At 35.6% G+C, this 109702-nt stretch overlaps 15 protein-coding genes and 1 non-coding gene across 20 annotated transcripts; 8 read left to right on the top strand and 8 right to left on the bottom strand.

Annotated features, from left to right (window-relative positions):
- Positions 1 to 3421: 3421 nt before the first annotated feature.
- On the bottom strand, positions 3422 to 5387 carry LOC116136173 (mitochondrial import inner membrane translocase subunit TIM17-2-like). Its single transcript, XM_031421871.1, has 2 exons — positions 5237 to 5387; positions 3422 to 4496 (listed from the first exon to the last, which is right to left on the bottom strand). The coding sequence occupies exon 2, from the start codon at positions 4448 to 4450 to the stop codon at positions 3782 to 3784; it is 669 nt and encodes a 222-aa protein (XP_031277731.1). The 5' UTR covers positions 4451 to 4496; positions 5237 to 5387; the 3' UTR covers positions 3422 to 3781.
- A 923-nt stretch (positions 5388 to 6310) lies between these two features.
- Positions 6311 to 9043, bottom strand: LOC116136218 (auxin-responsive protein IAA28-like). 3 transcript variants are annotated; one of them, XM_031421934.1, is made up of 5 exons: positions 7830 to 9043; positions 7064 to 7335; positions 6759 to 6906; positions 6574 to 6638; positions 6311 to 6496 (listed from the first exon to the last, which is right to left on the bottom strand). In XM_031421934.1, exons 1-5 carry the CDS (start codon positions 8147 to 8149, stop codon positions 6450 to 6452), a joined length of 852 nt encoding a protein of 283 aa, XP_031277794.1. In that variant the 5' UTR covers positions 8150 to 9043; the 3' UTR covers positions 6311 to 6449. The 3 variants fall into 3 exon arrangements, with proteins under 3 accessions (XP_031277794.1, XP_031277796.1, XP_031277795.1); XM_031421936.1 differs by having other exon boundaries at positions 6311 to 6469; positions 7830 to 9042; XM_031421935.1 differs by having other exon boundaries at positions 6311 to 6479; positions 7830 to 9041.
- Positions 9044 to 10803: 1760 nt separating this feature from the next.
- LOC116136085 (histidine-containing phosphotransfer protein 4-like) lies at positions 10804 to 12629 on the bottom strand. The gene is made up of 6 exons (XM_031421796.1): positions 12447 to 12629; positions 11684 to 11817; positions 11536 to 11604; positions 11300 to 11371; positions 11148 to 11220; positions 10804 to 11058 (listed from the first exon to the last, which is right to left on the bottom strand). Exons 1-6 carry the CDS (start codon positions 12504 to 12506, stop codon positions 11038 to 11040), a joined length of 429 nt encoding a protein of 142 aa, XP_031277656.1. The 5' UTR covers positions 12507 to 12629; the 3' UTR covers positions 10804 to 11037.
- Positions 12630 to 13437: 808 nt separating this feature from the next.
- Positions 13438 to 21347, bottom strand: LOC116136220 (tryptophan--tRNA ligase, chloroplastic/mitochondrial). 3 transcript variants are annotated; one of them, XR_004128998.1, is made up of 16 exons: positions 21240 to 21347; positions 20995 to 21150; positions 20676 to 20763; positions 20129 to 20170; positions 19865 to 19954; positions 19622 to 19750; positions 18925 to 18996; positions 18565 to 18677; positions 18413 to 18434; positions 18260 to 18325; positions 17938 to 17994; positions 16852 to 16898; positions 16676 to 16757; positions 16417 to 16506; positions 15569 to 15938; positions 13438 to 13781 (listed from the first exon to the last, which is right to left on the bottom strand). XR_004128998.1 is itself a non-coding variant. In XM_031421939.1 (15 exons), the coding sequence occupies exons 1-15, from the start codon at positions 21305 to 21307 to the stop codon at positions 15804 to 15806; spliced, it is 1251 nt and encodes a 416-aa protein (XP_031277799.1). In that variant the 5' UTR covers positions 21308 to 21347; the 3' UTR covers positions 15444 to 15803. The 3 variants fall into 3 exon arrangements, 2 of the variants coding, with proteins under 2 accessions (XP_031277799.1, XP_031277798.1); XM_031421939.1 differs by lacking the exon at positions 13438 to 13781 and having other exon boundaries at positions 15444 to 15938; positions 19622 to 19744; XM_031421938.1 differs by lacking the exon at positions 13438 to 13781 and having other exon boundaries at positions 15444 to 15938.
- Positions 21348 to 26355: 5008 nt separating this feature from the next.
- Positions 26356 to 31808, top strand: LOC116136196. The gene is made up of 10 exons (XM_031421902.1): positions 26356 to 26575; positions 26975 to 27042; positions 27158 to 27235; positions 27715 to 27827; positions 27916 to 27981; positions 28847 to 28948; positions 29049 to 29604; positions 30060 to 30265; positions 30413 to 30576; positions 31369 to 31808. Exons 1-10 carry the CDS (start codon positions 26445 to 26447, stop codon positions 31508 to 31510), a joined length of 1626 nt encoding a protein of 541 aa, XP_031277762.1. The 5' UTR covers positions 26356 to 26444; the 3' UTR covers positions 31511 to 31808.
- A 310-nt stretch (positions 31809 to 32118) lies between these two features.
- Positions 32119 to 32749, top strand: LOC116136154 (glycine-rich cell wall structural protein-like). The gene is made up of 3 exons (XM_031421850.1): positions 32119 to 32138; positions 32224 to 32480; positions 32523 to 32749. The coding sequence occupies exons 1-3, from the start codon at positions 32119 to 32121 to the stop codon at positions 32747 to 32749; spliced, it is 504 nt and encodes a 167-aa protein (XP_031277710.1).
- Positions 32750 to 33126: 377 nt separating this feature from the next.
- On the bottom strand, positions 33127 to 40240 carry LOC116136161 (NADP-dependent malic enzyme-like). The gene is made up of 19 exons (XM_031421856.1): positions 39826 to 40240; positions 38627 to 38747; positions 38470 to 38544; positions 37875 to 38026; positions 37681 to 37786; positions 37508 to 37573; positions 37189 to 37284; positions 37005 to 37076; positions 36832 to 36915; positions 36628 to 36726; positions 36437 to 36484; positions 36304 to 36357; positions 36083 to 36181; positions 35895 to 35984; positions 34302 to 34379; positions 34089 to 34163; positions 33907 to 33997; positions 33530 to 33658; positions 33127 to 33445 (listed from the first exon to the last, which is right to left on the bottom strand). The coding sequence occupies exons 1-19, from the start codon at positions 39957 to 39959 to the stop codon at positions 33357 to 33359; spliced, it is 1758 nt and encodes a 585-aa protein (XP_031277716.1). The 5' UTR covers positions 39960 to 40240; the 3' UTR covers positions 33127 to 33356.
- A 2299-nt stretch (positions 40241 to 42539) lies between these two features.
- LOC116136094 (protein SAWADEE HOMEODOMAIN HOMOLOG 1-like) lies at positions 42540 to 46364 on the top strand. Its single transcript, XM_031421807.1, has 9 exons — positions 42540 to 42865; positions 43527 to 43612; positions 43754 to 43799; positions 43952 to 44093; positions 44752 to 44821; positions 45370 to 45421; positions 45605 to 45748; positions 45855 to 45974; positions 46061 to 46364. Exons 1-9 carry the CDS (start codon positions 42809 to 42811, stop codon positions 46103 to 46105), a joined length of 762 nt encoding a protein of 253 aa, XP_031277667.1. The 5' UTR covers positions 42540 to 42808; the 3' UTR covers positions 46106 to 46364.
- A 1131-nt stretch (positions 46365 to 47495) lies between these two features.
- LOC116136095 (casein kinase 1-like protein HD16) lies at positions 47496 to 54456 on the bottom strand. The gene is given in 17 exon segments (XM_031421810.1): positions 47496 to 47722; positions 48481 to 50256; positions 50383 to 50571; positions 50667 to 50824; positions 50908 to 50998; positions 51179 to 51353; positions 51441 to 51583; positions 51698 to 51916; positions 51974 to 52121; positions 52224 to 52290; positions 52423 to 52517; positions 52663 to 52734; positions 52842 to 52897; positions 53007 to 53076; positions 53184 to 53257; positions 53351 to 53476; positions 53802 to 54456. Coding segments are annotated over 16 exon segments (2154 nt in total). The 5' UTR covers positions 54213 to 54456; the 3' UTR covers positions 47496 to 47722; positions 48481 to 50196.
- A 1743-nt stretch (positions 54457 to 56199) lies between these two features.
- On the bottom strand, positions 56200 to 56760 carry LOC116136155. Its single transcript, XM_031421852.1, has one exon. The coding sequence runs from the start codon at positions 56758 to 56760 to the stop codon at positions 56200 to 56202; it is 561 nt and encodes a 186-aa protein (XP_031277712.1).
- Positions 56761 to 79918: 23158 nt separating this feature from the next.
- Positions 79919 to 80684, top strand: LOC116136227 (lachrymatory-factor synthase-like). The gene has a single exon (XM_031421949.1). The coding sequence runs from the start codon at positions 79965 to 79967 to the stop codon at positions 80463 to 80465; it is 501 nt and encodes a 166-aa protein (XP_031277809.1). The 5' UTR covers positions 79919 to 79964; the 3' UTR covers positions 80466 to 80684.
- A 489-nt stretch (positions 80685 to 81173) lies between these two features.
- Positions 81174 to 81877, top strand: LOC116136236 (lachrymatory-factor synthase). The gene has a single exon (XM_031421958.1). The coding sequence runs from the start codon at positions 81371 to 81373 to the stop codon at positions 81875 to 81877; it is 507 nt and encodes a 168-aa protein (XP_031277818.1). The 5' UTR covers positions 81174 to 81370.
- A 336-nt stretch (positions 81878 to 82213) lies between these two features.
- Positions 82214 to 82576, top strand: LOC116136156 (lachrymatory-factor synthase-like). The gene has a single exon (XM_031421853.1). The coding sequence runs from the start codon at positions 82214 to 82216 to the stop codon at positions 82574 to 82576; it is 363 nt and encodes a 120-aa protein (XP_031277713.1).
- A 275-nt stretch (positions 82577 to 82851) lies between these two features.
- On the bottom strand, positions 82852 to 85916 carry LOC116136175 (monoacylglycerol lipase-like). Its single transcript, XM_031421874.1, has 7 exons — positions 85515 to 85916; positions 84761 to 84799; positions 84546 to 84616; positions 84396 to 84460; positions 83994 to 84083; positions 83811 to 83903; positions 82852 to 83657 (listed from the first exon to the last, which is right to left on the bottom strand). The coding sequence occupies exons 1-7, from the start codon at positions 85883 to 85885 to the stop codon at positions 83223 to 83225; spliced, it is 1164 nt and encodes a 387-aa protein (XP_031277734.1). The 5' UTR covers positions 85886 to 85916; the 3' UTR covers positions 82852 to 83222.
- Positions 85917 to 91590: 5674 nt separating this feature from the next.
- LOC116136188 (autophagy-related protein 8C-like) lies at positions 91591 to 93417 on the top strand. The gene is made up of 5 exons (XM_031421893.1): positions 91591 to 91716; positions 92302 to 92357; positions 92433 to 92485; positions 92881 to 92999; positions 93097 to 93417. Exons 1-5 carry the CDS (start codon positions 91680 to 91682, stop codon positions 93189 to 93191), a joined length of 360 nt encoding a protein of 119 aa, XP_031277753.1. The 5' UTR covers positions 91591 to 91679; the 3' UTR covers positions 93192 to 93417.
- Positions 93418 to 93758: 341 nt separating this feature from the next.
- TRNAN-GUU lies at positions 93759 to 93832 on the top strand. The gene has a single exon. It is a non-coding gene; the product is annotated as a tRNA-Asn (tRNA).
- Positions 93833 to 109702: the final 15870 nt, after the last annotated feature.

Consider the following 109702-nt stretch of genomic DNA (forward strand, 5'->3'; position numbering starts at 1 on the left):
GAATTAACTTAGTTATAAGGATACCTTGATTCTAGCATCTAGACGCTTGAACATTGGAGCATTCTTTAACATGTCCGATATGATCATAAACCTATATAAATTTCGTATTGTTTTCAAAATAATTCGGTCAATATGGTAACAGGTGACCAAATATCTCAAGTTACAACACAGTTAGCTTGATCACTATGACCAAAATAGTATATATGATATAACACCTGACTTTGCTACCCCGAATGAAAACATGCTCAAGCTGTGAAACCTTTCCATCCTGTTGAAGAAGAAACTGAATTCAGTAACCGATGGGTACGAAATGAAAGATAAAAGCAAATATGTGAAGAGAAAGTAATCACAATAGCAGGGATAATAATTATGAGTGCACTATAAAAGCAAATAAGAGATCCAATCCAACTCATGTAAGAACTAAAGCCATTACCCATGAAAAAGAAAAGGCACAAGATGGTTTATGTTATTTTGATTGGGGTCTTTTGTATGTTTTCGTTTGATTTAATACTCTTTGTATGGTAAATACTTGTGGAGAAGAAAGCAATTTACCAGCCAATTTATCAGCCATGAACACACGACCATCCACTGTAGTATTGGTGAGTGATCCACAGCCTAGGAGGTAATTATCTTTGGGAGCAAATTAACAACAACCAAAACATGCTAAACACAAGACTGACAAAACCCAGATTAACAAATGAAACCCTCTACAATCCATCATAAGAAAGTCTTGAAATTGATTAAGCAATAAAAAGCTTGGTCCTCTTAGAGCTTACAATGAAACAAAATCTAGGGTTGCAATACAAAAATAAAAATACAAAAACTTATTGCTGCTAATTTAAAACACAACTGGAATCAATAACCCATGTAGAGATACGAATAAAGAAGAGAAAATATGTCACCTTGAAGATCATTCAAGCTCCAAAAAAGAGAGAGAGGACTTAGATTTGTGAATTCACAAGTAAACAGCAAACTCTGAGGACCCTTTTGGAGTATTTGAGAACGTTAACTACATAATAGGAAAATATTGAAAACAAAAATAGTGGAAACAAATCTAGCCAAGTGCGTCGATTTCCGACAAGGGAGGAACGCGTCATCGATTTCCAACGAGGGAGGAACGAGTTGTCGCGATTTCAGAGACTAGAGTTGCGATTTCAGCAAGGGATGGTTGCGATTGGCACGTGTCATCAAGATTGAGTTTTGATTTGTGATTTTTTTCAGATTTTCGCGATTTCATTCAAATTTTTTCAGAGTTTTTTGCGCGTAGAGGAACTGAGGAAGAAGAAATTGCGCAGCGCAAAGGGAGAAATTAAGGTCTTTTTCGTTTTTCAGTTGGACCAGTTTTTCTTGCAGTCCAGTTGGACCGACAGTCCGAACTGTTCACGCGGTCCATTATAGGTGAAAACGGTTTATTGCATAATAGCGGGTTTAATGTTGACTCGAACTGGACAAGTAACCGGTTCACGGTCTAACCGGTTGGACCGGCCGGTCCGGTCTGACTTTTAAAACAGTGCTCTAACCCTGACACTTGGTAACTTCCAAGCCGCCGCAACCCCCCCCCCCCCCCCCCCCCCCCCCCCCCCCGGTTGGCCCGTCGTGACTTGCAAATCCAATCGCGATTGGGTTGATTTTTCGACCAAATTTCGATTGATTATAACGTAAAAAATACAATCAGACACCACCCCTTAAACCACCAGCCTTTATTATACAAAACCCTTCTAACCCCGGCACTTGATAGCCCCTTGTTTGTCCACAGTCAAATTAGGGATTTTGGGAATAGTAAAAAGCCGTAACCCAACCCAAAGAAGGCCTTGGGTCCCAATTAAACCAGCCAGTCCGGGCCGAGTTCCTAATCATTGTTAAAAACGATGAACTTGATATTTTTTATAGGTATCAGTTGGTCCCAAACTTGTTCTATCAACGTTTTGATTCAATTATAAGATAATACTGTCAAACCCAGAATTCAGATTATGTAAAAGAAAATTCAGAATTCCTTAAACAACAATGGCTCCGTTTGGTTCACAATTTTGTGCTTTTGGGAAAAGTTTTTTGAAAAAAGTTAAAAAAAAAAAGTTGAATTGGGCGGGTATTACAATGTAGGATTTACAAATTGTAAAATACCCCCTATGTTTGTTTTTTTACAAAACACCCCTTATAATAAAACATTAAAAGTTAACAAAAACACCCCCAATCCACTCTCAAATACGGATAGCCGGCCACCACCGCCGGAGGGTGACCGGAGTCGCCGTAACAAAAACATTAAAAATATTTAGGGGTATTTAATTGAATTAACAAATTTAGGGGGTTTAAAAAATGTTGAATAAAGTTGAATAATATTGTGAGTTTTTAGGGCTCCGTTTGGTTGCCAATTGGGAATACTACTTTTTGTATTCCCAAAAAAGTTAAACAGTAAAATACCCAAAAACTTTGATTTTTGGGAATACTACTCCCAATATTATTTAACTTTTTTTAAACCCCTTAAATTTGATAATTTAATTAAATACTCCTAAATATTTTTTTAAAAATTACAAAAACACCCCAGTAATTCATATTTACCAGATTCCGGCCACCACTGCTGGAAAAGTGCCGGAATCTGTTAGGATGGCGCACTACCGGCTGAATCTGGCCGGTAGTGCGCCGATCTAGCCTTTTCCGGTCAGATCCACGGTGGATCTGGCCGGAAAAGGCCAGATCTAAGGCCAAAGATCTGGCCGTTGACGGCCAGATCTTTGGCCGTAACGGTTTATAACGACGGCCAACAAACGGTCGTCGTTGACCATCAACGACGATCGTTTGTTGGTCGTCGTTGACGAGAAAATACGGCCAGATCTGGCCGTAGATCTGGCCTTTATCGGCCAGATCCACCGTAGATATGGCCGACAAAGGCCATATCGGCGCACGACCGGCAAGATCCAGCCGGTCATGGCCAATACGGTGAACCCGGCCACCCTCCGGCGGTGGTGGCCGGCTGTCCGTATTTGACATTGGGTTGGGGGTGTTTTTGTTAACTTTTAAGATTTTATTATAGGGGGTGTTTGTAAATAAACAAATATAGGAGGTATTTTATAATTTATAAATCCTACATCGTAATACCCGCCCAATTCAACTTTTTTTTAACTTTTTTCAGAAAACTTTTCCCAAAAATACACAATTGTGAACCAAACGAAGCCTAGGTATTTTACTGTTTAACTTTTTTGAGAATACTAAAAGTTCCCAAAATCCAACCAAACGAAGCCAATGTTTCTTAGTTAACTTTTACCCGTTTATTACTTCTAAAACTTATTGCAAATTGAAATACACCGGTTTTTTTATATTTTACTTTTCCTAACATGGGTGTTTGATAATCAGATTAAGTTGAGTATAGTACTATAGTTTGTTAAGCACTGATCATTACATCTGCTACTTTCAGTATGCAAATAACATGAAAAGAATCGAGTTACACGGAGAGCAGGCCTTGGCTCAGCTTAAAATCCGTTTGTGAACTGCATCTCATAAGACTGCTCCAAACATACATCAATACAAATGAAGAAAATTACATTAGCATAAAACTGAAATTACAGAACTTCATATTAGATTGGTTTTCAGTTTTCTTGACCAAAAAGGAGTATGAAATAAACTATATTGAGCAGGGAAATGAGTACACAACAAATTTAACTCAAGATAATAATAATCGCATGGTGTACATGGATGATGACAATACGCCCATGAAAAACACATTGGAACTGCTGAAATGCTGATTAAAAAGCATTGTTATAGAAACAAGAAAACTTAGCTGTTCATTTCACTTGTACTCAAACGATGGCACCGGAGGAGCATCAAAACTCTCCAAGACCTCTGTCTTACTTCCACTACTTTTCTCTGATTCCTCCTTTTTACCACCAAAATAACCTCCAAACCAAGAAGAAGATGAAGACGAAGATGACGATGGACTCTCAACCATTGACGGGGCTTGACCTGGCAATTGCCCCACTGGATATCCAGGTACACCAGCCATGTTTGGTACTGATTCTTCCATGACGGGGATATTCTGAGGTGCACTCAGAACCTTATTTAACATGATCCCAGCTCCTTCAATCAAAGCAAGTAAAACCCCACCAAAAACTGCTGATCTGGAAGCAGCACCAAATCCCTGACGCATTGAAAGGAATCCTCCAGTGGCAGCACCAGCTATGATTGAGTTCCACGGATCCTCTTTCTGTCGAACATAGACCATTGTGCAGTCAAAAGTGGAGAAGAGGCCACCCCACACAGCAAAACTACCACCAACACGAGGTGCATTCATGCGTACAGCTTGAGAGCCTCCAACTAAACGTGAACCGGAAGGAGAGTTATATATGCCTTTTATGAAATGGAATGCTGCACCTCCAACTGCACCCATTCCAAATGCACCGCCAACATCGTCAAGAATACGATCAGGACATGGCTCTCGAGAGGTTTCTGGGGTCCCCATAGACGAAGGAAAAGAAGATAAATCTAGCACTCCTACAAAGCTGCACCTAAATGGCAAGGAGAGGGAAAGAAAAAAAGGGAGATTAAAAACCTCGCACCTGATTAATTTTAAATATGCAAAAATTGGCAGCATCCATAAATATATAAGATTTTGGTGTTTCATGCAACAAACTCAAAGAGGCTTATTACTTTTTACACAAATCCTAAGTTTTCTTTGATTAAACCAATCAAGATACTATCAGATAATACATATCATATTTAAGCAGGTACCCATCAAAATCCACAAAATAATCAATTTAATAATAACAATCTCTGAAACAATACTCCTAACAAATAAACACAAATTGCAAAATTAAACCCCCGATCAGAACAAAATCCAAGCTATAAATCAATGTTCGATATCAATCCAACAGCACTTTTTCAAAATGGAGAGCTCTCAATGAGCTAAATTCAATAATTAAGTTTTCATTGAAACATTTACACAATAAACATCCATCAGCGATTATGGTTTCCAGGGAAGTAAAAAAAAAAAAAAAAAAATCCATTGTTGAGCTGAACCTATGTAATTTGTAATCAAGATTTAATTAAAAGATAAAAAAATTAAACGAAATTAAAACCCAAGCATTCCAGAAGTTACTTAAGATTAAAAAATAAAGGGGAAAGTAAAAACTAACAAGAAAGCTTTCTTCTTTTTCCCGTAATTTACTTTTCAAAAATAAATAAATTGTTTCATAATATTTCTAGTATTTTCTCAGGAAGAACAAAAAGTAATCGAATCGGAAAGTACCTGTAGAAAATCTAGTTTGATCAGACGAAAAAGAAGGCAGGAGAACCAGTCACAGCAATCGAAGGCGAACCGATTAGGGTTTCTCTTTCTTCTTAGTATGAATTTTACCCACGTGCAGAGCACGCTAGTAATTTCAATTATTACATTCAGAGCACCCTTAACTTATAAAATATTCAACTTTACCCAATGTTTGTGGTTTATATTTTCGAACAATGACCCCACCTAGTGAATTCTTTAGTCCATTAAAAGACGGAAAAACTTGAAAATGAAAATGGAAAATGTTTACACCCAAAACCTCTTTTCATAATTTTGATATACCAGTTTATAATTGGTCAACTCATAATAGGTCAACTCATAATAGATCACACCGAATAAATTATAATTGACCAATTGGGAATTACCACGTTAAGATTGTGAGAAAAAGTTATAGGTATAGCATTACTCATGAAAATATTTCTTTCATCCATTTTTTTATGACTAGGGTGTCTAGGATAATTTGTGCGTACCTTAACTAATTTTTCGGAATCTTAAAACTATTAATCAGACAAAACCTTCGATACACACTCTTATTAGCAGCCGTGGATACTCAAATTCGGACACCATATTAAAATATTCCTTTCATCGTTTCTTATTTTAATCATATCAAGAGTGATGATGGGCGTAATTACAAACAAAACATGTCAAATATTAATTTATTGAATCACTTTGCTCAAATTGACTTTCGTCTTATGAGTCTTATCCTCCTTTTTAATGATGCATGTATGTATGGTCAATGTGATGCGTTGGATAATTAGGTAATACCCAACTTTGCATCGAGGTTACTGGTGTTTCTTCTCTCAAAAGCCATATCCCTGTAGTGATAATCTAGTGCGGCTTGCGACGTTTTCACATTAAATTTACAGCAACTATGTGTTTTTTGTTCGTTTATATGGGCGGTGTGAAGTTCTTGCATCAAGTCTTTAACTTAAAAGGAAATGAAACCAAAATGGCATTTTAATTTTAAGAACTATTAGATGGACGATGATAGAGAATATGATCGTGACAAAGGAGAAGAAAATACTTTTGAGTTATATATACAAGCAAAGTAACTTTCGTTCACATAACTAGGCAAATTCTACATATACAAATAAGAGGAAAAATTAAGCAAGTGCTACAGTTGGATAATGGAATTTGAGCCATATAAAATGTTGAAGTCCATGTGGGATTCATCCAGTTAAAGCCTTTCTGTGTTCACTGCAACAAACTGAAAACAGTCAAAGCCTTTAGTACTATGCTGTAATGTGAGCCCAGCAATTAAAATTTGAGCACCTCTTGATTTACGAGAAAAGTGAACTCACATGGAAGAGTTGAAAGTTCAGAGCTTTTCAGTACCAGCAGCTTCTTCGCTGTGGATATGAACATGCTGCACGAATTTTGTAACTGAATTAATGGTTATGGTTTAGGTTATGAAAACGTTTGAAGTTTGATGATTTAATTAATTTAATGTAAAAAGCAAAAGACTCAATAGTGGGAATTTGCTTACTGCCATGGGACATCACCAACAAGTATCCTGTCTCCTTCGTTGTCCTCGTAGACTAGAGTATATTCATCACTCTTAGCTACTGAACTTGCGATTAATTCCAATTTTTTGGTCTTGTTTTCGTTTCCAGCAGTAGGAGGAACTCTCTGAGCTAAAATTCAAAAGCAGAAACTAATTTATAACCACATATCTATAACAAGAAAGCACTGGGACTAAACATCAAATGGAAGAAAGTCCATTGAGAATCATATTTGAAGTAATGAAATTGAACAGAAAACCTAATTCACTGTCTAGAAGTGAGTCTGCACCTGCAAGTAAACCTTTGAACAGTTCATCAATAGCAAAGGAGAGCTCCTCATAGCTGTTATAGGCACTGAGATTTATTTTCCTTCCAATGGGGACTCCTTCCATATTGATCTTGACAAACAAATTGTTTTTGGAACTTTCAGATTTCGCACCAGTCCCCTCCTTCAGGATTTCATTTGGTAATTTGGAAGCTGGCTTTGACAAGCTGCTGTTTGCAAGATTTTTCCTGCAAGAACGAACTGGAGGCCATCCAACTACTGGAGCAACTTCACTCCTGTTTGTATTCAAGGAACAACCAGAGAAGCAGAAACGAGAAAAAAAAAATTAGTGACTTTAGCAAGAGGTCTTTTACTAAAATCCCAACTTAACCAACATATTGGAAGAATAATCCTGTCCAGTATTTCAGCTCTAGTTATTAGCATAAGATTGTGAAGAATTTGCTGTAAGATTCTATATTGCCTGTCTTTTCAAACACTACTTCTCACCTTTCACTGAGTTTGGTATTGGTTGTCTTAGAAATATGAATTAAAGCAGGAGAGTGCCAGCAAGAAGAATATTTGCAGTAAATTAAAGTAGAGGAAACATGATAGTAGTTTTTTCCTTTCTTTGTTTGACCATATTAATTAATTCAAATTGTAGATTAAGCATCCCCAGTGGGATCCTTAAATTCAAAGACTGGTTTGCTTTCTATGAAACAACAATTAACAGAATGATTATGATTAATTTCTATCATATGAATGGAGGGGAAAGTAAGAGAAGTACGATAACCTTTTATTGGAGCCATTGGTCATAGGTGTTTTTGCAGTAACTGAAGAAGTATCAGAATTAGAACAAGACTTCTTATCTAGGCACTGTAGCTCTGCCACTCTAGAGCCACATGGCTTCGAATTTGATGAATCCTCTGCTTTACCAGCCAACCCTTTGGACATTAATGTGTCCTCAAATGCTCTTTTGGCTCCATGGACGCCGCTATTGATGTGACCAAAGAAGAGTGGAGACTGGTCTTCTCCAGGAGGACCAAGCCTCAGTTCCAACTTTTTGTCCTCTAATACTGAGTTTCTGTTGAACAATTGAGGATATTTTTCCATATCTCTTTGTTTATGAAAGAAAGGTAAATGAAAGAGACTTGGATGGAAATAAACTGTATATTTGTTCAGTCCTTGTACAGAAAATGTGATTTGAGTAGAGAAAAATACTGAAAATTTATAACATACGAAGTCGCAAAAATTTCAATCAAGAAACAAATTGGAATCATTTTGATGAAAGTGAGAAGAAATGATGGAAAAGCGAGGAGTAATTGAAATGAGAAAAGTAGTACCAGAACAAAAGCACTATCAAATACATTTAATGGCACACTCACTCTCGGTCCTATCACAGTCCTCAACTTTCCTTGGAAAAGAGAATTATAACAGCCGACGATAGGCCACACATGGCATAACTTAGAGAGAGATAAAATCCTGTACTGTACTAAAATGGCAAGCTAGCAAGTGTTGATCTATAACGAGTGTTTCTTTTGACTTCTGTCAACTTTCGTTCTCAAATTCTGCTGGAGGTCAGGATTGGGCCAACAAGAGGAAAATGCTGCGTGATTCCTTGGCTAAACCCCACTCCAGAAGGGGAAATAGAGATTTACACACGCAAACTATTAACAAGACATAAATGGAACTTGTGACACATAATATCAGTAATATCCAAGAAGCTAAAGGTAGTCTGCACTTCAATAATGCTCTCTGCGAGTTAATGCCACCTGACCAGGAAAACATTATTTGTCGAGGTCGATCGGTAAATGACATACTAATTAGCCCGTCAAGCTCAAGTTTTTACACTTAAATTTCTAATTAAGCTGCTATAGGACATGATTTGACATGATTGTGCAGAAGTTAATAGGTTTGATAATCAAATGTGGCTTAATTTTGTTTTCTCCCGACGACTCGAAATTTCCCACTACGGAGAAACCAAGTCAACTGCTTTATGATTGCACCAACGATCCATCTGTTTACTGTAGCTCCGGCCATGCTCACTATCTTAATGGTAGCTGCTGACACTCAAAAATGGACACCCACGAACCAACGTGCAAGTTGACATGCAACACTTACCTATAATTGTACAAATTTACGAGAGAGCAGCCACACTATATTAAAACATGTTGAATATCTTATTTAATTTGCAGGCATGCTTGTTACAGATGTGTATCCGCGTTTCAATTTTGGCCGTGGGTGGAGAAGACAAACTTTGTTAAGTTTCGGAAATATTGAAAGTAATGGAAAAGTAGTTCAATGAATATCAACTCAGTTGTCATCATCACTAGCATATAACAACCACTTTTGGATTCACCATATGTAGTAGTGGAGTGGTGGTTCCCCACACTCCACTTTTTTAGATACTGATCGATTCCCGCCATGATTTTTTGCAACTTCCTCACGTGAGATGAGCAAGCTACTCCTTTTAGACCTTTTTTGCTTTATTCCCTCCCTTTCACTTTTTCTTTCATTTTCTTGATTCTTTTTATCATTATTACACCTTTGCCTGCTAACCCGCCAACCAAAAATCTCTCTCTTTTTCCATTTCTCATCTCCTCGCAGCCACTCCTAATGTTTTAGCAAAGTTAAGATTTCTCTTGTTTCAACACCTGTATTATGCTACCAAATAGTCAACGCTTAAAGCTATTATATTGAATGATAATTACAAGTAAATATCTGTTATTGTATACCTTAAAAAAGACATTAAAAATGTTTTAGGGTAATGTTAACATAATCCATGTACACCTCATCATTGTAGAATCCAATTAGAACTAACAAAAAGTATAACTGAAGATATTTTGTTATTAAGATAACTCATATCCATGCTGACCAACGTACGTTAAGCTAACAGCCTGTAAAAATAACTGAAGATATTTTGTTATGAAGATAACTCATATCCATGCTGACCACCTGTAAAAACAACTGAAGATTTTTGTTATGAAATATCCATTATCTGACCGACGTTATTTAAGCTTATATAAAGCCTGTAAAACTCTCTTGCTGTATAATAAAATGCTTCAAAGTCGTGTGCTTCTTCCTTGAGTAGGCTACAATTTGGTAAGGGTTTTTTTTTTTTAGCAGAAGATGGCTCCCATTACTGGCGTTGTATTTATTACTCTGATTGATTGTCTATAAGAAAAAAAAAATTTTGCTATTTGGGATTGTTTGGTTATATTATTTTAAATTTACTTTCATATTCCTAAAAGATCTCTATTTGATTAAAATATTATTGTAAACTTACATAAAGTTTAATAAACCCTACTTCCTGCCGGAACAACTTGCTAGATTCCTGGCTTCTCTGAATGAAAAAAATAAAAAGAATTCTAGTACAGCTGTTGCAAGGATGTTCGGCACAAAAGCAATTTTGGATTCAGAAATAGCATTATTTACTCTTCATCTTATATCACTCGATCATTATCAAATCGATTGCAATTTTTTTCTATTCGTGAGGATCCCACTCAACGAGTCCAGAAGAAGTGATCCCGTTTCTTTCATCGGGTCTAGGTAGAGACCAAAGGTCATGATCCGGTAGAACAACTGATAAGATAAAAAATTATCATTATTTACTCCGAGGTGTAACCCTAAAATTCCGTCTGTTTCCTGGGTTTGGAAAAGTGCGAACACAACCTCATGCCAAATCACAAGCACAGCTACAACAACACACAGATGTCGAATTCACACGAGATAAAATCAAACTTTGGAAAAGCTGAAGTTGCATTAATATTATTATTATTATTATAAGTAATAACCAAGACGTATACAACTAATTAACTAGATCATAAACTTAAACTTATACAGCACATATATTTAAAACACAATTCCGTGAAGTTTTACTCTTTTCTGCTCAACTACAGCGAGCTTAGGAGTAACTAGCTAGTACAGATATATGACTTATCTGCAGATAGGTTCTTCAAAATATCAGTATATTGCGTGCAAACTGATTATGCACTCTCAGCTTACCCAGCTTCTCTCACCATCTAACAAAAAGATCAAGCACAGCACAATATATTACTAATTTGTGAAAGTTAACATACAAATAAGGAAAGAGTGGAGACTGTAGAGGGACCTGGAAATAAGTTTCGAGCCGCGTCCTCAAAACTGCATGTTCTTGCTTGACTAGTTGAAGAGTCCTACTGCAACTGCACAATTGAATGAGATTGAAAATTAAGCATAAATTCCGTTTACTTAATTGAAAAAAGGATGAAAGAGATTAATTACCCTTCGGTATTTTCGGCACTGCAGTATTCTTTTAATTGTGTGCACGCATCATTCACCTTTTTAGCTCCAATGCTACAAATAAATTATTATATACCCCATAAAGCAAATTATTTCACAATATGTTCAAAAAGTTGTTCTATAATTACATGGATCTTCATTTAGTTTTCGACAAATAGAGTTTAATAAAGAAGAAAATATAATTAATAAATTCTAGGGTTTTTGTGTTACGTATATACCTGGAGCTGCTACCCTTGAACTGATGCAATATTTCTTCCAATCTCACAAAATCTATAGGCCTATTGACCCTGCTTACATCAATACAAACGAAATTAAATTTGTCATCTCAAGGGTATTTATACACGAATATGAATAAATTCCACTCACAAAGTCTGTTCCATATTCTGGATCAATCTTGCAGAATCATTGTAGTACAACGTAACAATTTCCTCTACAAAATTAGGGTTTGCATCATCTTGCAATTCCTCCAGCTGAGTGAATTGCTCTCTATCAAGGTACCCCTGCAACACCATTTAAGTCAAATTAAGTTATCCAGATTCAACCATTAGGGTTTCTAATAAATATGCAACTGCCCTTAATCAAGAATTCAGGATGTACGAAAAGCAGACTATTCAACTGAAATTTCCCTGTTTGTAAATTGAATCTTCGTTACTAGCTATATCACATTTCAGTCGCACAAGTAATGCTTTTACAAATTATCATGCGTTCTAAAAATATACGAAGGGTGATTGATATAATTTAAAATTTATTTTTAGAGTAAAAAAATTTAAAAAAAAAATTAAGAAAAAAAAAGAAACCATAAAAAAAATTTTAGCTTAACGATTGAACGTCTCACGTTGAAACTTTTCAAACTTCCATAATAAACTATTAGCAGATTTTTTCGAACGAACCAGTACTTAAAACAAGTGCATTTTATGAAGTCGTGAAGAACAATGAACAACGTGTGCGGATTTTCTTTTGAAATTCGATGGTCGGCATCCGTCATCAACCTCAGGTTTTGTGTTCGATTTGTAATCCAAATATAATTTTTTAGCTTTATTTTCGTGAACGAAAACTATGAAAAATATTTTTGTAAATATGAAATTAGGTTTAAATTGCGAATTAACAACTTAACAAATGTAGGTGTAACCTGATCAAAGAGGGAGTTCTTCATGTAGGCAACTTGGCGTAGTAGGTGATTTCTGTCCATTCTTGGAGAAGCGGTAAAACACTCGAGAATTGAATAAGACAATAAAGGTTGTGGGATGAGAAATTTATATTAATTCTATTCTAAGAAGTAAGAAATGATGGGTTTTTTAAATACTATACTATACTATGCTATACTGCTCTATAGTAAAAGCATAGCAAGCCAAAGGTATTTATAGAATATTAAAGGGAAGGGAGAGAGAACCACTGAAAAAAGAAATAAAAAAAGACAGCAGGTGTACGTGGCAAAATATACCAATCTTAGTTAGCTGTTTAGAGATGGCCAGATAGCTGCATGAAGATTCTGAATCCTGCTTACTTGGCAACCAGTAATTGGATCCAGTTTCTTTTTTCTTTTAATCATCAAAGTTCCTAAACTAGTTTCCGTACACCTCAATTAATTTTTTAAGACCTTAAAAATTTGACTAGATAATCTTCTCATAACCAACCCTATTAAGGCTTAAGAGACTCGAGCTCAGGAGCTTGAAAAACCTTATTTTATTCTTTTATCATCAAGTCACCCAATAATTGTTAATTTAATCTAGCATTGCATTTTAATTGATAATTGATAATTGATAAAGATTCTTATAATTTCCTTAGGAGAAACATAAAAGAAAAAGTAAGCTCAACTTCTCTGTCCACCTTATAGTCTTATGGAGAAGTTTCATGGGTTTCGCATAAAAATATAAAAACTATGTATAATGGAGAAGATGCAAGAATAGCAAGTGGATGAACACTAATATTGTAATTTATAAGAGTAATATTACACTTATAAAATAATTTTATAAAAATTTTTATATAAAATGATGTCTTAAAAAATAAATAAAAGAATAAATATAATAAGTTAAATTTTTTGTTATACTCTTTTATTATTTTTTATCACTCACTATGTAAACAGATATTTATAGGATTTTTTTTAAATATCATGTTATTAAATTTACAATGACCCGCGTACAAACTGAGATAACAGGATATTATTACATATTTACATTCTTAAGTTGAAATATCTTGAGGCGAAGCCGCAAAGAAGTGAAAAGGCGGGCCCGTATTTGTTATCCTTACCAATAAGATAAGATCTTGTGTCGTTAGTTTGATTGTTTAAAACTTTAAATCGTTCATAGCAGAACCAGGAAAGAGGAAAAGCAACCTAATCCTCTGTGGGAACGTGGCATACGGACATAAGCTCGAGAGCCTGTGAACATCTAGAGTTCTTTCGGCCTTTGGCACGTCCAATCTTAACATGGAACAAACGCCTACAATTTTTCCCCAGATGATATCTCTGTCAATATCACAGAATTAGATACATGGTAAATCTATTGGCATCTCCTTTTCTTTCCCCTTTCCATTTGCTTTCAGAAAACAATAACTGCACAGAATTCTATAAGGATTTTCCTCTCCAATTTCTAAAATGAAATCCTTACAAACTGAAGGGGAAAACAACATTTCAAAAATTCAGAGAATTTTCCGGACAAAAGATCATCCTACACAGCAGACAATTACTAATTTCAAAAATAAAAGACACTATTAAGATAATATCTGGGTTTCAAACGAAAAAAAAAAAAAATGTCAGATTAATCATCTTCCAGCAATAAATCAATGGATACACAGCATTTGTAGCATTTGTATGGCTCACATGCAACTTCTTTTGCTCTAGTTTTATTTACATCCTTTTAATATAAGCTTTATATTTTACATGAGCTACAACTTAAAATAAAAAGTGGAGTACATTTTAATATAACCAAGCTGCCAAGATGTAATCAAAGGAATAAAGAACAAGACTAAAACATTCCATATAGAGAGAGTACAGGAATCCTAGGATGATTTTGCATTTTCACTAGCAACAACATATAAACTATAGTTAGTTTTGGCAAGTCAAGTTCTTCAATATGGTATATAATATAACAATTGAACCTAAGAGAAGCCACAAATGAGAATGATGAAGTTGCCAAATGTGGAAAATTGAAGAGAAAAAAATATTTTAGATATGATTGATACCAGAATATTATTACCTTTTTTAGCAGATGTGTCTGTCTCTGTCCATTTGTTTCTGTAAATCTAAATTCGTTAAAAGGAGAAAGAAGGTTGAGCAGAGTCGTAGAGATGCTCTCTTTATTCCTTTGCCCCCACTAATGAAAGAGGAGAGAAGAAAAAAATTTATAAAGCTCCTTGACTTTTCAGTCTCTATCCAACAGTTTTTGCAGATGCGGGGTCACATCTCCTTCTTTGTAAAAAGAAACGAAGGATGCCAGTGGGTGGAATGGGAAGAGAATATAAATAGTCCACCTCCCATTGAAAGGATTGGCATTTTTTTCTTGCAATCACAGAATCACTATCTCCGTCTTGATAGGAATCCAACCATGGATGTGATATATCCTACATTTAAAGGTTTTCTAGAACTTATAAAAGATAAAAGAGGCACAAAGATTTCTCAACCACATGGAGCACTTAATACAGTTCTCCATGCCCTTATATTAGCATACATTTATTAACAATATTAAAATGTGAAATAGGAATACTTCACTGCATTATTAATGAAAAGCAGCTTGCATGTTCTAACCAGTAACAGGTTCATATTACAGTATAGAGTAAGATTTCTTATCATACTGCAGTAGGCCTTCATGAATAGTTTAGCATGGAATTGAAGACCTTTAATCCATATTATGTCCTACAAGTATTTGGAGGGTATAAAATCAAAAGAGTCAGCTTTTATCAGTCGATATTTTATCAGTGAAGTCCTACATCATTGGCAAAAATGTTTCAAGACACTAGAGGCGTGACATCCAGTAATTTATCAGAGAACACAAATATAAAAAAGTGAAGCATATCACCTATCAAGCATGCTAAGCAATTACATGGACAAGAAGAACAAGTCATGAAGCTATTTCCTTATACCAAACAAGATAACAAATAAGGATCCTTCGCAGACTCTAGAGAATAGATATCCACCATAGAACAAAAGCAAAACCAGCTGTATTAAATACTCAATTCAAATACATAACAAATGGTGTGAGGAAAAGAAAAGTAAAACTACCAAGTACAGTAAATGGTAAGGAATATAAAATGCACCTGCCCGGAAAGGAGAGGTTGAGGCAACTGCAACAAAGAATTTGTGGGCCTCAAAATAAATTCTTTTTTTCACTCATCAAGAATATGATAAGGGTCTTGTCCAAAAAATTTGTGGGCAATGATTGATCATCCAAAGGTTAACCTTGTGGGCGATAATGGATCATCCAAAAGTTGACTTTGAGGTTGTTGTAGTTTAGATATTTCACCAGAAATACCTCCTAAAACATCAATTCAATCATGTCCGCAAGAATCCCATTGCCTGGTAGACATTATTGAGAGTAGCATCCGCTATATCTCCAGCTTTTGAAGCACCTTCTGCTAGGACTTTATCCAAATAAGTTGAATCAGAAATGATCTCTGCATGGCGAACCTGCAAAAGTGGAAAACCTAATTGTTGATAGGACATCATAGTCAGTAATAAGTGAAAATCAGCAGAGAAGAAAAATAGGTAAAGTTTCCAACAAAAGAAACAACCATCTCAGAAAGTAAGATGAGTAGGGGCTATCAATGAAATGGCGACATACTACAGAGTCATACATCTGGAAGAAAAGGACAACTGCATACACATAAACTGAAGAGAAAAAATCTACATTGCATGCACCAATTGTTCACATCTGAGCACACAATCATTTAATATGAAGACAAAAAAACAAAAGCCTAGCTTCGAAAGCAATTAGCATTCACATAATATGATGTCGTGCACACTTACACGAACAAGCTTGACACACATCAATAACTGATAGGAAGAAAAGTGCAGGTAATCATCATGACAGGTACAAATGTGCCCAGCAACATTAAATCTTTATCTTAATTTTAGAATAAAAGAGAACCACAGAAGACACTGAAACCTGTATGGGATGCAGATGTTCGATCAATGCATCTGTTAGGACAGATTTAAATGTGCCCCAGTTCATATTATGGCATTCCTCTGCAACTTCCTGCGAATTGTACATATGGAGAACTTTTAAGAGTGGAATATCTCCTAGCTGTTATTCTAAGAAAATGATCGATCAAATTATCATATAAGAACTGCAACTCCTCACACGCATATATTTAGGAATCAGTATCCAGGATGCAAAACTATTTACCAGGCTGATATGAGCATACCTCTTTTGTCTTCCCTGACATGAGCTGATATATTGAAAGAAGATTGTTGCATTCAGGTCTTTCAGGATTGTCAAACTCCAGGCTGTTACGGAATAAACACAAATATAAGTGCTTATAGCAACAAGAAAACAGAAGTAACACAAAAACTTCCAGAATAGGATAGATTAAGAATTCACCCTGGATACGAGTCAGTTTTGCAACGTTTAATCTTATTCGCTATTACCTACACAGCAAAAGTAGAAAGAGAGGAATGAGACTGCATGAAAAACTAGCAAATTAGATTTATTTATTTTTTTTACCATTAAAATTAAATTTGAAAAATTAAATGCATGGTAAAAAAATCCCTATATCAAATACTTATACCTAACACAATGGCTATACTATTGCAACAAAATTGTATGTAACTAAAAAGTCAGTTGAATACAGTTTCTCTTCATACAGCTACAGATTTGCTTAATACTGATTACAATCATTGAAGCATGATGAATTTTATCATATACAATTAGGAGCAAATCCTGAGATAAGGCCCCACAATTGGTTGTTTCTGCAGAATGATCCTACTTAAGAGTAGCTTTTGATTGTGGAATCGCATAAAATTATTAAACCATTGTAAGGTCAAGTGCCAAATTATTACATGTATATCAGAAGTGACTTTAATTACAAGTCAATGTGGGAAAATATACGGGGGTTCAACATCACCCTTTTTTTTTTTCTTTTTTGAAAAGCAAGTCCGAATTAAGGGTTTCTTGTACTAATTCAAGATGCTCAGGTAATTTAGTTCACAAGAAGAAACCACTGACTTTAAAGCTCAGAAACTTGGTTTTGCACTGAATATTTTTTAACTTAAAAGCACAAGTACAATTTGCTTAACTGATTCTGTTTTATAGCTTAAAATCATTGAAAAAACAAATCAGCAACAGGTAAATATCAGAATTGTGAAATAATTTTTTTTAATGACAAGCTGGTGACAAAAGGAAATTTATTTTCTTTCTACAGTCAAAGCAGACTTGTCATCTGAGGGCAATATGCAGTAAAATTTAGGATTCAAATCAATTAGCAAATACAAAATAAAATCTCAGCCAGTTGAGTAACCTACACAATGAGAACAGCAAGACCAAAAGGCTGAAGATAATACTAAATAATTCAGCAGAAAGGAGCATATCATTGAGGCTTTAAATTGGAAAGCATCAACAATCAAAACATACACATGTTACAATATTCAGAAAGAAAGTCAAGAAAATGACAAAAGATTGTCTACTCACATCTTTGGGGTCAAGAATATTGATACGAGACTGATCTGAAGGTGCAGACTTGGACATCTATAGGATTTAACCCCAGAAAAATTTCAGTAAGGAAAAGAAGTATTCCAATTATGAAAACAAAAACAATTGTTAGAAGATTTTATTAATTATTCTTTCAGAGTGCTCTGCATTTTGTAACTCCAAATCTATAATACTAGTAATACAAGGGTAGATGTAGAAAAGAACTTATTTGTTGTGTTTAGTCCTTTGATTGATACCAAAATATATTCAATGCAACTCATGAAATCATAAATTATAACATACAACTTAAAGTGCTTAGAACCTTGGAAAGACCATCAGTGAGGGACATAACTCGGGCTCCAGCTGGTGGTATTAAGGGTTCAGGAACCTACATCAGGAAACAGAATTAGGAGAGAATATTCTAGAACTTAAGATATTTCATGAGCTCAATCAGGTATCAAGAAAGATAATCTACCTTAAAAATAGCACCACCTCGCCTGTGATCAATATGCAAAATATGAATAACCAAGTTATCAGTTTATGTTTAAACCCGCATGTACATAATATAAAGATTTTAAAATGAATATTATCAGTGTCCAAGTAAAATTAAATAATAATTCTTCCTACCCTCCCAACTTTTTCCACTTCCTTCCTCCATATAAATAATTAACACGTTCAGCCAGTTCACGAGTCAACTCCAAATGCTGCTTCTGATCCTCACCAACAGGGACAAAGTCAGACTGCAGTAGCACACTGCAATTTATAAGAATCATGCTTCCTCAGGATATATATCAACTCATTATAATGTGCAAGGTCATAGTATTACATATCAAATGAGTCCAGGTTGTCATCTAATAAGTATCCATATAAACCATGAATTAACTGGAAACCCTTTTTCCATAAACCTATAAACTGACACAAATTAGAATGTTATTCATAAAGAATACAGATTAGATAATCATACAGAAAGCATATCTTAGTGATCACCTGGTATAGAAGAATATCAGAAGCCATCAAAACAGGATAAGTCAAAAGAGCAACCCCAACATTTTCATCTCCCTGAAAATAGAAGTCAAAGAAACACAATCAATTTTAATCAGTAAAAAAGTATAATTATAGTACAATACATTGCATAGTTACATGCACAATCTAAAAGGCAAATAAATAAACACATTCTCCACTCATGCTATCAATGGCATGACAATAAAAATTACGGAAATCTAGCAGGAATTGACATCCAAAATAATTTATTACAAATATTTCAATGTAAATTTTTTCTGTGACGCTTGAAGTTGTGTGCTTAGGTGTGGTCTATGCCTAAGCATGTCGGTGTTTGCTTATTGACGCTGTTTATTACATGGTACTATTAGAAGAAATAAGTCTATACAATAGATTATTTGTTCAGATGAAGATTATTGGATGGGGCCCATCCTTCCTTGAATACTGATCTAGCTCACACACACATCATTGATAAATATAAAGATGTCAAATGAGTCATTTTGTCACCTATTTTAAGGTCAATAGAAAACATTAAATTATATTTGCACATTTTGTGCTACAGTATGTTGTTTTATAAAAATCATATTCAGTCATATAATTTCAAATAATGTTAACCTAACTGACCCGCTTGACATCTCTAGATAAAAAGTAACACTATGGAGTTGTCATCCAACTGTATACATACCGCTTTACGAGATTTTTCCTTAAACTGAATCATTCTATTCAGCCAACCAATTGGTGTGGCAGAACTTAGTAGCCACATCAATTCTACATGGGCACGAACGTGAGACTGCACGAAAACAGAAGCCTGCATCTCCAAAACCAAATTAATTCTGAGTAGTTTAAACTCAAATGTCAAGACTTAAAAAACATGATAATGAAACATTAGCCACAAGAGCATGATAAAGAAACATTAGCTGCAAGAGACCTTGGAGGTGTCAACTCCGCATGCCAAATAGATAGCTGCTGTATCCCTTGTTGCCTTAGATAATTGTTGTGTATCATATGGTAGTGTAATCTGAATTTGGAAAATTAAAAATCTTTAAACAAAATGTGGTAGTAAAAGCAATCAATAACTCCTGCATAGCAATACCCAAATCTAAAAGATAACTACTATGTATTATATTCATTAATTTTCATGCTTAATCTAATAGATGGTTATATAGAGACGAGAAAACATTTTAAAACATACCGCATGAAGATCCACGATAAAAAAGAGAGTCTCATAAGTATTCTGCAAAATCAATACCACCAAAATAAGCATCAAATCATGTAAACTATGAAAATAAAAACAACAATTAGTTCAAACCAATATATCTTATTTTGTCCGGTGTACTACCAAATCATTATAGGAGACAAAAAAATATCAATCGCAAAATTAGACAACACTTCTTCAACCAGTATGAGCATTTGGTAATTATGATTTATGACTCACTTGTAATGTAAAAGAGTCCAACAAGATATAGGAGCAAACAAATTGCAAAAGCATTTAGGAATTATAAAATAACTTTTTTGAAAAATAATAATAATAGATGAAAAAATTGAAAGGTAAAAGTATGAGAAGCAGAAATAGACAATCTCTACAGCAACTAAAAAAGGTCACCAAAAAAATATTTTTCGCAAAATTATCAGGATCCATGATATGCTTAACCATTTTAGATATTAAAAAGTGAATTTTCTTTTTCCAATTTAATTGTAATACCTTATCCAACAATATACCACAGAAACTGAAGTAATACCTGAAGTGCTATCCAATTTTTTATGGCACCAAGATAATTCCCAAGGTGTATGGATCCTGTTGGCTGAACTCCAGACACTATCCTCTTCCTGTCAATGAATCAGTCAACTTAAATCTAAATTCTCCGATAGAGAAAAATGGAAACAAGTTTAGATACATCATATTCTGACTTGATTCCCACTGTTAACAATAAATAAGATAAAAGTGATTACCAAAGTGAACACAAGCATCCATTGTTTTTCTTTACATCAAAGAACAGTTCAATTACTAAAATAACAATCGTTTTAACAGATACTAAGATGTGACTTCGTGGATGGTACCTAACAGAGCTTGAGGACGCCTCGGGAGCAGCAGGTTGCGAGAGCGAGACACTGCAGTTACAACGAAAACCACTGCCGTTGTATCTGACAAGTGAACGATGCTGACGAATTGGCGGCGGTATTTTCCAGTTTTTACCACCAAGGCCACCGAACGACCTGCTTGAAAGCATAGCAGAATGTGAATTTTAGACTAATACAGATGAAGAGAACTGCTCAAATAAATATAAAAAACGAGGAGAGAGTACAGTGAAGAGGTGAGGCGTGGAGATGAGTTTGAGACGATGAGAAAATTAGAAAAAAGAGCACGCCCCATTTTGGCTCTCTTACCGGATTGTTTTTTATCCACGGGATGTTATGCGACTGGGAGAAGGAAAATGAGAAAGATTCTTTAAAGGTCATGTTCCCACCTAGGTATGGCCAATACCAGGCATTTCACCCATCATTAGCTTCGGTTAATGACGAAATTGTCCTTGAATTTCATTATCATAATTCTATAATAATTATCAAGATAATCTCCAATTAATCTTTAATTCAAAATTAGTCATTATTCATAATTAATCATTAATAAAAAAGTTGATAATTAATTAATCTTGTTGAATTGGTACTTAAGTAATTCTGCGGCTTTGGACCAATGCTACCGCTACGCACGTCTGGACTCGAATCTTGCCTCTTTCCCTTGATTTTAAGTAAGAATTGGTTTTCTAGAGCAAAAATTAAACTATTCTCTCTCCCAAAACGCCAAACTCTAGCCGCCGCCTCAAGCTCTTGGATTGAAGCAGTCATCCCTAGAGTGCTCTCCGAACCTATTTTCGTGTGGATTGATAGTGAAGGGTCTATAAACAGTATCTATGAACAGTAATTAGGATTAGTGTTTGTGAACAGTATCAAAAATTCTAATCCAGAGAAGGAGCCGCCAAAAGGAGATATAAACCTTCCTTATTGGTTAATATAATGTGGATTTCTATATCGAGATCTTGGGTCATAGGATTGTGCCATGGCAAGAAAAATTTTGTTATTTCACACTTGCCACAACACAATTCCCTATCAATTCTTATAAGAAACCACGATGATTCAAACTCGGACCTCTTAAGTACACTCAAGAGTCCTTATTCAATCACTTGACCATCCAAGAGTGATTAAGACTAAACATAATCCATTAAAAACTTAATTTTATATTTATCATTATAACTTGCTAAAAATGGATATTAGCCAATAATGACTGGAAACATGATTGATACTAAAAAAAAAAAAAAGAAGGTAGAAAAATGGAAATTGAAATAAAAAAAAAAATTAATTGCCAAAACTGGTTATTGGAAGAAAAAAAAAAAAAAAAAAAAAAAAGAAAGTAGCAAATAATGAAATGAAATTTGGGTGGCCTAACTCAACTAGGATTCTTGGGTGTATTACTCAAGAAGTCATGAGTTCGATCCACCTGAGTTGCTAATAGGTTGGCCATTGATGAGATTTAGGGTTAGTTGAGCTTACATACAAGCTGCTGAACACCCCTGATAAAAAAAAAAAAAAAAAAAAAAAAGGGAAATTGTACAAAAAATTAGAATATCAACTAGTAAAAATGATTATAAAAGAGTTGCATATACTGATATATAAAATAGAGTAAATAATATCATGTCTCATTTTATATTATAAATTTGAGATGTTTAATATTATTCTTTTAATAACCCATGTGAGACAATATACTATAAAGATATTATTAGGTGCTCCGTAAATATTACATTTCCACAATCACAACTATATGCCAAGTTTTTATTTAGTCTTAATACAAAATAACATGATGATTTATTTGTTACAAACATATCATATACTTATCTTTTTGTTGCTCGATCGACTGTGATTTGGAAAGAAATAGTTGGAGTATGACTTTGTATTAACATTATCATTAATTAGTTATAACTCATGATAAAATAAAATAAAAATAAAAATAAACCATATATGGATAGAAATATAAAAGAGTAGAGTTATTGATTGAGAACCCACTAACAGACTAAAGAAACCCTGTTTCTTAAGACACCTCATTCAAAGTTTGATTTCATTCTATTTTTTTTTTTTTATAAATTTTAAAAGAGTTGGCATTTCATTCCATTTACTTATGCTATATGCCCCCACCGTCGTTATTCTTAAAATAAAATTTTAGATAATTAAATTGAAGGTTAAAAAAAAAAAAATTAGAGCTAAAAAAAGTTCTCATAGATAATCTCAAATACATAATATTTTTAAACAACAACAAAATATATATATATATATATAGGTTAAAATAGCTACCAAGACTTTGAAAATAAAAGGCTATAAATTTATATTTGAAGCAATTAAAAACTTAAATTGCATAATTATTTTCGTTTTAAGAATAATTTGAATAGCATAAAAAAGAAAATAGACTTTATGAAATAATAGTAAGCCAGTAGAAAGTATTGATAAAGAATAAAAAATAATTTAATTAATTTACTATAGAGATAAATTTGTTGTTATAAAATTTATTAAAAAGTGGGCTCTTTAATCTAGTAAATGGTGTTTCAGTAGATCCATTCAATGAAAAAAAAAAAAAAAAGGTTTGCCAGGCCAGCCGGGAGTTGAAACCATACAATGTAAATCCAAAATTTAGCGTAGGGCCATTCACAGCGGCTTTGTCATTCGGGTCATCGGCCCATAACAACTTAATGGCGCATAATAGAGTTTCTACCAAAGAGAGAATTACCGAATTGCCTGCAGATTTGCCGCGGAGAAGAGTAGAATGTTGATTACAATAATACTACGGACACCGGGATTTTTGCACCGAAATATTGTATCGGCTTACGTGTAATGCACATCTGAATATTTTTACAATTTTTTTCTAGTAAACGGCCGTCCATCAAATTTGGATAGCCATTCACTCACATGGACGCCCGTCCATATACAAGGGACGCCTGTCCGTCCATAAATAAAATATAATAAAAAAATTTATAAATATTGGGGACGGGCGTCCATCTGTTATGGACGGCCGTCCATTACTTTTGGACAGGCGTCCATTTGTAATGGACGCCGGTCCATATTTAAAAAAAAAAAAAAAAAATTAAATTCTGCTTCTTCTTCTTCCTTTCGTAAATGTTCCATTTTCTTTCTATTGGAATGAGGGCGCCATGCAGCTTGGATGAAGCATGCGGCCCATGTCCTCCACTATTATGAGTAGAATCTGAAGGTGTGCTCCCTCTTCATCTTTCCTAAGTTTCCCAGCCAGCTAATGAAACTCTTTCAGAACTGTGTCTTGTGATTTCTTCTCCACTTCTTGGGTTGCCATTGTGACTGAGTTAAAGGAGTAGTGTTGTTGAGATAGTAAAGATGGAAGAGATTGGATGAATTTTAAATTTTCAAAGATGGAATAGAAAAGGGAAAATAACCAGTTGGGGTTGTCTTGAAGAATACGTTAGAAAGTGAAAATGAATTAATTTACAGATTCTTGAAGAATTTTGGATACCTTCGCAATTTTGTGAGAAGCTATTTTTGGGGCAAGATAAGCCAATCCAATAATATTGATCATCTTCCTAAAATATATAAAGAAAACAGGAACTGAAACCCATGAATAATTGCACCAATGATCCCAAAGCCATTAACACACAGTCCTAAAAATCTGCAAATGTAAATAGTTTTAGCAATGAAACTCAAGCAAAACAAGAAAAAGAAGAATGAACTAGGATAGAAAAAGAGAGAAAGAATAATGGACGGCGTCCCTTTAGTGGGACTGCCGTTCATACATAATGGACGACGGTCCATTAGTTATGGACGTCCGTCCAAACTTAAGGGACGCCCGTCCATAATTATGGACGGGTCACAAATTTTTTATTTTACTTTTTAAAACAAATTAAGTTTGGACAGGCGTCCCGTATTTGCGGACGTCGTCCAAATTAAAGGGACGGCCCTCCACAACCTATGAACGGCCGTCCATAATGTTTTACAAATTTTTTATTGTATTTTATTTATGACGGGCGTCCTTTAATGGGGACGCCCGTCCCTTGTTATGGACGGCCATTCATAGAAAAAAATGTAAAAATATTCAGATGTGCGTTACACGTAGGCCGATACATAATTGGTGTAACTTTTTCGGTGTCCGTAGTGTTATTGGAAATTTTTACAATTTTTTTTAGTGTATGGAGCGGTTCACTCACATGGACAGGCGTCCATGTACAAGGACGAGATCCCCATTTAAAGGACGCCCGTCCATAAATAAAATATAATAAAAAAAATTTATAAATATTGGGGACGGCCGTCCATCTGTTATGGACGGCCGTCCTTACTTGGACGGGCGTCCATTGTAATGGACGCCGGTCCATATTTAAAAAAAAAAAAAAATAAATTCTGCTTCTTCTTCTTCCTTTCGTAAATGTTCCATTTTCTTTCTATTGGAATAAGGGCGCCATGCAGCTTGGATGAAGACTGCGGCCCATGTCCTCCACTATTATGAGTAGAACCTGACGGTGTGCTCCCTCCATCTTTCCTAAGTTTCCCAGCCAGCTGATGAAACTCTTCCAGAACTGTGTCTTGTGATTCTTCTCCATTTGGGTTGCCATTGTGACTGAGTTAAGGAGTAGTGTTGTTGAGATAGTAAAGATGGAGAGATTGGATGAATTTTAAATTTTCAAAGATGGAATAGAAAAGGGAAAATACCAGCTGGGTTGTCTTGAAGAATAAGTTAGAAAGTTAAAATGAATAATTACAGATTCTTGAAGAATTTTGGATACCTTCGCAATTTTGTGAGAAGCTATTTTGGGGGCAAGATAAGCCAATCCAATAATATTGATCATCTTCCTGAAATATATAAAGAAAACAGGAACTGAAACCCATGAATAATTGCACAATGACCCAAGCCATTAACACACAGTCCTAAAATCTGCAAATGTAAATAGTTTCAGCAATGAAACTCAAGCAAAACAAGAAGAAGAAGAATGAACTAGAATAGAAAAGAGAGAAAGAATAATGGACGGCCGTCCCTTTAGTGGACTGATGTTCATACATAATGGACAAGCGTCATTAGTTATGGACACCCGTCCAAACTTAAGGGACGTCTGTCCACAATTTATGGAGGGCATCTAAATTTTTTATTTTATTTTTTAAAGAAATTAAGTTGGACGGGCGTCCCGTATTTACGCGCTCGTCCAAAATTAAGGGACGGCCGTTCATAGGTTGTGGACGGCCGTCCATAATGTTTTACAAATTTTTTAGTATTTTATTTATGGACGGACGTCTTTTAAATGGGGACGTCTGTCTCTTGTATATGAACAACCGTTCACTAGAAAAAAAATATAAAATATTCAGATGTGCGTTACACGTAGTTCGGTACGAATTTCGGTGTAGTCCGTAGTGTTATTGATGTTGATTAGCCAATAAAAAAACACAGTGCTCACCTTTCACAAATCAATTAGATTCGAATCAGAACTCTAGCAAGACCGAAAACACTGACAGAAATGGATGACAGACGAAGACTAGAAACGGAGAGGCACCAAATCGAGCAGATTCGAGAACTCGAATTCGAAGAATTGCAGATCGAAGAGATCGACGAACTTAATGACTCATCCGACGACGAACGTGATGCCATGTAACTTTCATCACCATAAAAATCAATTTCTATTTCTTTGTTTCCAGAATTTGAGTGAACAAGTGTCATTTGCACGTTATTTTTTTATTTTATCATCGTTACTACATTACTTCCCTTGTTCATAATTTACGTATTTAAATGATTTGGAATCTTAGGGTTTTGATTTTGGATTGTATGCGCCTTGTGTTCAAATACTTTTTGATTATTTATCATACTGGTAAACTTCAATTTGGATTTAAAATACTGAAATAGTTAGATTAGAGACTGTAGAGTAGCCTAATGCAGTAAATGGCCCAACATATTTGTTTAATTTACATGGTTTATGAATGATTTATTATGACTAATTATTGTTCTTTCACTTAACGCAATTCGTTTTAAACATTCTGTTTTTGACTGCAGTGGCATCGATGGAACGGCTGAATTTACTTTTAACACTTGTTTGGCTTCCTTACACAGTTATCTTGGTGGTGAGCGTCTAATTTTTGGTGGTTTCTTTTATTTTTTATTTATTAAATTTTCTTTTGTTATTTGTCTGAGAGTCTGATTTATTTGAGTTTTACTTACATCACTACCATGTGACAGAGGTTGAAGACACTCACCATAGGATGGCTTTCTTGGAGGGGGGTGCCGTCTTAACCCTCCCATTGTTCTATCTTGAAGGTACCTGTATACTTGTTTATCCATTTGATTGTTCTGCAGTTTCAGTTTGAGACTCTTTCTCGTTGGCCTTTTTTACTTTTCAGCATTAATTTCAAGCTATAGTTGTTATGTTATGGTCTTATGGAGTAAAAGAAGTATGCATTGATTGAATGATATTTATGACATTTTGTGGAATAATGGGAAGTGAAGACTATATCAATTCATTTCTTTATTTATTTTTGAGCAAGCATATTCAGTTGATTATAGTAGTCTATGAACTCAGAGTCACATTTTAGAGGGCTAAAATGCTAGTAATGTAAATCAAGTACAGTAAGGTCTGCTGCAGTCCTATCTGGTTTTATTTATTTATTTTATTTATATATATATATATATATATTTTTTTTTTTTTTCTGGGATCTCTTAGACTATCACATTATGTTATCCTCACATGTCATTTTCCTAATCAGAGAATTCTAACTTTGCTCTTTGATGGTTGTTAGGAGTTGTTCTGTTCCCTGAGGCTACCCTCCCTCTTAGAGTTATTCAACCCAATTTTATAGCTGCTGTTGAGAGAGCCTTGACCCAAGTTGATGCTCCTTATACTATAGGGGTGGTATGTAAACTCTACATCACTTTCTTTCTCTTTAATGTGATTACTTTCTATAGTTATATCTGAAAGAGAGTTTTCAAACTCTGTTCAGGTTCGTGTTTACAGGGATCCTCATAACGGACAGAGAAGATTTGCAACCATTGGGACAACCGCTGAGGTTTAATATCTGAACCTTGCTGATCTCTTGTTTTATCATTCGTTGATGTGCGACTTTTGTTATATTCATGTGTATTTTATTCATAACAGAAAAAACCTTGTAACTTAAGTGATTTGCTCGTGAATCAGCTTCCACTATTTTATAAGTTTTACTAAACAGATTCTTACTAAAGTCTTTTGCTTATTAACTGGTTAATGTGTGAATACAGAGTTCTGAGTTTCTTACTTTTCTTAATGATGGTTTATGCCCAATAGGTCTTTTCTTCCCTTCCTCCCACATTTCACAGCCTAGATAATTTAATTATTATCATCATTATGTCTTGCAGTGAATTGGAGACTAGAAATAACTGGTTGTATGCTATTCTTATCTGATGACAATGCGATATCCTATAGCTTTGAGTTGTTTTAGAACCTAGAGGCACTGTATTTGCAAGACCTGTTTGTCCTTGTGCTTGTAATGGAATTAGGAAGCTCAGAGTACTGTGTGGATGCATGCGATTTATATGCTATTGAAGGGCATCACCTAGCATGGTAATGCAGTTTATAAGGGTAGATCAGCTGGAAAGTGCATTTTGGTTCATAGTTTGCAAGATAACAACAAATTTCGATTTGTTTAGTTTTCTAAGCATTTATTATCTTCAACTTAGTCACAAAATTAATTGTGTGGATTGTTGAGTTTTTATATTATAACCTGAACATCAATAATTTAAGGCTTTTTTTTCCTTTTTTTTTTTTTTTTGTTCCCTTTAAAGAAAAAATTTCAATTTGTTTTGAACTTAATTACAATGTTGCTCCTATTGGCCTCATTTATTTGGTTTTTGCTCAATTCTTTGTAAGTTGCTTATTAACAAGAGTTTGTTTTACAGATTCGACAATACAGACGGTTGGAAGATGGTTCACTTAATGTGGTTACTCGTGGGCAACAACGTTTTTGTCTAAGACGCCGATGGTTTGAGTTGGAAGGAATGGTTGGCATTGTCTTACTTTCTAAAAATACTCACAAGATTTATCTTTACTTTTGTTTTGAGTATTTGTTCACCTGATGTGGTATATTATTTCATTTTGTAGCCATGTGGAGAGATTCAAATTATCGAGGAAGATTTGCCATTAAGGACCCCACGGGATGCATTCAGGAAATTGGGACCCGTGAGTAATCTGCGAAGTCATGGTCTCTCACAAACACTGGCTTCAAATACTTCATCACGTGGATATGGCAATGGGGACAATGATTCAGAGGCGAGTTCAGAGGAAAGCTTTCAGAGTGAGCTTTCTCCAACAGAAAGGAGAATCCATGAATCTGCTATTGATTCCGGCGATAGATATGATGTAATGGATGAATCAACAAGCAGTGACGATGATAATTCTGGGTTTAAGTCAGACATTCTATCTGGAAGATCTCATCTAAATGATTCAGACTCTATAGGAAGTTGGAAAAAAAGTGAAAATGTTGACTTTAGAATTGGAAAGAGTTCTGTATTAGGAAGGCAATCTCACCGAGGCGAAGGGTCAAAAATGCTTTGCAGAAGGATTGAGTTAGGCCAGTTTCGTAGAACATCAAGAGCATTCTGGCCCTATTGGGTATACAATATGTATGACTCCTATTGCCTTGCTCGAAGGGCAGCAGGTAGTTTATTTTTCCCTTTTATTCTCCCTTGACATTAATGTACAATTCATAGCTTAATTTGTTTGCACAACCATGATTGATTTTTTCTCCCTCTATGAAACATTTGAAACCACTTGTAATGTTGGAATGACCTGTTTATAGAACTAGACAATTGATTTATGGAAAGTTTTCGAGAGAAAGCTACAGTCTTTTTTTACATATTTAGAATTGCCTCTTATATTACTAGATAAGTGTCAGATCAGTTTTGCCTTTCTTTTCCTCATTTTTCATTTTTAAGTTTGGTTAATAATTCATGTTGTCTAATTGAGCTTGGAGGTTTATGGTCAGATGTAGTGAAAATTAGGTATCTAGAGAAGAAGGGGAGGGGGGACTTTCTCTCTCTTTGGGTTTGATTAGTTGGAGTTTATGACTTTGGTCCCTAATGACATTGATGATTCTATGTTACTGTTTTGCAGATAAGTGGAAACAGGTAGTTGGAACACCAAGCATGGATAGTTTTGTGAGGAAGCCTGATCTCTTGTCATTTTACATTGCTAGCAAAATTCCTGTCTCTGAATCTACAAGACAAGAGCTTTTGGAGATTGATGGTGTTTCATATAGATTGCGTCGGGAAATCGAATTACTTGAGAGTTTTGATATTGTTCAATGTAAAACTTGTAAGGTATAACTTTTTTCTTTCTTCAAATATGCCTTTGTGTGTGTGTGTGTGTGTGTGTGTGCAGACCTGTCATTGCATTCCCCTGTTAAAAAGATACACTTATGTGCTGACAAAGACTTGCCTGATTTGTTCTTTTAATTTCTTATGCAGACTGCAATTGCAAGGCGGAGTGACATGTTGGTGATGTCTAGTGAAGGTCCTTTGGGTGCTTATGTGAACCCCGGTGGTAGTGTGCATGAGATAATGACTCTCTACAAAGCAAATAGCTTAGCACTCCGGGATCGAGCATGTACAGAATACAGCTGGTTTCCTGGGTATAAGCTTAACCTGTCTTGCTCTGTTGTGTGCTGTGTATGCATTTAAGTGTTTCTGGAAGTTTTGAGATGATGTTCTTTGAAATGCCATTGATAATCTCCCATCATTATTTTTCTTCCTTGTCCCAATCATTGTTGTATGAACTTAAATTTTGGTAAATCAGATTCAGGTTTCAGTTACAGGCATGAAGTAGTTGATATTTGAGGCCTTTGGCTCTAGTTGGGTATATTAGCTGAGTGAAATTTCTCCATGAGCTATCGATCAACAAAAAAATAAAATAAAATAAAAAAACCAATAAATAAAAATGAAAAAAGAAGTGGTTTCATGTGTTTTTTCAAACTACATGGATTTTGAATGTCTCAATTGTTTATAGTGTTGATTTTTGGTTTAGTGTTTATGGAACAATAGCACTTAGTTGGCAAGAGATTGTACATAGATTATAGTTCAACAGGTTGATGTGTACAAAATTTATGTGATTGTATGGAAATAACATTTTAAATATTTGAATATTAGAGTCTTCCTGAAAAATATGTGTATTGGGATTGAACAGTTGGGAGATTATTTTTAATTAGGAACTAGGGGCCTAACAGATAAATGCCCAAAACCAGAAAGTTCCAAGTTTGAATAAGTGGAGAAACTGAGGTTTATATTACCTGAATTCTCGTCAGAAATCAGAATTTGGTTATACTGGTTGTTTTCATTCTTCTTTCCCCATGTTTCAATAGTCTATGCTGCCATTTTGCTGTTAATTTGCTGAAGAAGGATGATTGTGATGTTGTCATGTTCTGCAGATATGCATGGACAATAGCTAGCTGCGGAGCTTGTGAAACTCACATGGGCTGGCTTTTTACTGCCACGAAGAAGTCACTGAAGCCTAAATCATTTTGGGGGATACGCAGTTCCCAAGTTGCTGACGGCACACTTAAAGATTAGAAGTTGTAACGGTTTAAAATCCGCTGCAGTCACTATGTAATGTGCCTGAATTGTAAATATACTACATATCTAATCCATAAATAGTTTGGAATTATCATTAGGATACTAAAATCTACTTTCTATGGAAGTAAGCTTTGATAAAGGAAAGAGAGGAAAAAATTCTTCCTGCAATCCTTACATGAGAACGTTTCTGACATTTACTAGATTCTAAAGTTGCAAAATTGTAATTTTCTATGTAAGTATGATGCTAGATCATGTCATTTTAATAATTTTCATTCGTGGTTGTGGATTGAATGTATATTGGTGACTGTTCTATATGTTCTAGTGGAGCCATTTTTGCAGAGCCTGTCAATAGGTTATGATTTAATTTGGATCTGACACAACACATTGTTATTCGTCTATCTAAGGGAGGAGGACAATGTCCTGCACAAGGTTTGGCCAAATGACATTTTTCCACCTGGAAAGTTTCAAAACAACACTTTCCCATCCATTGTTAAAATCTGAAAGTAAAATCAGTTAATTGATATTTTATAAATATTTTTTTCACTTTTGGGGTGATAGATTTCATGAATTTTAAGCTGTGTTTTGACATTTTAGAAAGTTTGAACATGGTTAAATCTTTGATTTGGTAAGTTGTTAGAGATTTGGTTGTGAAAAAATAAAATTGAGATGAATTATTGAATATTTGGTGATGAAGATTTTTGTTTGTGAAGGGGGATTGGAATGGGATCTAGTTGCTGCAAAAAAATTGGTATTTTGGAGTCAGAGGTGGAGGTGAAGGCTTTGGTGGTGGTAGAGGAGAACGCACTAGAGGTGGTTCAGGTAAAGGTGGAGGCTTTGGAGCCAGGGGTGGTGTTGGTGGTGGGGCTGGAGGTGGAGGTGGTATTGGTGGTGGTAGTGGTGGAGCAGGAGGAGGAGGAGGAGGAGGTGGTGGAGTTGGCGGTTCTTTTTAGCCACAATGGAGGCTGTGGTGCTGGAGGAGGTGTGGGCGGTGGTGGTATTGGATGAGGAGGTGATGCTGGTGGGGGTGGAGGAGTTGAGGGTGGATTAGGTGGAGGATCTGGACATGGGGGTGGCTTTGGTGGCGGTAGGGTTGAGGGTGTAAGAGGTGGAGCTGGTGGAGGGATAGGTGGCACAAGAGTAGCTGGAGGTGGGGGTTCAGGTCATTGTGACCGGTTTGGAGCTGGTGGAGGTGCAGGTAGTGGTGCTGGAGAAGCAGCAGCAGGTGGTATCGGTTGAGTGCATGGAGCTGGTGGTGGAGGTGGAATTGGGATAGGCATTGGAGTGATTTACCATTATGTCATTTTTCAGTTAAAGTTAATGGACGAATCTTGAAGATGGATGGTAAAGTGTCATTTTGAAACTTTCGGGGTGAAAAATATCGTTCGGCCAAACCTTGGGTGGGAAATGTTGCTCTCCCTCTATTTGACAGGTCACTATCATCGGGTTACAGCTTGTATGAAAAAAGTGTGTCCAATTTCTAAGTAACGGCCGTAAGACTAAGAACTATTTGTAAGAAGATTATGAAAACTGCATTGGAAATGAGTAATAGTTTATTTAACCTATTGATTGAGCGTGGGAATGGTTACTGAACAGGTGAATCTTGACAACAGAGATGTGGTGAAATCATTGAGATTTTATTTGCTTCAATAATAATAATAATTTGACAGAATTATCATGCAAAAATAAAACAAAGGTTCCTAGCAATGCCAAGAACTTTTACCTACTACACTCGTATAGAGGACCAGATATAATCTGATCATCAAGGAATTAAAGAGGAAAATAACAAAAAAAATGACTGGGTTGGGTCATGTAGCAACTGGAAATGCAAAGTTCTATCCTGAGTTTAACGATAGCTTCGGTAGACTGGGCTGTACATGCAGCTCTCGGCATAACTAACCAAATCCTTTGGTCGAGGAAGACGAGAAGCCAGGCCTGTATAGCAATTCAAAACGATATGATTAATGAAAAGTAGGTGGGCAGTTGCTGAGCATTTAACATATTAAAAAGCTAACTTACCAAGATCATATGCCTTAGCAGCGACTTTAGCAGCAATATGAGCTGATATCTTTCTGATATTGGAGAATGGTGGATATATCAGTCCCTTCTCGAAGTTTTCCTGGGTTACTTGTGCAGCCAAAGCTTCCGCTGTTGCAAGAGAAAAGTGGAAACAGTTAATGTTATGGCATGGGCGTTAGTCTTGTTCCTTGCTATCAACAAAAATGAAAATCTAACAGAACCATAATTATGGTAGCATAAATGGTGAAAATTAGATATTACTAATCACGGATGCTGCCATCTTGTATTATTTTCCTTTTGTTGGCTGAGTCTAGGGGTTTAGCTGGGGTTGCAAAATACATATTTTTAATATGAAATACAATCCTCCGAGTACTTACAGGCTGCTAAAAGCATCTCATCATGCACACGAATTGCACCAGAGATGATCAAACCCAAACCAAGTCCGGGGAATATGTAAGCATTGTTTCCCTGAATAATATGAATAAAAAGTAAATCACCAATTACAATAAAGTTCAGGTAAAGAGTAAATTTCAATAACAAAATGTGAACTAGGTTAAACCTGGCCAGGCAGAAAAACTTTCCCATTATATTCAACAGGGTCAAATGGGCTTCCACTAGCAAAAATTGCTCGGCCCTGCAAATTAGAAGAAGGTTATCAATAAGATGATGTAAAAGAGTTCTACTTCACTTCCAACCTCCAATTCTCCTAGGATAAACTCATAAGAGTATATCAGTTTCGGTGATGCCAACGGAAATTTGCTTATCATTTTACCTCACTCCATGTATAGGCTTCTTCAGCTGTACACTCAGACTGTGAGGTAGGATTGGATAGAGCAAATATAACAGGTTTCTGCATATCAACCATAAAGATAATATGTGAAATTCTTTTCATCAAATAACATTCATATGTTTAAGAAAAAGATGACAGACTGGTGTCATACCTCATTGAAGGATGCCATGGCCTCAATCACCTCTTTTGTGAATGTTTTTCCCACTCCAGATGTTCCCATCAACATTGTTGGCTTAATTGCCTGATTTATTGGGGGTATCAGATAAGGTGATAATCAAAACCTTAAAATAAAATTATCCCAGAACATTTAAATGTATCATTCAAAAAATTTTTCCAGACCTTGACAGCATCTAATAATCCCTTAACAGGTTCATGCTCATGAGCCCATGGCTTCTTGAAGTGTTGTAGTGATTCCTTACGAGAACTAACAATCAGTCCCTGCAACAAGTTTAAAACATCCATTATAACTTGACAAAGATTTATTTAATAAAAAAAAAAAAACCTTTGTAATATTCACACAAAATCTAATGCTTTCTACAATCAAATAAGGTCAATGATACCTTTGAATCCACTAGCCAAATCTTCTTACGGGTCTCTTCAATTGGAAGTTTTGTCTGCAAGTAACACAGTCCATATGATTAATAACAAAGCTTGACTTTGGATATTAAAATAAATAAGGCAACAAGTTAATACCTGCTTTGACATTTCAAGAGCTATAAGGTCTGCTATACCAGTTCCAGCCTTCAAGAATCAAAACACAGAAGCGAGTAAAAACAACTGAATGAATAAATGCAAAACGGATACTTGCATGTCTTCTCCTGATGGAAGATAGGAACGAGAAGAAAAATATATCACTTAAATATTGCTAGGTGCTTCGGCCTCACCTCTCCAGCACCCAAGAACAGGAAAGTTTGGTCAGCAAGGCTTCCACCAATTAATTTCAAAGCGGCAATAACCCCAGCTAATACCACAGATGCAGTACCCTGCAATAAATGAAAGAGTAGTTAGAAAATACCATAATTATCTTAATGTAACAACATTGTTGCCTTAAGACAAAGGGAAGGAGAGAGCTTTAACAACATTGTTACCTGTATATCGTCATTGAAAACGAGGTGGGTTGAGCTGTATTTTGACAAGAGCTCAAATGCATTGTGATTTGCAAAATCTTCAAACTGAAAAACATGTTTAAATTGTTCAGAGCGTAATCTTGTAAAGTTCAGAAATTGGCTCTTCTATTATTATGTTAAAAATGATGACTGACCTGTATAAGGACTTTCTCACCATAGTTTTGCTTAACTGCAGTCATAAACTCTTGTAGAAGTTCTGCGTATTCCTAAATCATAGAAGCAGAATAAATCCTCAGTGTTTCAGAAATTAAATACATTTCTCAGCATAGCTAATTATGATGGGTTGATAAAGGAAAAGAAAAAAAAAAAAATTTNAGACTGTGAGGTAGGATTGGATAGAGCAAATATAACAGGTTTCTGCATATCAACCATAAAGATAATATGTGAAATTCTTTTCATCAAATAACATTCATATGTTTAAGAAAAAGATGACAGACTGGTGTCATACCTCATTGAAGGATGCCATGGCCTCAATCACCTCTTTTGTGAATGTTTTTCCCACTCCAGATGTTCCCATCAACATTGTTGGCTTAATTGCCTGATTTATTGGGGGTATCAGATAAGGTGATAATCAAAACCTTAAAATAAAATTATCCCAGAACATTTAAATGTATCATTCAAAAAATTTTTCCAGACCTTGACAGCATCTAATAATCCCTTAACAGGTTCATGCTCATGAGCCCATGGCTTCTTGAAGTGTTGTAGTGATTCCTTACGAGAACTAACAATCAGTCCCTGCAACAAGTTTAAAACATCCATTATAACTTGACAAAGATTTATTTAATAAAAAAAAAAAAACCTTTGTAATATTCACACAAAATCTAATGCTTTCTACAATCAAATAAGGTCAATGATACCTTTGAATCCACTAGCCAAATCTTCTTACGGGTCTCTTCAATTGGAAGTTTTGTCTGCAAGTAACACAGTCCATATGATTAATAACAAAGCTTGACTTTGGATATTAAAATAAATAAGGCAACAAGTTAATACCTGCTTTGACATTTCAAGAGCTATAAGGTCTGCTATACCAGTTCCAGCCTTCAAGAATCAAAACACAGAAGCGAGTAAAAACAACTGAATGAATAAATGCAAAACGGATACTTGCATGTCTTCTCCTGATGGAAGATAGGAACGAGAAGAAAAATATATCACTTAAATATTGCTAGGTGCTTCGGCCTCACCTCTCCAGCACCCAAGAACAGGAAAGTTTGGTCAGCAAGGCTTCCACCAATTAATTTCAAAGCGGCAATAACCCCAGCTAATACCACAGATGCAGTACCCTGCAATAAATGAAAGAGTAGTTAGAAAATACCATAATTATCTTAATGTAACAACATTGTTGCCTTAAGACAAAGGGAAGGAGAGAGCTTTAACAACATTGTTACCTGTATATCGTCATTGAAAACGAGGTGGGTTGAGCTGTATTTTGACAAGAGCTCAAATGCATTGTGATTTGCAAAATCTTCAAACTGAAAAACATGTTTAAATTGTTCAGAGCGTAATCTTGTAAAGTTCCGAAGTTGGCTCTTCTATTATTATGTTAAAAATGATGACTGACCTGTATAAGGACTTTCTCACCATAGTTTTGCTTAACTGCAGTCATAAACTCTTGTAGAAGTTCTGCGTATTCCTAAATCATAGAAGCAGAATAAATCCTCAGTGTTTCAGAAATTAAATACATTTCTCAGCATAGCTAATTATGATGGGTTGATAAAGGAAAAGAAAAAAAAAAAAAATTAAACCTGCCCAGTTGCCCTCTTTTGCTTAAGTCCAATGTAGAACTCATCATTCAATAACTGCTCGTTGTTTGTTCCAACATCAATGGTAACGGGCAAGCACTGCAAATAGCGAATGCAAGGGTCACATACAAATAAGAAATCTATCAAATTTAATGCAAACCTTTTCTCTGAAACCAATTTTGCAGACAAAAAAACTAGGACCTGACATTTACTCCCAACACTAATTATTCTAAAATTTTTATCCATTGGATAAAAAGAACAGAAGTAGAAGCAATAAATCAACCAATCAATGAAAATAAGCAGTAATTATCGAAATGCTTACGGCTGAGGGACGTAGTCCTCCAAGTGCTGTATACAAAGAAAGTTTTCCTACAGGTATTCCCATTCCCTGGCAACATTTAATGCATTCACATCAATTAAGATTATAACAATGTGAAAATCAGAGAGAGAGAAGCATGTTGTTCCAACTTGTGACTTAAATGCATATATCATTACCTGGCAACCAAGATCCCCAAGCCCCAAAATACGCTCACCATCTGTCACGACAATAACTTGAATGCTTCTCTCTGGCCAGTTTTTCAGTACTTCAAGAATTTTCCCCCTAATAATACACCATTACTTAGTATCGACTAAATGCAATGCAACTGAGATATAAAATATATCAAAAGAATGCAACCATATTGCCATACTTCTCTTTCAAACTGATGTAAAGACCCTGAGGACGCCTGAAAATGCTTCCATATTTCTGGCAAGCCTCTCCAACTGTTGGAGTGTACACAACTGGGAGCAGTTCCTCAACATTATCAATGAGAAGCTTGTAAAAAAGTCTTTCATTCCTCTCCTGCAATACATTCCATAGCAGAATGAAAAAGTTAAAAATAATTTTAAAGTAATTTGCTTGTTGTGATCAAAGGAATTGCAGCGCAGTTTCATTGTTCACATGTTCCAATAATATCTTTGACTAATAAAAAATCAAACTTGGTGAATCTTTCATGTTTAATATATCCATCTTGTGTCTTTTTAATAGCTCCAAATTGTATCCATGATGTGTCTAAATTTTCTAATCTTTTTATAACTTAGCAGGCAAGCCTACCACAAATCTTCCAGTAACAGTGCCTCGAAACACTGTCAACACAAGAAGGGACCGTCTCACTTCTAGCGACAAAGAACAAATGCACACCAGGGGGCCATGCCGTCTCTAGCTATTGATGACTATTCTTTCTAATATATGAAATAAAAAACATAACTCCAGTGCAAAAACAGTTGTGATTAGTAGTGGAATACCTGAAGATCCATCATGGCCATATATCGCTGTAAAGGAACTTTATATTGCCGAAGGTTATGCATCAACTTTTTCTCCTGAATAAACAAAGTTGTAATAGATGTAAGCAAAAGAAATATCAAACGTTGCAGAGGATAATACAATGGGCACAAAACTAACCTGAAGCTCTTGAGACAGGACTGCTGGCGGCAGAAGACCACGCAAGTAATGTGCATCTCTCTCTTGTGCAGAGAAAGCAAGCCCCTTGTTGTGATGTGGGTCACGCAACAAAGTATAACCACTGTAACACATATGGCAAAGAAATAATTTCACTAGCTAATAACTAAAAAAACCAAATTCTGGAAATAACAATATGAAGAACAAGAAAATTCCACAAAGAATGAATATTAGATTCTAAACGGGTACAGGTAAACAAAAAAATTGGCAGAGCATTTCAGTTTTCCATAAAAATATAAAATTCTATGTTGAGTGAAAAGTAAAACCATGGAAGAGCAGTAGGACCAAAATGCAAAACTGTTCAACAGGGCATTTACAAGACAAACCACATCAAAGGTTTTTCTTTTCTCTGTTATCTTCTATTTTTTAATCATTAAATACTATAGTCAATAAAAGTATTTACTCCAACGAATTGTGCAAGAAACTGGGATAGTTAACCATAAGTGGCAACTGCACAACATAAGAGAATTCATCACAAGCTCATTCCGAAATTTACCATTTTTCTTGAGCTTAAAACAAAGTAACACTATAAATCTCCAGGACGATTTCAATTCTATCCCCACTCCCAGATCTAAGCTCTCTTGAAAAAAAATCACATTGAAGTATTCTATTAACTCTTGCAAAAGATCCCTAGTTCTGATTTAATAATCAACAAGACATTATTTGAAAACTTCCATCATCCATACTTTCTTAACGAAAGATTTTGACATACAAAGAAACATGTCATAGAATTTTCTGTTGATATAGTATTGTATCCGAAATATCAATTGAAAAAAAATATGAATGCATCGGAAATATATATATATATATATATTTTTTTTTAAATTAAAGCTTCCTTTGCACGTTATGCTGTTTGGATCTAGAAACCCCAGCTTCTTGACTCTATAATCCTTCATATAGACAGAACCAAATTAAAAAGGTTGTGGAAATAAATAATTGAAACAACTAATAAAAGATCAAAACTTTATAGAAAAGAAAAATGAAATGTCCATCTAGCTGCAAAAATTAAATTACACAATACACTATGAAATTTACAGTCCAAAAAAAAAAAAAAAAAAAAAAAAAAACCAACTTGGAATATCAAGAACTAAATTGTAAAGACAATAAGTCCATTGATTGTATATTGTGTAATGTGTAATCACCTAGCAACAGAGACAGTCCAGGGAGTGATAAGCTGATCCTCAGTGGCAAAATCCTCACCATACACGTCCTCAACACCACCACCAATAGCAGCCTTGTTATCTAAATCAACACCGTTCGTCATTGTACTCTCCATCAAAGCACAAACCCTTCTCTCTGCTCTACACAACACTAAGTTCTGCAAAAAGCTAACACAAAGCTAAAGCAACCAAAAAAACCCAGAAAGCAAAAGCACCTAAAACAAAGTGCGTTGTTATGTTTTACTGAAACGAGGGAAACCCGTCTTTTATAAGCAAGCTAGGCAAGAAACTTAAGCTATTTTAGTTATGGAAAGTTGAAAATGAAGCTTCGTATCAATGTCAAGAGCAATAAGATGGACTGCCCACGTGTAAAATTTGGTTCACTGAATCAACGAGACCATTGTTTACATTTCTTTAAATATAATACAATATTTTATTTTTTTTCTAAAACGAACAGTTGAAAAGTGGGAATGGTTAATGGTTTATAGTTTGTACCAGAAAATTGCGTCTTTTTAGTAAAATCATCGTAATGGAGTTGGAGGAACGTGGAAGGACTGAACCAATATTTCCATTCTCCGCGTTTTGGGAGAGAGAAATTGGTTGGTCCACCTATGTGGGAAGAAAGAGATGAAGTGAGAAATGAAAATTCTGAGTTGAATTTTTGAGAAACTTATCTATTACGTAAGAAACAGACCATAAAAAATTCTCTAGTCTTTTTCACAACAAAATTAGACCCTTAAAAAACGTCAATAAAGTGATTTGATTTGAAACTAAAATGGTTAATAAATTTGAGTAAAGATCTTCGTTTCAAGAATTGAAATGGCAACAAGGCTCTCCCCAAACTTCCATTCTTTTTGTATCTCATAATTAGTACTATTATTATTATGCAAGCAAAGGCAGAGCATAAGATCACAGAACACATGACTTGCCATCAACATTATAATTGATTTTCTTCTCTTCTGTTTTCTCAGCCACTGATTTTCAGATTCATCCAATGGGCTCATCTTGTATTTTCAACTTTAATGATTACCACCACCGAGCTAGTTTATATGTACTCATACTAGAATTAATATTACTTCACAGTAAAAGTAAACCATTTTCATTGTTGTTGGTGAGTTCTCTTTTCTATTTATTATTAAAGAACGAATTTTTACCTCATCTTTGAGAAAAGAATTTGATAGTTGGTGTGTTGGTCAACGAAAAGGGTCCGGAGAAGGTGAAATTCTTTGAACACCGACTTGAATTGACAATTATATATCATGATTCATGTATGGTTGGACCTGGTCTTTTAGATCAAAATACAAGTTTTGACTAGGAACCCTGAACCACTTTCAGATTATGAATTATTTATTGCTGGCCTTCTCTTCAACAAAACAAGCTAGAAAAATCTATAATGCGTTTAGGTATTCCATTTTCACCAAACGAAAGTGAAGTCTTCTTCAATTCCATTTATTTTATTTGAACTTAATCAATTAAAGCTGGAGGACACAAACTGGTCAAGTAAATAGATTGATAATGTCAATTGTATTCAAAGTTATTTGTGTTTTATTCGGCCAATATTATTATTATTATTCCGTGCATATGAGTGCTCTTAAATCTTCATTAAATATAGATCATTATCAGAAAGTCGACCTTGGTGGCTCCAGGCTTCAAATCTTCATGAAGACAATCCCCAAGAGAAATTCTTGGTTTTTGATTAAACCAAACAGGAACCGGTCAATATTTTGATCATCTGATCTGGGTGCCATATTTTCTAGAGACTTTTCAATGACTTTTATGCAGAAATATGTATCAAACATGAATCATCAAGAAGGAATAAGCGAGTGCGTTGCTGTTGTTATTTACATATGAAAAGAAAAAAAGAAAAAAAAAAACTTTTGACTGTTTGCCTATTTCTTCTAGATGTATTATTGAAATTTAATGAAACCCAATATTCAAAGTCTTTGATGACACCTCATTGGGTACGTAAACAAAACAATACAATTGGAGTATCAAATTTAGGGTTGATAGATGGGAGTGAAAAAGAAGAAACAAACCGGTTGGTCTGACACTTAAAGAGGTTTATTTCATTTTTTAAGTTTCTTGGTTTAAATTTTAGGGTTACCTATCATAATAATATTATGATTTACCTGGTCCTTTAGGCTTGTAAGGTGTTTAATGAATTCCGAAAATTAGTTGTAATACACACAAACTGGTCTGTACATCCTGATTATAAAAAAAAAAAAAAAGGAAAAACATTAAATTCAATGAAGCTATTATTATGTCCTATGAAGTAGAAGAACAAACAAAGAAACAGAGGATGGAGCCATGTGAAGAACAAAGTAAGTAGATCATGCAAATTATTATTATTGATACTTCAGAGAATGACAAACTTATAGTACAACAATTATACATATAGATGAACCCACCCAGTTGGTTATATTATTAAACATATTCTGACAACATTATACTAAAAATAAAAAAGAATGAATCAATAATTTATTGTGCAATTACTAGTTGTAAAGCACGATAGAACCTTAGGCTCTAGCCGTAGAAAGGTTTGACGGCAGCCCAAAGTCTGAAACCCGTGGCCTGCCCCAGTTCCTGGCACCTGAATTCTATCAAGTCTAGCCAAGCAAGCTATATAACCCAAAAGAGATAAAACGACACCACTTTGTTTTTTGTTCTTTATTTTATTTATTAAACCATAAATATAGAGTACCATAAAACCCAAAACAAGAAAAAACGAGAACGCACACACAAAGGGCGCCTAAAAACCATTCTCTTCAAGCTTAATACTTAATCTGTTTGTCTGAACCTAAAAGGCTCTAATTTCTAGGGTTTCCCAATTCAATCACGTTACTACAAACTCAGTCCTCAGACATTCTTCAATCATTTGTATGCCCAAAAAAAATGTAATTTAATTTCAGAATTTTATAAAATAAATAAATAGTTAGGGTTTTTCTATTTCGTGGTTGTAGTGTTTATGGATCGTCTCCGACCTAGACAGAGGCCGGTGTTTACTGGCTTCACTGAACCTGAGGTAACAATTCGTGTTGCTCTCTCAGTGTCATTTCCTTATCTGGATTTTGATCAATTCTTTCAATTATGCACAATGCGAGTTATTATAAGTTAATGTAGGCTTAATTCTTCGTGACAATGTGATGGCTATTGTTTAATCATTTTAGAATATGACATTTTTTTTTGTTTGATTGAAATTTATTCATTTTATCATTAAGCATTGTGATATGTGATATTGGCTGTTAATGTTTGCTCAGTTTCTTAGTGGGTCTGGGAATTTTTTGGACGGCATTGTCAATTTATTTTAGAATGAAAAGCTTTGTGGGTTTGTGATTGTGACGCTTTCTACTTGGGAGTTGCATTAACTGTAACATAATAATGTTGACAATTCCTTTGATGTTTAAGATTTATATCAATGTTCTAATTCTCTTGGGTTTGGTTCAATTGTGTGTAGTATGATGCATTTGTATATTTACTTCAAATTCGTGTTTCTTTTAACGTTTTAATACTTTTAAGAGTTTATATTTTGAAATGTGTCCATGCTGTTCTATGAGAAGACTTACTTCACAATCTTTAGTTGGAATTCTCATCTTAATTGTCGAAATTTCTGTCATTTCATTCGTGATAATGCTTTATGATAAATGCCACAGTTAATCTGATTTTGCCTTCTTTCTATCATACAGGTTGAGAAAATGGAGAAATTGTTGGTAGAATCAAAAGAAGAGTTGCTTAGCAAGGAATTTTGTCAAAAAGTTGCAAAAAGTTTTAAGTGAGTGATTCTTCATATATATCCCTTTTTTTCTTTTTTGAGTCTAATTAATTGGTTACGAATTAAAATGCATATATAACCTTGTAGGAATAGCATATATCAGAATTAACTCCTTTATTTTGGTCTATCATGTCTTTGCAGTATCTCAGCTGGTCGTGCAGGGAAACCTATTATTAAGTGGACACTGGTACTGACATTTTTGCTAAAATATCTTCTTTGCTTATTCACACTAATGTCTTGATATCTTCATTGTTGGTCTTACTGGCCCTGCTATTCTAATTGTAATATAATCTTATATTTAACTGTTTTGTAATTGGCCTAATATAATGATTGCCTTAGGTGCATAGTTGGTTCAAAAGTAGGCAACAAGACAACCCATCTAAAATTGCTTCTTCAGCTAATGTGCCCAAAAAAAAAGTATTGTTTGTACCAGAAGCTTGCCCTCCAACTAAGGAGCGTGAAAGTTCACAAGAACCTAGAGGTGCTTTTCTAGATATGATTATGAAACTTTTGGACATTGGAGTCAAGGTTCATAACTACACATTTCTTAATAGTTTCTAATATTAGTTGTATGCGTACTTACATTCAGTTTTTCAATAGAATTCTATTCCATTCATTTTGCAAATGTATAACCAAATTTGTTAAAAAAAATTTGTAGACTTATTGTTCATAAAATTATCTTGAAATGTTATATGGTAGAGCATCATCTTAAATCTGCAGCATTTTGATTTGCCATGTTCATAATATTTGGATTTTCATTGTTGTACATGTGTGCTGTTGGAAAGAAATCATTACATCTGTCTAGGTTGTTGAGATAAATGCAGATTGTCTTTAACAATAATAATTGTAAGTGAGAAAGAAGAGGATTATAACTTGCTTTTGTTAGTATAGGTTCCTAATTAACTAAGGAAAGAGAACTCTTGCTCTCCAGAGACCTCTACTCGTTTTGTCTAGTTCACCCTTTCTTTAATTTTTACATTTGCACCAGCTTAATTTATGAGTTTGATAAATATTTAGCTTCCTTACTTGCTGTTTATTGCCAACTTGCGAATGGTTCTTGACTGGATTACTCTAACTATTCACTGGAGATTTCATTTACTGATTGCTACTATGTACATTATACTTCTAATTTTTTTCAGAAGCAGGAGAAAAGCTCTCAGATTTATCAGAATTGGAATTTGAGGCTAGGTCATCAAAAGACGGGGCATGGTAAGCATAAAAATATTAAGCAAGAGGGTTTAAGTCATTACTTAAATGTTTGGATGCATCTGGGCTTGAAACCTATTGTTGCCTATTGGTATTAGTATATCTTAAGGTGAAAGCATGAAATTGTAGTTCACAATAGCATGTTGATGCATAAGCATTATGTTTATGTTTGAAAATATGAAAATGAATAGGAAATATAGAAGAGGAAGTAGAGAAATAAATGATAGTATACCTGGAAGTACATTATCTGGGCGCTTTAACCTTGACGATGCTACCCAAGATGCCAAAAAGATGGCTAATGCATTGTCTCTGGAGTTCCGCTCTTTTTACTTTAGATATTTTATTTCTCCTCGGGATTCTTAAATTGTGCACCTATCATCAGCAGCAACTGCATTTAATTGCCAGCCTGCCAATATTTTTTTTGGGTAGCTTGCTTGCTTGCTTCATTCAAGTTCATAACTTTTCATAAAATTCCAAAAGAAGTACATAATCTATGGATTGCTTTGTCATCTTTGGAGCTTGATCTTTGTATAATTATTTTGACTTTGCAGGTATGACGTTGAGATGTTTCTTGCTCACAGATTTATTAGTTCTGGCGAAGCTGTAAGTATTAGATCATAATATGTTGCTGTCCCTTTTGGATTACTGTTGCTTTTATTTTTGCATAATGTTAAAATTTATCATAAGTGACTGTAGTTTGATCTTTTATCAAGGGGTTATATTGACAATAACTTAAGTTTTTTTTTTTTCAATATATTCAATTGATCAATTTTGCCTTTTTTAAAGGAAGTTTGTGTCAGATTTGTTGGATTTGGGGCTGAAGAAGATGAATGGGTTAATGTAAAAAAGGCAGTGCGAGAGCGATCTGTTCCCCTGGAGCATTCAGATTGTCATAAGTTGAAGGGTGGAGATCTTGTTCTCTGCTTTCAGGTGATTTTGAATGCATTGATACCCATGAATACTACGTGAAAGCTTTTTCTTTTTTCCCCAATATTTCGCAATACATCTGATGTCTGGCAATGTGGTTGAGTTTTAGGAGAGGAGAGATCAAGCAATATATTATGATGCACACATTGTAGAAATTCAAAGAAGAATGCATGATATAAGAGGTTGCAGATGCCTATTTTTAATCCGATATAATCATGACAACACTGAGGTAAGAATTCCTTTAACATTTCTAGCCCTTAATTTCAATGGTTGCACCCACTTTGCTAGTCTTTTTCAATGTTTTCCATTTACCAGGAAAGAGTTCGTTTGAGGAGGTTATGTACAAGGCCTACATTTTAGACCACTTCTGCAATGTTTCGTGTGAATCTACAGCTTGATGGTTTTTATACAACATATGACGATGATTTGAAAATATAATCATTAGATAGTTTTCTTATAGTTGTAGTGCAATTATTTTCTTGGATGAATAATTATTATCATTAGATTTAATAAATTTTAAGACATAATTGATAACTATCAAAGAATCAGATGGTTTCACCACCATTCTGAAACTCAAGCTACGGTAGAGTATTTATTCACTCTTGTATTAGTATATCCCATGTTTAGCAATACCATTTGCCTCTAGGCCGAGCAAATCAAAGAAAAAAAATACATTAAAATGCTCGTATAAAAGCCTGATTGTTCCTTGACAAAATTAAAATGGTAATTGAAATTTTGATTTGCAATATTTAAATAAAAAGAAGCTCCAACGACATGCTTTACTTATACCCAAGTATTAACCCATTTGACATATTTTCAAGGGTTTATTTTATTTTGCCTAACTATAAGAACACTTAGAATTAAATTCATCCGCTTAGTTAAGAAAGCATCAAAAACCCCCTTAAAAATATTAAACCCATTACAAAACTCTCAAAAAACCCCTAATAGAAGATAAACTTTCTGAAGGGAGTGGCGATCTCAAGAGGAGAAATGAAATGAACTCCATTTTTCAATGCATAAACGACAATCATTCCAATAAAAGCTTTATTTGCTAAAATAACATGTTAAATATTCATAACCCAGATCTCCATGAAGCAAAGAAGCATCTGCCGTATCAACTAAAGCTCTGAAACAATCAATGGATCACTTAATGGTCAAAGAGGAATGAAGCTCAACATGAGTTCTTGTGTTCGAGACTCTTAGACACTAATAAAGATGATTACTAAAAGGATTTATTTGACCAATCACTTCAAAGTCTCAGAGAATTAGTTCAGATGTCACAAACTGACCATATATCCCAATCACCCAAAAAAAAGAATCCCTAAAACTGCAAATTCTGCTCAATGCAAGTGATGAAAATATTAAATAAAAAATAACTTCAAGACCTCAGAAAATTAGTTAAGGTGTCAAAAGTGCCACAAACTGGCCGTACACCCCGATCACCCAAAAAAAAAAAAAAAAAGAAAACTGCAAACTCTGCACAGTGTGAGTGGTAAATATATTACCAAAAAAAAAACCAAGGCAGGTGGAACTATAGCATTTCATTTTGGAAAAAGGTAGCCAGTCACGCGTATTCAACTTTCAAGTTAGCCTACACAGCAACTAAAACAAATAATTTGCTCATGCAGGTTACAAACTCACTGAACACTGTTAACCTAAATGCCACATCATAGTGGATTAGATTTCATCCATAGCTCCATGTTAACCTATTCTATACAATGTGAACGGTAACCCTAGAGATCCTTAACTGTGCCATTTCTAATTGTAAGTTCAACTTCAATAAAAAAAAAATTTAGCAAACCATAGAAGTTTTCATGTTCAACAATTCTAAAATTATAACGAATATCTTCCCTTCGCTAACTCATACTGAAACCGCGAAAAATATCATGAGCAAGGTCCAGTTAGTCGGGTACTTCAGCATCTGTATGGGGTGCTCCAAGCAAAAAGAATGTTGCCATTATTTGCCACTCTATAGACCTGCAACTCAGCGAGGAAAATAGGGCACTAATTTAAGCTATACTTTGAATAAAATGAAAAACACTAGTTATGGAGTAACCAGAATAGGTATCAGACTAAGTATGCGAACATGTAATTACTACTCTTACAAAATAAACATTAGTTCTGACTTACCAGAATCGGTGTCAGACTAAGTATGCGAACATGTAATTACTACTCTTACAAAATAAACCTTTGTTCTGACTTTCAGTGGTATGAAAGACACATGCCCTTATTCCGTGGCTTGTGCATACCCAAAGGCAATGTTACCCCATTCTAGGAAAAATGTTAAACCCTAAGAGTATATAATAACTAGAAGAATTTGCACTTTGCCATCTCATCGGTTAAGAGTTCTTTCCAACATGACAGTGCAAAAGGCGCAGAAGAAATGAAAAAAAGAACAAGGTGTTCTCTCAACATCTTCATCACACTAAACGGCTCTGATGCACAGAAGTTTAGGCAAACAATCCTAAGAAGTTGAAAGTTTAAATCAATAGATTTTTGCATTTATTAAAAGATAAATTCAGTATTGGAAAATTCATGTTTTCCTTAAAAAATGAACATAAATTTTTTCATACTATCATGTTATGGAGACTGAATTACGCAGACAATTAATCATAAATATGGTAGTAGTGAAAATAATTCAAATGTAACTAGAAAGGCATAATTCGGAATTTAGTAAACACAGAAAACGGGAGTCTCAGAAAAGATAATAACATATATTGAAGTTTGCATTTTACCCATAAAGGATGAGGCAAAATCAGTCCAATACTCAAGAGTTAGGAGATGGCTCACACTTTCTTCCATAGCTCATTAGACCATCATGGATAGTCTATTTTAATCAGCACAGGTTATCAATATAGACCCATTCAAATTCCATATGATGTCTAAGCAAACCCCGAGTATGATCACATTTTCCTTCTGATTCTGTGTCCACAGTCCACACCACATGAAATAACACAGAACACGCAGCTATGGACTGGATGAACCCACTGTTAAAGCACTGCAGAGACAAAGGAAAAGGCTGGAGCTTACCATGGTAGCAGAGTGAGTTTCAAGCTTCCCCTGAATATATAAAAATAGTAATAAATAAAGTTAACCACAATGAAGTTACTACTCAACAAGAAAAAGTACACATCGAGAAAATGTTACATTTTGCAATTCAGAAAAAGTACAACTTAGATTCAAGTCAGAAACTTTAAATGAAACTTCCCAACAATCATCCCAGGGCTTACCGACTTGACTTCTGTTTGGTTAGTTGGTACCTCAAATTTTTACATGGGTGTTAAGAGGCCTTGCATACGGTGTCTGCTTCCAAGATCTTGACCAATATTGATAACTAGTACTAGATAAAACACAGAAACACTAGTGGGAAAACATAGTCAAGCCTTTTTATGCAAACAACATTAGACAAACAACCAGCAAATGGAGAAAAACTGGCTAACCACATTCTAAAACTGGACAGGAGACTCAGAGTGTGGTCTAGAAAAAGCCAAACTTGTTTAATCTAACACAATACAAGCTTATAGCGACTATTCTGACAAAAAAATTATCACATGCTTACACCAAGAAACCCAGAAGCCAACGCAGTAAATAATCAATGATTGAACATCTTTAAGTACACTAACTTTCTCCATGAAGAGGCTTACCCCCAAGAAATTTGCAGTTTTTTCGAAGAACAATGACCTTCAGCTTATACGATTTATGAGGAATGAATTATACAAAAAAGAAAAAATGCACAGGTGAAAAGGTCTGCACTTAGGAGAGAAGGGGAATTGAGGATGGGACTACATCAATAGCATGTTTGTGCAATTAAACAAGAGTTCCATTTATTCAGACAGATCATGAAACAAAAACACTCTGTAAACTTGACGTTAATGCAGATATATGCATAAAATTATAACATAGAAATTGATAATAATAAGCCATTACAAAGTGTTGCTTCAAAGTATACAAAATAGAAGACATTCTCTCTGTCTTTCAGGTCAAATTGAGACACCCCATAACCAAGCCCAAAAACAAGGGAAAAAGAAATGACTACAGACTGAATGACTGTAGTGTCTAGAACACACTGCAAATCATTGTTGCAGGTTCACAACATACCATTAATAATGAAAAACCTGTGCACATGCCTTCAATCAATCAAGTAATTATTGTTCAAAACTATACAAATATGTAGAATTACCGATCCAAATGGCCGTGAGATATCTAACATGGGCACATAAGCATTTCAACACCATTGAAAGACAGTGCACAGGTGATTGTACTAGATGCTACATGATGGTGACAATAAAGTATAAATTTTGCATACATCAACTCCCATTGCGGTGATCAGTCAACTTGGCTACAGTGGATCTTAGCTTCTTAAAAGGGGTACTGGATAGTGACTGCTGTTTGCAGTTATACACGTGCACAAACAGCCAAAATGTGTGGCATTCCAACAAAACTTTGATGGTTCATGAAACAGTTCGACCATAGCAAACGGATGCAATATATAGATTCTTTGCCCATTTCTCCTGCAAAAGAAGCCTTGTGTGAGTAGTTGTGCTTCTAGAAAGAAATTTGAGTATTGAAAAAAGCAAAGAGATAGAAAATAGCTCAACATAATTATGTAAAGTAAACAATGAATTTGAATGGTCCACCTTAACATGAGTACTAGGAAAAGCAGAAGTCCGTAGAGTCTCTTGAGTTTCATCGGCTGGCTTTCGTCTTGGAACACTAAGAACAAAAGCAGCCTGGTCCCAAGTCGCTGCAGTTGATGTGATACGGTAACCACTATCCCACCTCCGATGAATACCTTCACTAGGATACAGAAAATCTAGTTCCACAACCTGCAGTTAAGAGCAAAAGAATGTTATATCAGACATCTTTCTAGCCACCACAATGCGTTCAGCTTGTGAAGACAGTTGCAAATCCCAAAAGAGACCTGGTCAGAAAATCCTGCACCGCGAGACATAACAATTGCCCATCTACTTCCAGCTGTGGCCATAGCAGTGACATAAAAACCCTCCCTCCATTTTTTATTGATCCACTTAAACGGAAACGAATCACTGACTTTGTAGGATTGCTGCAAATACTGGGTCCCTATACAAAAAAGAAGAACAAAATCTTAGTAAGGAATAAAAAATATTTTGAGTCACATTAACTTCACCAATAGCGAAACTAACCTTTAGACATTACAACCAATGAGCTACCATTATTAGCTCCTGCTATTGCACTGATGTAGTAGTTTTTCTCCCATTGCTCCATAATCCATTCCTTCAAGATATGAACAAAGTCACAAGGTTTTTGTTTATAACAAAATGCTGAAGATTTGATATGACTAGCATTTAATGGAACACAAGCATAACCACCCTCATCGCTTTGTAAAAAATGCAAGATGCAATACACATCCCTAAAGATTAAAAATAACTAGAATTTATATGGAACACAAGCAACCTTGTGAAGGAAGTAGGGTGAGAGTTCATAAACTTGAGCAGTGAAGCCGGTGCCTGCATCCATAATTAAAGCCCACAGATTTGAACACGAAGCCACGCTACTGATAAATAGCCCATCTTCATTTCCTTTCTCTATATGTTGGGAGAGCCTCCCATCAGCTACATTATAATGATATCTACACAGAAGCAGGGGGAAATCATCAGTTTTCTTTACCCCTCTATCACTAACTTGAAGAACTTGAGAGTTGACTTCAAGTAAATACCTTTGCTTCATAGGCCGACGAGCATTATAAACACTAATCCATTGTGTTGCAGGCATCCCCATGCGAACCTTCTTCTTTGGCTGTTCATCTTCTTCGTCCTCAATTGTCAGTCGTCCTCTCTTATGTCCTACCTGATATATAAGCTTCACGGCACAAATATATACATCAAATAAAATCCAAATCAAGACAAAAAAGAAAAATATTTATAAAAAAGAAGAAGCTCATTAGTCAGAGAAAGACAGATGCAATCAAACTACCTTCTGTGCACCATCAGTGTTTATTGGCCGAATATCTGGATTTGGACCAACAATTCCATCGAAAAGGGAGATATATTTTGCATAATTGGGTTCCTCATCAAACTTCAAATTCACCACATACTCAACAAACTGCCGAAAAGGCTGAGGGCAAAAGCAACACAAAGTTTCTGCGGAAGTGGCCATCTTCTTCTTGCACACAAGGAATCCTTTACTTTCCCCCTAGAAGAAAACACTTGATTGGAGTGACATACAAATTAATCAAAGCATAACACCAACAATTTAGAAATTGCAAACCTGATATCCTTGCCAAGGAAGTCGGCCGCGAAGAAGAAAAATGAGCGTGTATGCAAGAGACTCTAGGTCATCTCTCCTGCTACCAGTTCTACCAAGATGAGCATGCACACTAGCATAGCGCACTGTTCCTCTGCACCACAGAAATCAGAATGCACCAGTAAATCATGGTCAATAAAACAACATTTAAGAAACCTAAGCTGTAACTATTATATGAAAACAGATTCAATATTACCTGAAAACATCTGGACGTTGGTCATATTCAACATGTTGGCCAGTTGAACTATCTCGCCACCTTGTAGCTGTAACACAAAACAGACAACAAGATGATACATTGTTAGGTGTACATCTATAACATAACACAGACGACAATATGAAACATCATTAAGTATACAACATTCTGCACGAAGAAGACAGTATCTGTCACATCTTACCTAGCCCAAGGTCAACAAGAAAAAGCTTTTTCTTGTCAGGAGTTCCTGGGGGACCAAGCAAAAAGTTCTCAGGTTTTACATCCCCATGCACATATCTGGCAAAGATAAAAACTGTAACATCATATTCAAAGCACCAATACACAGCAACAATAGGTTGTAAAAGAATGGACCATCACCGATCTTAATTGGGCATTAATGGATAAACTGAAAGAAATATCATAAACTAATAAGAATTATCACCCTCTAGAGTGCATCTTCTCTAAAATGGAGATTGCTTCAATAGCAATACATGCAACCATTTCAATTGACATCCTGAATAGAAAAGCAGAAGTAAAACATTAGATCAGGATTAAGTGGCCCACTCAGTGAATAGTTTTGGATTGAATAACATTCTGCTATCAGTTTTAAAAAGAACTTACGTATGTGAATTGTTATTCCAAACATCCCATAAACTAGGTCCAAGCATATCCATAACCTGTATGCAATATTGGATTATAGTATGAAATCATTCCACATGCATAAAAATAAAATTAAAATAAAGCCTCTTGGTCTCATAATAGGACAGTATTAAAGCAAGGACATACCATGACATAGTAGTCACCTTGCCGGCCCTTGAAATGAACTCGTGGCACACCATGACTGCCACCAAGTGCACTGTTTAAACAGCAAAAAAAGTGAAAGTTTATCCTCGCATGTAATTTTTACAATAATTACACAATACATGGAAAAGAATACAAAACAAGATAAAACAGAAGTCTCACTTGTAAACTTGCCACTCATAAGGCGGTCCATAATTACACCCTTTACTACTTCTATGCTCAAATTTTAAGGCTACCTAGAAATTCACAGAGAAAATGTAAGTGCATTGCTCTTGTAATTCAAAACAAAACGAAACAAAACAAAAGCAATATTAGCAATCATGTCACACCTCTAAAGCTCCTGGGCCAGTTCTCTCAGTTGTTGGACTAATCCGCCGACCAACATACACTTGCCCAAAGCCTCCTTTCCCCAGTTTTCTTTCTATTCTGTACATTGGGGAACCGCCAACCTGGACCTGTTCTCATGAATCAAAGTATTAGAACACCATAATGACAGCCCAATCTTTTCAGTTCTCCATAATTCCTAATTGCTATGACTTATCTTCACAATGCATTTTACTTCTCAGCATAAAAATATTTGAAAGAAATAATAATAAGATTTTTTTAATAATATTCATTATTCATATATATTAATTACCGCTAAAATTCCAAAGCAACACAAAACACGACTAAAACAAAATGAAAATGAAAATCGTTATTTTCCACCATTTTCACAACATTTCTACCAACCATCCAAATAAGATTAACAAAAATGTTTAGAAAGTGGATGAAATTGTTAACCTTCTCGGGAAGAGGAGCTGTGCTTCCTTCGTCCTCAGCTCCGGCACCCTTATCTGCGCTACGGCCACCGCTGTCGTAGTCATCCATCTTTTTCTCAGCAACTTCTTCTACCAAAACCCTAACCTTTTCGTTGTCCTTCAACGGCGTTGTTTCCTGAACGTTCACAATATTATTATTACCGTTCTTCTTGTCATCAACAGCGACGATCGTCCTGCGTTTCGTCTTATTCTGTACGGTTCTCCTTTGTTGTCGAGTTCGAACAGTCAACTTCTTCCTGTTATTATTATTGTTATCGTTAATATTATTGTCGAAGTGAGGTTGTTGGCTTGGAGCAATTAGTTCTGGATTCGGGTTCGGGTTTTGGTTGATGGAGGCCCGATATCTGCGAGCTCGGCTGCTCAGTTCAGGCATCGTATGGACTTAGTTCATCCATGAAGGAGAAGATTCACGAAACTTCTAGAATCATCGTCCAGATTCGATTCAGTGGTCCGGAAGATGACGACGACGACGCCGCGTTTGCTTTTACAGAGATGCGAATGAGAATGGAGAGAAAAAATTAGGGTTTTGAGAGTAAAATTTTGGAGATCTGTGGAGGGAAATGAAAAGAAAGAGATTCTATTAGCCCACACACAGAGATGAGAGAGTTTTTTTTTTGGGTTTTTTTTTTTTTTTTTTTTAAATTTGAGTGCAGGATGTATGTAAAAAGTCACACTTTAATTTTCCAATAATGTATTTTAATTAAGTTTAGTGATGATAATAATTTAATTAATATTTAAATAATCCCATTCTATAAATAAACTTGTGAGGATCAATGTAAATCCAATAGACATAGCATAAACAAAAGAAAGACTTGGTTGGCGAAATGCCAAATTTCCCTCGGTAGTTATATTATATTATAAAATATGTGCATGCAAAGGTAGGGTAAAAGACGGTGCACGGTGACTAATACTACACCAAACAACATTTTTTTTACAATTTTTTTTTTTTTTATAATCAAGATGTAATAATTCGTAATTAATTAATGAAATTCATATGAGATTCATGTGAGACTCGTTGGTATAATATTATTCTACACGGATAAACGTGTGTTGGAAAATGATGATTAATTTTGGCTTTTATTTTTATTGAGAATGAAGAAAAGTAAAAAATGTCAAAACAAATTATTTGAAATTTTGGAGAAACTGTTTAAACCAACTTTGAACATATGAAAAATTCCATTTGAAGCAAGCAGCCATTAACAATCTATATTAGGTTTAGATTTTGGTATGATGGGTTGGCTATTTGGGAGATGACACGTTATGGGGAATAAAAGGAACTTTATGGTAAGGGCTAATGGTAGAATTTATCCTCCAGCCATATAAAGTGTTACAACTTTCAAAAACAAACCAAATTGATAAAGATGTATGTGAAGACGACGCATCCATTCTTGTATTTTTTTAGGATTCGTCGACCTTGGGACTTTAATTAGCAGAAAATCAGCTTCTAAATAAGTTTTTTTACATTAAAATTAGTGAAAATTGGAAAAGAAATTAGATGGTAGATGGCATATCAAAGCAACATGAATACATGTTTATCATGCGGCTGGTAATTTGTATCCAATTGAGCCTAATTAAAAAAAAAAGAAAAAAAAAAAGTAGGGATTAGGTGAAAATGGTTTCCAATATTTGGCTTGGAAACTAGAGTATTTTTCTCAATAAAAATGAGTTTATAATAAAGATGCATACTTCCTGAATCAGAGTCAACAGAATTTGTCTGCATCTATCAGTCTTTGATCCAAGCCATAACAGGCTCTTTCCAAGTCCCCACCACACGAAACATTTTTGAAAAGGATAACTCAACCCAATTCTCTAACTGAGGCATCCCACTTCATCATCTCAACCCAAAGTTCGTTTATGGGCTTCAGCCCAAACATTGGCATCGAGGACCCAAATCTAAACAATCCCCAGTTTTAATATATCATTTGTTCATTTTTTTTGGTGTGCTTAAAATAGATCCATATGATGGATCAAACCAAACCAAACCAACCCTATAAATATTAAAGCCATATCGGACCAAATTATAGCGCGATGTCTGGGTTCTGTCATAATCTTAAGGGATTTGACTCATGGGATCCAATTCACTAATTTGAAACATAATCATTTACAATGAGTTTATCATTATGTACATATAGGTGGAGGAACCACGGCCTGGCAGCCTGACTTATCCAGTGAACAACAACTCACTCTGTATCAGCCTGGGCTCGACCTATTAAGTTGTGTCACCGGTGTCACTGTAAATGAGCCCACAAGAGATATGTGCTTCTCCAGCTCAATTCAAAATCACTGCTTCTTTACTCCCGTTACCGCTTTATTGACATCACAGAAGACAAAGCTGATACGTACGTGGTCGACATGCCACGTCATCCATGTAGGTTAGCTGTTTTGCGGGTAGATTTCCATTTCTGCAACCTCAACTGCTTGTAAAACTTCTGGATAAACTCCTCAGCTTCCTTGTCCACGTGGCAGTCTCTGTCATCATCTTTCAACGGAAAGGGCGAGTCTCTGACCCTCACCCGGCGACTCACCGGTCCCACCAGAGGTGAAAACTCTGTCAAATCACACTCTGGAACTCCCACATCATCCTCACAAATGAGTGGCGGTGGCCGCGTTGCTGCGGCATGGTGTTTGCGATGATTGTACGGAAAAAATTGGGCTGTGCGCTTGCCGAAGTGCAGGTTGGGAATGTTGGGTGGAAAAGCTGGACTGTTACTGCAGCTGAACTCGTAGTCTCGAGGTGTTATGAAGGAAGCGTGCATGTCATGTGACCGGCAACTGAGTCTGAGGGTGGTATAATGGTGGATCATGAGATCGTTTAGAGCTTTCCCGACGATCTTGCCGCGTTGAACCAAGAGGTGGAGATCAACAAAAAGCTTGCTCTTTGTGACATCCTTTTGAACAATGAACAAAAGTAGACGCATCATTTTGCATAATTTGATAGGAATAACGGGTGGGTTTGGTTCCATTTTCATGAAACTTTGAGAGAGCGGTGAATACGGAGTAGCTTGCAGAGGAAAGAGTGACAACGAGAGGTATTTAAGGAGTGGAAAAGGTAGAGTGAAACCCCACAAGGCCACAACTAGAGAAAAATTTTAATTTCTTATTTTAAAATAACAAACTAAATTTAGTCATTGTTTTGTTTTGTGCTGTCTGTTTTTTGTTTGATATAATTTTTAATTTGTTTTTTAATTACATTATTTGTCATTTACCATGTGATTTTTGAGTTACGTACAGAAAAGTGCTTTAGTTTAATCCCTGGTGAAATATTAAATTCAGCGTTCAGGGTGAGGGCCCTGATTTTGATCGAATAGACAAATTTTAGTATACTTATATGATTATGGTTCTTCGGTTAGAAACTATGCAACTATTTTAGATATATTATTCAAGAGATTTTAAGTTTATTTTATTTTATTTTTTAATAAAGATGATCACTTAATAACTTTGTTGGCGTAAGCACCCTTGATTAAAAAAAAAAAAAAATTAAGAAACTTGGTTAACTTTAGAGTTTAGAGTACAAAGCATTAGTTAACTTTAGAGTCCAAAAATATTAGTTAAGGTACACCCAAGCATCCACCGTCAATAATATTATATACATATAGAAGGAATGTTGCCTGCATATGAATGTTGTAATCGTTGAGGTAGCCGAACAGGTTACCAAGTTATCATTGTCAATCCATAGTCTTTATTATTGCAAATTAAAAATGTAACGTGAAATTTGAAGGTGGTTAACTCGGGTGGGGTGTGGTTTTCTGTATTTTCCAAATTATATGTCGTTAAGCCGTTGAATCAATGTCCCTTAATTTCTTCCTAATAACTGACACATCTTTTTCAATGAGACCATACTAATTAATGAGCAATTGTAATATAGTTGTATTAGGTTGGCAGTAGCAATTAGACCTGGCAAAAGAGGGCCTATACCTGCAGGTCAACAGGTACCCGCACCTAATAGGCAAGTACGAGTATCCCTTTAAAATGCCCATTTCAAAGCTACCCGTACCTGGCCCTCCCGTGAAAATTGCGGGTGGGCTAGGTAATGCCCACGGGTACCGCACTTGAATTTAAAAACAAAAAAGCAATAATTATAATTCAAAATAAATGAATAATTAATCAAGTCAAAAGTCAAAACAAATTAACTAACCCTAACTCCCAAACTGGAAAAAAAAAATGCAACTTACATAGTCTCATTCTCTCAAACTCAATCTCAACTCTCTCGCGGAGTCACGCTCACAGCTCACTCACATTGACGCGAAACAACAGCAGCTCTCCACTCAATCTCATTCTCTCAAACTCAATCTCAACTCTCAATTCTCTCACGCTTATAGCTCACTCACTTTGACGAACGGTAGCTCCCAAACCTAGGTCGACGACAAAACAACAGCATCTCTCCTCTCACTCTCATTCTCTCTCAATCCGACGCCACCTCACTCGAACAACGGCGACTCTTACTCTCATTCTCTCAACAACAGCAACTCTCTCTCACGCCATCGGTAGCTCCTTTGTGCTTCCTTGTTGTATGAAAATGAGCAGCAACTCTCTCTTACGCCCAGTCATTCTCAGCGACAACTCTCTCTCATGCCATCGCTGCCTCACGCCTTCGTCGCAGCTCAATCTTCCAATCTCTGTTGCTGTCACGCCGACGCCATAGCCATCTAAGACTAAAAGTAAGGAATGTTGTTTACCTTGGCGATTGTTTGGACGTGATTTTGGGAGCAGTTGTGATCCTCTATGCTTCCTTGTTATATGAAAATGAGCAAGTTAAATATGTAGTTGTTTTCTGGGTGTCGATTTCTTGATAGCGTCTGCGCCATTTTTTGTCAAAAATATGGAAGTGTTTTCTCAATTGTATTAAAATTATTCAGGTTAGCGGTTGTATAGATAACTGTCTGTCATATTTGGAGATTATATTCATCTTGGATTTGTTAATATATTTTGCAAATTCAAAATCTATGTAGGAATGCAAATATGGAATCAAATTTATGTTTGTTTGTAGCCTATAGGCTATGTTTTGCCTTGCCTACCTGAGAGTTCAAATTAATTTAAATTATAAACTATATTAACTCTAAATGTTAGGTCTTCGATTTGCATGCCTAAATTGTAGCATGGGTTGATCTATTCTGAATATGTTAATTTTTAATAACTCAACATAGATGTAACTTATAACTACTGTTTTGTAGGTTAGTTTCATTTTAGAGTTCAGACAATACTGAGTTACAGTCTAAAATATGAATTATACCCAGGTTAGTTTGTCCCAAAACTTACTGTATTTAGTTTTTTGAGTTGAGTAGTGTTGACTGTTGAGTTGGGAAAATCCAGCCATTTGGTAGGGTTGGTTTGCTTGTAAAATATATGGGAGTGTTTTGTTTTTATTTTGGATGAATTGTTATGATTGGTTAATTAATTTAAATATAAATACTCTATTGTGTCCTTTAGATTGGCTTGGTATGGAGGAGTCTATAGACTTGTTTAATGAGGCGATAGAAACGGGTCGTAATGTAGCCGTATGTCAACCTCCTTCTAGTGGTAGTACTGTTTGTCCAAAAAAATGTAAAGTTTAAGATGTTTGGGGTCAATTTACAACATATATAGAAGAGAATGAGAATGTGAGGGCAAGGTGTTTGATTTGTAGTAAGTCTTATGCATATGATTTCCATTCATGGGACTAAGAATTTGAAGCGCTATATGGAAGGTTGTCCTAAACGTACCATTAGTATTGTAGATTAATGAATGGTGGATTGTGATACTAAATTGAGACGTTTGAAGATTTCTCAAGAGATTTATCATGAGAAGATGGCAATAGGAATCATAAAACATAATTACCCATATTCAATAGTGAAGCATGAAGGAACTCGGGATGTCCACATGTATTTGAATCATTAAGTTAAGCCTTATACTAGGAACACCGCTAAGGCATATTGCATAAAGATATATTATAGAGAGAAGGAAAAGATTAAGCTTGCTTTAGAGAGGGTTTTGGGTAGAATATGCTTGACTTTTGATATTTGGAGTTCTTGTACTACTGATGGGTACATTTCTTTAATGACTCACTATGTTGATGAGAATTAGGAGTTACAAAGTAAAATTCTTAATTTTTGCCATATTCCTCCTCCACACTCAGGGGCTTTTTTGTTAGAAATAGTGTATGATTTCTTAAAAGATTGGGGGATTGAAAAGAAAGTATTCTCTCTTACATTAGACAATGCAAGTAATAATGATAAGATGGAAGACCTTTTTAGGAGTCAACTTTGTCTGCAAAATGCTTTATTATGTGGTGGTTCTTTTTTTTATATGAGATGTTGTGCACATATCTTGAATCTTATAGTCCAAGAAGGGTTAAAGGTTAGTAGCATGGTGATAAGAGCTTGAAAATACACTTTTAGTTAGTGGTTTATGGGGATTAATTGTGGGAAATTAGGCTTAATTTGGTAAAGTTGCTTAATATTTTCATAATTACCTTTTACAAGATCACAGGTGTTTTTGAGTGTTTTTCAGGCTAATAGTGCTTAAATGTTATGGTCGGATGAGGAATCATGTTTTCAATGGAATGAGTGATGAGTGGAAACAAACGGATTAAGAATTGGAGTTGAATTGAAGAAGTTATGGAAGTTGAAATAAAGAGAAGATTGTAGATTACGTTCCAGCTTGAGCATACCTTGGTATTTTGAGAATATCTTGAGCTTTAGAACTCGTATTAAGATGATTCTTAGACCTTGGAAAGCTGATTCAAAGGGATACATTTCATCTGTTTACCACTTTTCCAAATTTCATCGTTATCGAGTTCAAAAATCACCATATTTGAAGAACAGTGGAATGATGCGGGAAGAATGCCAGTAGCTACTGTGCCGCGACACACTTTTTCCAGTAGCTATTGTCCCGTAGCACAGTGCCGGGGCACAATCACAGAACTTAAAAATCACCTATCCGTTTTTAGGTAGGAAAATGGGGTTAAGAGTCCTATCTCAAGGAGAATTGAAAGAAAATAAAACCCTAACCCTTGTGGGATATAAAGGGAGGTATTTTAGCATTATTTGGGGATTCTTGGGTGAGAAGAAATGGAGAAAAATATGCAGAGAAGAGAAGTAACAGAAGTTCTGGAGCTTTAATTCACAATCTAGAGAAGTTTTCCTTGTTCTTTTCTTATAAACTCATGATGATTATTTTAATAAAGATGATTGTTTCTTTCATGTTCATTATGAACTAAATTTATTCTCTAGGGTTAAGATGTAGCCCAATCTCTTGATTATGTATTGGTCTTTGATTGTTAATTTTTATTAAGAATTCTTCCTAAGTTTTACTATTATACCTAATGCTTTTGATTCTTAAGGGCCCAAAATTGAATGAACTAATGGACTAGGTTGATATCGAGAGATGATACTTAGTTGGTCTACGGTAGTACAACCATAAATTGAGCGAATGCTAGAGATAGGTTACCGCGACTTGTGAGGTTTTGGTAAACTCCATAAAGCGTAATGATTTCCAATTACTTAAATCTGATTAGAGATAATTCGGGTTAGTAATTAGAGGTTAATTTGATAATTGTTCGAGAGAAAGTTATTGAAAATTTAGGGAGTTTGACCTGTAAGAAGAGTTTAATAAAATTAGCATAAGTGATCGATACATATGAATAAGAGTTGGTGTGAAATCCATGCCATAGGTCTAATCATCTTGCTCTAAACCCAAAGATTTATTTTAGTTGCTTTCTTTTTAATTTCAATTGTTAATTTTATTTAATTTAGGTTTTCCTTGATAAAATTTGGATTGATCAAATAGTAATAGGATAGTTTAATTGGTAATTGATAATAGTAATTCCCTTGAGTTCGATATCCGTACTTATACACTTTATTACTTACACGATTTCGTACACTTGCGAAAATCTATAACACATGGTTTTACATAAGATTCGTGAAAGTGTGAGATATGTTAAAGGAAGTGAGGCTAAAAGAATCAAGTTTGGAGAATTTGCTAGACAAATTGGTGTGATAAGCTCAAAAGCATTGCGAATGGATGTTTCCACAAGATGGAATTCCACTTATTTAATGCTTGAAATTGCGTTAATATACCATCGTGTGTTTGTTCATTTGTCACTGATAGATCCCAATTATAAAAATTCTCATTCAGATGAAGAATGGGAATTGGGGGGGGGGGGGGGGGGGGGGGGGTGTTGGAGGGGGGGATAAGGATGAGGATTTGCAAGTTCTTGCAACCATTTTATGACATCACTACTCTTTTTTTAGGTTCCCAATACCCCACAACAAACTTGTACCTCAGAAATGTGTAGAGAGTTCAAGTGCATTTATACGAAGAGATGGAAAATGAGGATGAAGTTGTTAGTACAATGGTAAGTCATATGAAAGTAAAATTTGACAAATATTGAGATTCTCATAGCATTGTGTTGGCTATTACAACAATTCTGGACCCACGTTTCAAGTTTGAGTTTGTTCAGTTTTGCTGCATCAAGAAAGTTGGAGTTGGTCAAGGAGGAGTTGTATAAGCTTTTTGTCATTTATGAGGGTCTAAATTGCAATGAGGTTCCCACTAGTCCTTCGGTACCGACTAATAGTCCTAATATCCTTGGAGATGATATTTGTATAAGTCACTACTCCCTATATATTTTTATATTCTTGTGATTAATAAGGTTTTGTTTATTTTGTAATTTTGCTTTATTAAATTTAAATATTTAAATAGTGCAGGAATTTGACTACTAAAAGAGTGACTTTAGTGCTACTATGAAGTCCGAATTGAATACTTGTTTGGGAGAGGCAAGGTTTGATCGCATCAAATTTTGCAATCTGGATATCCTGGACCATTGGAAGAAAAATAGTGATTGATACCTGACACTTTCCATGATGGCCCGTGATGTGATGAGTGTACCAATAACAACTGTTGCTTCAGAGTCCAGTTTCAGTGTTGGTAGCAAAGTGTTCAGTAAATATCGAAGTTCACTTTTACTGAAGAATGCACAGTCTTTGATATGCACTAGGACATGGATTTCTGGATATGAAGTTAAAGGTAACATTTTAACTTATATTTCACATGTTTTAATATTTTAGTTTGTTAATATATTACGATAGTTAACTTATGTTTTGTTAATTATAGAAGATGAAATTGATGATGCTTAGCTTGTTATGCTATTAACCCAGTGCCAGCGGAGATGGAGATTAGAGAATCAAGGGCGGCTTCTAACATCGTCAATGTGTGATAAGACCTTGTTTGTTTAGTGTTTGGTTAAACAATTCTATATGTTTAATTGTTTAGTATTTACTATGTATGTATGTTGAATGTTGAACTATTCTATATGTTTAGTGTTTAGTGTTTACTATGTATGTATGTTGAATGTAGAACAGTTCTATATGTTTAGTGTTTAATAATTAGTAATTACTATATATGTTTAGTGTTTAGTGTTTACTAATTCTATACGGTGAAGTTTGATATAAATATGAAAAATATTGATAATGAATTATTGATGTTTGTTGAAATCTAATCAAATTTAATTCAATCATCCATTTATTTAATCAAATTAACCAAGTTATGAAAGCTTAATAAAGGATTTTTATACCAAGTTTATAAATCAATACAATTTACATCTTCAAGTATGCAATTTGAATAACAAAAAACAGTGAAAAAATTGCAATTTGAATAACAAAAACTTGTAAAAATAAAAAATAACTAAAAATGCCATTATATGCGGGTGATTGTGGGTCAACCCGTACCCGCATGGGCGGGTATGAATCACGCATATGTCAACCCGTAGAAAAATTCAACCTATGGACCCGTGCCCATTTTACCCATGCCTGGGTCTACCCGACCCGTACTCGCCTGACCTGCCCATTTGCCAGGTCTAGTAGTAGTTGTCCTGTCCTTCCATTCAGTTAAGAGTGAACGACATGTTCACACCCAAAGTTTAGCTAAACTCAGGGTTACCACCCCTAGTTTCATAAATTCCGTATTACTACCCTTAAATTATCACGGTTTATGATTTTTGGATTAGATAACAGTATAGATATTGTTATTACCAAACTACCCTTAAAAATAAATTAAAAACTATTTTTTAAACCCCAGATTTTTCAAGCTGATTTGGCCGTTTCCCGAAACCGGCGACTTTCCCCAACACCTCTGTCCATCCACCACCAAAACCTCACTCTCTTCCTGCGAATTCACCTGCCATCACCTCCGTCGTCGTCCCAACCTCATGTTTGGAGAAGTTTGGTTTGTTTGATTGTGGAGTTGATTTGATTGGTAGATTTTGGAGATCTTGAGGAATATTGATAATTAATTGTGTGTAGCTTTAAGAGGTCTAGATTGATTGTGAGTTATTGATGCAAATTTCTGGAATTTCTGCCATTCCTAGCTCATTCAAGTAGCTTTCTCGCCTAGACGCACACCAAGTGCTCGACGAAATGCCTCACCCACTGGGAGCAAAAGGAAGGCCGGTGGATGGCAAACGGTGAGTGAGGGGAGTTGATGTGGGGACGGTTTTTGAAGAGGGGAGAATGGGGGGGGGGGGGGGTCCAATAGAGGTAGTTGGGTTAATTTCCTATGAGTAAGACGATCGAAAAATGGCTGCAAAGTTAAGGTTTGCAAAGTCAAACGCCCCTACTGGGCATAAAAGAAAGGCCGGTGGACCAAAAACAATGAGTGAGGGAAGCTGACGTTCATGTGGGTTTTGAAGAGGGGAGAATGGGGGTTTGAATGGAGGTGGTTGGATGAATTTCCAATGAGTGAGGCGATCGGAAAATGGCTGCCAAAATGGAGGTTTGCAAAGTCGAATGGTAGCCATTTTCTCGTGAATGGAGGGTGCTCCAGTGTGGGAGGAGGGTGGGGAAAGGTGAGGAGGAAGCAAGGAAGAGGGAGGGGGCTATTTTAGGTGGAAAGGTGCCGAAAAAAGGCTAAAAATGACTACAATGACGTTTACTAATGTGCGTCGCCCTGCTAAAATGTGTCAGCCACCCACCTTTTGGTTTCAAGAATAAAATGACCATTTTACCCTTTAATTGTTAGCTTAAACGATTTGCTGTTAATTTAAGGGTGAGAATTTGAAATTTATGAAACCATGGGTGGGAACCTGGGATTTCGTTGAACCTTGGGTGGGAAGATGTTGTTTACTCTTCAGCTAATTGCTTGGTAATCGGGGGGGAACTTGTGACTTTTTACCCTACTTAGAGCATCTCCAATGATGCTGTTTAAAATAAAGAACATCTTTCATATAAATAAAGAGCATATTCATTAATTTTTAAATATAAAGAACAAAATTTTTATTCAAATTTAATAGACTCTTCAAATTTTAGGAGAGATAATATTTTTTTTTCAATAAAGAAACTTAATAGGGGAGATAAATAATAAATAAAATGTATAGAAACTTGTAATTTATTATTTAAAATCAGGATAGAGAGTGAAATTTGACTCTCTAGATATGAAGAGTCAAACTCACTCTTTAATTTTTATTTAAAGAATAAAGAGTTTGTTGGACTCTTATTGTTATGGATAAACTCTTTATAATAAAGAGTTTGAGTCATATAAAAAGTCTTTTGGAGATGCTCTTACTAAGAGTATAGAAATTGACAAAAAAACCCTCACCCACCCTATGGCGGTGGTGGCTGGTTGCTGGCATTTAATGGATGGGTAGGGGTGTTTTTGCTAATTTTTAATGTTTTATTGTAGGGGTGTTTAGTAAATTAACAAACCTAGGGAGTGTTCTTGTTAATTTTTAAATCATACTTCGTAATAACTACTCAACTCAACTTTTTCAAAAATCTTACCCAAAATAATTAAAAAAACACAAATTTTTGTTGTTTAAATTAAGGGTGTTCAAAAGAACCGATTGGAACCGGAACTGGAACTGGCAGGTACCCGGGGTTTGGTTCCGATTCCTACCTAGAACCAGCCGTCAACAGGTAGGTTCCGATTCCCAACTTTTGGAACTGTTACTATGCAGTTCTGATTCCTATAGTTAGGAACCGGAACCGGAACCGAGACTGATATAAAATAAAATTAAAGAGTAGGGGAGTTAATAAAAACTTTTGTTGAAAAAGTAATGTGAATATATTTATATTTATATTTCATAACATTTAATGTAAGTTGGTTTGACTTTTGAGAATCTACCTTTACAAGGTAACAGAGTTTGTAATTTGAATTTATAATTTGTAATTTTATTTTTGTTAACAAATGCCAGATGAGGGGGGGGGTATTTGTAAGTTTTTAAGGGTTTTTTTGCTATTTTCAAAACTTTTGGGGGGTACTATAATTTTACAGGGTACCTAGAACCAGAACCGAAAACGGAACTGTTGTTGCAAGTTTCGATTCTAAATTTCAAGGAACAGTCGGTTTTGGTTCTGGTTCCTTCAAAAAATGCAGGGTACCTGGAACCGAATACCCCTAGTTTAAATTTGAACCCAAATAATAATTTTCTCAGATTTCAAGTTGAGAGTAGGACCAGCACCAGCCTGATATGTCGAAGATATTTCATAATCCAATACATTGTTTTCTAAAATTAGTGACACAACAACTAACACATTTGTATTGTGCATTGTAACCAACTATAAGAGATTAATTTTTCCGGCAAAACTAAGATACCCATAAAGAGAAATTGAATTTATACAGAAAGCTGCAGGCTTCTTTCCCAGATAAGAATAGGCAAATTCTTCAATCATATGTTTCATCTCAAATAACAACTACCTTATTGTTGTGCGGTCAATACAAAGAGAATAATTCCCTAGTAGGAGAGAATATATTTAGATTGGCTCAATTTGGAAGGAAGATATTCAGATTGACTCAAACTCCAGCTAAGGTAGCCGGAGATCATGCAACTTCCTAATCTTATTTATTTGAATCTTACCTCAACTCTATCATATAAATGAGTGCTATATAAACCCATGACAACTTGTTTTCGGGGGCTGGGCAATTGTTCTAAGCAAATTTTCCTAGAAATTATACTGTTCTTTGTAAGCTCTCACAATATATACAAAAACATAGTGGACGTAGGCTGTTAACTTTGCCGAACCACTTTAAAAGTTCTCTTTGTCATTTACTTTCTGGTTTTATCATTCACTCATCGCTGATTACTCGTAATCATTCACACATCAGTTTTGATCCCGACAAGGTCGATCGGATCTCACTAGTTGGTGCAGAATTCTGTATCAACATTTTGACACTAGAAGGAGGGTATGATTCACATTAACTCTTCATGTTTTTTCCACGAGCCTCAACTTCTTCAACAAATCCCATCTTCTTAATCTAGAATTACATCATCAAATGTAAAAACCTTAGCAGAATCAAGTCTGAATCTGGCTAATGTTAAACACAACAATTGTAGCCTTTCAAGTTAGCTTTCCGACAGTCTAAGAATCATCCAAATATGAGGTCTAAAGCTCAAGTAATCGTCAAAAAATTGAAACATGTTCCAAATCAGAGTTCTCAGATCGCGTGGCCAAATCGCTCAGATTGCGTGCTTAGATCACTTTGATCTTCAGCATCAGATTGTGTGGCCAGATCGCTTAAATCACATGCTCAAATCTCTCAGATTAGAAAGAGCTCTCTAGCTCTTTATGCTCTTAGATCAAGCTCCTCATGCTTTCTGATCGAGCAATGCTCTCAAATCAAGCTCTCCATGCTTTTTGATCGAGATATGCTTTCAGATCAAGCTCTTCGTGCGTTCTGATTGAGCCATGCTCTCAGATCAAGCTCCCCATGCTTTCTGATCAAGCAATGCTCTCAGATTAAACTCTCCATGCTTTCTGATCGAGATATACTCTCAGATCAAGCTTTCCAGGCTTTCTGATTGAGCCATGCTCTCAGATCAAGCTCTCCATACTTTTTGATCGAGCCATGATCTCTGATCAAACTCTCCATGCTTTCTGATCGAGCAAAGCTTTGTGATTAGGCTCTTCATGCTTTCTGGTTGAGCAATGTTCCCAGATCAAGCTCTTCATGCTTTTTGATCGAGCTATCTTCTCAGATCAAGCTCTCCATGCTTTCTGATCAAGCTATGCTCTCAAATCAAGCTCTCCAAGCTTTTTGATTGAGCAATGCTCTCAGATCAAGTTCTACATGCTTTTTGATTGAGCAATGCTCTCAGATCAAGCTCTCAGATCAAGCTCTCCAAGCATTCTGATCGAGTAATGCTCTCAGATCAAGTTCTCTATATTTTCTGATTGAGCAATACTCTCAGATCAAGCTCTTCATGCTTTCTAATTGAGTAATGCTCTCAGATCAAACTCTCCATGCTTTCTGATCGAAATGTACTCTCAGATCAAGCTCTCTATATTTTCTGATTGAACAATGCTCTCAGATCAAACTCTCCATGCTTTTTGATCGAGCAATGCTCTCAGATCAAGCGCTTCATACTTTTTGATCTAGCTATGCTCTCAGATCAAGTTCTCCATGCTTTTTGATCGAGCTATGCTCTTAGATCAAGCTCTCCATGCTTTTTGATCGAGCTACGATCTCAAATCAAATTGTTCGTGCTTTCTAAGAGAACTCCTCGTAATCTCAGATCGAGCTCCATATGCTCTCTGATCTAGCTCCATATGCTCTCAGATCAAGCTCTTTATGCTCTCTGATTAATCTCATAAGCTTGCTCATTCGCTTGAGATCACGTATTCAAGATCTCTCAGATCTCTTAGATCGCGACAAGCATAATTCAAGTTCTTCAGTTTGAGACTGCAGCCTATACTGCGACAACCATCCAAATCAAAGACATGAGTTTTTGAAGCGCGATTACGCACTCCAAAAACTGGGGGACTATTGTTGTGCGGTCAATCCAGAGGGGATAATTCCCTATTAGGATAAAAAGATATTTAGATTGACTCAATTTGGAAGGAAGTTATTCAGGTTGACTTAGACTCCAACTAAGGTAGCCGGAGATCATGCAGCTTTCTAATCCTACGTATTTGAATCTTACCTCAACTCTATCATGTAAATGGGTGCTATATAAACCCATGGCAACTTGTTTTCGGGGGCTGGGCAATTGTTTTAAGCAAATTTTCCTAGGAATTATATTGTTCTTTGTAAGCTCTCACAACATATACAAAAAACACAGTGGATGTAGGCTGTTAACTTCGCCGAACCACTTTAAAAGTTCTTTTTGTCATTTACTTTCTGGCATTATCATTCACTCATCGCTGATCACTCGTAATCACACACACATCAGTTTCGATCCTAACAAGGTCGATAGGATCTCGCTAGTTGGTGCAGAATTCTGTATCTACATTTTGACACTAGAAAAAGGGTATGATTCACATCAACTCTTCATGTTTTTCCCACGAGTTTCAACTTTTTCAACAAATCCCAGCTTCTTAATTTAGAATTACATCATCAAATGTGAAAATTTTAGCAGGATCAAGTCTAAATCTGGCTAATGGTAAACACAACAATTGTAGCCCTTCAAGTTAACTTTCTGACGGTCTAAGAATCATCCAAATATGAGGTCTAAAGCTCAAGTAATTGTCAAAATACTGAAACATGTTCCAAATTAGAGTTCTCAGATTGCATGGCCAGATTGCTCAGATTATGCGCTTAGATTACTCTGATCTTCAACATTAGATTGCGTGGCCAGATCGCTCAAATCTCATGCTCAAATCTCTCAGATTAGAAAAAGCTCTCTATGCTCTCAAATCAAGCTCACCATGCTTTCTGATCGAGCAATGCTCTCAAATCAAACTCTCTATGCTTTCTGATCGAGATATGCTCTTAGATCAAGCTCTCTATGCTTTCTAATCGAGTCATGCTCTCAGATCAAGCTCCCCATGCTTTCTGATCGAGCAATACTCTCAGATCAAGCTCTCCATGCTTTCTGATCGAAATGTTCTCTCAAATCAAGCTCTCCAAGCTTTTTGATCGAGCAATACTTTTAGATCAAGCTCTCCATGCTTTCTGATCAAGCTATGCTCTCAGATCAAGCTTCTCATGCTTTCTAATCGAGCAATGCTCCTAGATCAAGCTCTCCATGCTTTCTAGACCTGGCAAAACGGGTCTAGACCCGCAGGTTGGCCCGTACCCGGAAAGAAAATATAGGGCATGGGTTTAATATGTTGGACCTGTTTGGTTTCCACCCGTACCCGACCAAACTCGTTTTTTTACGGGTTATATAGGTAAACCCGCGGGTGCCTGCGGGTACCCGTTTTTTTCAAAGTTGAACCCTAAGTCCCTGACCCTAACCCATTAACGCCACCCAACTCTAAAACAAACTTTCTCTTCTCTCTCGCCTCTGAATCTCTCATCACTATCATTGATTCATTCTCTCAATCTCTCATCTCATCACTCTGTTCAGTGTTCACTTCAGTAGACTCTCATCACTGTCATCATCAGTCATCACTTCAGTGTTCTCATTCGTGAATCGTGATCCCATTCCCAGACCCACCGTCGTTGATTACCGTCATTCATCCTCGTCAGCTTGTCATCTCCTCTCTCTGTCGTTGTTGGGCGTCGGCTCGTCATCTCCTGTCTCTCTTCGTAGCAAGACTCGCGGCTCTCCTCCACACCATTAATGCAGTTGCAGATCTGTGAGTTGGATTCCCCTGATTTGTTTTTCTTAATTTTAAATCTAATGTTTTGGCTGTTTAATGAATTGCTTTATATTCCATCATTTATATAAATCTTCTTTTTCAACAATTTTATTCCTTTTCTTTTTTGGATGTACTGGAGAATCTCTGGTTGTCTGATACAGAATCACAAGCAAAATGCAATATTTCCTAATAGTTTGGCCCTTGTTTTCTCTTTTGGACCTTAAGTCGGTGTTCAAAATTGGGACTTTGTTGTTCTGTGTTAATAATTTTGTTTTAAGTTACTCTCTGTCTCTCTCTCATATGAAGATACATGAATTGTTGAATGTGGGAATAGTTGGAGTTAGACCTCTGGGGTTGATTGGTACTAGATTTGGACGATTCATTTATTCTGGTGGTGTGATTTCATGGATATTGTGATATAGGCTTTGGACACTGAGAGATTTTTCTCATTTAGTTTGTAATTATCCAATGTGGGGGATTTGTTTGCCGCATTACCTTAGAAAATTAATTTTATGATCTGAGCAAGAGATGTTGCTCCGGTTGGAGCTTCACCATTAATTTGGTGAAGCATTGGTTAAATTGTAGGGAGTTCAAAACCCTACTGGTGGCCTTGCAAATGAGTGTGAAACTTGTGTTATAGCTTCAGAATGGATAGCCATTACGATGGTCTATAAGCTAATGGCAACTAACTGAAGAGATTTGCTTGAATATAGGCTATGTATCTCTTGGAAGGAATCTAATTGTCACTGGGGGTTTTCTGGTTCTTGTACATAACTTAGCTATGAAGATGCATGTGATATGAGATTAGTGTATATTTGCTGACCATATTCCATAGGCCATTTTGGACTGAAGTTTTTTATAGAGTTGAAGATGACAATCTATTATATCAGTGCAAGTGCTTCCTTATTCAAGTTGATGGTAGAAATGATTGTGTAATTACTAATTATTAACCATCTTCAAAAGGTGACCATGAAATATGAATCAACCTATTTTTATGTAGACCATATTGCTAAGAATAAACCCATTTCTAGAATAAATCTATATAGCAGATTTTGGATGACATTAAATGGTGGGAATTGGATTAATAACTCTGCATCTACATGGTGATTCAACGATTTTCAATAAGCTCATTGTAAGGAGATAGTGTTAATGATGAAAATGAGTTTTTGTTTGGAGGGACCAACATTGACTTAACTGCGTGCTTTGGAATATCAAGTTAGTTGGCTGTCATCTCTACAAACATTTTCCATCATCATTTTTTTTTTAAACATTCGTATGGCTATTTAATTACTATTGGTATTGGGTGTCGACCATTGGATTAAAACCAAATAAGAATATACAATAGTAATAAATTTTCTTCCAACAATCTATGGAATTAGTAACGAAACAATTTCCACATTAAGTGCAAGTTTTGTTTTGGGACATAAAAAATTATGCAAAACATGATGAGTACAACTTTCAATTATGTTCACATTTTTGGTGTGTAGAGACAAAGACTCGTCACAAGGTTGAATACAAATAATGGCATGAAATTATAGACAAGTAGAAGGAAACCATTTTCATCGTGTTTTATGATAAATTGGATATTACATTCAAGTCCACATTGCCTTTGGAAAATATGCAGTTGGCTTTATTTGCAACTTTCAATTATGTGATAATGAAAATATGCAATTGGCTTTATTTATAGCTTTCTCAATTATGTAGAGCACCTTATTTTATTGGGAAGCAGAAATAATAGATTATCAATTGTACTGCATAAGTGATGTAGGGATGCAAGAGTCAGAAGAGGCCTACTAATCTTCATATAGTTAATCAAAGACATTGAACTCCTTGTCATTATCAATTATTATATAGTTAATCATCAGTTAATATATAGTTAATCCATTATCAATTAATATATAGGTAATCATCAATTAAAAAGCTCTTTGGCATTTCCTCGAAGTCATGCTCCATTATCAAAGTTCAATAAATAGAAACATATATTTAGGCATGCTGATATAAATGTTAGTTTAAATTAATTTTATTCTGGTTATGGTGTCCTTGATGTTTGTTTCTTTATTTTATTGTATTATCCTTTGAGTGTGTGTAAGAGACCTAATATATATATATATATATATTTTGTAGTCTCAAGCATTGACATGGCGGATTCAGAAACTATAGATACAGATATGGTCAACGTGAGAGCAAGTGACGATGCTTCTAGGGTAATGCCACCTCCTTCTAGTTCTAGTATTCCTACAACTAGTTCTAGAAATAAACGTAAAACATCAGAAGTTTGGAATTATTTTGAGATATATGTTGAGAATAACACTGAAAGGACTAGGTGTAAGGCATGCAGTAAATCTTATGCATATGGTAGTGCCACACATGGGACTAAAAATATGAAGCGTCATATACAGAATTGTCCAAAACGTGCCAACCATGATGTAGGGCAATTATTGATTGATCATAATCATAGATTGCAAAGTAGAAAGATTAGTCAAGAGACTTTTCGTGAATATATGGCCTTATCAATTATTCAACATAACTATCCATATTCATATGTGGAGAATCAAGGAACTAGGAGAGTCTTTTCATATGTGTGTAAGGAGCTTATACATTATTCTAGGAACACCGCTAAGGTGGATTGCTTAAAAATATATGAAAGGATGAAGAAAAAATCTAAGCTTGAATTAGGGAGGCTTACAAATAGAATATGCTTAACTTCTGATGTTTGGACTTCTAGTACAAGTGAGGGATATATTTCTTTGACAACTCATTATATAGATGAGGATTGGGAGTTACAAAGTAAAATACTGAACTTTTGCCATATTCCTCCTCCATACTGAGGGGTTGTTTTGGCAGATAATATTATGAATTTCTTGCAAGAGTGGGGAATTGAAAAGAAAGTTTTCTCAATTACTTTAAATAATGTAAGTAGTAATGATAGGATGGAGGATATCTTGAGGAACTAGCTTTGTGTGCAAAATGCTTTGTTATGTAGAGGTGAATTTTTCTATGTGCGATGTTCTGCACATATCTTGAATCTTATTGTTCAAGAAGGGTTAAAAGCTACTAGTGTTGCTTTAAATAAGATTCGAGATAATGTGAAATATATTAAAGCAACTGAGGCTAGAAGAATCAAGTTTGGAGAACTTGCTGTACAAATGGGAGTGAAAAGCTCAATGGGGTTGAGATTGGATGTTTCCACTAGATGGAATTCGACATTTTTAATGCTTGAAACGACGTTAATATTTCGTCCTGTGTTTGTGGCTTTATTAACAATAGATCTCAGTTATAAATTTTGTCCATCAGATGAAGAATGGGATAGGGGGGCGAGGATATGTAAGTTTTGGAACCATTTTATGATATTACGACTTTATTCTCGGGTTCTAAATATCTTACAGCAAACTTGTACCTGAAATGTGTGTGGGAAATTCAGTTGTGTTTAATTGAAGAGAGGATGAGTGAGGATGAAGTTGTTAGGAGCATGACGGAACAAAAGATCCCAAAATTTACAAAATATTGGGACTCTTATAGTTTTGTGTTGATGATTGCAACTATTCTTAACCCACGTCTCAAGTTTCAGTTTGTGGAGACAAAGTTTATGATTCAACTACTGCCATACAGAAGTTGGAGGTTGTTAAGAATAATTTGCAAAAGCTTTTTCAAGCTTACGAGGCCAAATGTTGTAAAGAAGTTCTTGCCTTACCTTCAGTTGTTTCTCCTGCGAGTAGTTCTACTTCTAGTAGGCGTGTAGATCATTCTTCTTTAAGTCACTATACTTTTTAGTTTTTATATTCTTATGATAAATAAAGTATTGTTTATTGTTTAATTTTAACTTTTGACACTTAACTGTTTAAATGATGCAGGATTTTGATAGCTATGAGAGTATTTTCATTTCCACTAGGAAATCTAAATTAGATCTTTATTTGGAAGAGATGAGGTTTGATCGCGTCAAATATCAGAATTTGGATATCCTCGATCATTGGAAGAACAATCGTGATCGTTATCAGGTACTTACCATAATGGCCCATGATATCATGGCAATACCAATAACATCTGTTGCCTCGGAGTCTGCTTTTAGTATTGGCAGTAAAGTGCTCAACAAATACCGAAGCTTACTTCAACCAAAAAATGCAGAATCTTTGATATGCACTCGAACTTGGCTGTATGGATATGAGTTTGAAGGTAACATGTTAACAAAATATTTCATATATTTTATTATTTACATTTATTAATATTTGTAGTTGATCATTGTTTTGTAGATGATGAGGTGAATGATGATTTGGATGATGATCTTGATGTGTCATTAACTAATCTCAAGACTGTGGAATCAAGAGACTCTATCGCGCCCACTGTGGGATGAACATTTGTTGTCCTAAGAATGTTTTTTGTTGAATATTGAATTATGTATTTGTTTATTTTAGTTGGTATTTGTAGTTTTGTATTATATGTTATTGTTTGTTTATGTGTTATTTGTTTATTTTGGTTCCTATTTATTTATATTCTAAATTGAATTGAATTTAGAGTAGTTGATTTAGGGGGTGTAAATGTAAAAAATTAAAACTACAGGAATTTTGGGGGCGTAACTGTCATAATTGAAAACTATTAGGGGTGAAACTATAAAAACTAAAATCTGGAGAGAGAAAAAACGGGTCCACCCGCGGGTCCACCTGTACCCGTATAGGGTAGGGCATGGGTCCAATATCATGGACCCGTATATGGACCTGTACCCATTTAACCCATCCCGTACTCGGCCCACCCATCTGTTTTGTCAGGTCTAATGCTTTCTGATCGAGCTATGCTCTCAGATCAAGCTCTCTAAGTTTTTTGATCGAGCAATGCTCTCTGATCAAGCTCTACATGCTTTCTGATCGAGCAATAATGCTCTCAAATCAAGCTCGCCAAGCTTTCTGATCGAGCAATGCTCTCAGATCAAGCTCTCAATGCTTTCTGATCGAGCTATACTCTCAGATTAAGCTCTCAATGCTTTCTGATCGAGCTATACTCTCAGATCAAGCTTTCCACGCTTTCTGATCAAGATATGCTCTCAGATCAAGCTCTCCACACTTTCTGATCAAGATATGCTCTCAGATCAAGCTCTCTATGCTTTCCGATGGAGCCATGCTTTCAAATCAAGTTCTCAATGCTTTTTGATCGAGTAATGCTCTCAGATCAAGCACTCAATACTTTCTGATCGAGCAATACTCTCAGATCAAGCTCTCATGCTTTCTGATCGAGTTATGCTCTCAGATCAAGCTCCCCATGCTTTCTGATCGAACAATGCTTTCATATCAAGCTCTTCATGCTTTCTGATCGAACAATGCTTTCATATCAAGCTCTTCATGCTTTCTGATCGAAATGTTCTCTCAGATCAAGTTCTTTATACTTTCTGATTGAACCATGCTCTCAGATCAAACTCTCCATGCTTTTTGATCGAGCCATGCTTTCAGATCAAGCGCTCCATGCTTTCTAATCGAGCTATGCTCTCAAATCAAGTTCTCCATGCTTTTTGATCGAGCAATGCTCTCAGATCAATGTTCTCCATGCTTTCTGGTCGAGTTATGCTCTCATATCACGCTCCCCATGCTTTCTGATTGAGTTATGCTCTTAGATCAAGCTCCCCATGCTTTTTTATTGAGCAACGCTCTTAGATCAAGCTCTCCATGCTTTATGATCGAGATATGTTCTCAGATCAAGCTCTCTATGCTTTCTGATTGAGCCATGCTCTCAGATCAAACTCTTCATGCTTTTTGATCGAGCAATGCTCTCAGATCAAGTGCTCCATGTTTTCTGATCGAGCTATGCTCTCGCATCAAGCTCTCCATGCTTTCTGATTGAGCTATGCTCTCAGATCAAGTCTCCATACTTTTTGATCGAGCTATGCTCTTAAATCAAGCTCTCTGCGCTTTCTAAATCAAACTCCTCGCAATCTCAAATCGAGCTCGTTATGCTATCTGATTGAGCTCCCTATGCTTTCAGATCAAGCTCTTTATGCTCTCTAATTAATCTCATAAGCTCGCTCATTTGCTTGAGATATGTGTTCAATATCTCTTAGATCTTTTAGATTGTGACAAGCATAATTCAAGTTCTTCAGTTCGAGACTGTAGCCTGTAATGCGACAACCATCCAAATCAAAGACATGAGTTTTTGAAGCGCGATTACGCACTCCAAAAGCTGGGGGGCTATTGTTGTGCGGTCAATCCGGAGAGGATAATTCCCTATTAAGAGATAAGATATTTAGATTGACTCAATTTGGAAAGAAGATATTCAGATTGACTTAGACTCCAACTAAGGTAGCCAAAGATCATGCAACTTCCTAATCTTATGTATTTGAATCTTACCTCAACTCTATCATGTAAATGGGTGCTGTATAAACCCATGACAACTTGTTTTCGGGGGCTGAGCAATTGTTCTAAGCAAATTTTCCTAGGAATTATATTGTTCTTTGTAAGCTCTCACAACATATACAAAAAACATAGTGGACGTAAGCTGTTAACTTTGCTGAACCACTTTAAAAGTTCTCTTTGTCATTTACTTTCTGACGTTATTATTCAATCATCGCTGATTACCCGTAATCACGCACACATCAGTTCTAATCCCGACAAGGTCGATCGGATCTCGCTGGTTGATGCAGAATTCTGTATTAACACTTATAATTTGTAGCCGGCAAGGCAAAATCTAGCAGACCTGAAACTATATATATTTCAAAGACTTGTATATCCAACACTAAGCCTTGATGGAGCAAAATTTTTATTAATAGTTGTTGATTATGCTCAATCTCAATGTATTTTGTTTAAACTGTGAGATAGTTTACAAGTCGACGAATTTGGGTCCAAGTCTTATATATGTTGAAGTCAAGGTTATTCCAGTGTAGGCCAGGAGATGAATCAATTGGTTTTAGTCAAGAGTCAAAATGGGTATGTAATTGAATGTTCTCACAATAAAGTTATGAGATAGTTGAAAAGTACAACACNCAGATCAAGCTTTCCACGCTTTCTGATCAAGATATGCTCTCAGATCAAGCTCTCCACACTTTCTGATCAAGATATGCTCTCAGATCAAGCTCTCTATGCTTTCCGATGGAGCCATGCTTTCAAATCAAGTTCTCAATGCTTTTTGATCGAGTAATGCTCTCAGATCAAGCACTCAATACTTTCTGATCGAGCAATACTCTCAGATCAAGCTCTCATGCTTTCTGATCGAGTTATGCTCTCAGATCAAGCTCCCCATGCTTTCTGATCGAACAATGCTTTCATATCAAGCTCTTCATGCTTTCTGATCGAACAATGCTTTCATATCAAGCTCTTCATGCTTTCTGATCGAAATGTTCTCTCAGATCAAGTTCTTTATACTTTCTGATTGAACCATGCTCTCAGATCAAACTCTCCATGCTTTTTGATCGAGCCATGCTTTCAGATCAAGCGCTCCATGCTTTCTAATCGAGCTATGCTCTCAAATCAAGTTCTCCATGCTTTTTGATCGAGCAATGCTCTCAGATCAATGTTCTCCATGCTTTCTGGTCGAGTTATGCTCTCATATCACGCTCCCCATGCTTTCTGATTGAGTTATGCTCTTAGATCAAGCTCCCCATGCTTTTTTATTGAGCAACGCTCTTAGATCAAGCTCTCCATGCTTTATGATCGAGATATGTTCTCAGATCAAGCTCTCTATGCTTTCTGATTGAGCCATGCTCTCAGATCAAACTCTTCATGCTTTTTGATCGAGCAATGCTCTCAGATCAAGTGCTCCATGTTTTCTGATCGAGCTATGCTCTCGCATCAAGCTCTCCATGCTTTCTGATTGAGCTATGCTCTCAGATCAAGTCTCCATACTTTTTGATCGAGCTATGCTCTTAAATCAAGCTCTCTGCGCTTTCTAAATCAAACTCCTCGCAATCTCAAATCGAGCTCGTTATGCTATCTGATTGAGCTCCCTATGCTTTCAGATCAAGCTCTTTATGCTCTCTAATTAATCTCATAAGCTCGCTCATTTGCTTGAGATATGTGTTCAATATCTCTTAGATCTTTTAGATTGTGACAAGCATAATTCAAGTTCTTCAGTTCGAGACTGTAGCCTGTAATGCGACAACCATCCAAATCAAAGACATGAGTTTTTGAAGCGCGATTACGCACTCCAAAAGCTGGGGGGCTATTGTTGTGCGGTCAATCCGGAGAGGATAATTCCCTATTAAGAGATAAGATATTTAGATTGACTCAATTTGGAAAGAAGATATTCAGATTGACTTAGACTCCAACTAAGGTAGCCAAAGATCATGCAACTTCCTAATCTTATGTATTTGAATCTTACCTCAACTCTATCATGTAAATGGGTGCTGTATAAACCCATGACAACTTGTTTTCGGGGGCTGAGCAATTGTTCTAAGCAAATTTTCCTAGGAATTATATTGTTCTTTGTAAGCTCTCACAACATATACAAAAAACATAGTGGACGTAAGCTGTTAACTTTGCTGAACCACTTTAAAAGTTCTCTTTGTCATTTACTTTCTGACGTTATTATTCAATCATCGCTGATTACCCGTAATCACGCACACATCAGTTCTAATCCCGACAAGGTCGATCGGATCTCGCTGGTTGATGCAGAATTCTGTATTAACACTTATAATTTGTAGCCGGCAAGGCAAAATCTAGCAGACCTGAAACTATATATATTTCAAAGACTTGTATATCCAACACTAAGCCTTGATGGAGCAAAATTTTTATTAATAGTTGTTGATTATGCTCAATCTCAATGTATTTTGTTTAAACTGTGAGATAGTTTACAAGTCGACGAATTTGGGTCCAAGTCTTATATGTGTTGAAGTCAAGGTTATTCCAGTGTAGGCCAGGAGATGAATCAATTGGTTTTAGTCAAGAGTCAAAATGGGTATGTAATTGAATGTTCTCACAATAAAGTTATGAGATAGTTGAAAAGTACAACACTGGTTTCGGTCATATTTATCAGCTTCAGAGTTAGATCAAGACTGTTCCGGTCTAGGAGAAAATTATAATGGTCGAAATGGGCGTGCCATGTTCGGTATTAACCTCCTTTTCCGTTGATTTTTAGTTTCAAGTCTTCTTATATTCATCACTGCGATATATTTTGTGGAATTATTGTCCAGCTTATCCTGCCGATAGAGGGATGATCCATTATGTATATATAAAGATTTTATAACTCCTTTTAGTTTCTAGAAGCAATTTTAAAGATTCAATATCTAAATAACATTAAAATTAAAATAATGCTTACGTTAAGATGATACAAATATATATTCGAAGGAAAAGTTACGAAGAGGACCAACTGATTATGTATATATAAACCGCGTGCGCTAACCTAATATAGTTGGCTTTTGGCGTACGCTTGGGTGTTTTCTTTTGGGCAGTATTATTAGATGCACTTGACACTTGTTGCCGTGTATAATAATACATTTCTGTTGAAGAGAGGGCAAATATTCATTATTCAACAGTCTCTTAATTATTTTTTGTTTTTTATTTGACTGGAGGGAGCTGCCCTCCATCACTTTTTCCATATCTGACTCAGTCAATTACATATTTAACCATCTCCTTCGAATTTATATATCTATGTAAATATATATATAAAGTAGCAATCTCATCGCTCACAGCCACCTACATCGATCTCTTTAATTTCTGACCATGGCAGAAGCTAAATGGGAAGGCAAGGCCAGTGTTGAAATAGCAGGCTTAGCAGTAGAACAAGTATGGCCTTGTCTTGAAGATTATTGCAACTTACATAAGTGGTTTCCCTATCTTGATAAATGTGATCAAGTAGAGGGAGTTCCAGGAAAGCCTGGTTTAGTTCGCCATGTTTCATCAACTGCAAAAGCATCACCTGAGTCTGATGAGATGATCACCAGATGGGCCAACGAGAAGCTACTGATGATCGATGCCAACCAAAAGTGTTTTAGCTATGAGGTCACTGATAACAATATTGGATTCAACAACTATGTGGCCACAATCAAAGTGTTTCCAATCAATGCTGATGATCAACAAAAAGGCTGCATAGTCGAGTGGTCATTTGTAACTGACCCAGTTCCAGGCTGGAAGTTTGAAAATTTGCTTTCTAATTTTAATTATTGTCTCCAATACATGGGGAAGAAAATGGAGCAGACTTTTCTTTCAACCATGGAACCCTGAAAATTCTTCTAATAAGGTTAACCTGGGGACAAAAGGTTAACACAGCACTGCTGGCTGCTCATTAACTCATGAAGTTCTTGAAATTTAGAAATCGTGAACTCTTATTTAAGAAAATTTGGGCAATATATCTGTCACTACGATATTGTACCCTTTCCCTTTAAAATAGAGTTCTATTGAATACGTTTTTATGTATTGAAAACATTGTGTGATGTTTTATTATCAATGTTATTTAAATGTTTTCTATATATTTCTCGTTCATTTTATTGATCTTCTTTACATTTTCACATTCCCATATTTATAACTTTAGTTAATGTCAATTTATTGAAGTATACAAAACCAGAACAATGGAGTTAGCCCGGCAGAGAGGAATTTACAACAATGAATAGGCAATAGAAAAAGCCAGGGATAAGACAAGCCCGAAAAGAAATAGATTAGAATGATCCAACAAGGGCAAATAGAATACAGAGGCAATAAATAGGTGATCAGGGCAGAACAAGTACTGTATTTAAAATTAATACAAATCAAAAAGAGAAAATGGAAAAAAGAGTTGGGTTGAGGCAGCAATATTAATCATCAGCATGTTATAATAGGATTATGTATAATATTAAGGCCCTAAAAAAGATCGATGTTTTGATTTCTCTGGTGTATAAGAGCTTATTAAAACTAGTGCACAGCCTCAAGAAATATAAAAAAGAACACAGCCAAAAATTTATTTTCTTGCGCCTTGCCTTAACATGTTATGTTTATGTTGTAGAGTCGAGGAATAATTTATTCCCTGTTGCGTTGAGTCTAAGCACGAAAGTGGCAGTTTGGAATATTTTTGCAAGAAGATATCAATCTACCACAATAAGAATTCACTACTCTACTCTACTAGCTCCAAGAGTTGTCTCTGACTCTCTGGATTAATGGAGCCAAAATGGGAAGGCAAGGTGTCTACAAAACTGACAAAAGCCAGAGCAGACCAGATATGGCCTCTTTTCTTAGACTTCTTCAACTTACATAAATGGTTTCCAAGTCTAGCCACCTGCTATGGCGTCCATGGAATCAACGGTCAGACTGGTTGCATCCGATACTGTTCTGGCTGTTCAATTTCACCTAGTGCCAGCAATGAAAACAACCCTCAAGCTAGCTGGTCCACAGAGAGATTAATAAGCGTTGATCATGTTCAACGCAGTTTAAGCTACGAAATAGTTGACAACAACATTGGGTTCAAGTCATATGTTTCAACGGTCAAGATTGTTCCAGAAGACAATGAAGGTGAAAATCAAAGTGGGTGTGTGATTGAGTGGGGGTTCACAGTTGATCCAGTGGAAGGATGGGTATTGGATGATTTAGTGAAGAAGTATGATATGGGCCTACAGCGCATGGCTAAGAGAATGGAGGATGCATGCAATTCAAGTTTAGAGAAGTAATTGACATTTGTTTTGTGGTTGTCTTGTAGTTATTCATTAATCTAATATGTTTATTTTTCTTTAGTTTTGTCGAAGAAATTATTGAAAGAAAGAAAGAAATCAGATTGAGTAATTGTTTTGTTGGAGAATGATGCAATATTCATGGACAGCTGGGATCTCCATGACCATGTGTTCACCATCCATCAAACCCACGCCAGCTTTAATTATCTGCCAACTTATGTTACCGATAGAGAGAGCCGATGACAGTGCCGTATGAATTTTTGTTTTAATTAATGAAATATTAAATTATTAATTAAACCAGTAATTTCATCCTGTTTTACATCTCTTTTTGTGGCGATGGACGAAGATAAGTGGGAAGGGAAGGCGAGTGTTGAGGTAGAAAGGTTAACAGTAGAACAAGTATGGTGTTGCCTGGAGGATTTTTGCAACATACATAAGTGGTTTCCTCATCTCGATTCTTGCAACCAAGTAGAGGGAGAGGCAGGACATCCTGGCCTGGTTCGCTGTGTGGCCTCCACAAAACCCTCATCCAGATTTAATGAGGGTAGCACCAGCAACAACAGCAGCAGGTGGACAAAAGAGAAGCTTCTTATGATCAATCCCATTGACAAGTTTTTGAGCTATGAGGTTCTTGATAACAGCAATCGAGTTAAGTTCTACGTGGCCACTGTCAAACTATTTCCAGTTGATGTTGATTAGTATAAAGGTTGCATGATTGAGGGGTCATTCGTAGCCGATCCAAATGAAGGGTGGAGAGTGGAAGATTTTCTTTCCTACATTTATCGTACTCACATATTAATGGCAAAGAATGAGGAACAAGCTTTTCTTTCAACTCATTGAAATCGACTATATATGCATGTTATTATATAAATAGTTAATTAAACAAGTTATTCATTGTTTTTAATCGGAGTTCAACATGGCAAACAACTTTCAGCAATCGCCAGCCGGAGTGAAATCAAACCGATATAACAGTGTTTAAAGAAGTTCGGCACTGCTGCAAGAAGAGGGCAGTTACAAATTTTAAGATTGATTGCTGTGATTGTCCCAAGGTCAATACTGTTTCTGGTTTAAGCACAAGAGCCAAGGGTAGGATCCCGGCAGTAATGATAAACCGAAGCAAGCCATAAAAGTTTTGAAACATGAATTTTCTACTACTTTTTTCTGTAGAAGAACAGAAGCCACTGTAATAAACTTGTAACAAATAATACACATTTAATTGATGGGATTGAGACCACCCCCAACACTGATCGTTTGACCAACTTATGTAATTACTCACCTGCCTGTTTCCCGACCCTTAAAAGCTCCAACTTCACAAATTTAAAAAACACTTCTATAAGATGAGTAGTTACCACAGACTATCAGCCTTCTCAATACTGACATCTAATCTCTTCTCCATCCAGTTAATTATATCCTGTGCTATCTCTTCACGCTCAGGCTCAAACAGAAGGTCATGCAAGAAGCCCTCGTAAAGCTTTATGTCTTTAAATTTTGAAGCTGCCTCATTGTACAAATCCCGGGAGGCTAGAGGGTCTGTCACTTTGTCTGCAGTTCCATGTAGAACGAAGAATGGTACAGTCACAAACTTAAAGTTCCGTGTTAAGTACGAGGAAATGCGCAATATCTCATGGCCTGTTCGGACCCTTATGGGCCCTGTATAGACCAATGGATCAGAATACTTTGCCAGTAGCGCAGCTGGATCCCTAGAAACTGGAATTCCTCTTTTGTTGGCACCTTTAAACTGGAATCTGGGAGCAACCAGAGAGACAATAGGGGCCATAGCCTGCAAAATCGTTTTAACCAAAAGAAGTTCTAATTAGTACAGCACAAAAATACATATGTATAACTTGTATATCACACTATTCATTGAGACAACTAAACATCAAATCATTTGTATAAACGGTCTATGAAAAGAAAAAATAGAACAACCACCTACCCCAACTATAGGATGTGCTGGCTTAACACGCAAAGCTGGTGAAGTCAGCACAATTCCCTCCAGCATTCCTCTAATGTGGGGATATGAAGCCGCCTACACAAAGACGCAACTTATCAACTCACAAATTCAAAAAAAAAAAACCAATGTGATCATAGGCTAGTTTTTGATCTGTCTATGTCTTACCTTCAGAACTACGGCTCCCCCAGTAGAATGACCAAATAGGAAGCACGGTACTCCAGGGTTTTCTGATTTGATTTTATCCAAGAAAGCCCCCTATTGAATCAGAAGATAGAGAGCTTTAATAATCACTTGGAGGTATAACTGAACATCTAACTTCTAGTTAAAACACCAAAGCAATGGAGTACAGCCAAGTAGCATTATTCCTAGACTCGTAATTGTTATAAACAAGTAATTGGACTCGGTTGCAAGTTCTTGGGTAGTTTCAATCTGAAGGTGCAGTTATGATGGGCAATGACCCGGAAATAATTAGTACAGGGGGTTAAAAAAAATTTAGGTATTCAGAGGTTCTGCCTAATCACTTTGACAGAAGCGCAGTATCAGTACACATAAAAAATTTGAACTTACAGTGTCCGCAACAACATGGTCAAGTGAAGGAACATATCCATGCAATCCATCGCTCCCACCATGACCTACACTTGAAAAACTCATTCAAATTTCATGATGTAAACCTAAAACTCCAATTCAAAAAACTTATAGAGTGTATAAATTATATACCTATCCAGTCCATAGCACACACCCCAAAGCTGCTTGAAGTTAGTTGCCTCGCAAAATGCGAATATCTCCCACTGAAAATACAACAAACATTACAATAAAGCAGAAATTTTTATATCTCTAAGACAGATAAAAATGGACCATTCTACGAGCTATGACTAAAAAAATAAGACGCTAAACAGACAAAATGCCTCCAAAAAGAGATCATATCAAATTACCCGTGCTCGTTGAGCCCATGTATAATGATCAAAATGCCCCTGAAAGAAGAAAGCAATTGAACATAGAATAAGCATAAAGAGCAACAGAAAAAGGTAGCAGCGAGAAATAAATTAACTGTACATGCTAAAGTTAAGTGGAATTTTATCAACAAAAAAATTAAAAAAATAATAAAAGAGAACCATGTGGCACCAGTAAACATTAATCCATTCGTATGGAGTAACCTCTAGAGCCCCAAAGTTTTATTAGAAAATAGCAAGTTAGATTGCACACTGTAGCCAAAGTAAAGAAACAGACATTTGCAACAGTAAATTTCGTAAAATTGAAGAATAGCGTGGTAAACCAAAACACAAGTTACACTTTTGACAAAAAGTTGAGATACGAATAGAAATCAAATGATATTCTAATACGGCACATCGGAAGCGTATCGAACCATAAAGCTAAAAGATACTCAACCTAGAAAATTTTCTATAACATTTCTGATTTTTCAATTATATACATTATCCAGTTATCAGAGGTAATATTCTCTTATCACAAATCATAAACTTCACTTACGATTCAAATTTGTCTTCAAAAACAAATCACAAAAAAACAAATTCAAGAACTTTGATTTTCTAGAACAAAACCAGGATAAATAATTATGCTAAAACTTATTTTTTAAGGAGACAGACGATCACATGACACGACATTAAAAATTGAAAGTCAAAACCACCATTCAAAGTCAAATGAAATAATAATAAAAAACAAAAGTCTTACTTCAATTCACCGGTAACCGGGAACCAGGACCGGAAAAACAAAGCATTTTTTCTAACACCAAAGAAGAGAGAACTACTCCAGCTGCAATGGACGTTCCCATCATCAGTTTCGAATCCCATATTTAAATCCTCAGCCAACGCTCTTCTTCTCAAGGTGTCCTCCTCCTCTAGTCTCGACATCAACCTCCGCTTCCAACTCTTTGACGCAGATTGCGGCGCACCAGCCGCCGAGCGCCGCCGTGGCCGCAGGAGGAGGACGAAAGCGAAAATGGCCGATTGGATGAAAATTAGAAAGGTTCTTAGGGTTTTAAGGATGGGGATTATACGATTGCTGGCCCCTGATGTCAGTTGATCCATCTCGGCCGCCGACATGCCGGCAATGGACGGACAAGATTTAAAATAAATAAAAAAAAGGAGCTATAGAAATGAATACGTTTCGTAAACACAAGAAAAGAGGGGAGCGAGAGACTTGAGGAAGGCTTGAGGCGTATTTATATAGTGGAAATTTGAATTTTCTATGAAGAGAGAGAATACAAAAAGGAAATGATTAGCTGTATTGGAGTAATGGTACCTAATGTCGTGGTGTAACGTTGATGGTGTGGTGTTCAACTGGAAGATGGAGATGGGTTATCTGTTTTAGTGATGGACGGTTATGATGGATGAATGTATGGCATTTATTATGTATGGTATAATTTATAGAGTAGATAGGTGTTGGGAAGTACAACTGTACAAGTAAAGCCTTCCTTCAAAGTCATATGATGTATAAGTTATATGAATTTTGGATCACCGATTTAACCGACCACGGCCCACATCACTCGACTTGAATTATATATTTTATTTTATGTTATGGACTATCTCAACAACGCGGAAAACATTTATACATATATTATTTTATGCAAATTAAGTAATATATCAATCATAGCCGAGTCGCTTAGGTAATGGCCAGGGTAGGTGACGAAAAAGATTCGGAGAATCAAGTGAAGTGTAGATTCAATCGAAGCAAGACGTTCATTTCTAGCCGCACAAACCTCTTTGTTATCGTTACTATGATTCATCCACGTGGTGCTATTGCACCGCGAATTTTGCGGAAATAATGAGGTAAATCAACTTGACTTTTATGTAACGTAATAAGCCGGTGTGTCAGTCCATTCGAACAAAATTAGCGTACCGTTCATTATAATAAGAGATAACTTCAGGTAAGTTTCTTTTCAATAAAAATCTCGAATTCGAAGCATTTTGTAATATATAAGAGGATATGATTAGATAAAGTGCCACGCCATTTCTTTTGTTGGGAATCTGATCAACATAATAATTGATAAGGAATAAACAAATATTGGACATTCATGTGGTAAGTTGAAAATGAAAAGGCAAAGAAGAAATGTTTTGTTATTGCAGTAGCGTATATGATTGTAGTAAACTGAGGAAATTATAATTAATATTTTACCAAATCTTTCCAATTAATTAATTAAAATAAACGAAGGATTTGGTAAAGAGATTAGATATGGAGTGAAAGTGAAAGATGCTTAAAGGGAATGGACCAGGGCCACCAAAGACATGCGTATATGGTCTTTCTCGACTTTTGACTTACTCTTTCATTCCAATCAATGCCGGGTGAAAACTTTTTTTGTTTTAATTTATTTCAGAAATTGATTATTGGGTGGAGCCATGGAGGCAACTGGTCCGTTATCTCAAATCAATGAACAGAGTGTAGGCCCAAGAAATTGACTTCTTTCATCATCATGTTTGAGGCCTCTGGGCCATTACAATAGAGCGTGTTATTTCGGTTTTGAAATTAAGTTTGATGATTTTCTTCAGTTTTTAAATTGGGTGGAGCTATTCACACCAACTTAATTTCTTAAGACACTCTATTTTAAAGTTTTAAAATTATTTTTTTTTTCTTACGACACCCCATAAATTCCATGAATGCCCTCTATTTCATTTTTTTTTTAAATATTTTTAAAAAATTAACATTTCATTACTTTCATGTATGTTATATACCTCCTACCATCATTATTCCTAAAATAATTTTTTTTTTTTTTATAATTAAATTGAAAGTTTAGAAAAAATTAAAGCTAAAAAAATCCTTACAAATAATCCCATACACTTAAAAAACACAAGAAATTATATAGATCAAAATAGCTACCAATAGTTTGAAGAAAAAAATAACAATAAATTTATATGAGAAGCAATAAAAATTTACAATTTTGTACTCCTTTTAAACTGATATATCCTACTGCAAATCTGTTCCCTCTATTAAATTATATTTTTGTTATAAGAATGATTTGAATAACATAAAAAAAAAAAAAAAATTATAAGATAATAGTGGGGTGTCAAAATATTTGTAAAGAATATGAAATTAAAGTTAATTTTAATAATTAAATTTAGGGATAAATTTGTCATTGTAAAATTTATTAACAAGTGGGGCTTCTTTAGTCATTAGTGGCTACTAATAGATCCACTCAATTATGTTTATTTGTTGAATGGGAAGTGATTTTTAGCCCCCCATATTATTGATCAATATCCCCCGTTACTAAGTATAACTCAATTATATTTAAATGAATCTCCTTAAACCCCATTTAATACAAAAAAAATAACCCTTTAAATTTAATTAGGTTTTCTATCTATCCCATTTCTAGTAATATTTATTAAGGCTAAAATTTTTAAAACAAAAAAATATTTAAAAATAGGGATATTGATTATTGGTCAATTAGATGTTGATTTTTAAAACAAAGCAGTTGATTGATCGTTAATTTGAGAATTGAGATGTAGTGAGCTTATATTATATGTTTATATATTTTCTGATCACAGGATTCATGAAAATAGAAGCTCAAATCAAAGGTGGAGTGATGATTAATTGATATGCTTTTCGTAATTGTGCGGTGCAGTGCAGACATGCCATATATGGCGGAAATTATGGGTCGGTTTATACAAAAAGTGGGAAACCTTAGAGAATGATTGTAAAACAGAGAACATTATAGTTATATATGTGGGTCATGGCTGCCTGCCACCTATCTATAAAATTCAGGAATAATTTCACCTAACCTAGTTTAATTATAATATGTTGGAGGATACTCAACAAATATTCAATTTGTCCAATCTTTATAAGCCTCGATCATAATATCTTCTTACGATAATTACAGTCCTTAATAGGGGTGTTCAAAAGAATCGGTTGGAACCGGAACTGACGGATACCCTGGATTTGGTTCCAGTTCCTACCCAGAACCAGTCGTCAATAGATATGTTCCGGTTCCAAATTTTTAGAACCGTTACTGTGCGGTTCTGGTTCCAGTTCCTATAGTTAGAAACCGAAACCAAAATCAGGAACCAGGAACCGAGACTAATATAAAATAAAATTAAAGATTAGGGGGGTAAATAAAAACTTTTGTAAAATAAGTAATGTGAATACATTTATATTTATATTTCATAACATTTAAAGTAAGTTGGTTTGACTTTTGAGAATCTACCTTTACAAAGTAATGGAGTTTGTAATTTTGAATTTATAATTTGTAATTTTATTTTTGTTAACAAGTGCCAGGTGGGGGGGTATTTATAAGTTTTTAAGAGTTTTTTTTGCCATTTTAAAAACTTTTGGGGGGTCATGTAATTTTACAGGATACCCAGAATCAGAATCAGAACCGGAACCGTTGTTACAGGTTCTGGTTCTGGTTCCAAATTTCAAGGAACCGTCGGTTCCGGTTCCTTCTAAAAGTGCAGGGTACTTGGAACCGAACACCCCTAGTCCTTAATGTGAGACTTTTAAGACACATTGTTAATAGTATTAACAATCAACCAACTAGGTGTTCGAGTGGTCAAAAAAAAAAATTTTACTATATTATTCAAAAGGTCATGAGTTTAATTCTATTTGGTCTTTAATAGGGATGATCACTGAAAGATTACCCGGCTGTTAATTAACTTCAGGGCTTCAACCCCCAAAAAGCACTTACATTTCTAATTTCATCCCTAATATATATTGATATTGATGTACTAGCTTTGTAGTGGTATAAGTAATTATTTTTTATTTTGGCTCACCCTAAAAATATNAAGAGGCCTACTAATCTTCATATACAGTACAATATGTTGTCCATAAGGATATTATATGATTCATAGATGTATTCTCCCTAATTGAAAATCATTTAAAGCCTCTTGCTCCATAAATTTAACTATCCACTTACCGACATATACCAGAATAATTGACAGTTGATACATAAAATTCCTCGTAAGACAATGCGTGATACAAGCAAATACCGCCCAATAAGAGGGGCTTACATATCAAATGGTCCAAGCCTATGATGGACTGGGCCTTACTAAAGACAGTACTTATAAATAATGCCCATGAAGTAAATATTGAAGCTACATTTCTGTTTTACTAATCAAAATTTCAAAAATATTAGATTACCCTCTCAAGTTTTTGAATACATATAATCCAATACAAGTAATTAGCTTTTCAATTATTCTCTAGATGTTTTTTAAAATAAAGAATCAAATTACAATTTCCAATAAGAGCAGACCTTCAAATCAAACAAAAATCAACTTCCAACATCAAAATTGGTTTTTCTACCTTTATTTGATCTAAAGAGGAACCTCCAAATTTTAAATTGTGACTGGGGCGTTATAATCCTAAAAAATTGCCATCACCGTCCGGTTTGCTTCCTTGAAAATTAGTGCTATGTCCGAATTATTGACTTGTATAAGAAAAGTGGGTGATGGTTAATACTACACTAACAAACCATTGTCATTAATTTTCTCTCACAAATGCGACGTAGTAGTTCATAATTGGTTAGTTCACAATGAATCTCACTGCCCAAACTATCTTCCTTTCATAAACACGACGTGATAACTCGTAATTGATCAGTTCACAATGAGTCCCACTGCCTAACAATGGGTGTCAACCAATTTTTCTTTTTAAATTTTATCTAGTACAGTAGTAAGATTCTGACGACGTATTAAAAAGTCGTCGCTTAGATTGCCCTGCCAAGGTGGACTCTCTCTGTATTAAACAATTGTATTAGTTAAATATTATATGAGGGCTTTTGGTTGGGGGTCATTGGAGATTATTGGGATTAAGTCATCTTATATTACTTGATTACCATGTTTGGTTGTCAAGTAGTATAAGATACCGGTAATCTTTAAATACCAATAGTAACTACCAATAGTAGTTACTATTGGTAATATTGCAGGTAATCTGATTACCTCCATTTTCTAAGATTACCAGAGTTATCTTTTTTTTGTTACAATTCTATCTCTTATTAATAAAATTTTAGGACAATAATACCCTTATTTTTGAATTTATTTACATGAATATAGCTTTTACTATTTCACCCTAATTAATTAACTTTTTGGACAAAGTTACCCTTGAATTCAAAACAAATTGCAGCCCACTCAAGCTATCACCCCCATCCACCTACCACTGGCAACCACTGCCGCGACCTCTGGAACGACGCACGGAAGGCTGAAAATGGTCGTCGTGCGCCGATATGGACATTTTCGACCGTTGATTGCCAGATCGACGGATCTGCGGCTAGATCTGGCCATTTCTGACCAAATATCTAGCTGGAAATGGCCATATTAGTGCACGGAGGCCATTTCCTACCTTACGTGCGTCGTTAGGTTGTCGGCTGCCGATAGTGGTTGCTGGCGACCTGCAATGGTTAGGTTAGTGGGGGTACTTTTTTTATTTTCTAAACTTTTATTATAGGATTATTTTTACTAAATTTTTAAATACAGGAGTTATAATAATCCAAATAATAATTAATATTAAAAAATAATATAATTATAATATTTAATTAATAGACAATTCAATAATTTAAATAACATATTTACTAATTTATTTCTTCCAATCAAACAAATTAATAGAACATACCCACCAATTAATCAAATATATTTTTCTAAAAATTCTAATAATTTTCAAGGTAATTCAACGTTCCAATAATCCAACATTCCCCAAAACAAACGCCTTTATTCATTAAAAGATTACTTTCCTTGGACTCCAATTACTCGATTTCTGCTTTTCTTTCTCCTCGCTTTTGGATCTCAACCACCTCTATTCTCTTTCTGTGTACGCACTAACTCTTTTACTTTTGGTTTTTAAACTATTATTTGATCCATCGCTGAAACTCCTGCTTATTATTTTGCTTTACATTCTGTATTTTGTGGCAGAATTTTGAAGATGGCCAAAAGTTCTTTTAAGCTAGAGCACCCCCTTGGTTAGTATACATATATTTTTGATATTTTTATAATTTTATTTATGGGTTTTGTGATTAAAGTTTTGTTTTGTTTATTTTAATGTGTTCTAATGGGAACTGACGTTGATTATCGGGAACCCTAACTACGAAATTCTGTGGATTAGTTTATTAAAAGGCTCAAGTATGTTAAATTTAACTAATTTTGTGCTGGTATCGATTTTTTTTTACATAATAATTTTTTTAATAAATTGATTATGCAAATTGGGTCTATTTAAATTAACTTGCTTAAGGCTCATCGACTATGATAAGATCGATTAAGTTATTTATTAATGGCGGGTATTTTTATATTTTTCTCGGAGGGTAATCAGAAAACGTTCTGTATCTTGTTTGGTCCTGCAAGATGGTTTCTATTTTCTGCTTATTTAATTAACGATTAATTGGGTTTTTTATTTTTATCTTTTTATAGTAATAACCATTAGTTGATGTTAAGTCGGGTTACCTTTTCATATCATTCCTTCTTCAAATTAAACCAAATTGTTAAAAATAAAGCATACAAATGGGAAATTGTCTCCTGTTATCTGGGTTAAAGTGTGTTTTACTTGCCAGAAAGGAGGCAGGCTGAAGCTGCTCGAATCAGGGACAAGTATCCAGACAGAATTCCAGTATGAATGTTCCACACTCTTTGTTTTTATGCATTTTTCCTTGTTTTATTAATATGTAGTATGATTGTGGTATAGGTGATTGTGGAGAGAGCTGAAAAGAGTGATGTACCTGATATTGACAAGAAGAAGTAAGTTATTTTTAACTTGACGTCTTAACTTATGGTGGATGATTAGGATATCTGGTTTGTGCAGCATGCATTTGACAAGAACTTTCTATGATTCTTGTGGCTGTTGATTGATTTGTATGAGTTATGTATCTATTGATATATATCTGCTCGTGCTATGATTCTTGTGGCTGTTGATTGATTTGTACGAGTTATTTCTCTATTGATATATATCTGCTCGTGCTATGATTCTTGTGGCTGTTGATTTATTTGTATGAGTTCTTTCTCTATTGATATATATCTGCTCGTGCTATGATTATTGTGGTTAATTGTTTTTCGTTACTCTGGATGCCAAAGTTTATGCTTTTGTGTTTTTGGTTTTGGTGGTCGAAACCAATTTTTCCTTTGTGATATTGCAGATATTTGGTTCCCGCTGATCTGACTGTAGGTCAGTTTGTGTATGTGGTCCGTAAGAGGATCAAGCTCAGTCCTGAGAAAGCTATCTTCATTTTAGTCAAGAACATTCTGCCACCCACAGGTGAGATAGAACCTCATTATAGTATAGTGTCCAATTAAAATTATAGTTGTCTCTGATATTAGTTATTTAATATGGAGTATTATCTATCTTGTTGCAGCGGCAATGATGTCAGCCATATACGAGGAACATAAGGATGAAGATGGCTTCCTTTATATGACCTACAGTGGTGAGAACACATTTGGAATCTTCTGAAATTTGATCAAGCTACTTCGATGTGAATAGTGACTTGCAAAAATTTAGGGGAAAAAGGAGTTTAGTGAGTTTAGTTAAGTTGTAAATACTTTCGTGCTCCATTAGTTTGATGTTTTCTTTTAAGTTAATGCACTTTATGTGACATCTTTTATAAATTTGGAATAATAAATATTTATATTAATATAATAACTGTGTCGACACTCGGCAGTGGATGAAAGATTGCTTAGGTACTGCACGATTTCAATTCTATAACGATGCCCAATGCCTATCAGTTGTTGGTTAGATGCTGCAAGTATAGGAATGATTGTTCAGCTATTTGCAGATTGTACTAGATGGCACAAGTGATTATGAATATATGCTAATTTTATGGGTGATTGTAATTAAGATATCCAGTGAACCGTGCTTACTGCGACCCGAGGAAATATCTCTGAGGGAATATACCGCCTGAGAATTGAGAAATATGCCGCTCCGCGGAATTTTACGATGCAGCTTCTGTTCCGTACTGAAAGTATAATCAGATAGTCGTATGACACAATATTAATTGATTAAGTGTCTATCATATCTCAAGCTGGAATAGCTCAGTTGGTTAGAGCGTGTGGCTGTTAACCACAAGGTCGGAGGTTCAAGCCCTCCTTCTAGTGACTATTTTTATTTAATGTTTATCTTGGGTCACCGATTTTCTCTATTTCCTTTTCACTCTCTTTCTATTGAATTTTCTTTTTGATATCGGGACTGCTCTTGAATGTTATATCTGTTCATGTTAAATGACTTGCTGCTTGTAGATGCAAAAAATCTACCGTCATGAAAAAAAGGTCTGATCCCGTGAGGTTGAGGCCATTGACAATCCGGTAGACCTGCACACAGAAAAGGGCAAGCGTGAAGCTTCTGGAAAACACTGGGGTGGTGTTTGCCATAGGCACTCCGACGCTCAAGTCAGCGAGGCTGAAAGAGATTATTTGATAAGAATTAAGGAGATGAAGAATTACCAGGAGTCTTGTTGGAGGCTAGGACTACGACGGAGGCGTCGGGTTCTTAGGAGCAATAGCTTTAGGAGCAAATAGATGGTTTTGAATAGTGTGGATTGACTGTGGGAGATTGCCCCCTAATGAGAGGGCAAACCTCTGTTTTTATGGTGAACCCAAAGGGTTGGAATTCTAGTAGGACATTGAGTCTTTTTTTTTTAGAGATAATCCCTATAAAAAAGAAATATGATTTTTTGACCTTATCAGATTAAATTTAATATTTTAAATAAGATTTGGAATCTTAGTAGGATACTAAGTCCTATTTTGGAAGATAATCCCTATCATAAAAAAGATATGATTTCTGGACCTTATCAGATCAAGTTTAATAGGTTGATTAAGATTTGAAATCTTAGTAGAAGAGGAAATATAATGGGATTCTGATTTTTTATTTGTAGACTGTTGTAGGCTAATGGGCTAAAACCCAGTTTAACTTAACTTATAGGATAGCCCAACTCATGGAGTGGGTAGGTTGCAAGGTGATTTTAAGTGTAGGTCCAATCGGGATTGGGTTGAGGCCTTGGACCGTGACATATTTATTTCGTTATTGGGTCTCGTCAAGCCCAAGACAATTTTTGGCCCTAACATTGCTGCTAACAAAACCTTTTTGTACAATTTAGCTTGAAAACAACACCACTTTTTCTCAGTTATTCTCTCGTTATGCATTCGAACATTACATTTAATTCAGTTTAAAATTTTCACTCACTCAGCTATTATATTTCTTTTCATATTGTTATTTACCTACACAGCACTGCAACACATACTTGATACGAGGATAACCAGGAATTGTAACGAACACACATTTACTTTTAATTCATATCATTTGTTAAGAGGAATTTTATTGATGAAGCCATGAATTTGAGATAGACAATGCAGATGGTCCAGGACACAAATTTATCCTGACAGATGTGGCATCTATTGATTCTTGTACTCGGCGTCAACTTTGAGCTCCTGGCACAGGACCACCCTATGCACGCCCCATATTCCTCAGTGGACTACTGAGACAATTGACAATTGAAGGAAGGTGCCTCGGGCTTTGGCAGACTAGACTTCCTTTTCAGCAGACACAAACACAAACACCAGATCATTTAACAACTGGGATACAAAACACATTTACAGGCTGCTCCCAAAACAAGTATAGATCAATCAGGCTTTTTGTTCTGTTAATCAGTAGATCATACGCTGAAGATATTCTAGAGAGTGACGAAAAACACGTATGGATGAATCAGGCTTTTTGTTAAAGTATTTGTTGCTTAGCGAGCCCAAAAAAAACCCTATTTCTTTTTTGTTGATGCGTGATTTTGACACCAACTAATCGACACGTGCGTAACGTTGGTTGGCCAAGAGACACACGTGGGTATTGGTAATGTGAAGAACAAATGCAATAATGAGAGCTTTTTAAAGTGGTTCGGATGCTAAGGTAGCAAGTCCTACGTCCACTGATATTTGTATTAGTATTGTGGGTTAGGTCGCAACAGCGGACTGACTTACAAATGATTAGGGAAATATAAATACAAAGGTACAAGAGAGAGAGAGAAAGCTAGTTCATAGTGTAAAATGGCCGAATCCCCTTAATGAAGGGGTCTTCCTCTTTTTATAGTGAGATGAGTGTAAGTAATCATCATTAAATCCATGGGTTGGTGTGAATGTCAGGACAAAATCCGGCTTCACGTCACATTGCCCACCTTCCAAGCTGATTTCACGCGATTTGGAGCAGGGAAATGGACACGTGGGAGCTCCATAGTGTCTGGCAAGCCTGACGTGTGCTTACCGTTCTGACGGGAGCAGGTCACACCCCATCACGTGATTTCCCACGTCAGCCTTTGATTTTCCAAGCGTAACACTCTTCAATAATATTCAACCTTCGGAAACAAGAAAGATATGTCCCTTGAAAAGTCTTAACAGTCTCAAACATGGGTAAAAAAGATTTAGTGTTCTCCTGCTGAATGATGCTGTCCTGAGAAGTACTATAAGGAGCTATTATATTTGTATTCCCCAGAAGAAGGATACATTAAGATTACTACTTTTCTAAAGCCTAGAATGAAGGGATAAATGTAAATTTGTTGTCTAGCCTATAACATCCTTACCTAAAAATTATATTACATGTCTTTGCATTTCCTCTGTTTCGATCTCAACCTTCTATACATGTTGAGACATCAAAAAGGATAGACAGCAGGGCATTTTTAAGCCAATTAAAGTTTACACAACGAGGGTAGAGGTTCTGTTCTTGTGTAGTTGCAAATGTACATGGCTTTACCCAACTTTTAATGGCCTTCTTGTGGATTAGAAAATCACAGTTCTTTATTTGATGTTGATAATACCCTCAAATTTGTAGACTAGTACTTTAACCAAGTTGTCGAGACATCCAGTTGGTGGTGATGGTGAATCTCTTTGTGCACTTCACGTACCTAGGTGTTGCCGGACTGCTATTGGTTCAAGATAAAGGCATGATTAAAAGTAATTTAAGAAAAAAAAAAAAGAAATGATAATTAAGAAACATAATAAAAGAACAACCTTAAAAGATCTTGATAATTTTTCATTGCACCTAAAATGGGAAAGAAAATAAGGATCAAGAACTCCATAAACAATCAACTAGACATATCAAACTCGAGCAAATTTACATGTCTAATTTGTAAAAACATTTCTATTCCAATATTCATATAAAAGTTCATAATATAATTAATTATAAACATCTTAAATACTCATGGAATATTTGCGGAAGTAATTTACAAACCTCCAGCCATAGCAATTGTTGTTTAGTCTTCTTGCTTCTGTCACTTCAGAATACAAGGTCTTCCACTGACTGCAATTTTTAGAGCGATGGTTTTGGGAATCAAATGAAAAATTGCATCAAATGGGGACCTGTAAAATCTCCTTTATAAATGCAGTTGTCTTTCCATCAAAGACAACTGCCCAAGAGACACAACCATATGTAACTTTTATTATAATCCACATCAGCAGTTACCCATTCACTTTATATTAAAAGTGTAGGATCATAATATAATTAAAAGTCTAACATTCTCCCATTTAGTCCAAACTTTTATGATATAATCCATAATAGAGGAGATGTATATTATGTATGTTTAATCAGAAAAATAAAAATTACATGAATCATAGTGGTAAGTCCCTTTTAAACAAGTATTACCTTCCATGTATTACTATGCAATTTTTCTCTTTCTAAATAAACGCTTAAATGTGGAATATTACTTTATGAACAAGCCTCAAATGTTTGTTACAGGTCCTCCAGAATGTTTGTTTATCTCCAACCAAAATGTACACAACTTAAAAGAGAAAACAAACTAAATTACAAAGTTTCAGAGAATGAAAGTATTACCTCTCATAGTGACAAAGCGGGACGTAGTCCCATTTGAACTACATGATTCTTGAACGTCTTTGGTGACATGCCTTTTGTTAGAGGATCAGCAATCATCTGCTCAGTATGTATGTGTTCAATGAGCACTTCTTTGGCTTTAATGTGCTCCCCTATTGCTAAGTACTTGATGTCGATGTGTTTATTTCGACTTCTACTCTTATTATTCTTAGCAAAGAATACAACAGCTGAATTGTCACAATACAACCTTATTGGCCTAGAGATAAACTCAACAACTCCAAGCCCATAAATGAAACTTCTCAACCAAATACCCTATGTAGTGGCCTTAAAACAGGAAACAAACTCAGCTTCCATGGTAGAAGTGGCAACCAAAGATTGTTTGGCACTTCTCCAAGATGTAACACCTCCAGTGACCATAAAAACATATCCGGATGTTGATTTTCAAGAATCAAAATGGCCAACGAAGTTTGAGTCTGAATATCCGGCGACTTCTAAGATGTCAAACCATCTATAAGTAAGCATGAAACCTTTAGTTCCTTGAAGATACCTCATGACCTTCTTAGCAGCTCTCCAAAGATCAAAAACTAGATTAATTTGATATCTTCCTAACATGCCAATGGCAAAAGCAATGTCAGGTCTAGTACAGACTTGAGCATACATTAGGCTTCCAACAGCTGAAGCATAAGGAACAATTTTCATTTGTTCCTTTTCAATCTCAAGTGTAGGACATTGGTTCATATTGAGCCTATCACCCATAACAATGGGTGTAACACTGGGTGAATAATCCTTCATCCTGAATCTCTCAAGAATTTTATTAATATATGCTTCTTGAGATAGTACCAAAACATGTTGAGACTTATCCCTATGAATCTTAATGCCAATGATATAAGACGCCTCACCCATATCTTTCATACTAAAAAATTGTGAGAGAAATTGTTTCATCTCATGCAACAAACCCAAATCATTGGTTGCAAGTAGAATATCATCTACATATAACACAAGAAAGATGATTTTACTCCTACTGACCTTGTGGTAAATACACTGATCCATGACATTCTCTACAAAACCAAATGAAGAGATAACAGTGTGAAATCTTAAATACCACTATTGGGAGACTTGTTTAAGTCCATAAATGGACTTCTTAAGCTTGCAAAACAAATGCTCACCATCACTTGAAACGAATCCATCAGGCTATTTCATATAAACCTCTTCCTCCAAATCTCTATTGAGGAAAGCTGTTTTCACATCCATTTGATGTAAATCTAAATTGAAATGGGCAACTAATGCCATTATGATAGGAAAGGAATCATTTTTAGAAACTGGAGAAAATGTTTCTTTATAATCTATCCCTTCCTTTTGCGTGAACCCTTTGGCAACAAGCCTAGCCTTGTATCCCTCAATGTTGCCTAATGAATCCCTTTTGGTTTCAAATACCCATTTACAACCAATAGGTTTCTTTCCAGTAGGCAACTCAACAAGGTCCCAAACTTTATTATCCGCCATAGAATTCATCTCATCAATCATGGCATTATACCACAACTCAGATTTACTACTGTCCATAGCTTATAAAAACGTTCTGGATCATCTTCAATACCTATGTCACAATCAGACTCTTGCATATACACTTCATAATCAGTAGGAATTGCTGATTTCTTTGTTCTAGTATATCTCCTCAATTTTGTATCAACAGTCTCTTGTTGAGACTGTTGCACAACTGGTTGTTCCTCTTGTAGCGGAGGTTGTTCAAAATGATCTTCTAAAACAATCTCATCAGAATTTGGACTTTGACTGAGTGGTTCCTTATTGTTCACCCTGTTTGGATGAACAACCAATCTTTTACTTGATGTAGGAGCATTATCTAAAACATCAATTTTCTCAAAGACTAAGTCTCTAATTTGATCACTCCCACTGACCACATCATTTTCAAGAAATTTGGCATTTCTTGATTAAACAATTCTACTAGAATGGTTCGGACAATAAAACTTATATCCCTTGGATTTTTCCGCATATCCAATAAAATATGCACTAATAGTCCTAGGATCCAACTTCCGTTCTTGTGGATTATAAACTCTAACTTCAACTGGGCAACCCCAGACAGGTAAATGACTTAAAACTTGGTTTCCAACCTTTCCATAACTCGAATAACGTTTTGGGAACCGCCTAAGTTGGACTCGGTTTAATATATACGTTACAGTTTTGAGAGCTTCAATCCACAAAGAATGAGGAAGTTTGGAGTTACTCAGCATACTCCGTACCATATCCATTAATGTTCTATTTCTCCATTCTGCTACACCATTCTGAGATGGTGTGCCAGGCAAGGTGTATTGAGCCACAATACCCTGCTCTTGAAGAAATTTAGCAAATGGACCAAGTGCTTGTCCTGTACCAGTGTATCTACCATAATATTAACCACCTCTATCAGATCTCACAATCTTAATTTGTTTTCCACATTGTTTTTCTACTTCTGCTTTATATATTTTGAAAGCATCCAACGCTTCATTCTTGTGATAAAGCAAATAGAGATACATATATCATGAGTGATCTTAATAAAGGTGATGAAATATTTCTGACCACTAGAGCTCATGTCAGGGCAACAAATATTTGTGTGTATGATCTCTAAAAGTTTAGAACTCTTCCTAACACCCTTCTTGGATTTGTTAGTATGATTTCCCTTAATGCAGTTTACACAAGTATCAAAGTTAGTAAAGTCAAGAGTTTCAAGAACTCTAGCATTTACCAACCTTTTAATCCTATCAATGGAGATGTGTCCTAATCTCCTATGCCACAAAAAAGAAAAGTTTTCATACATAACAGTACGTTTCATACCAGTACTGGCATGTGAAGTCATAAGACTATAAGGAACAACATCACTTAAATGAATTTTAAACAAACCATCAATCAAAGTACCATTTCCAGCAATAGATGAGTTCTTAATTAAATTAAAAGAACTACCATAAAAATTGAAAGAGTATCCACAAGGTACAAGTTTAGAAACTAAAATTAAATTCTTAGAAAAACTAGGAATATAAAAGGTTCGTTCCAAATCCAAAATATAATTAGTGCCTAAAATAAGTCTAAATGTTCCAACATCTTCAATATGTGAAGGCATCTTATTTCCCGAATAGATGTTGCATTCACTTCCGAAGAATGTCTTTTGATCCAGAAAACCCTGTATGGTATTAGAAACATGGATTGAAGAACCAGAATCAATCCACCAATCATTATGTGAAACACAAATCATATTAGATTCATAACACACAAGAGATGTGAGGTTACCTTTCTTGTCAAGCCAAGCCTTCCTTTTAGGACAATCCTTCTTCATGTGTCCCTTCTTTTTACAGAAGAAACACTTGATATTGTCCTTATTTCCTTTGCTTGTAACCTCATGCAGCTTGCATTTTCCCTTCCACTTCTTATTCTTGTTTGAAGTGTACTTGACATTTCTTGTCACCAGATGTGCAGTTTCATTCACTTCCTGAAACAATCTCTCCTCCTGAACACACATGGTCAAAAGCTCATTGATTAACCATTTATCATTTTGTGTGTTATAAGATATCTTGAAAGGAGTATAATAAGACGAGAGAGAGTTCATGACATAATGCATCAGGAAATCATCATTAATCACCATCTAAAGGGATCTCAACTGAGCAGCGATGTCCCTCATTTTCATAATATGCTCACGAACTCCTTTAATACCAGTGAGCTTCATGGATGTCAATCTACTCATTAGGGTGCTACCTAATGCCTTGTTTGATGTTTCAAACTGAGCATGAATTGCATCCATCAGATCCTTAACATTTTCACACTCTGGTATCGACCCACGAATACTATTCGTAATGTGAGATTTGATAAACATCATGCTTAGACGGTTGGATCGCTCCCACCGTTCATACAAAGCAATCTCAGCTTGAGAACTAATATCCATAGGTGTAGGTGGCTCTTCCTTACGAAGAGCATAGTCAAGATCAATGCACCCTAAATGAAGAAGGACAACCTCTCTCCAGGATTTGTAGTTATCACCATTTAAATTAGGAACCTTATCCTCAACCATCATCAAAGTTTGATCAACTGTAGGTATATCAACAGACATACTTACTAAATAAATTATGAGGCACAAACCATCAATAACAATTATAAGTTTACCAATGTAAAACTAATAATGAATTATAAATGAATCGACATATTATAAAATCTCCATGTGGGTAAAGACATTACATAGTATGATTCATTATCCTTTAATGATGAAACTAGAAATTATTAATATTTCATAATACTCATGGGCTAATTAAGAAATAAGAATAATTTCTATTTCATCCCTAATTAATCATGAAAATATAACATTCCTTGTGGGTAAAATGATTATATTAATAATTTTAACTACAAAATGATGTTATTAACTTTAATATGATCATAACTAATATTACTTAATGCATATATTATCCTAATTTAGATGCTGTGGCTACTCTAAATTAATCAAATATATATGATCATAAAACATCAAATAATTATAACATGAATTATTGCATATAATATAACATAACACAAATCAATACATGAATAACACATTATTTATGCATAACAAAGTAATGCATGACATAAAATCTATCATACGCGTTGTCACCGACTCCCACGTGCCACCGTGACTAAACCACGCGCAGCCACATATCCCCATGCGCATTCATGCGCCTCCAGAAGGCAACATATCCTTGCACGCGCCTTCACAACCTTACCACGTGCTTGCACGCGCCTAAACACACATCCCCATGTGCCTGACACAAGCATGCGCACCCTCACACGCTCACACACGCTGTAAGTCAACCCGAGCCAGTCTGACCTATTTGACTGGGTTGGGTTGACCCTTTACCCGGCTCGTTGACCCGGTTTGACCCGTTGACTGGTTCGTTGATCGATTGACTCGTTGACCGGTTCGTTGACTCGGTCTGAGTCGTTGACCATGCTGACCAGGTCAGGCTGACCCGTTGGGTTTCTAGGCTGGTTTGGCTGGGTTGTTTTGACCCATTATGATCTTTGACTTTGATCGAGTCAGTTTGACCCATTTTACCTTAACCGGGTTGATTTGACCCGTTTACCCAATTGGGCTAGTTCTTTTTGACCCATTTTTTACAACTTTTGACCTATTTTTTTTTTTACAGATTTTAACAGCCCGATTCTAGTCATTTTTCCAGTGTTTTAGAGGGGAAACTTGAATGTGGACGTATGACCTATATCAATGACATCCTAAATGAAATTTTTGTCCCAAATCGGTGCCGTAAATGGCTACCAAAAACACCAAAATGATAATTTCTAACCGAAACTTTAAACTAGCATAACTTTGCAACCATAACTCCGTTTTTGACAAATAATATATCGTTGGAAAGATTTTTCAACAAGGATTCCAATGACACCAAAATTGAAAACAGATTCTATTTATAATAAAATTTATGCTTGATTTACAGTATGAGTTTTAATTGAAAAAATCCCAATTTTATGCAGTATTCTCCAAATTTGCAACAAACAATTTCATCCTAGGCAGAGATTCAAACAAGGCTTTGATACCAAATGTAAAAACATTTCTATTCCAATATTCATATAAAAGTTCATAATATAATCAATTATAAACATCTTAAATACTCATGGAATATTTGCGGAAGTAATTTACAAACCTCTAGCCATAGCAATTGTTGTTTAGTCTTCTTGCTTCTGTCACTTCAGAATACAGAGTCTTCCACTGACTGCAATTTTTAGAGCGATGGTTTTGGGAATCAAATGAAAAATTGCATCAAATAGGGACCTGTAAAATCTCCTTTATAAATGCAATTGTCTTTCCATCAAAGACAACTGCCCAAGAGACACAACCGTATGTAACTTTTATTATAATCCACATCAGCTGTTACCCATTCACTTTATATTAAAAGTGTAGGACCATAATATAATTAAAAGTCTAACATAATTGTCCTAATTACATACTCATAAGGCCACAACTTCAAGAAATAGTTCTAGTGTTGCATCATCTAGTTCGTATGAGGGTGACAGGGACTTGTGGAGGAAGAGTCATCTAGTATAGTTAGGGTTTGTGGTCATACTCTTTGGCGTCCTTCCCTATTCGACGAAGAAGACTCGACTGCTTTTGATCAACCTGGCCAGGAAGAGTGGAGTTTTAGGGACTGTGGCGAGGAAGACTTGTCTGAAGAGTCATCTAGTATAATTAGGGTTTGTGGTCATACTCTTTGGCGTCCTTCCCTATTCGACGAAGAAGACTCGACTGCTATTGATCAACCTCGCCAGGAAGAGTGGAGTTTTAGTGACTGTGGCGAGGAAGACTTGTCTCCTATTCAGAGTCCTGTTTTGGGATTCAGTCCTAGATCTTCTCCTCTTTTGGGATTTCGTGCATCAAGTCCAACAAGTCACTGTTATTCTGTAAGCTGTTACTGTCCTAATATGTTCTTTTCATCTTGTTTTATTTATTTATTTTATTTTGGCTTAGATTAGGTGGAGTCTCATTCTCATTTGTTATGTTTATTCACTAGTTGTCATTTTGAATCTTTTGTTTTGTTTCCTTTTCCATTTCAATAAATGGGTTAAAAAAGTAGCGAGAAATCGAAGGAAGACACAGATTCCAAGTCCTCTGAGGAGGTTAGATTTCCCTTCTCATTGTATGTAAAGTTCACTTATAATCTCTTTATCTGAATGGTTGCATGAAATAGAGACTAATAGGAGACTAAGATAACAGAAAACACACAAACATAAATAGTAAAGAGAAAAAGTAATACTTACAATTTATCATGGTTCACCCAATTAACATGCTACATCCAGTAGAGTCAATATTATTTCAATACTACTTCACCTATCTCGATTATAATGAATGAATTTGTCCAATGATTGTTATCACTCATTACAAGAGAAAAGAATGTTTATGTACTAAGTTTAAAAGACTAAAACCTAGTATTACAAGAATTTCTATTCCTAAGCTCAAACTTAATAAGGAATTAATAACTTAAAGAAGTCATTTAATGGTTATTTATGAAAAAAGCCCAAATAGTCTACGGGTCGAGAGCACCCATGCCCACTCACCAAGGAGTAAGGCCCTCGATTGCATTTGGGTATGTGTGGCCCATTAATGTTGAAATAATTGATAACTCCAAGAATGGTGATGACCCATGAGGCTAGCCACACCCCCAAAATAAATGAGAATTATAGAGAAGGGACAGGTTTGAACTTAATTTGTACATGGTTTCATTTTCGTTCATTTATTTTTATATTATTGTTGCTGATCATTGCCATCTTTGTATTAGGTGACACAAGAGGAGGAAACTTGAAGAATCACAAAAGGGGAAATTTGAAGAAAGGAGTGCTGTGGACTTGAAGGAGATGATTCCAAAAAGTTTCTCACAACAACTGTCTTCGTTTTCAACTGCAGATGTTGGCAAACACTTGTATAATTATTCTTCACCCATAAGTATATTTACTTCTTTTCTTTTTTAATTTTTGTGTTAATTGGTTGGTGTTTGTAGCCATTTGCTCTTTATCCTATATTGAGAGGTTGGGCCATAGCGATGGAGAAAGTCGAAGAATTGATGCAGCAGCTACTGAAAGAGCGCCTTGCAACGGCTGGAAAACTGATGGCAAATCAAGCCCTGGAGTCAAAGGAAGGGAAACGGAAGGCCTACAAGTTATGAAGATTGCAAGGTTAAGAAGCCAAAGCAATGTGATTGAGCTTTAGGCATATATTTTTTCAAGGTTTATTGTTTCTAAAACTATGTGCTATTTTAGATGAAGCTTTTTATGTCGTGGAAGAACAATTTGCTTACTTTTGAAAAGCAGTTAAAACATATTTTTTGTTTTAATTTCTTTGATATGTGCAATGATTCCATTTTAAATATTCCATAGCTAATTAGAAATATCATTTGATTTCAAATGCTTTGTATAATTTATACTATACTAATGATATTTGTAAGAGCAAAGAAGAAGCACCACCTTTGGTAACAACATATACCTTTTTAAAAGCCTCTCTTTCAACTAATTTAGTTTGTATAGTTTGGGAAATTCCACACTGCTACCAATGAAAAACTAAATAATGCATGCCTTGCTCTCTAGTCATTCTTCTGCTTTATATTAGTTTGTGTAATTTGTAAAGAGAGAATTAAGAATACAGAGAGAGAGAGAGAGAGAGAGAGAGAGAGAGAGAGAGAGAGAGTTGTGTCTAAGATCATAGCAGCTGGGTGATGGTACCGCCTAGAACGGTGGCTCCATTGAATATGGAGAGGGAAAAGCCCTGGAGGCATTTCGATAACTCAGTGAAAGCATGATGCTATGCATTTTCTTTTTAATCTTTCATTGCAGTTAAACTTCTTGCTATCTTTCAGTAACAAATCAATTACTTAGCTCCTGGAGAGTTTTTGGTAAATGATAATTTGGTTGAACTTTGTTGAGATATGGAATGCAAATATCCATTTTAATGTGTAAATATTCTTTCCTTATATTGCTCGGATTTCATGTGATTGAGAAATCCTGGCACAATTGCTGCTTTCCTTTATTGTCATATTACACTTGTATAAATAGGAGTTGTACAAAGCATATGAGATATACAAATACAATAGAAAAAATACAGACATTGATTCTGTAATTCTTCTCTTTCTTTTTGGCAATCTTTGGTAGACACTCTACTACTCTCGCCATCTTCTTCTTCTTGTTCCTTTTTTTCAATTTCTGATATGGTATCAGAGCAGGTCAATTGAATAAGCTTCCGCTCAGCCAACCTCTTCATTATGTCCCTGCAATACAAACAGAAGCTCAGTAAGAATCCCTTCATTACTTATATTATTTTTCAATTTTTTTAATGGCCAATACTCAAGATCCAAACAACCAAGCCCACACAACTACAACCAGCCCAAACACCACAAATATACCGATAAGCCTAAACACCACAACATCAATTGGCCCAAATCTACCAACACAAATAGGCCCCAACCCACAAATGGAACCTGGCCCATTTCCAACAAACTAATCTAGCCCAAACCTTTTTTCATACCCGTTTACGTTTTTGGGTTACCCCATGGGTCAAAATGCCCAAACGGGTCCAAAACCCTACCCAACACAACAACATTTCACATTTCACATGGTACCAACCGCCACTCGCCGCCCTAAACCAGACAACGTTTTGTATACTCCGGTGTCTGATGGCCCAGAAATAAACTTTATCAAAATAATCTTGATCGGATCGGAAAACTATGCCACATGGGCTAAAGATTTCCATCGAGCCCTCATCACCAAAGACAAGGAGGGTTTCATCGACGGCACCATTCCCACACCCACACCCACACCCACATAACCTAACCTTCTCTGACAATGGCACAGATGCAATATGCTCATCCGTTCATGGATTGACAATTGCTTATTGCCAGAAGTGGCAGCCAAATTACCACCGACTGACATCGTGGCCGAAACTTGAGCACACATCAAAGAAATGTATGGCAAGTTAGATCTTGCCTAAACCTTCACTCTCAGGCAACACCTCGCTGAAATCAAACAAACAAACATCAATGTAACCACATATTTCAACAGACTTTCGACGGCATGGAATGCCTTAGATGCCGCCGAAGAACAAGTTGATGCTCCACCGAAAATACTTCGGCAATTTCAGCAAATTTGAGACTATGATCTCCTAAACCACTTCCTTCTCGGCCTAAATGACGAATTTATGCCCTTTCAAACACAGATCCTTGCCACCACACCACCACCAACCTTACGTCACACCTTTCAACTTGCCATCTAAGACGAGAGCCAACGATAACTACTTGTGGATGACCCCCAACAAAGAGACGTCGTGGCCTTCGTCGACGCTAAACTGGTAAAGCCATAACCCTTTCCTAATTTTTTATCATCTCAATTGAAAAGGCTACTAGGGTTTACAAATGAAAAATGCTCTCTTTTATATGAGCCAAGCAACGACTTAGATGCAAACCCTACATCTGTTGGCTCTAAATTGCTCTCTTTATTGTCAAATGCAAATGGGCCAAATACTACAATAGGCCCAATTTTAAATCCACCAGCCCCCAATGGATCTCATGTCAATATGGGCCAAGTTTCAAATAATGACCCAACAGCCAGCAATGGGTCCAATTGGCAAATTTGGCTTGGTCAATGTAAAACCCCCCCTCCAGTCAGGTATCCTCTGAATATCCCTCAATGAGAATCCCGAGGATACATGTCTGGAGAACGAGTTGTATTTAGAAAAAATCTGTATAAAGATAATAATAATAATATCCAAAACATGCATATAAAATATCACGCAGGATCTAAACTTATAATTTACAAACTTTAAGAAATTACAAGATCAAAACATATTTATAGGGTGGAAGCTTCCAAATGTATTTCACAAATATTTATCATTTACATATTTACATCAAGATNTGGGTTTTGCTTTAATTTCATTATTATTCATTTATATTTTGTTAATTTGTATTTAGTTTGTTAATTTTCCGTCAATCCAATTTATTGTTGCTTCAATTAGGACTTAAACTAGAGAAATCGGTACTTAGTAACATTATCCTTGTGAGAACGATACTCACTCATCACTTTATTACTTTGTGCGACTAGTGCACTTGCTATTTTTGCATTTTGTAGTAAACACGCATCAACCATCCATATGGAATCCTCTGGTGGGTCACTCCAGTGAACTTGCCTATAGCAAGCACCCATGTGTTGCACCAGGTTGTCACCAAACAACCTTGACAAGTGAGATTAGTCACTGCCTTTCGACAGAGTTGTTCAATACTATGATAGCCTTACCGTATTACCTGTGCCCTCACATCAGAACAATACTAGGGCTACGGATGTTTCTAGAATGGCCACCATATGTGCTCATAGTGTTCTCACTATCAAGATTTGAAACACTTGATACCCTCATCACGGTTCTACCATTCTAAGGACATATATCAATACATACAATGATGATTTACGTGATATAGAATAAAATGTCTTTTATTGATCAATGAACATTATTACAAAGAGTCAATTCTACAATAATTGATTGGCTCTAGGACACCTACTCTAACTGTATTAAATAATCTGTGCCCTTGGCTAGAATAATACTGGGGCTACGGACATTTCTAGAATTTCCACCATATGTGCTCATAGGGTTCTTACTATCAAGATTTGAAACACTTGATACCCTCGTCATGGTTCTACCACTCTAAGGACATATATCAGTACATATCAATATGATTTACATGATATATAATAAAATGCCTATTATTGATCAATGAAGATATTACAAAGAGTCAATTTTACAATAATTGATTGGCTCTAAGGCACCTACTATAACAATCTCCCACTTGCACTATAGCCAATCATTCATGTATTTAATACCAAATGACCTCAACTGCTTTTCATGCTTCTGATGCAACAAGAGCTTTGTCAGTGGATCGATGAGATTGTCATCAGTATGCATTTTACTGATCTATACATCTTTCCTCTTAACCATTTCTTTGATGAGATGGAATTGTTTGAGTATGTGTCTGGACTTCTGGTGAGATCGTGGCTCCTTAGCTTGAGCTATTGCTCCATTGTTGTCACAATAGACGTCTATTGGATCAACAATCGTGGAGACTAGACCAAGTTCGGTGATGAGCTTCTTAATCTAGACTGCCTCTTTGGCCATATCGGATAATGCAATATACTCAACCTCCATTGTAGAGTCTGCTACAGTGCTTTGCTTGGAGCTCTTCCAGTTCACTGCACCCCTATTGAGACAAAATACAACCCAAATTGCGAACGATAATCATCTTTGTCTATTTGAAAACTAGCATCACTGTATCCTTTTATAGTGATGCTTACTTGGATTCGAATGATATCTGCTATAAGTGTTTAACGCACATGAGACATCAATTCAAGTACACAACATGGTATACATGATGGATCCAATTGCCGATTTATATGGGATCCTCTTCATCCTATCTCTCTCATCTTCCATTTTAGGACACATATCCTTAGAGAGATAGACACCATGTGGCATCGAAAGAAACCTCTTCTTGGATTTGTAAACCCCTCCTAGCCGGGTATTTCCTAAGTATCCCTTGGCCATTGAGAACCTAGAAAACGCACGCCTAGGAAAGAAGTTTATTTTTAAAATCCTATTTAAAGAATAAACTTGTAGTTTAAAA

The sequence above is a fragment of the Pistacia vera genome, unplaced genomic scaffold (genome assembly GCF_008641045.1).
Source record: "Pistacia vera cultivar Batoury unplaced genomic scaffold, PisVer_v2 Contig31, whole genome shotgun sequence".
Classification (NCBI taxonomy): domain Eukaryota; kingdom Viridiplantae; phylum Streptophyta; class Magnoliopsida; order Sapindales; family Anacardiaceae; genus Pistacia; species Pistacia vera.

Coding starts and splice junctions, on each gene's coding strand:
- LOC116136173 (XM_031421871.1), bottom strand. CDS start 4,450: ATGGGGACCCCAGAAACCTCTCGAGAGCCATGTCCTGATCGTATTCTT.
- LOC116136175 (XM_031421874.1), bottom strand. CDS start 85,885: ATGTCGGCGGCCGAGATGGATCAACTGACATCAGGGGCCAGCAATCGT. Junction 83,904..83,993: donor GGGGAGCCGTAGTTCTGAAG/GTAAGACATAGA, acceptor GTCTTTGTGTAG/GCGGCTTCATATCCCCACAT. Junction 83,658..83,810: donor CAGCACATCCTATAGTTGGG/GTAGGTGGTTGT, acceptor ACGATTTTGCAG/GCTATGGCCCCTATTGTCTC.
- LOC116136188 (XM_031421893.1), top strand. CDS start 91,680: ATGGCCAAAAGTTCTTTTAAGCTAGAGCACCCCCTTG. Junction 92,486..92,880: donor CCTGATATTGACAAGAAGAA/GTAAGTTATTTT, acceptor GTGATATTGCAG/ATATTTGGTTCCCGCTGATC. Junction 93,000..93,096: donor GAACATTCTGCCACCCACAG/GTGAGATAGAAC, acceptor ATCTTGTTGCAG/CGGCAATGATGTCAGCCATA.
- LOC116136227 (XM_031421949.1), top strand. CDS start 79,965: ATGGCAGAAGCTAAATGGGAAGGCAAGGCCAGTGTTGAAATAGCAGGC.
- LOC116136218 (XM_031421934.1), bottom strand. CDS start 8,149: ATGGAAAAATATCCTCAATTGTTCAACAGAAACTCAGTATTAGAGGAC. Junction 6,907..7,063: donor GTTCAAAGGTTTACTTGCAG/GTGCAGACTCAC, acceptor TTTGAATTTTAG/CTCAGAGAGTTCCTCCTACT. Junction 6,639..6,758: donor GTTGGTGATGTCCCATGGCA/GTAAGCAAATTC, acceptor AAATTCGTGCAG/CATGTTCATATCCACAGCGA.
- LOC116136161 (XM_031421856.1), bottom strand. CDS start 39,959: ATGGAGAGTACAATGACGAACGGTGTTGATTTAGATAACAAGGCTGCT. Junction 37,285..37,507: donor GAGGACTACGTCCCTCAGCC/GTAAGCATTTCG, acceptor CGCTATTTGCAG/TGCTTGCCCGTTACCATTGA. Junction 33,659..33,906: donor TGAGATGCTTTTAGCAGCCT/GTAAGTACTCGG, acceptor CTCTTGCAACAG/CGGAAGCTTTGGCTGCACAA.
- LOC116136196 (XM_031421902.1), top strand. CDS start 26,445: ATGGATGACAGACGAAGACTAGAAACGGAGAGGCACCAAATCGAGCAG. Junction 27,236..27,714: donor CCCATTGTTCTATCTTGAAG/GTACCTGTATAC, acceptor GATGGTTGTTAG/GAGTTGTTCTGTTCCCTGAG. Junction 28,949..29,048: donor GGTTTGAGTTGGAAGGAATG/GTTGGCATTGTC, acceptor TTCATTTTGTAG/CCATGTGGAGAGATTCAAAT.
- LOC116136154 (XM_031421850.1), top strand. CDS start 32,119: ATGGTTAAATCTTTGATTTG. Junction 32,139..32,223: donor ATGGTTAAATCTTTGATTTG/GTAAGTTGTTAG, acceptor TTGTTTGTGAAG/GGGGATTGGAATGGGATCTA. Junction 32,481..32,522: donor TAGCCACAATGGAGGCTGTG/GTGCTGGAGGAG, acceptor TTGGATGAGGAG/GTGATGCTGGTGGGGGTGGA.
- LOC116136094 (XM_031421807.1), top strand. CDS start 42,809: ATGGATCGTCTCCGACCTAGACAGAGGCCGGTGTTTACTGGCTTCACT. Junction 44,094..44,751: donor AAGTTCACAAGAACCTAGAG/GTGCTTTTCTAG, acceptor AATTTTTTTCAG/AAGCAGGAGAAAAGCTCTCA. Junction 44,822..45,369: donor TCATCAAAAGACGGGGCATG/GTAAGCATAAAA, acceptor TTGACTTTGCAG/GTATGACGTTGAGATGTTTC.
- LOC116136156 (XM_031421853.1), top strand. CDS start 82,214: ATGGACGAAGATAAGTGGGAAGGGAAGGCGAGTGTTGAGGTAGAAAGG.
- LOC116136155 (XM_031421852.1), bottom strand. CDS start 56,760: ATGATGCGTCTACTTTTGTTCATTGTTCAAAAGGATGTCACAAAGAGC.
- LOC116136220 (XM_031421938.1), bottom strand. CDS start 21,307: ATGGGGCGTGCTCTTTTTTCTAATTTTCTCATCGTCTCAAACTCATCT. Junction 20,764..20,994: donor GCGTCCTCAAGCTCTGTTAG/GTACCATCCACG, acceptor ATTCATTGACAG/GAAGAGGATAGTGTCTGGAG. Junction 15,939..16,416: donor AACATCTGCATCCCATACAG/GTTTCAGTGTCT, acceptor CCACTTTTGCAG/GTTCGCCATGCAGAGATCAT.
- LOC116136236 (XM_031421958.1), top strand. CDS start 81,371: ATGGAGCCAAAATGGGAAGGCAAGGTGTCTACAAAACTGACAAAAGCC.
- LOC116136085 (XM_031421796.1), bottom strand. CDS start 12,506: ATGGACAGAAATCACCTACTACGCCAAGTTGCCTACATGAAGAACTCC. Junction 11,605..11,683: donor CAGAATATGGAACAGACTTT/GTGAGTGGAATT, acceptor TGATGTAAGCAG/GGTCAATAGGCCTATAGATT. Junction 11,059..11,147: donor GGCTCGAAACTTATTTCCAG/GTCCCTCTACAG, acceptor TCTTTTTGTTAG/ATGGTGAGAGAAGCTGGGTA.